Below are 130,329 nucleotides of genomic sequence, written 5' to 3' on the forward strand. Positions count from 1 at the left end.
GACTACCTTCATTTGGATAGTGGGAAGTATTTAAGTGCATTCTGGAGAATCATTTTTACCTACTAGTTGACTAAATAAGGAAGACTATACATTAACTCCCAAACAAGAAATATCCTGAACATTTTGCTGTCCACCTTTTTAGTTTGGTTCTGTTTATGTCCAAGGTTGCATAGCAGGGCCAACCAAAATATAACAGAAGTGGAGAAAGCTTGATTTAGGATATTCTTTGTGTCTCATTGAATGTTAATCTTGAGAAGAGTAATGATGAGCCAGTTTCTCGATTCCTTTTCCCAGAAGCCACTGGCAGGGAAACTGGGGCAGAGACAGAGAAAAGGAGTGGTGAGTGTCAGGTGTTACCAGAACAGTTTACTTTTCTTCCTGGGTAGCCATCTGTTTGCTGTGCCAGTGACGACAGTTATGTTGTCACTTAGGCCAGGAGACCAGAGCAGAAAGGCAGACCAGAGAGATTAGGGTAGGGGTATGGACTTGAGAAAGGAATTAAAGTCGCCTCTCCATTGACAGGAGGGGTCAGTGAAAGAGTTCTTGCTTCCCTGCAACTAAGGTGATTCCACATTTGTCTATGTGTGATACACAGAATGTATGTTTGTATGTGTTTATATATACACACATAAATACATATACAATGTAGTAAAGAATTGTCTCTATAAAGATTAGATATGATTTCTTTACCTTCATAAGTGAGAGTTAGATTGTTTTTAAAAAATTTTTTCCTTCAGAATGTAATCTTGCCTATTTTTCCTATTCTTTCTTTGGTCGACTCATGAGGAAAAAGATCCCTCCAATGACATTTGAATCTTCCTCTTACCTTTCCAAAGTCTTTGCTGAAATTACACATTGAATAGTGTGAAATGAGTACCCAATAAGATAATCACTCAAACAGTTGGGAGAAAAGTTCTCTTATTGCAGGCCTCTCAACATTTATCAATGATTTTGAGCATTTATTAAAACATATTATTAGTTGCTAGGTGAAAGTGTTCTTAGTATTTAAAATATCAAGGTTTGTTTTCTGCCCTACACTTGTTACATGTGTCACTCGTTCTCAACCATCATTCTACCCTCATGCTTTCATGTTTACCAAGTCACTTTAGCATTGATGGAGAAGCTTAAAATGCATTAATAAGAATATTTTTCTTGCCTACCAATAGTTACCTTATAAGGATTAATCAGAAAGTAATATCTAAAAGCTGTTTGTTCCATAAATTTTGTAATGGATCTTTTGAATAGTGTTTTTAAATTATATCACTCTATAGTTAAATATTCTCCTTTATTTACCTTTATTATTACTTTAGTAATAATGCTAGTTTTAGAACATTAGCTGTATTGATAATAAATTTAAAACTTTAACAGGATTAAATTTCTAATGGTTTTGTTTCTGATGAACAGTTTTAGACTATTCATTATAATGTCAGCATATTATATGTGCATCAAATTTCAAAAAACAACTGAGAATGCCTTCTAAGGATTTACACTGGACCTCATCTTCCTAATACAGAGCTACAAATCTGCATGTATCTATACTTGTGTTCCCCCTCTTCCCTCTTGTTGCAGTGGCAGAATTGTCCCTGCTCCTAACGAAGGCCAAGCCCTCCCCTTGTCCATCAGGTTGCCTTCTTCTCATCTCCAAATTTCATCTCCTTCTTCAGATTTCAGATGAAAGTCACTATATCTAAAAGAGCCCTCCAACCCCAATTACTCTCTGGCACTTCACCCTGAATATTTCCTTCACAGCACTCATCACTATTTGAGATTATTTATATATCTCTTTCTTTTTTAATTTTCTCTCACTACACTAGAATGTAAGCTTTAAGAGGTTAGGACTTAATCTACTTTTTAGCCGCTATAGACCCAGTTCCTAAAACAGTGCCTGGCACCATAGTAGACTGTCAATACATGAGTGTTTATTGTTGAATAAATGAATACTTTGTTATGAATATTTCAGTTGTAACAGTATTTTCTTTGTTTTCATACATTAACAGAACCAGGAAGTATGTCTTTCTGAAATGGATTCCAATGGTGACAACTCCAGGGATTTATTTGTGACGGATTTACCGTTAGTATCAAATTCATTATTATTATTAATACCAAGAAAGATTTAATCCTGTGATCCATTTATGAAAGGAAAATTGTATCATAATGACTCTTGACCTTCTGATGCTCTCTCTTCTGAGTCTGATGTTCTCTCTACTGAGAATATATTTAAGAAAATTAATATGTTGAATTCTGTTATATATAACCAAGCCAAAGCTTACTTATATTTAGTTACTTTTTTGATGTCTATGAATAAGAAGCTTCTCTAGAATTTTTAAACTGTTTCCTTCAGTTATGTTTTTCTTGCATCATGTTTTTATTCTAAGAAGCATAGATTATTCAAATGATAGTATTTTTCCAGTACTCAAATAGTCTGGTTTAGACAAGGAATATAGTAAAAGATTATATTTAACACAGCTGTCACACTGTCTGGCTAATCCCATTCATTCTTAAATGCAATCAGACCCCATATACCCTCTTTCCCTTCTCTTGAATCAGGTGTAGTTTATTTGTTTGCTTATGAATTATTGAGATAGAATTACATAGAGTAAAATGCACAGATCTAAATTACACAGTTTGATGAGTTTGACCATGTATATACCCACAGAACTAAAACCTCAATTAAGATATAGAGCATGGCCATCACTCTGGCCTGGGGTTTCTCAGTCTTAGTACCATTGACATTCTGGTCAAGGTTATTCTTTGTTGTGGACGGCTGTCCTAAGCATTGTGCGATATTTAGCAGCATCCTGGCCTCTACCTCCTAAATGCCAGTAACACCCCCTTCTCCTAGTTATAAGAACCAAAAATATCTCCAGACATTGCCAAATATCCCCTGGGGGCCATAATTGTCTGCAAGTAAGAACTACTCAATAAACCATTCCTTCATATCCCTTTTGAGTCTATGCCCCTCTCCTCGCAGAACTAATCACTTTCTAGCCCCATGTTAATTTTAATCATGAATAGTTTTAACACTGTTGAACTTTAAGATCTGACAAAATATTTTTGTAATTGGCAAAAAGTAAGATGAGGTAATTGAGTTTTTATAAGATTTCTAAAATTGTTGTTGGTTACCATAATACTGTTACCTAAAGCTGTATTTAATTTTTGATGTCTAGAGGGGAAAATTCTCTACAGAAAATAAAGAATGAAATTATAATTAGAATGAAACAGCCAGTAATATTATTAAAGCATAAAGAAAATTTCTTCTCTGAACCAAAGAGGGACAAGATTTTTAAAGAAAATGAAGAGTGTTAACCTCAGAGGAGTCAGTAGTTAAGCACTATGAAAGCATGTACTACCAAAAAATTCACTGCTCAGCTAACGATAAAGCAGGCTTCTAAAGGGCTGACTAATCAAACTGCATTTCTTTAATATATTTTATAAGTCAATTCTGATTGGCTGTTTCTCCAGTTAAACGAAATTATGAGTTATGGCATGTTTTCAGGAGGAACTGTCCAATTTGATATGTTACTTCTTCCAGTGAGAGTTCAATGTCAGTCATAACAAATCAGCCTCCACATAATCAGCATAAATGTTTTTTGGTTCCCTTTGGTACAGAACAGATGTGCTGATTTAGAATGGAATTATGAAATGATACTAAAGGAAAGAAAAAAACTTAATTTTAAGAAAATCTTAAATTTGTTTTTTACTACACAGTTGTTAAATAAAGTTCTATTTTTCTTTGGTATTTTCTAAGGCAAGTTCCTCTTCAGGAAGCTCACCTTCCAGGACCAGGAGAATCGTTCCAGATAGAAGGTAATTCATGTGAATCTAAAAATATTATTAAGGGCAAGATGTGATCTTTGAGAACAAGTAACATAATTAAATTTCTCTAATTTGTTTTTAAATTTTTAAAATTTGCTCATCCGGTATTCTTCTCAAAGCAAATCTGTTTATTTTACACAGAATAATAAGCTTTAACATACATCCATTTATTTTGTCAAATCTGTAATCAGATACCTATAACTATGGCTTCACTTTACTGAGCCCTACTGTGTGTCAAGCTCTGTTAGGCATTTTACATACATTATCTCACTGAACCCTCACAACAACCCTGGAATATAGGTACAATCAATCCCATTTTAGGTAGACTCAAAGAAGTAAAGTGTCTCACAAGAAATAGCCCAGATGGTAAGAGCTAGAGTTTAAACTCAAAGCTGACCTCTGAGGCCATGGCCTTCTTTCTGCTCTTAAACTGATGTGTCTCTCTTCTCAAATGTCAATCCTCTCTACCTGAACTAAGCATGAAAGAGAGGATAACATCTGAATAAGGAGAACCAAATGTCCTCACCTTTCCTAAAATTGCAGATTATATTTCTTACTTGAAAGTCTTTCCAGTTATCCCAATCTTACTCATATTTCAAAGAACAACTTAGCCCCCACTTTCTTGGTGTATTTGTCCTACTTTGGATTATGAGGTTCTCTTCCTCTGAATCCTGTACACACAGATACATATAGACTACTAGTTTTTCTTTAAACTGTTAAACCAGGGGCACGTAAAACCCAAGTTGGAATATTTTTGAATGTTATATAAGATTCCTTCACAGACAGATAGAAGCCATCAAGTGATCATTGCCAAATAAATAGATGGTAATATTAAAGTCCCCACATGTTTATTTACTTACAGTAAATGTGAGGAAACTACGGAAAGACTTTTCATTCATTCCATTTTAAACTTTGAATTCTAAGATTCTTGAAATTTAAATTGCCATAAAGTCAAACTATTTTTCTCATTTATTTTTTAAATTTTCAGAGCAAATACCTACCATTCCTAATCAAGACAGACAGAGATTTGATTTGGATTCAGGTGAAGATAAGTCTACTGATAATGTCTTACCTAGAACTGTATCTCTCCGTCGCAGTTTAAAGAAACGTTTTAACAATCTGTGTCAATTCGATACCTTGGATGATTTTGAAATCAGTCACTTGTCAGGACAGTCTTTTGAACTGGAAAGAATTAGATTTGTAGACCCACTAATAAGCGTGCACATACCTGAAAATGTAGAAGAAAATGTTTGTCAATGGAACAAGGATCAAATTAACTTATCACCAAAGCTCATTCACCCAGGAAAATCTACTAAAACGAACGAAGACATTTTAGAGTATAAATCTGAACCAACTAAAAGAAAGCATAGAGGTGCGCACGGAAGAAAAGAGAAAAGAAAAGCTAACAGAAGGAGAAAATCAAAATGTATATCAAAGTATAAATGGAGCAAAAGTGTAAATAAAAAAACTGTTTCCAAAAGTAAGTTGGATGGATCTATCACTTCCAATGATGCTTACAATTTTAATTTGGAAGAGGGTGTTCATCTCACTCCTTTCCGACAAAAAATGAGCAATGATTCTACAAGAGAAGAGAACAGCTATGAATCTGAAGTGAGCATTTGTGAATCAGGTGGTTCAGGAGATGATTCTGATGACCTCTATTTGCCCACTTGCAAGTCCAGTCAAGATCTCACCAGCGAATCAAATAGGGGCCCAGTCACCAGGCCTCAGTCTAAAAGAGTGCTAAAATATTCGGCTGGAAAAGAGACAGAGGGTTCTAAGCCAACAGAAACTCCTACCAGTAAGTGATCTCCTTGTTCGCCTGCATTTTTAATGTTTATGATAAATGATCACTCCTGATGCTTACATACTATACTTACCATCTGTTTCTCTGGGGGAGCATAGAGACTTACCATCTGTCTCTTTAGGGGAAGTTGCAGGCTGATTAAATATTAGGAGGTTGGGGGTGGAAATCACAGTTGTGTTGCTCTGACCTGCTTTAAGCTAATTTAAATCTGCTTTAAGAACAAATACTACTTGTTATGGAGAGAGCATTTTTACTTTCAGGAAATGAAGGCTTCCAAGGCAAGGAAAAATTTTTTTGTGGAGTTAGGTTGAATTAAAATATCTTTTATACATTCACCTGAAAATCATCTTGAAAATGAAATCAAAATTGAATCCAGTGACCTGTCATTTATATTCACTTTGACAGGAAACTATGATTTAAAATAATTTTCTAGTTAGTGAAGGTGGCCTGATAAGACCAAAAGACTTTTTTCTCAATTGATGGGTTTAGTATTCTTTTGTAAGACTTTTGTAAGACATCTAAAACTGTGGCTTAGGAAATCTTGCTTTCATGAGTTAGATCAAAAGTGATTCAGATATTGATGATACAGCCTGCACCTGCTCACAAAGATGCTCATCTGAGAATTCTAGTTAGTATAGTAAAATTAACATGCAGAGTCAGGTTCTATCATTCCCAAAATATTGTCATACTGGTTCATTTGATTGTCAGAACAATTCTGTGAGGAATAGGTGTCATCATACTTGTTTTGTTTGTAGGGAAACTAAAGCCTAAAAAAGTTAAATGGCTTTTTCATGGTCAACCAGTTAGGGGATGTTAGCATGCAGATATCTTTTTAAAAAATATGTTGAAATGATGTTAGAGTAAATTAAACAAGATTGGCAAAATATTGACAATTATGGAAGCTGGGAAACAAGGTTCATTGTACTATTGTCTCCATCTTTGTGCACACTTGAAAATTTCCATAATAATTTTTTAAAAGAACAGAAATACTCTCTAAAGTAGTGTTACTCAGAGTTTGTTCCCCGGACGATCAGCATCACCTGGAAACTTCTTAGAAATGAAGAATCTCAGGCCATACCATTCACCCTTGAATCAGAATCTGCATCTTTTTAATAAGTTCTTCTGGGGGATTTGTATGTACTTTAAAGTTTGAGAAGATTGTTCCAGAATGTAGCAACTGATCTGATATTTTTGTTTAACCGTATTTTCCAAACTGAAAGTTGGAATAATTAGTATAGTGTAATATGCTTATACAAGTATAAAAAAGACAGAATATTCGAGGAGGCCGGCCCAGTGGCATAATGGTTAAGTCTGGAACACACTGCTTTCGAGGCCTGGGTTCACAGGTTCAGATCCTGGGCACAGACCTACACCGTTTATCAAGCCATGCTGTGGTGGCAACCTACATACAAAATAGAGGAAAATTGGCACAGATGTTAGCTCAGGGCTAATCTTCCTCAAGCGAAAAAAAGAGGAAGATTGGCAACATATGTTAGCTCAGAGCAAATCTTCCTCACAAAAGAAAAACAAAAAACAAAACCAATATTTGAAACCCAGATAACCCTGGAGAACATGGTTGATAAATATAAAGTCATTTTACAGTTACAATTTAGTTTTTCCTGGGAAACCATTTACTTTTTAAAGCTGTTTGAAGAGACAGTTTGTCTTCCAGTATCCTTACTGTGTGCTGGGTACCTGTCTCCCAATATGGATGCAGCTCAGTGTAGATTAACCAGGATGCTTATGATAGGAAAAACTTTTTAACCTACTAACCTTACTGGAGGGAACCCCTTTTCTCCTGGTTTACACAGAGGCTATGATTTAGAATTCTCATTTATTTAATAGAATGGGTTTATGTGGCTTTATAAGACTATAGGAAGCCACTTGATGATAAACTTTGGTATTGAGAGAGAGAGAGGCCTTGATGATTCTAAAGAGCAAGGTGTGATAAAATGAAATTCCCTAAAGAGTTTTAATGTTTTTTAAGAATTTTAATTTTAGTAAACTGTCTTATTAGTTCTTTATGTCTACAATAATTAATATTTCACTGTTATCTGCAATGAAAAACTAATGAACATGTTAAAAAATCTATATTATAAAATGCTGGATTTTATAATATGGATTATATATTATTACATATATATATGGAATGTATATATATTATAAAATGCTGGATTTTATAACATACATTTAGATATGTAATTGCATACAATTTTAGTTCCTGTGATTTTTTTTTTTTTTGGAACCATATTCAGTAAAAATTGTTTTTGTAGGTGCGCTACCTGAAACTCACCAGTCATCTCATCGTAGCCTGAAGGATATCACCAATGTCCCCATGGATCCTGTAGTGAAAATCAGAAAACTATCTCTTTCTCCCAAAAAGAATAAAGAAAGCCCAGCAGCGTCTCTGCCTAAGCGCAGGTGCACCGCCAGTGTGAACTACAAGGAACCCACACTCGCTTCGTGAGTATTGGATTTGAGGGAACTCACTTTTAATGATCCATGTTGGAGGAGTAAGGTTATGGAGCTTTGTTCACGAGTGAGTCTTATTTGACATATAAAATTTTGATAAAAAACTGAAGTGGGAATATTAACACTGGCATATTTTACAATAACTTTATATCGAAGAGTAAGTTAGTATTGGGATGCTTATAACTATACCTAAGAGTTCTTTTTACCCTTATAGGAAACTGAGAAGAGGGGACCCTTTTACAGATTTGTGCTTCTTGAATTCGCCTATTTTCAAGCAGAGAAAGGATTCCAGATGCAGTTCTAAAAAAAAAGTTTGAAGCAAATACAATGAAGCGTTTGTTGGATGCTATTTAAATTCATCTTACACTCCCTTCTGTTGCTCCAAGAGAGAATCTGTAAGATAGTACACAAGTGGGTCGAACTATTGCCATAGAAATTCTCTTGACAGGACTCTAGATCATGAACATTTCTTCAAAACTAAACTTCCAAAGTGTTTTTTTCTTAAGCCTTTAGTAAATTCGGTTTATTTCTTCTTTTAAATATAAGTAGCTGGACTTAAGCACTATACTAGTATAGATTTCTTACACTGCCTAAAACCCTTAATTTTAGTAGAAATATATCTTATGCCAACATTTTGAAAATTAATAATGATTATTCAAATTAAGATGTTTTAATTATAAGCTTCTGGCATCTTCATTTTTCCCTTAAGTGGGGACACTAGAATGAGTGATTTTTGAAGACAGGCTGAGAATATTTTGAAACTCTTTATATAATATTTGAATAAAGCAAATTCTTGACATTCATAGTAGGGTATACCCTAAGTTGTTTGTGGATCCCTTATGTCATTGTTATATTCAATGTTTTTTAATAAAATGCGTATGAGATCATGAATAGAGAGAATTGATGGTTTTTTATGCTCAGGGACTAGGTAAGTGACTAGCTCTGAACCCCAAGATCTAGGTGTACATTGTTCAAAGTGATACCTCAGCAAAACCACAAATTACTATGTCATGGACTTTCCGGATAGTTCCTTATTTAGTCAAAAATCTCAAATATTAAATGTGTGAATGCCGAGGGCTTTTTTGTATTTTTGATCAACTAGTGAGAGGGAACGAGTTCAGTTCTAAAAGTTTGAAGCTTATACTTGTAAATTCCTCTTTAAACTTTAAAGCATTGTAGGTTATCCATTTTTAAAGAGCAATAAAAGTTATATAAGATAGTGCTTGTGTTTTTCTTCTGTTCTTTAAATATCAAAGATAGAATATCTATCTGATCATCTTACTTTCTGGCCTTTACTGTTCTCATCCTTCTTGGACATTTCTCTCCCTCCACCTTGGTTTTCCCTATAGGCATTGCCGTGAAACTCTCAGCTGCCCCCACCATACTCTCAACCTAACACTTCTCTTCTCTTTCAACTTTTCATTGTGGCATCTCCAGGTCCATGATCAACAAATTCTGTTTTACTGGGTGACTCTTCCAGTCTTGACCTCAGATTTTCTTGACTGTATCTCCATGTCTTTCTGTATTCCATATCAATCACACCCAAAAACCTTTTCATCAGCCAAGATTTTCTATCCCTGATGGAATCGCTGATTCATATGTCCTACTCTCCCAGCAACAATCGCGTGCTTTTCAACCACTTTTGTTTGTTCAACCACTTCCCTTAGAGCTGTTCTTTAAATTCATAGAAACTCTAGAATGGCTGTCTTAAGATTAAATACAATTTAAAATTTAATTTCTCAGTCACAGTATCCACATTTCAAGTGCTCAATAGCCACATGTGGCTAGTGATTACCATATTGGAGACAATGCAGGTATAGAGCATTTCCATCACCACAGAAAGTTCTATTGGACAAGGCCAGCAATGGGCAATTGCTCAAGGCCAGCAATGGGCAAACCAGCATATGGGCCAAATTCAGCCCTCTGCTGGCTTTTGTATGATCTGGAAGCTAAAAATATTTTTGTGTTTTTAAATGGTTGAAAAAAAATCAGACACTTGCTATCAATTTTGATGACAGAAAACACTAACTTTGAACCCCAATAAAGTACTTAAATGCCTCTTTGGCCTGCAAAGCCTAAAATACTTACTCTCCAGCCCTTTTCCAAAAATGTTCGCCAACTCCTGCTCTAGACCATTGACTGCCTTTGCTTTTACTTACAGATCTTTCTCTTCTGACATTTCTGATCTAGCTTTGATCCTCACCTTCCCTTCATCTCTAAAATCAACCATTCTAAATTTTGTGTTTTTGTATTTTTATAGTTTTTGTACTTTTAATATTTCTGTATTCTTCCTGTAGCATTTATCTCTGGACTGTTAAGAATTGTTTTGTATTTTAACATTTTACGTGAATGTTATATTGTATATATCTTTTTGCAACTGACTTTTAACTCAACACTGTTTTTGTGATTTATCCGTGTTGTCAGATGTAGATTATTTTCATCGTTGTACAGTATTTTACTATATAAATAAATCAGACTGAATCTTCTTTTGAGAGATAATTTGCTTCTACTTTTTCGTTACTACAAATTAGTGCTGCAGTAAATATTCTCCATCCTTGTACACCTGTGAGTAAGTTTCCATGGAGTTGGCACCTAGAAGTGGAGTTGCTCTCTTAAGTGGTTGTACCAAGTCTCCTGACACGAGGAGTATATGACTCTCCTAACAGCAATTTTGAAGTTCCAGTTTCCACACACACTGTCACTTGCTGTTATTGGACACTAAAATTAGCCAAGCCAATGAGAGTGAAATGATTTCTCTTTGTTTTAATTAACTTATGAGATTTTATCTCATTGATTTAATTATTTGTGAGAATTCAAGTCTTTATTGGTCATTCTCATTCCTCCTATGAATTGCTTATAATGTCTTTTGCTCACTTTTCTACTAGAGTGTTAGAGTGTTTTTTTCTTATTAAAGGTATGACTTTATATATTCTAGATACTATTCCTTGTCTTTCTTTACATGGATTATAACTCTTCTGTTTCTTCCTTTTTTTTTTTTTTCTTACTTAGTGTCTTTTGGTGTTCAGGAGTTTTAAATATTAGTATCTTCTATTACCTCTTCCTTTAAGATTTTTGTCTAAAATTTGTACGGTTTTGCTTTTCACTTAGGTCTTTAAACCATATTGCATTTTGAGGAGTAGGGATCTGATTTTATTTTTTTTCCATGAGAATAGCCAGTTGTCCCAGCACTATTCATTGACTAATCTGTCCTTTCCCTACTGAGGGATACTGCCATCTTTGTCACGTACTAAACTTCCTTCCTTTGGTTTGTCTAGTATAGGGAACTGTATAGTCATAATTTTTTTCTTTTGGTGGTTAAAATGTAATTAAAATTTATCATTTTGGTCATTTTTTTAAAAACGTACAATTCATTAGCAATAAGTCCATTCATGTTGTGCAATCAACATTATCTAACTCTGTAACTGTTTCATCTTCCTAAACTGAAACTCTGCACTTATTAAGCAATAATTCCCCATTCACCTCTCTCCTCATCCCCTGTAACCACCATTCTACTTTTTCTTCCTATGAATTTGACTATTCCAGGTACTTCATATAAGTGGAATCATACAATATTTGTCCTTTTTTCTGGCTTATTTCACTTAGCATAATGTTTTCAAGGTTCTTCCACGTCATAGCATCTATCAGAATTTCATTCCTTTTCAAGGCTGAAAAATATTCCATTGTATGTATATACCACATTCTGTTTATCCATTCGTCCATCAATGGACATTTGGATTGTTTCCACCTTTTGGTTATTGAAAATAATACTGCAGTGAACGTAGATGTACAAATATCTGTTTGAGTCCCTGCTTTCAATTCTTTGGGGTATATACCCAGAAGTGAGATTGCTAGATCATATGGTAATTCTATGTTTAACATTTTGATGAACCACCATACTATTTCCCAGAGCAGGTGCACCATTTTATATTTCCAGCAATGCACAAGTGCTCCAATTTCTCCATATCCTTGCTAACACTTGTTTTCTGTTTTTTGATAATAGCTATCCTTATGGGTGTGAAGTGGTGTCTAATTATGGTTTTGACTTGCATTTTCCTGATAATTAGTGATGTTGAGCATCTTTTCATGAGCTTATTGTCCATTTATGTACGTTCTTTGGAGAAATGTCTATTTAAGTCCTATGCCCATTTTTGAATTGGGTTGTTTGTTTTTGTTGTTGTTGAGTCTTAAGAATTCCTTAGGTATTCTGGATATTAATTCCTTATCAGATATGTGATTTGCAAATGTTTCCCCCTATTGTGTGGCTTGCCTTTTTACCCTGAGTGTCCTTTGATGCACAAAAGTTTTTAATTTTGATTACGTCAAATTTATCTATTTTTCCTTTTGCTGCCTGTGCTTTTGATTGTATATCCAAGAAATCATTGCCAAATCTAAAGTCATGAAGTCCTCCCATGTTTTCTTGTAAGTCACAATTTGTTTAAAATACATAAATGGAACTGGTTTGCTAATATTTTATTTAGGATTTTTTATATGATCATAAGTAAAATTTGCCTGTATCCTTTCCAATATACATCTCATATTTTTGGTAGTAAGGCTATACTAGCCCCATAAAATTTGTTGAGAATCTTTTTTCTTTTTGCTCTGTGGAACAAATTGTACCTATTGAAGGTTTGGTAGAACTTGCCACTAAAACCATTTTATCCTATGCTTTTGTGTGGAAATTTTTGTCTTAGTTTCTTAATGGTTAACTGTTCTAACAGGTTCTCTAATTCTTCTTGATTCTGTTTAGTTAAATTACTATTTCCTCAGGAATTGTATATTTTATCTCTTTTACTTAATGGCATGAGTTATTTATTGTATTTTAAAATTTTTTCAAATCCTATACTATCTGTAATTATATATTTTTTTCTTTCTGCTTTTTCTCCCCAAATTCCCCCAGTACATAGTTGTATATTTTAGTTGTGGGTCCTTCTAGTTGTGGCATTATATTACTTTTTTTATTGCCTATTTGTGCCTGCTTTCTTTTGTACTAGATCCATTTCGCTAGTTGTTGTTAATCTTTCGCTAATATTTTCAAAGGACCAGCTTTCGTTGATTCTCAGTTTTTTTCTTCATTTTCTACTTTATTAATTTCTGCTATTGTTATTCTCTTTGTTCACTTTCCGTGGGTTTACACTGTCATTTTTCTAACTTCTAACCTAGCTCCTTGATGGTCTAGCCTTCCTTACTAATTTAATGGGGTTTTTTTTAAGATTTTATTTTTTTTCCTTTTCTCCCCAAAGCCCCCCAGTACATAGTTGTATATTCTTCATTGTGGAGCCTTCTAGTTGTGGCATGTGGGATGCTGCCTCAGCATGGTTTAATGAGCAGTGCCATGTCCGCGCCCAGGATTCAAACCAACGAAACACTGGGCTGCCTGCAGCAGAGCGCACGAACTTAACCACTGGGCCACGGGGCCAGCCCCTTAATGTTTTTAAAGACATACATTTTTGCCTCTCTTTACTTTCGCTGCACTACTTCTTTAGTGTTATATATCAGTTTCCTTAAGTTTAATTTCAAGTATTTTATGCCTTTCATTGTGATTTTTTTTGACCTATTGTTATTTAAAATTACGTTTTTTATACCAAATTGGAGATTTCTGTTGTTGTTATTCTTTGTTATTGATTTCTACTTCTTTTTGTAATACATCAAAAGATATGATTTGTATGATGTTGATTCTTTGGTATTTGTTAAATCTTTTGTGACCTAGTAAGTAGTTAAATTTTGCAAAAGTTTTAACAGTATATGCTTGAGAAAAATATAAATTCTCCAATTGTTGAGTGCAATGTTGTATATATTTTCAAATTTTTATATTTTTACCGATTTTGCCTGATTGTTTTATCATTTACTAAAAGAAGTATAACATCTTCTACAATATTTCTGGATTTGTCACTTTTATTTTCCTAGCGAGTTGTTCCTTCTATCACTGTTGTAGTTACTCTATTTTTCGCTTAAAATGCTTTTTGTCTTAAAGTCTGCTATAGCTAAGGCAAATTACACATGGTTATATGGTTATATGTGGCTAATATTTACTAGAATATGATTAATATTAGCCTGGTGTATCATTTTTCTTTTCAATTTTTTTAAACCCTCCTATGTTAATATGCATTAGATACATCTTCAAACAGCATATTCCTACATTTCATTTTTTAGTCTAAATTGAATTGACATCTCTTCTCTAGCAAATTCAATCCATTTACATTTATTGTCATAACTGCTGTAATTTATTTATTTATTTACTTATTTATTTATTTTGGTGAGGAAGATCAGTGCCTATCTTCCTCTATTTTGTATGTGGGAGGCTGCCACAGCATGACTTGATGAATGGTGTGTGGGTCCGGGAACCTGCAAAGTCTGAGCTGCCAAAGCGGAGTGCCTGAACTTAACCACTACACTACTGGGCCGGCCCCTAATTTGATTTATTTTTAGCAAGTATTTTTGTGCTATCTACTCTGCCTTTTTCTCTTTTTTCTTTTTTACTGTTAATCACTAGATTGATGGAGTTGTCTTTATTTCCAGTTTTTGTTAAGTGGTTATCCTTAAATGGCTTAACTTGTATGCCTGACTTTCCAAAGTCCAAGTTTCTGAAGTATATCTTTTATAGTCAATTTGATAAGAGTCACATTCTCAGTCTTTTTTCTAAAAATGAATTTAATTTTGCCCTCACTCTTGATTATTGAGTATAGGTTGACAATTACTTCCCCTAGCATTTAATTTTCTTATGGTCTTGATTTTGCTGTTGAGAAGATTTGTCAGTCTAATTTTTGCTCATATTTTGTTAATTTATCCAGAGCACTTTATATTCTTGATCTATTGTAAATGTATTTTTAAAATTCATTTTCACTTGTTTGCTGCTAGTTCAGAGAAATGCAACTGATTTTCAAACACAGACCTTGCTAAATTCACTCACTAGTTCTAGTACCTTTCTGATATTCCTTAGAATATGGTTACGTACAGGATCTTATAGTCTACAAATACAGTTCACTTCTGCCTTTCTGACTTGTATGCTTTTCCTTGCTTTATTGCCCTGACTAGAACCTCTGCTGTAATGTTGAATAGAAGCAATGACAGCAGACATCTTTGCCTTGATCTCCACCTTGGAAGCATTTGGTCTTTCAGCATCACATTGATGTTGGCTGTAGGTTTTTATTAATAACCTTTATCATATCGAGTAAATTTCCTTTTATTCTTTGTTTGCTGGGAGGTTTTTCTTTTTCTTTTAGATCATGAGTGGGTGTTGAATTTTCTCAAATGCTTTATCTGCATATTGAGATAAACTTTTTTTTTCTCCTTTATTCTGTTCATATAGTTAATTATGTTAATGGATTTCCAATGTTAAGCCAACCTTGAGTTAATGGGATGAACCCTACTTGGTCATGATCTATTCTTTTTATATTTTGCTGAATTCCATTTGCTAATGTTTTGTTAAAGATCTTTGCATCTCTGTTTGTGAGGGTCATTGGTCTATAGTTTTCTTGTAATATATTTTTCTGGCTTTGCTATCAAGCTAATAATACTGGCCTCATAAAATGAGTTCAGAAATCTTCCCACCTGTGTTTTCTGAAAGAGTGTGTATAGGATTGATAGTATTTTTTCCTTAAATGTTTGACAGACTAGTGAAGCCATCTGTGCCTTGAGTTTTCTTTGAAGAAAAATTTTTCATTGTGATTTCAGTGTCTTTAATTGATATAGAGATATTTAGGTTTCATATTTCTTCTTTAGCCAGTTTTGCTAATTTTTGTCACACAAGGTATTTGTTCATTTCATCTAAGTTATCAAATATATTGGCATGATGTTTATAATATTCCCTTATCTCTTTACCATCTTGCATATAAGATCTCTAGTTATGTCCTCTCTTTCATTCCTGATGTTGGTAATTCGTGCTTTCTCTTTTTTCTAGTTCAGTCCACCTAGAAGTTTATCAACTGTTCAAAGAATTGGTTACTAATTTCATTGGTTTAGCTCTTTTCTGTTCATTTCCTGTTTCATTGATTTGTACTTTTCCGTATGCTTCCTTCTACTAAGGGGTTTAATTTGCTCTTTTTCTACCTTCTTAAGGTAGGCTGAATTGAGACCTCTCGTTTTAATATGAGTATTTTAATGCTATAATTTTTCCCTTAAGTACCATATTAGCTGCATCCCACAAATTTTGATATGTTGTCTTTTCACTTTCATTCAGTTTAAGGTAATTTCTAATATCATTTGTGACTTTTAGCCTTTTTCTCCCTCTATGCTTCATTTTGGATAGCTTCTATTGTTGTATCTTCAAGTTTACTTATATTTTCTTCTGCTTTATCAAAACTTTCATTGATCCTATCCAGTAAATTTTTGTAAGATATTGTATTTTTGCACTTCTAGAAACTCCATCTGGTTCTTTTTATATAAATATATGTTCTATTTTCCCCATACTTGTGTTTTTTAAATCTTTGAGCATATGTATAATGTTTATAAAAACTTTTTTTTTTTCTGCTTTATCTCCCCAAACCCCCCCGTACATAGTTGTATATCTTAGCTGCAGGTCCTTCTAGTTGTGGGATGTGGGACACCGCCTCAACATGGCCTGATGAGCGGTGCCACGTCTGTGCCCCGTATCCGAACCCTGGGCCGCCAGAGCAGAGCGCGCAAACTTAACCACTCAGCCATGGAGCTGGCCCTATAAAAACTTTTAACATCCTTGTCTACTACTTCCATTCTCTCTCATTTCTGGATTGGTTTTTATTGGTCAATTTTTCTTTTAGTTATGTGTCACACTTTTCTGATTCATATATCTTGTAATTTTTTAATTGGATACAGTACACTGGGAATGTAACATTTTTATAAACTATTTTGTCATATTCCTTTAAAGAGTTGTGAAGTTTGTTTTGTTGGGCAATTAAGTTACTTGGAGATGAGCTTGATCCTTTTTAGGCTTGGTGTTAGGCTTTTGGGGGTACGTCTAGGGTAGCTTTTACTCTAGGTCTCATTTAACCCCAGTACTAAGATGTGAAGCATCTAAGGTCTCCACTGAGTGTCCCGTGTAATCAACAAGGTCTGTCCACTCAGCTCCTGGGCGCATGAATGATTCCCAGCCCTGTGTAACCTCTGAGAGTTGTTCTGCTTACCATTCCCTCTGATTGTTGTTTACTCTGCAGGTGTTCTTTCCCTGGGTTCATGAAATGTCACCCACAGATGTGCAGATTAGCATCCAGCTAAGACTCAGGGACCCCTCAGCAGAATTCTGTAGCTATTGCTCTGCATAACTCCTTCCTCTCCAATGCTCTGCTAGCAAATTCTAACTTCCTTGAAACCTCAATCTCTGTCTCCTCAACCAGTGATAGTGCTGGACTCTATTTGGATTCCTTCTCCTTTGCCACAATTCTGAAACTGCCTTGGGAAGAAATGTGGTATGAACATTGGGCTCATTCTACTTATCTTCCTTCTTTCTAGGAAGGAGCCTGTGATACCTATTGCCCAATTTCTGAAAACAGTTGATTAATATATTAAGTCCAATTTTCTCACAGCTGGTCATGCCATAGTAGTTATGCCTTCATGGGCAGAAGTGAAAGTCAGTAATTTATCCTGCCTGGGACTCAACTGGTTATAAATATTCATGCCTTTTATTGATTGTAACGAAATTCTTCATTTGTTGAATATTGCCTTTTCCTCATTCTATCCTTATGCAACTTCTGATAATTATTGGACTTCGATTTCACTAATATCCAGCACCAACTGTGCCAGGCACTGTTCTGGGCTTTTGGGATACTTCAGTGAGCAAAACAAATATTCTGCCCTAATGCAATTTGCGTTGTTTACAGTCTATCCTCTCTTAACTCCTTTTTCATGTTTCCCATCTCTTTAGCTGTGCTCCGTCTGTATTATTTCATCAGTTCTATATTCCACTATACTGGTTCTATCCTTGACTATATCATAGCCTATTGAACCCATCACTTAATGTTTTGTTCTCTATTTTTAACAATTATAACCACCTATTTTCTTTCAGGGTATCATTGTGTTTTCGCACTCTAGGTGTCTAAACCTGACTTTTTGCTGTGTCAGTAGACTTTTGACAATGATTTGTTTGCTCACATTTCCTAATTTTTTGTGAGCTCATCCTTCATGGGACTTACTTTTTCTTCTGAGGGAAGTTTGTGAACTAGGTGGTGGAAACATCCCAGCAGACTGGTTTTGTGCTTGCTTCTACCAGGAGCCCTGGAGATATCATCCGCCTAAGAACCAATTTTTATTTTATACTACATTTGGGGGTTTGTTTAGGAATCAATCATGTAGAAAATGTAAACCTGAAGCCCAAACCTGGTTGAGGTCCAGTCCAAGGGCTTCAAATTCTTAGGAGACTTTTTAGTCCATGCTTTTACTAACATATGCAGACCTTTATAGATTCTGGCTTTATCTGTGTCTGTGTGGGCTGGGGGTGGTAATAGCCTGTTTCACTGAATCTATAGACATATTAACATCTAAGCCCCTTAATGACAGAGAGAGCAGCTTTCCCAGAGTAACCAAAGAATCAGGACCCTTGTTGACTCCTCTGTTTTTTTAATTTCCTGTTGGTTATGTCACTTTGAGATTGCCTTTTCTTCCTTGTAAACTCAGCTATGTCCTTACATTTATTGCATTTTATCCAGCATTTCCAGATGTATTTAGGGGGCAGTTTTTAACTTATCTTATTCTTTGATATTGTGTAACCAAAAGTCTACAATCCATTGCCAAGATGTTTTTTTAAAATCACAAAACTTGATCAAGTTTAACAGCCATTTCCTATTTCCCTTAAAGTAATATCCCGTATTCTTAATATGGCCTATTATGGCCCTATACCATCTCACACCACTCCTCTTTGCTCCCTTCCTATTGGATTCTCTCAGTTCTTTGATTCTTTACTGCCTCAGGGATTTCCCAGCCTGTGTTGTCTCTGCCTGCCATCCTCCAATGGGCACGCCTAGTCAATGCCCATTCATCTTTCAGCAAACAGCTTAAAAGTCAATTCCTCTGAGAAGCTTTCCCTAAGAACCCACTTACCAGATTGTGCCATACTTTTTCTTTTTTTTTGTGAGGAAGATTGGCCCTGAGCTAACAACTGTTGCCAATCTTCCTGTTTTTGCTTGAGGAAGATTGTTGCTGAGCTAACATCTGTGCCAGTCTTCCTCTATTCTGTATGTGGGATGCCGCCACAGCATTGTTTGATGAATAGTGCCATAGATCCACGCCTTGGATCCGAACTGGCAAACACCCTGCCACCAAACCAGAGTGTGCGAACTTAACTACCACACCACCAGCCCGGTCCCTTTGCCATCCTTTTTATAGTCTCATAGCACTTTACTAATGGAAGCACCAGAATTTACCTATAGACAGGGCCCTGTGGTGGTGATTTTTTGAGGTTGGGGGAGGGAACAAGGGAGTGCCAGGGAAACTTATCTTGAAGCTATATTTGCTTAACGGTTATCTTTTCAATTAACTTATATGTTAATTGAAGCCACCACTGGTGCCACCACTGTACTCGACCTTCCCTTGTAGCACTCTTGACAAGTAATTGCTTGTTCAACGTCTGACCTCCCCATGAAAATGTTGCAACTTTGAACATTTGGTACCTACACACACTCTAAGTCTCAAGAGCTCTCGTGGGCCTACTTTTAAAGCCCTGGCTAATAGTACTATACGTCAATTATAATTCAAAACCGAAAACAAACCCAGGCTCCTTAGCAAGGTGTCTCTTGACTCTATCCCACCTGATCCCTATAACACATCATCAACCTTCACCCCAACCTCACATCAATCTCTCACTTCTAAATTCACAGAAGTTACCTTGTCACATTTCTTCTCCAGTAATAGATTTTAGTCTTAAAAGTTGGAAACGCATCTTTGTATCCTTACATTTTATACATAGGAGATGCTCAATAAATGTGGAATGAGATAAGAATTCGTAGTGAATAGCAAAGAATGTAAAAGAAACTGGAACTACAGTTGCAGCCTTTAATATCCAGATACTCACACTGCAACAAACTAGGACAATTACTCTTTAGATGTAAAGATGGCATTGCAGAGTGTTTAAGAATACTGACTCTGGATCAAGAGTCCTTGCGTTTGACTTCTTAGGAAAATTGTTTCTCTGTATCTCAGTGTTTTCATTAAATTGTTGCCAGGACTCAATGAGTTAACATGTGTAAAATACTCAGAAGACACATAGTCAGTGCTTGATATGTGGTAGACTCCTGGGTAAGGAAATTACTTGATTATATGTATCCAGGTAGCATCCCCAGATGGACTAGCTGCATTAAATTCTATCTGCTAGTTCAAACCCACTTAGTGCCAGTGTAGATAAAAAAATGTTCATAGTATATTAACAATATTTGAAAATAGTTTTAGGTAAAAAGCCTTTCTAAATTTGTAAATTTATAGTATTAACTTAAAAACGTATATAATGTTTCATATTTCAAAGGATCTTCCCGTACATTATTTAAACAATCTTCACCACAGCTTTGAGTGAAAAGGTGTCTGTCTAGTGAGGGCATAGACATGGATGGTGAATTGGCTTCCACAGAACTATACGTGTGTTTCATCCATAAAGGCTGTCAGAAAGTAGCATTTGTGCAAGAAGATACATGTAACAAAGTAAAAAACAAAACAGAGAGGTATCTAAAATTCATTCCAGTTTGGTATTTATTAAAAAGACGGAGATATGTGGCCTGGACGAGGATTGTTAAGTAGGTTCACACACTGCTGCGTGATCACACCCAAGGAGTTTTGATCTCTGGCATCTTGGAGGTTGGTATCTAACATCCTAATGAAAAGTTGCATCCTCTCCTCCATCTTGTTTAATATTTTTATATAACAGGGATATGAGAAAACATTATCAAATTTATAAATGCAAAACCTAGAAGAACAGACAACAGTGAATACTGCAACTGGAATCAAGAATTTCAGAGGTTAGCACAAATAAATGCAGAAGAAATTTCCTATAAAATTAAGCCCACATTTACTCTGTAACCTAATGATTCTACTCTTAGGTATTTACACAAGAGAAATGAAAGCATATGTTTACAAAAAGACCTGTACAAGAATGTTTATAGCAGCCTTATTGTAAAAACTGAAAACTACCCAAATGTCCACTAAAGATGAGTGGACAAATTGTGGCGTATTTCACCAAAAGAACACTACTCAGCGATAAAAAGGAATGAACTACTGATATATGCTACAACATGGATGAACCAGACCCAAAAGAGTACATACTGTATGATTCCATTTATACGAAATCAAAGGACAGACAAAACTAATCCATGGTAATAGAAATCAGAAGTGGTTGCCTAGAGATGGGGTGGGAACTGACTGGAAAGTGGCAGGAGGGAACTTTCCTAGGGTGATGGAAATATTCTGTCTTCTTTAGGGTAGTGATTACATTAGTGCATACAATTGTCAAAAGTCATGAAACAGAACACCAAAGATCTGTGCATTTTACTATATTGTTAATTATACTTCAATTTTTTTAAATGTTAAAAAATATAAAAGGGATGTTGAGTTGTGCACGACGCTACAACGGGACAAGTGTGTTGGGGAGTGTTGAGCAGCAGGAGCAGTGTTGCACATTACTTAATAGCACTCTGTGGAAAAAAGATTTTAATTAGAGTTTGATCACAAACTTAGTATGAACCAAGTGTGTATTCTATTCAACTCTTTAAAACAGCCAACATCAACCGAACGAAGGACTTCTTATAACCCTTTGCCTATTCCATTGTTGGACAGAACAAAAGGCAGAGTCTCTGTTCTTAGACATTTTTAGGCAGATATTAGATGTCCATTTATTAACTGTAGAAAATAGAGGTGAACAGAGAGCAAAGAACAGAGACCAATGAGTTTTAGGAAGGGTCCAAGAACCAAGTGAAGTGGTATCCAAAAAGTGCACACGTGTGAACACACGCATTATTTTGGGAAGGTCCTTAGCTTCCAACAAATTCTCCAAGGGATTTCTTTAAAGAACGTCAAACCTAGGTAAACTAAAGCTGCTAAGCTTCAGTTCAGCTCAGAAAATTACACACACACAAATTACACATGTTGTTCCTCACCTTTTAAACTAACTCTGACAAGCTTGTGTTAGACTTCCTACTAATAAGAGGGAGCAGGAAGGTTGACTTTTGCTCTCCTTGCTTTCCTCTGCTTTGTTGAAATTGTACTGATTTTTAATAAACCCAAAGAAAATCTCCAGCTTTGTCATTGTTCGCTTTCTTTTTCCACAAAGAAAGATGCTCCCACAAAGAAACGAAAGCAAAAATATACATAAATTACCTGAGAGGACTTTTCCATGATGCTCATGGGTGTTCTCCTACCTGCTCTCAACATCTTCTGTTACTTTGTTGAAGCTCACCCTTCACAGTATACCTGGAAACCTTCTTCTTCCACTTGCGTTTTGGTTTTTTCCCTCCTTAAGTTCATTTTTCATCTCATTACCTCCCTGGGACCTTACTAATGCTAGTTTTTCCCTGCCAATCTCCATCATTCTTTATAGTACCAGCACTTGATGAGCCCAAAGGAGAAAGTAAATACCACCAGCAAGAGCCTGAGACTCAAGTAGAGGCATTGATTTCAGTCGCTGACACCACCCTCCCTGCCCCCAGCCACCACCCTCTACACACACCTTTTTTCTGTCAGGAAAATGTTTGAATAGTCAAGAAATCTAAATACACATTTCAAGATAGTTAAAAAAAAAAAAAATTCAACTTAACTACTACTTCTTAAATAAGAACTTCCAGCCATCATGACCTTTGATCTTCCAGCATAGCTGCCCTCTATTCTTTGGGGTTTTTACTTTGCCAAAAGGAAAATGCTAGTTAACGGCCAGAGAAGAGTTCAGAACAATATGGAAAAGGCCAAGGGCGGCCATCAGTAACCAGCCCTTGTGCAGCTCTGAGAATCTCTTTTAAATAACCAGTGAGGGTTGGTCTGAAGAATATCAGCTTCAAGGAGTGACACACTATTAACATGCCCATAGTATATTTCGTTCTGATCCTGTTTCTACTTCTTAGGTCCCATAATTATAAATTTTACTTCCAAGTAATATGATAATCTCAGTCTTCTTTTCACTATTTTCTTCTAAAGAATACAAGCAGTTTTTAAATACATGAATAATAATACAAAAAAAATTATAGAGATTTTTGACTATGGATATATGGGGCTGGGTGGGAGGGAGACATTCTCCATTCCAGATGTTTACTCTCCTGTAGAAGGACATCCATCACCCCCTGGCTTCCCGCTGCCCCTCACTCATTCTTGCCGTTGGAGGGACTTACACCTCATTGATGAGTACGGGTAAGGAACTGGACTGAGTTCTTCTGCTCCTCCCTCACCTGTACCTCATTGGAGTTGGCCTGCTTCAGAGAGCACCATTGCTCTCGGCTGTGTACTAAGCTCAATGGTAAAGGCCCTGCCCTTGGAGGGCGAAGTCAGCAGTGGTGTAAAGCGACTGGCAACTGGCAAGTCAATCACATTCTGGGGTTCAGTGTTAGAAAGACCATTTTCCACAGATATATAAGCCACATTCTCCAATATCCACTTTATTATTAATAAAGATATTTTGGCCATCATATTCTTTATTCTTTTGACTTCTCAATTGGTTCGGAATTCAGAAAGGAAGAGGGGTGCCCATTGGTGGGTCCTCTGATACCTCAACAGGATACAGTATTCTTCCCTACAGTGAGCATTTTCAATAACATTAGAAACTCATATGGGAGATGTCTAAAAATCAGCTGAATTTTTATCTGTCTCTCTCCTCATTTATCTATTTCACAAAGGCAAAGTAGAAAAACTGAGAAAAAAGCTTTTAATTTCTAAACCCAAAACTCTCTTCTTTAGCTGGATTTTTTTTCTTTGTTTAATGATAACAGTGGGCAAGATGCAGTGGGCCACTCAAGAGACACAGACACGGTAAGTGTCTCTCCTCTTAAAAAATCTCTCACTGACGGGCCGTGAATCTTTATAAAACTTCCCACAAATGCAACAATTCTAAACATCTTCAACAAAATGCTTAAGAGTTAAGAATTAAGGACATAGTCGATGGTCATCCATTAGATTATATACTTGCCCTGGTAAACATAATCTGCTAGAAGAAAACACACCACCCAAATGAGAGCTTTTTAAAATATAATTTAAAACTATTTTTGTACCAGTACAATATATTAATTTTACAAATGTAAAATTTTATCAGCTGTTAAAGCATTTGCAAAAACCACACATCCTACTTCAGCTTTATTGCACAATATCTATAAGAAAATATTAATTTTTAAATTAGAAAACATAAAAATGCTTTCAATATAGAAGAGACAATCTGATTTCAAAGACAATACTCTATAAGAATGTCTACCAAGAAAATAACAGACTTTCACAGGATACCAAGCTGGACAGATGCTTCGGCAGATCCGGTACAAAGCACTGTTTAAAACCAGTCCAAGATACTTAATCCAAACTGTATCATCATTCTTCATTAGAAATCTAGATGCCACTCAAGGTGGTTTCTTATACTTACAAAAGCTGAGGCATTTTTCAGTGAGAGCATTCTGAATATCTGTTACATATTAAAAACAATACTTCCAACTTAATAGCCATTTGCAGGTTTTTTCCCTTCATGCAGATTATCTCTGGCAACTGTTTTTAATGACTATTAAATGATCATTTTAATTCACTTATGCTGATAGAAAACATCAAGTTAAATACACTTTTAAAACCTAGTCCTTTACAAAAATCAGTTTATAAATTTGTATCATAAAAATTAGTGTCGAGGCCATCAAGATGGCCTTCACTTGTTTTACATTAGTTGGTTCTCCCAGAGTTGGGATGGCAGATGTCCCACTTTTCTATGTAGTGTTAATCAGAAAATAAATCCAAGCACTAAGCTGGAATCCCAAGACAGGTTACTCAGGTTGTATGATGGCTTTAGTGGGATATTACCCTGGGTCTATAAACCAGCGTAGGTGTTCAAATACTGACAGCAAATCTTGGTGGTAATTTAATTAATTCACCTCAGACAATGAATATAATCTGGAGATGCAAAAGGAAAAATGTTCATATAAACATATTGGTGAGGTTGTGTGTATCATGGAACAGGAAAAAAAATCCTCATTTATCAGAACAAGGATTCACCAAATTTGATACACATATAGATTACACGTTTTCCTATTAAAGCACGTTGATTCGATCTCAAGTGTTTTCAAATGTATGCCTTTGTGGCCAGGAAATTGCCTTTTGGAACTTATGGCCTGCATAAGCAAAGTCAAATATAATATTACACACTTGTGTAGAGAAAATAATTATTAAAATAGTGGTTATGCACTCACAAGTTTGTTGTAGGTAGACAGAATTATCAAAAACCCAGATGCTTATTAAAAAGTTTGCATTATTTAGAATTTCTTCCTTAGGAATCAAAGTAGTTGCTTTTCTGGAACTGCATTTTTCAGAACTGCTCAAAGCACCTCATCTAGATGAGTGTTTTTAAAAAATATATATAAAAAGTCTACAATGAGACTTCAAATATCACATATTTCACCTTTTACGGGCTTTTTATCATGTATTCCTTCCTTAAAGTCCTTCAGAATAAAATAAAAATAAACTCTCACATTCCATTAGAAAAAAATGGAAACATTCACGGTCTGAAAATTTTCTGCATTCCCCCAAATCTTGGTACTATGTGCAATTTCCTCACATACAGGTTTTGAGGAAACCCCTGATCATCTATTATTGAATATTCAGCTAATGGACATGCCATAGAAAATTTACATTAATAGTAGTAAATAGATTAAAATCTATTCCATAAAATAAAAATGTTCTATGACTTCAATTTAAATACATCTCGGAAAAGCTAAAAGGAGGTTTTTTGTTTGTTTTTCAAAAGTGCTAATTATTACATTTACAAGTATCTTCAATACATTATGTCCAATTCTTTGTAAAACTAAACCACCTTGCTTTAGGCACACTGCTTGATGAGTTTCTAAGAAGCAGAGGGGAAAGAAATCACTTGTCAATTAATCCAGCTTCCTTAATTTTACTGAAGAAGAATTTCTCCAGGATATTGGCACATTTGTAGTATTCACTCTCAGGGGGGTTGTACTCTTTGCAATTGGTAAAGACTCGCTGTAAGTCTGCCATGAATAATTTCTTAGACACGTAGTACCTATTCTTGAGGCGTTCGCTCATGGTTTTCAGATCTGCACAGGAAAAAAAAATATTAGCAATCTTTGACTCCTTTCAAACACTAGCTGACAAAAGTGAAATTGGGAAAGAAATCTATGTCATCGGTTTGATTACATTTTTACCATCCCAATGCCTTTGTTTAAGAGAAATTCATATAATCAAGGAAAACAGTTCTTAAATTTCATGTTCTTTTGTGAGGGTTTCTTGTGTAAAATCACAGCATTTTAACATTGAAGGAACCATTATTAGTCATCTGGCTCAATCCCCTATTCAGCACAAGGGAACTAAGTAGATTAGCAGGGGTAAGTATGGTGAGCTAAGTACTGTTAGCTAGTCATTCAGAATTACACAGAAGAGGCTCTATCTACACGGAGCAGAGCAGGTGGAACACTTGTATTGAATCATTTCATTACTTAAATAAAAACAATGAGACTGAGTTTGTTTCACTAAATTCACAGTTGTTTTGGTGTTGCAGAGATAAAACTAAAGCAGAAAAACTGATCATAAATACATTTGCAAATACACCAGTGACCTTGCATGTAAAATGGTTCAAACAAATTTAATTTCAGGCTCCATCAATGAAATAAGAATGTAAACTTTACTTAACAATCTATTTCCTAAAGCAAATAAGCCTTGTGAGACTATTATAAAAAGAATATCTTCCCAATACCTACTTGCTTTAAATTGTATTATTTTACGAACGAAAATAGTACTTCATCTAAACTTATAAGAATACAATGTGGCTTCTTTAATTCTTATTCTCAGGACCATTTAAAGAATTCCATGCAGTTTAGAAGATACTAACATTTGTCCACTTATAGGTCCCTAGTTGTATCTAAGTCTGGTTCTATCACTAAGATTTATATTAACTATACATGGCAAAATAAGTCAAAATTGCTAAATAAATACTTTGACAACCAGAAACCCAAATTCCCACTATATCACCAAATTTTCCAGAGGGAAAGAGACTTACAACTAAATACATTGGTATTATCATTTAATAATATAAATACATTTATGTGCATCATCCCAATATGGGGAGAAATTCATATGCATTGAAATCCTAAATCTACCACCAAACACCAAAGAAAAAAATGAGAAATATCTGTTCCTGCCTATTTCCTTTGATTAAAGCCTATCTTGGTTAGAGGTATGTCATCACATCTGTGAATTCAACTTTCAATTTCTTTCTTCTCTAACTGAAAGTTTCAAGGGAAAGAAAAATTGAAATGTGTTAAGATACACAAAGGCTCAGCAAATACCCCACTAAATCTATCACCAGAGCATGACTGAACAGATGATGATGTTCTCTCATTTAATGAAAAAAGCACAAGGAAACTGTGCCTCTTTCGGTAAAATTAGATGCTTACCTTCCTCCCACCTAAATGCCTACCACTTAAGTTTGTAATGGTTTAGAAAGAAGAGACATGCAACTAAAAAAAGAAAATGAAAACGAAAAAAAGAATTAAATGACACAAAAAGTTTATCCAAAATTTTCCAAACTGTTTCAGAAGGAGGGGGTAAGAAGAGAAGGGGAGAGCCTAAAATACAGCAGAAACAAAACAAAAATCATAGAAGTGTTTGGACCTTTCTGAATAATTACAATCAATTCTGCACATTTCCTTTCTATTCTAAAGTTATAGATAACACCTTTCTTCCTCTAGCCTTCTTAGATTCTTTCAGTTGACCAAATGGCATGGGTGAAAAAAAGAAGGTGATTAAACATCAGTGATAACCAAATATGGAGATATCATTAAATTATTCTATTTTCATCTCCCACCATCTTGGGAAATCTGGGGAAACAGGAAAACCTTGCCTAGCAATCCATGTGTGGTAAGAAGACACGTTGTACCCAACTATTCAGATGCTGTTCTGAATGTGACTCCCTAAATGAAACAGGTTAGATCTCATTCACGTGTGAGAAAAGAGTTTTTTAGGGAATGGGGGAAAGAGAAGAAACGTTTTTAGAAAAAGCCGAGGAGGCAACAATGGAGAAAAGTAAAATTATGGATTTGTCAGTCTTGTCCTCAAAAACATGTCAATCTTAGGGGTAAGGCTACAACATTTCACCCAGCACCTAAATGCATCCCAAGAAACATATTATTGCTCCACTAAAGAGCACCATTTACTGTTTCAATTAACTTTGTCTAGTATACACCTCACCCTACCACTGGCCTTGCTCAATGGGGTCAATTTTCCCCTCATGAGCATTCAGCAATGCACACAGGTGGTAGCCAACTGGAGAGGCCCACAGCCTTGTCAGGCTGGACCAGGCAAAAAGCTTTCAGAAAGCAGGCTGTTAAGTAAGCTACGATAGACTGGACCTGCAGGTCTTCAGAGTACATGTGGACAGGGGCTGAAAGAGAATTATTCTCCCCAAACTCACACAACCTCCCATGAGGGTTTCACAAAAAAAAAGGGCCACATAACTGACTGAAAAGAAAACATTTCAGCTAGTTGTCTGTCATCTGCACAATTCCAAATTGGTTTAATTTGGGCATTCTCAGTTCATTCAATTAATAACTCATTTATTTGATTCAATTAATCATGGTGCAGGCACAGCAGCAAATTCCACAATTCTACATTTCTAAAGCCATTTTTGTTTGTTTGGTTTTGGATGTGAGACAAAGCTTAAAATAGCAGCATAAACAGTGACACTAACAGTATCCACCAAGAGCATGGAAAAGCAAGAACTGCATTAACCAGAATTTTTCCCTCTGAAAGTACAGCAGTCAAGCAGCTTACTCTAACTTCTCTTATATTGCCTTCAAAAATTCTCAGACAGACTCTCAAAATACATCAAGAGGACAATCTGAGGCTTTTCCATTTGCAGCCAAACATGTACAATATAAGCAAGGTCACGTGCCAACAGCCTGCTTTCAGAGCGAGTGCTGTCTGCAGTTCCCCACCTGGGCCTTCTGCATCTGGTGATGTTGGTGTGTAGGCTCTAAAAGCCAGCTGCAGAATGTCTCTAAAGAACACAGCCACCCACTTCTCCTTTACCATTCTGCTCTGATATCACTGCCCTCCATGGGAACGTGGAATCCCACCGCCCTTCATACACATCCTACCCTCCAACAGAAGAGTACAAGTCAACCTCAGCACCCATTGTCCCCCACACCGCCATCCAGAGAGTTTTAAATCTATACTTAGAAAATGTTAATGGCATTACCCATGGGGAACCTTATAACTTCATAATATCCCGGAGCTTCAGTTCTCTTCACAGGTTCCATGAAGGGCCAAGCGCTTTGATGGCTCTTGAGTAAAGAAAAAAGTAAGGTATCTAATATAGAAATTCCATGTGGGAAATCATTTCAAAATATTTGCACGAGGCGAATGAAGAGAAACCACGCACCTTCACCTGCTGGAGGATGCTCTTGAGCGTGCTATACAGCTGGTCAGGGTCTTTGGGCTCTTTACTTGAAAGGAAAAGAGTGAACAACAAGAAACAACAATTAGTTTTTTTTTTTTTTTTTAAAGATTTTATTTTTTTTCCTTTTTCTCCCCAAAGCCCCCCTGGTGCATAGTTGTATATTCTTAGCTGTGGGTCCTTCTAGTTGTGGCATGTGGGACGCCGCCTCAGCGTGGTGTGATGAGCAGTGCCATGTCTGCGCCCAGGATTCGAACCAACGAAACACTGGGCCGCCTGCAGCGGAGCGCACGAACTTAACCACTCGGCCACGGGGCCAGCCCCAACAATTAGTTTTTTATCCTCCTGCCAGGTGATTCCTATTCAGGTCATTTTTACAAAAACCTAAAATTAAGAACTATTCCAGATTTTTTATGAAAATTTGAAACCCAACAAGCGTTGAACAGGTGGTTACAATCAGTTTGCCCATTTTCTCTAAGTTGCTGGGAGGGGAAAAAATCACTTCCATTAATATCTCACGCCCATCACACTTACCTTTTTTCTTTTCCACTCGGTTTCCAGCCTGTCTCTCCTATATGTCAATGAAATTAAACACTGAATGAGAACTGCTTTTGGTCAAGAGAATAACATAATTAATACTTATTAAAAATGCAATAAATGACAGCCATGCCTCAAAAATGTCTATTTCTAGGAAGAGACTGAAATTAACTGCCATTAGTGACTTCCTTATACATCTAACAACACGAAACACTTCCTAGACTGACAACACTGCTGTATACATTAGTGTTTTTTAAAGCAGGAACCCCAACTTTTCATAGGAAAACATAAAAAGTAAGTATGTCCACTACTGTGGGTATGTATATATTTTAAGCTCTAAGTCACAGTTTTTGCGAATCACCATGTGAAAGAGTTAAGCTGTTATTTTAGCTTAGAACAAACTCTGTCCTGGTCTCTATTTTGTTTGGCGAAGACCCTGCTTGTAATGCAAGACGGTTTAGTGCAGCAGAAAGAAAACACAGTCTGGATCCAATAGAACTGGATTTGATTTCTCGCTCTCTCCTTAAAAGCTAATTTACTCTAGAAAAACTACTCAACCTTTTGCCTCTATAGTTTATCAATCTATAAAATAGAACTCTAAAACTTAGGCACTGTTATCCCTTTCAAGATTAGTTGATGCATGTAAAAAAAAGCAGAAGAATGCCTGGCACAAGCTGCCATTCACTGATTTGGCAGCTATTAAGCCATTAATAGGGATAATACAGGGAAGTCAGATTTCTGGGTCTGGCAGTGAAACTAAGATCTGCAATAGGGTAGATTTTGTAATGAAGAAATATACCTTGTCTACATATCTTTTTTTTTTCTGGAGAATTTTAGCTCGTTTGATTTTGTGTTGTTTATTAAATCTTCAATATACTAGAAAATCCTGGATTTGAACCGAATGAAAGCACTGATATTTGATAGTTCCTCATCTACAAAAATAGCTACTTTGTATGTTTAATCCAATACAACTCGCCTCTAACATACTCGCAGATAAGAACCCTTGGGAAAATACTGTAAAATAGGGAACTTGAAACAAATTATATGCTTTCCAATCATCTTTTCAAGAAGTTTGGGGAAACGAATTTAGCCAAGCCCAGCTCTATGCAGGTTGCACCCACGACGGCAATGAGACACAGTGTGGACAGCAAGAAGTTTGGAGATCGAACTGGGCTGATTCTAATTCTAATTCTAATTCTGACAGTTGCCAGCCAGGTGCCATTTAAGGTTAACCATATGAGGACTTAAGCATTCGGAGACTCAATTTCCCCATCTGTAAAAGGAGAATTCCCCTACCTTCAAGGTCACATGTGGGTGGCCCTAGCACTGTGCTACAAACCGCAGGCGCTCAATAAACATGGACATTAATAACCATAACAAGGGGTCACTGAAGCTCTCTTTGGTTGATTTGCATTGGGAAGTAGAGAAAAGAGACAAAAGGAAAGCATTTGCTGCCTTCTTAAAAGACTAGAAATAACACAAATGGAGACAGGCAGGGCAAAAAGCTTTCCGAATCACTGCACCTTGGTAACTGTTTCAAACACATCTCGCAGTATTACCAAAAGATTTTGCTTTTAAAAGAAGATCTATACATACTAATTCCAGGAATGCTTTCTATCGGAATCTGTCGAACTCCATCTTTAAAACATGAAAGTCCAGGGTAGACTTTTCGAATCTGGGCTTGTTTTCTTTCTATCAGCTTTTTAATTATCTGTAAAGCACAGGAAGAAAATGTGTTTAAGGACAGTAGTCTGTGGCTACAGTTTAAGTCAGTCAACCTAAGCAGTCGTTCTTCTAACAAAACAAAGTCTTCAGGAAATAAAAGGGAGAAAGGGGTGAACGCTATTTAAGAGGTAAGCCATGAAAACATGCTATTACCCCATGCCCACGTAGTGTCATTCACACAACTCTCTGAACACTTGTCCTCTGCCACCCAGAAAAGCTGATCCTGAGGGAACACACTGCCCGAAGGGCCCACTGTCCTCTTTAGCATCAGAGTCAATTATTTCGCCCTGCTTTTCCGCAGAGCCTCTGCCAGAGCTAAGGTAAAGCAGGCCTGTACATCTGCTCCCCAGTCAGGCGTCGGCACCCGGGACTAGGAACTGTGCCCGCAGACCCAAGGGCAAATGAATAGGCTCAGAAAGTCCCCACAGCCTGGGAGGATGGCCTTACTGTTATTCACATTTTTCAAGGCTTGACCTCACCCTATGCTATTTGCATCAACAAAGCAGCTCTAAAGAGTTGTTTGTTAAGGCCACACAACCACAACCACAATGTGAGGGAATTTTGAGAGGTGTTTGTTTTATATAATAATTCCTAATGTACTGAGGTTACCATCTCCAAAACAGTGCAGTTTTCCCTTTAAAAAAAGAAGAAAAAAAAAAAACTTAAAAATCACCATCCTGAAATCAACCATATCATAACTAAATTTTGGAAAAGAAAAACCAAAACAATAACAGCCATCAATTTAATTCAAAGAAGAAAACAAAGAATTCCAGTTCCTAACTGCTTGATCTCAAACATATTGCTGGTAAACGCTGCAGCATGAATTTATAATCCCAACAATTAAACAAAGAACTTCACAAAATGAATGGGACTAGTAAAAGGACACTCCTGTAAATCTAGCTCAGTGTTGTCCAATAGAAATATAATGCAAAACACTCACGTAATTTTAAATTTTCTAGTAGCTACATTTTTTTAAAGTAAAAACAGGTGAAATTGACTTTAACAATATATTTTTATTTAATCCAATATGTCCAAAGTCTTATCATTGCAGCATAATATCAACAGAAAAAAATTATGAGATATTTTGCATTCTATTATTCATACTGGTCTTCAAAATTGGAGTGTACGTTACATTTACAGCACATCTCAACTTTGACCACACACATATCCAAGTGGCTGCCACTTTGGACAAGGCTGATCTAGATGGATGCTCTCCCTTTATTTATAAATCAAAGTCTTTTTTAAAAAGAATCCCAATGGCAATCTCTTAAATGGACACCTTCAGAAAATATAATTTCAATTATAATTTGAAAAGTTTTTTCTCTTTACCAAGGATACTCTCTAAGGTGATACCTGACTAAGCGGCTTCCATACCCCTCACGTAACACCCTGAAGGTGGTGGGCTCCTGGTGAGTGACCGGTGCCTCCAAGGATCACTTTGGAGAAAGAGGACATTTTACTTCTGTTCCAGTCTCCTATCTTCACCACCCTAGAAGCTGTCTTCACTTCCCCACTGTGTCATCATCTTCCTCTCCTCAAATCCATCTCTCATTTGCTGTCAGTTTTAGTTTTCCCAAACAGAAAATTTGGGGAGACTACCCCATCTTTAATATGTCACCAAGTCTCAAAATGTCTTCTTACCAAAAGTCATATTGCTTTGCTTCGCCCTTACTTTGGCCCCTCAAACCCAGGCCCTTGTAGTCTCACACATGGATTAAGATTTAAGAACTATCCCACCTCCCAGCCCACACACACATATGCACACACATACACGCACACACACACACACACTCAATTCTACCTGCTTATGGCCTATTCACAATTTCTCAAATAGTAGCTTCCATCACCCACACAACTATGGTCCCAGTTGTTCATGCGCCCATGAATCTACTTATGTTGCACTCTGAATTTCTGCTCATGCTGATTCCATTACCAGGCTGTCCAATTCAAAACACGTCTCCCACAAAGCCATCTCAGATGATGCTAGGCTGTTACGGACCCTACCTTTCCCTTGGAGTCAACACTCACAAAGCAGTACTCCACTCCCACTCTCTACTCCACCTGTCCAACTGTACCAGGTTTCTCTCTCCATCCCCACTAACCATAACTATAACTTATTCTGCTCTTGTATGCTTTGGGGGCTAGGGAAGTCCTCCATATATTTAGTTTGTTTGCTACCACCATTAGTCCCTACCTTCCTCAAAGGGGTTTTCAAAGTTGGAATAAAGGATACTTGTGAAAATAATTTGAATTCTGTGGAAGAAGATACTATGTGAATACAAATATATTATTATGGTGACTTCAAATCTCTTTTTTTCCCAAATCTCTTTTAAAAGAACTAGGTTAACAGCTCCAAGCCAGCCTCATCCATTCAATGGTGTGTGTTAGAGAAGGCTGGAGGCAAAGAGGGAAGGTGAGGAGAGACAGAGAAGAGATCCAAGAGGAGAGGAGAAAGAAGAAGAGAGAGGGAGCATTGTCTTCTAAAAACTTGACTGCTTTGGTTAGCCCTGTGCTTATGGCTTTCCCCATTACATGGGAAGAACCAACAGATCTGCACTATGTGAATCTGCAGACCCTGGCAGGGGAATCCTGCTCTCAGCTTACACTGTGGAGATGAACCGGTGCTGCTGGGAGGAGGAATGAGGAAAGCGCAGCTGACTGCACCGTGATGGCTTTAGTTGGCCAGCAGCCTCTAATGATGAACAATGAGCTGCTGAATTCAGACCTGCTCATTAAGCCCCAAAGAGAACAATGAAGAAAGCTAGCTCTTCAGAGAGAGACAGAGAGGAGCCTGCTGGGCTTTTATTAACTCTCCAAGCACCCTATTTGGAATTCTCTCCTAGGCTGACATCTTTGACCAAGAAACAACAAAGGTTGTTTTTATTTTCTAATTTGAAAAAAGCCTTTTGCTCACATTCACAGGAAGAATAAGAGCAAGTTTGAGCCACTGTTAGTAAAAGGAAAATACTTAATGAGCACCTACTATGCGCCAGACACTGTGTAAGGAGCTTTATGTCTGTTACGTCAGTAATGGCCGACAAATAACTAAGAACTGGGATTAAGGGACATTAGTAGAAACCAGAAAACAAAGACAGGTTTAAGACAAATGTCTTTTTTAGTTACTTGGTAGAAAAAAGTACACTAGAATGACTAACAGAATTATAAAGTGGAATTGATGTGGGATGACACAGCTGCAAACTCCCAGTTTTTGAACTCCAATGAATTAGGGGGAGCAAAGAGGTGATCCTGGGTTTAACACACAAAGTTCACTCATTTAATAAATGGCCTATGTGTACTCCTCAATTGTACCCTGTTTATGATCTTTTCTCTGTCTTAGAGAAATGCAAAATTGCTATATAGTCAAATCTATTAACTTTTCCCTTTACTTCTTCTCCGTTAGTTCATAGGCATAAAAGACTTCACCCCAAAATCAGATAACAAATCACTCAATACCTAGAAGTATAAGCCTTCAGAACTGGCAAGGTAAAAGGAGAGATTAATACACACTAAGATAAATGTTTATGTGAGAGGATAAACACTTAAATTCAAATAGTTGGTTCAAACTAATGCTAGAGAAGTTGAAAGGAAGAACTGGAACACAGCTGAAGAGGTTCAGTTGCGTGTGTGTTGAGAGAGGGAGGTCAGTAATGGCCCTGGAGAATAGTTTAAAAAGGAAAGAAAGAGATAAGTTTGGTAAGGTTGCTTGAGGCAGAGTGTTAAAGGCCTTGAGGATGAAGTTAAGATACGTGATCATACTTCACAAGTTTTGCATTTTACACCAATTTAATAAGTGTTGACTCTGCCAGGAATGGTGACCTTGAGTGAAGACAAATCAAGGATACTTTCAAAGAAGAAATCGATGCAAACTGAGATTATGACACCCAGTACACCCACACACACAATATCCCAGAGCCCAAAGATTCACAACTCACCCCAACTAAGACTGGCCTGTATAGAAGTCACGTGCTTACCTCCTTCTGCTTCTTAATGATGACAGAAAATTCTGTATATGGGATCCGTGGATTCAGCTCACATCCCATTAAAGTGGCTCCTTCATAATCCTTGATGTAGCCAACATATTTGGTTTTAGGTATTTTAATTTCTTTGGAGAAACCCTGCAAAGCAAATAGATTCACTCATATGGGCACTGTGCATTAAATACCTACTGAGTGCTAACTATGGGCTGAGCACCGTGCTAGATATCAGGATATACTTCTTACAAGTTCTCATTGTGTGATTCTGGGAAAGACTAGTGGGAAACCTTTCCATGAAGTTCAAAAACATCAAAAATTAATCAGTGAAAATAGGAAGGAAGACAACATAAAAAAATCCTAGTGACACAAAAAATATTTAAAAGTTTTTAACAGAAACGGCTATTAAGTAAAAATAAGGTTAAATTTTGCATTAAATTGCACAACTTTTCCCAAAGTGGGGAGGGGGGCCCAGGATTCTCAACAAATCAAAAACTAACATTGACCTAAATTTTGAAAGCAAAGCATAAAATCAAAAAATAGAGCAATTAGAAGTTTGATGTTGAGAAAACGAAACCCCTAATTTACAAGCAAAAAACTTCCAGACCATCGCAATGTGTGGTTGCTTCGGTGACATTAACGCTTCGCAGTGTATTCATTTACATACTTTAAGCTGTAATAACAGAGTGCTACAGGGTATATATTCGTATATTTATAATATAAACATAATTTTCCTTACAGTGCCTATTTCAGTTCTTTGTGGAAAATTACTTGGACTTCAGAACTATCAGCAGCAGTTTCCTGCCTCCCCTTTCAGCAAAAACTTATTTTCCAAGCAATTACTGCCAGCATCCTCAAAGGGGACTACAGACAAGTCATTTAAGAACCACGGCCGAGACTTCATGCTTTGCACTGTAGTTACAGCCCAGGAAAGCAGACATTCAAACCCTCAGTAAAACAATCCCACTGAGTTCTTCCAAGTGAGGTGTTTGTTTTGTTTTGTTGTTGTTGTTGTTGTTGTTGGGGAAGATTGGCCCAGAGCTAACATCTGTTGCCAATCTTCCTCTTTTTGCTTGAGGAAGATTGTCACTGAGCTAATATCTGTGCCAATCTTCCTCTATTTTATGTGGGAGGCCACGACAGCATGGCTTGATGAGTGGTGTGTTGGTCCACACCCGGGATCCAAACCTGAAAACCTGGGCCGCCAAAGCGGAGCACATGAACTCGACCACTATGCCACTGTCCTGGACCCCCAAGTGAGTTTTCTTCCTAAAATCACAGGGGGCCAGCCCTGCCGCCGAGTAGTTAAGTTCTCATGCTCCGCTTCAGTGGTCCAGTGTTTTGCCGGTTCGTATTCTGGGCGCGGACATGGCACCACTCATCAGGCCACAATGAAGTGGTGTCCCACATGCCACAACTAGAAGGACCCACAACTGAAATATACAACTATGTACTGGGGGTGTTTGGGGAGAAAAAGCAGAAAAAAGAAAAAAAAGATTGGCAACAGTTGTTAGCTCAGGTGCCAATCTTAAAAAAAGAAAAAAAAGAAAATCACAAATACAGCCCAAAGAATGGGAAGAAAATAAATAAGAAATTAATTATCTGACCTCAGAGGAGGGAAAGCTTTCTAGTCATATAAAACATATAAAAAAAGAGCTTAATAGATTTTCTGTAATAAAATATTTAAAATTCTGTACATTAAAAACAGAGCCATAAGCAATGTTGAAACAAATGACAAACGGGGGAAAATCATAAAACAAAAAATTAATATCCTTATATACAAAGAGTTCTCGTAAATTAATGTAAAAATAAGTAATTTAATAGAAAAAGAGGCAAAAACAATGAATTGGCAATTCAAAAAAAGAACAAGAAATATAGAGGATCAACGAATAAGAAAAAAAATTCAAACCACACAATGATCAAATAAATGCAAACACACATTTGTTACTTAGTGAAAGAGTGAAAACATATTTTTCAATAATCAAACTCTTTCCTGGGCTCCCTCATATATTACTGACAAGAACAGAAATTATTTAAGTATTTGGCAATACATAACAAAAACCTTAAATATGTCTGGAAGCAACTCTACTTCTAGACATTTATTCTAAGCAAATTTCCATAGATGAGGGCAACACACACTCACACACGTATACTTACACACAAGAAACCCCTAAATGTCCCCAAAATGTGGTGCCAGTTTAATAAATTATTTTCTATTTATACAACAAAATTCAGAGAACCACCAAAAGTCATATGAAAAAATAATCAGGATATATTAAGTGAAAAAGGCAAGTAATTAAATTACATACAATGCAAATTGATTTTTATATTTATACACACACACATGAACACACACACAGAAAAAATACTAGAAGGGTATATATCAAACATTAACAGTACATTTCTCTGGGTGGCAGAATTACAAGCAATTTTTCTTTCCTTCTTTCTGCTTCACTAAATTTTTCATAATTTCTACAATAAGTTTACACATTACTTTTGCAGTCAGAAAAGCAAGTGACAAACGTTTAGGAATTATAAAACATTATTAAAAAGGTAAGCAGCCAAAAGATAATACTCAAAAAGTCAAACTGAAAACTTCTGATAAGAAGGGACTAAAGATGGCAGCCAAGCTCCCAGCCTGCTGTGTGCTATAGAACCAAGACTGTCTGCAGCCTTTCGTAAACCTCAGAATTTCCTCTCTGCTGTCAGTAATGGAGGCCCTCCAGAGACTGAATCTATTTCTCTCATTCATGGAGAACACTACTCACCCAGGACTGGGAATTTCTCCTTAGCCTGGGGAGAAAACCATATTTTAGAATGTTAGGATGCAATACTACACTTCACTTACAGATGACATTCATTCATTCATTCATTCACTCCACAAATATTTATTTAGTATTTACTATATGCTGGTCATACCCTCTACTCCACTCTGAAGCTTACTTCTGGCTTAAGGCTTACAAATAAATGTATGTCCTTCTTATAAGTAGAAACACTGGGGAAAAAACTTACTTGGATGAAGGTTACCTGAGTGCATAAGAAAAGAAATGACAGAACAATGCTGCACAGTGAAAAACCAACCTGTTTCTTGAAATATCCAATTGCATATTCATCCGCATATGTGAGGAAGTTCAGGATGTCATGTTTTATATGATATTCTTTCAAATGATTCATCAGGTGCGTTCCATAGCCCTGCATGGAAGTTAGTACACACACAAATATATTAGGTTCTCGAGAAAAGAAACTCCTAAAAATTCACTGGGAAACGGAAAATTTAGCAGTTGGTACTTTGATGTATTTTACCAGTATAATACTAACACCCTTTCTTGCATTTCTGAACTTTGAAAATGAGCTACAAAACCAAAAAATTCAAAATCCTAGAATGGTGGTACAATCAGCATCTGAAAAAACAAGTCTCTGGTTCTTTGAAAATAACACACTGAGGCTATAAGCTGCTAGTTCAATCCTAAAGATCACTTGCTGAATATTAATAAAGAAGTTTTGGCAGTGAATATTGATTATGAATTTCTGCTTATCTTTAAAGTATTTGAGAACCTGAGATGAAAAGAGCAATGTAAAGTGCTCATCTTCACTAGAATATTAACTAAACCGAGTGTTTCCTGTGAACTACAAATCAGCAATCCTTCTAAAGAACTGTATCGTCATATACATGGGATTTTCAACTTGGCTGGAATAAATTCATGACGGAAATAAGAAAAAGATCCAAGCACCAGGTTTTTCAGTGATGTACAAAGCTTAGAGAAAATCTATATATATAAAGTGATCATTTTAGAACCTCATAAAAAGAGGTGAAAGTAAATCCAGAGACAAATGCCTTCACATAAATATTTTAGAATTTGGTGGTCCATTTTTCTCAAGAACTTGAATGTGCTTACAGGTATAAACTCACGAGACTGCAGCACCTCAAGGGGAGAAGGATCTTCGGAAGTCATTTGGTTTAGCTCTCTATTCCTGTGAAGCTAGAAGACTTTTGCCATCTACCCTGAAAAGCTGAGCTGCTAGAATGCCTCCAATATAGGGTGATCACTTAGTCCTTCAATAGACCAATTCATTGTCACACATTGTTATGCCTGGGAAGTCCCTCCTAATGTTCACCTGACATCTGATGCCTTGCTATTTCTACTTATTGACCTTAGTTCTACGCCTACAGTAACAAAGATTCATTCCTGCTCTTAACAACTCTTCAAGCCCTTGTAGACGACATGTTCTCACTCATGCCCACCCGCACCTCCCAAGTCCCAGGCCAAACATCCTCGAGGCTTCAGTCATTCTTCATACGGCAGGATCAGAAGACCCCTCCATCAATCTAACCACTCTTTTCAGGACTCTCTCCTGTATAACAACACCCTTCTAAAGCATGGATCCCAGGACCAAGTGTAATGATAATCAGGATGGTCTGTCTGGTAAATAGGAGATCAGTATTACTATTTCCCTCTTCTGGAAATTATTCTTCCATTGAAGTTCCCCAAGGACACTTTAGTTTTTCCCAAATATATCACAATACCGACACATGGTGAGTTTGAATAAAACTCAGATAAAAAGACGAATGAAGATATCTCTCTCCTTGAAGAGAAGAGAGTAAAATGGGGACGATAAACATATCCATACATAATTACAGTACAGCACTGCGCTGTTCGATATAGTAGCCATTAGTCACATGTGACTTTTAAGAAACTGAAATGTGACTAGTCCAAATTGAGGTGTACTAGAAGTGTAAAATATACACCAGGAAAGTTTCTCATTAATAACATTTTATACTTATTACATGTTTAAATGACAATATTTTGTACATATTAGATTTAATAAAAAAATAATTTCAACTGTTTCTTTTTACTTTTTTAAAAATATGGCTACTAGCAAGGTTTAAATGACATATTTGGCTTGCAATTGACGCTCACAATGTACTTCTATTACACAGCATTGGTAGAGAGTGATGTATTTGTACTGACAATAGAGAAAAAGGCTGCAGGATAATTAAGGGGGAGAAGAAGGAGGGTATAAAAGAAAAAAAGAATGCTTAAGCTAAGCCTTAAAAGAGTTTGTCAAATAGAAAACAATGTAAGAATATGGTTTGGAAATCTAAACGTAAGGAAAAATGAACTTATCCAAAAATTTTATAGTGGGTTTATAAGCTAGGGGTACAAAAAGGCTTCTTAAAGAAAACATAAAATGCAAAAGCATAAAGGAAAGGACTGATTATTAAGTAGACTACTTCTAATTTCAAAACTTCAAGATTTCATAAGCAATTTGTGATATCAAAAACAAAAGACAAATGACAAACTGGGAGGGTGTAATTGTGACATACTATAAAGAATTAATATCAAGAACTCATAAATATCTTCTATAGGACTGATAAAAAAAAAAGAGACAGCTTAAAATTGTCAAAGAATAGAAAGAAGTAATAAATATAACCAAGAAATATAAAAAAGCTGTTCGGCCTCAATAATAATCAGAGCACTCCATCAGGAGATGCAATATTTCACTCAACAGTATCTTTAAGATGGTGCACAGTGTCAGAAATGGATGGGGAAATGGTACTTTCCAACACCACTGGTAAAAATGTAAATGGTAAACCCACTGAGAAGGGCAATCTGGAAATAATTTTTTAAATTTAGACTGGCCATATTCATTCATGCAGCAATTCCACTTCTCAGTGACTAGAAAAACATTTCCAAATAGAGCACTGTTTGTGATAGAAAATAGTTGGAAATAAACATAAACATCTTCAATAGGAAATGATTATATAAATTATGATGCATCCACATTATGAAATACTACATAAAAAGAATAAAATACCTCTATATCAGCATTGTCTAATAGAAATTTCTGCAATGATGAAACTATTCTTTATCTGTGCTATCCAACATGGCAGCCATTAGTCACATGTGGCAATTAAGTACCTGAGTGACTGAGGAACTGAATTTTAAATTTTATTTAATGTTAATTGATCTAAATATCAATTTAAATAACCATATATACGCACTAAACTTGAAAGATCTCGAAGATCCGATGGAAAGTTTTTTAAAAAAAAATTATGTACAGTGTGAATTCTATGAATGTAAACAACAAAACACAGTCGTTTCTTACATACAAGTATATTTCCACACATGTAAATAAGTAGAGAAGCACCCAGAAGGCTGCACACAAAGCTGAGAACAGCAGGATGGCAGGGGAAGGGAGAGCGGGGTTTTTTGATTTATTTGAAAATGTATTTGTGTACGACCTAGGTAATTAAAAATTACTTTTAAAGAAAAATGGAAAAAGCTGTAGAAAAGAGAACAGTTGGCTAGTTGGAGGGAACTGCATGTGCACAGGAATAGAAATGTCTAGCATTTAGTAAGAAATGCATTTTCTGGTGAAACTCAGTTTAACATAAATGGGTTGATGGAAGAGAGCTAGGCTTTTGTTGTATACATCATCTTGTAAGAAGTTAATAGAACTATAAATTTTCTCCCCTTTGCCTACAATCCAATGATTTTACTCAAGAAGAGTGATAATGGTTCTTTTCTAAAGAGCTTCTCAAAACCTGCATAAGATATTTTTCATCAGTGGCCACTAATCTGTCACCTCTCCAAAGAAATCGTCCAGATTCCAATTGCTTGTGTAGGGGCTGTGTCTTTTAACTTGAATCCTTTCTCTGTCTAGTACTGCAACCGGCAGTAGTGGTAGCTTAAATATTTCCTTGATTAAAAAGGCATTAACAACATTAAGCTATTATATGTAAATGTTTAGATTTTCACTCCAGAACTATTTCCCTTGTTTGCATGTCTTTACTTTTAACTGTCACCAAAAGGATTCTTTTCCAAATCCATCTGGTAACTTCAATGTTTATCTAAGTATTTATTATGATAAATAAATATTAGCTATGTAACTTTAAAGTTGTACATAATATCAAATCCAAATAGTTCTTAGATGGCACGATATTCTAAAACCAAGTGAGGCACTTCAAGGAAATTCTCAAATGTTATCTTGTGTGTACTTTGAGAAAGATAAATTCACATACAAATCACATTCCCAGGAATTTGTCTATAAGCTTGATTCTCCAAAATGAATGGATGCAAATTTTAAAGTATCATTGAGCTAAGATCTTTAATACATTAAATAAAAATTTAAAACTTCCACATATGAACTTGCTGTCTACACAAATAAGTGCCACCACCAGCAACTGGCTTCCATCAAACTCATCCATTCTATTTAATTTTGAAACACTAATCTTCATTTTTTAAAACTAGTTTCAAGTCACTTACAAAAAGTGGCTTTTTTCTAGTTCTTTCTACTGAGTTTGTGATGTTTGGCCAGGTTCCGTCAAGTCTTTAGAAAATTACATGGTTTGGGAAAAAAATAAATTGCCCTTCTGGGAAGTAATAAGACAAAGCATCCAATTCATATTAAATACCTTTAGTTTCCCTCTCGGATCCCGACAAGTGTCCAAGTCAACCTTAACCAACCTTTCCAAACAAGGTGGTTGGTGCAGCTTTCTTTGAAAACAAAAATTAGGCAATCTTTTTCTGGAATTATAAACCAAGGACATATTTTCCAGCTTCTCTCCCCATGAAAAGCCAAACCAAAATTTCCTTTTCAATAAGTTCCTAAACTCTGGACACTTGGGATTGTTTCTCATTTTGGCTGACCGGGAATTTAAAAATGATAAGCATAACAACAGCACCATCTAAAGACATCCTGTCAGAATTCCTTGAAGAAGAGCCAGAGATCAGTTTCAAGCAAATGGGAGCCCTCAGCTTCCCCAGTCAGAATGATGAATGCAAGACTGATGAATTTTGTTTGCCCTTTGATGCTCAGTACTATGAGTCAAAGAAAAAAAGCCCCACTTGTGCTTTGTGGGAATAAATTGCAGCAGCTATAATTGGCACTGTGACCAGAGTAAAGCTGGTCATGAAAGCAGAAGTACCCACAGCACTGGCTGCAGCCCTCAGGCAGAGAATGAGTCCCTCCAGTGACTTATTTTTGGTTTTTGTAAATGTCCTTGCTTCTTTGTAGCTGAAGAAGTCAACAATGTCCTTAGATCTGCACTGTCCAGTACAGGAGCCTCTGGCCACATGTGGCCAGGGAGCACCTGAAACATGGCCAGCCCAAATTGAGATGTGCTGTAAGTGTAAAATACACACATGATTTTCAGAGGCTTAGTACAAAACAAAGAACGTAGAATGTGTCAGTAGTAATTCTTTGTGACATTGCCTACCTGTTGCGATGACAATATTTTAGATATACTGAGGAAAATAAAATATATTTTTCAAATTAATTTAACCTGTTTCCACTTTTTAAATGTAGCTACTAGAAAATTTAAAATCACATATGCTGCTCACATCTGCACGTCATATTATGTTTCATTGAACAATAGTGCCTTAGACCTTCCAAAAATTTTTCTCAGCAGCCATCTAATCCTGAGCTGCTTATCTTTCCACCATTTGTCATATTTTTGCATGATATTCTTTAGGACTCCCAAAATACCAAATGACTAATAGTCTAAAGACACATTTCCTGGTTCCATTTTCCTAAAAACAGCAGAGTAGAAGACAAGATAATCTAGATCAGAGGTCTTTCTGCCAATTAAGAGTCTAGTGTATTCCAGCCAGACTGAGAGATGAGTAACACAGCCCAGTTCCCGGGGAGTAAGGGACCTGGCCCAAGAACAGCTGGGAAGGTAAGTTAGACACTCACTCACACACAGAGATACACACCCTCTCTAAAAACCCACATTCCAAACCCTGCATGAATATTTCTGAAACTTAGCCATAAATTTATTCAAGTTTTTCATAACTTCCCTTACAGAATTTCTTTAGTCCTTATCTCCCTTTAGGGACAAGGTCATAAGAAATCTTTCTGAAGTGTAAGCCACCTAAATCATCCTCCTGATCCACATAACACCACATCCTTTCTCGTGGTTCAGTCTCACCAGTTGGATGTGTGTGCATGTGCACAGGTATAAATTAACAATGAACACTTCCCTTCACTTGCCATATACTATGACTATACTTGAGTTGCATTTGGGGCTGTGTGGTGTCCCTTACCTTGCCCCAAGGCCCAGCAAAGCTTTGGTAGAACCTTACCTGTTGGTATACGGAACCATTTACTCTCTGCACACACATAAACATACACTCTCAGTGAGAAGATTCTTCTCAGAAAGTCCTGAATTTCACTTTGAACCTTCTCTGGACATGGCACAAAGAGACTTTCCCAAGCTCTGCAGCTTTAGTGAGAAGCACCACATTCTGCTTTTCTTCTATGACCTTGGGTTACCCTTACCTTGACTTGCTCATTTGAGGTTACAGCACAGAAAACAATCTCTGTGAATCCTTGGGATGGGAACATACGGAAGCAGATACCACCAATAACACGGCCATCTTTAATTAAAGCAAGAGTTTTGTGTTTCCTGAAAGAATAAGATTATATCAAAGTTTTACCTATCTTGTTTACATAAGTATACTCTTTGGGATGTTCCTTATTAATCAACCAGGAAAGGGGAGGTGTTTTTCTTGAGTTTCTATGGAAACTTCTTTTATCTAGCCATTATCTCGCTAAACCACTCCTTAATGTGGACTTTTTAGAGCAAGCTTGCCTGCACAAGACCTCATCAGAGCTTCCATCGGACCAAAATGCCAGCCACCTAAGAAGGGGCTGAGGTTTACAAATAAAGAAGAGGGTATGTGTGGAGGTGCTCCCTGGTACTAGAACAGGGGTACACCCAATGCCAAGGGACTCAGAGTAGGGGGTCAAGGGGAGAGCACGAAGTCATGGACAAATGTGGCATATGTTTCTGAAGAGTTTAGTCTTACTCAAAAATATTATAAAAACATTATGGAAAAGAATACAAAACCCACATGCGCAATTTGTCAAAACCTGCATTATAGAATCCTATCCGACCTTCTCTCCGTCTAAAATGTCACTCTGAATTGTCACGTGTGGATCAGTCTATATAGGCTCTTGGGTTATATATGTTAAAATACATTCAATTAGAGAAGTTTTTTGTTTTGGGGGGGTTTTTTCCAAAGCAATGGATTTTCAAAGTTAACCTGTCTGATATCCCAATAATTTTCCCAGTGCTTACAGACCTAGGCAACAATGATGCCTAGTTAAGATACCAAAACCAAGAATGTTTTGACTATGAAGAAACTGGGACATCATCTTAATGTTATATTCTTTCACTGCTATGATGAATGTAGCACAGGATAGTCAGCAGTAACTTAAAATATTAAGCTTCATTATTATTAACAAAAAATTTATGACTTGTGAAACAGTAGTCTTAATGCTTTAGCCATGGCAATTATCTTGATGTAGCTCTGTATCCACAGTGTGACAAGAGGCAGCAGGATTCGGTGGGTGACTACGGCTCACTTTCACTGTCTGAGTAGTTCCTCTTTCATTTAAAAAGGAAGAAGAAAGAAGGAAGAGCAAAGCCCCACTTACGGGTCAAAGACAAGCCGTGTGATGTACTCTTTGGGCATCCGGGGCAGCTGATGGGAGAACACGTTCTGTAGACCAACCAGCCACATCAGAATCTTCTTGTTGGGTTTCTGGTTCAGGGAATTGCCAACCACGTGAAATTCAATCACACCCCTGCGCTCTTCCAGCCTGGCTGCCTCGTCCCTGGCTGAATGTGCTGATAGAAAATTGGTCTGGCATGCAGGAGACAAGAAAAAATTACACAGAGCTCTTCTCTTAAGACAGTGGGGATAGGACATATGAACCCTTCTCTTCTTCGTTTGAATACGATACACATTTGGGGATTTTCAGGGTCTCAAACCACACATACACATTATGAAAACAAAACAGAAAAGGCAAGTAAAGCATTTTGGGAGATCAGAGAATTATACATGTACATGGATATTTGGTGTAGATTAGGAGTCATCAAACTTGTCTGTAAAGAGCCAGAGAGTAAATATTTTAGACTTTGAAAGTCCTAAGGTCTCTGCAGCCTCTAGGCAACACTGTTGTGGTGTGAAAGCAGCCATAGATGACACATAATTGAATGGGTGTAGTAGTATTCCAATAAAACTTGATTTAAAAAGGGGGAGGGGAGACTGGATTTGGCCTGCAAGCTATAGTTCGCCAACCCTTGGTTTAGAGGAATCCCATCTGGCTGAGCTTTATAGGACCCTCTGAATGACAGATCCCAAATTCTCATTATAGGCCCAACACTAGCAGTCACGTTCACATTGTTAGCACCTCTTTTTGGAGGACAGGTTTCTTTCCAGAGGAATATCTGTTGACCCACTCTCAACCATAACTGGAAGCACAACCTTGTGCCAGCACTTTATGCTCCCCATCCTATTTAATCTAGCCGGTAGCGTGCAGGTAAATGTTCAACAAACAGCTCCCCAAAGAAGAAAAGCCCTAATTGGTAGTACCTGCTTCATTTCATTGTTCTACAGTCAGCTGCCCAGGTGACCAGGTGTCATTATGGTCAATTTCAAGCTACCAACTTTTTTTTTTTGGAGAGGAATATTGGCTCTGAGCTAACATCTGTTGCCACTCTTCCTCTTTTTGCTTGAGAAAGACTGTTGCTGACCTAACACCTGTGCCAATCTTCCTCTATTTTTCTATGTGGGATGCCTGCCACAGCATGGCTTGAGGAGCAGTGTGTAGGTCCACACCCAGGATCCAAATCTGTGAACCCTGGGCCACCAAAGCAGAATGCCCAAACATAACCACTACGCCACTAGACCAGCCCCTCAAGCTACCAACTTCTTAACAACCAGCTCACAAAATTCTTGAAAATTCAACAATTGCCTTCTCTGTGCCAATACAAGTCAACTCCAGCACACTACAAAATCCATCCCATAGATTTTGAAATGTGTGATTGCATCCAGATTTTGTAGCTGAAAACACCGAGCTACCCTTAAAGTTACTGCATCCCTGAAAGACAAGCATACAAGAGGTACTACAATCTTAAGTCCCCGGGACTGGATATCTAGAAGGAAATGGAAAGGACAGTTTTAAAAGGAGATCTTTCTCTTACAACATTCCAGCTCTCTGAGTTATTCTCAATACCGTAAAATAAATATCTAAGGAAACATGACAAATTAAAAATTGATATTTGAATCTAGCAGGGCCACACTAAAAAAAATTTAAAATATGTTTTGTAAAATAATCTCCAAGCCATTTCTTCATTTCTGGGAAGCTGTGGAAAATGTCTTAAACTACCCTGCCCTTGGATGTGATGCAACCAGATCACAGCAGTACTTCTACTAAAAATGCTTCACTTGAATCTAATCATTACTAAATGGACAGATCCAAACAGAGGGACGTATGCAAAACCAGTGACCAGGACTCTTCAACAATGGTACTACCCTAAAGACCAAAAAAGAACTGGGGAACTGTTCTAGATTAAAGGAGACTAAAGAGATGAAGAGAGAAGAACTAAGTGCAAAGCACGATCCCTGGCTGATCCCTTCAAAAGCAGCAATACACCTTAGAAAGGACATAATCCAGATATGTGGGGAATTTGGATGTGGGCTATACATCCAGGGGTCAGCAAACTTTTCTATAGAGGGCCAATTAACAAATATTTTAGGTTGTGCGGGCCATATAGCCTGTCTTAATTACTCAAATCTGCTCTTATAGTGCAAGAGAGACACAGACAATATGTTTCAATAAAACTTTATTTGCAAAAACAGCCAGTGGGCCGGATTTGGTCTGCAGGCTGTAGTTTGCCAACCCATATATTAGACAATGTTGTAATTAAGCTAAATTTTCTGACAGTGGTAAATACATTGTGGTAATGTAAAGAATACTTTTACGAGATAAAGGTGAAAACAGTTAGGGGTGAGGTGTTATGACATCTGTATTTAATCCTGAAATGGTTCACAGGAGAGAGAGAGAGACAGAGGGAAAGCGAATGTAGCATACTATTAACAATTGGTAGATCTAAACAAAGAATCTATAGATCTTTATCATGGAATTTTTGCAATATTTATGAAGGTTTAAATTCTTTAAGATAAAAAGTTGAGGAAGGAGGAATGCCTTCAACTGTGTGAGATTATTAGTATGTTTCCTTGTGATGTGATATTCGTCAAAGGGAATCACCTCTCCATCAGTTTTTCTTGCCCTCCCACTCTAACCTCCAGGTTAAATGTAAACCAGGGTAGTATAACGTGCTATCTCTCAGCAATACCATCTCCAGTTCAGACAGCTAGAGTGGCTAGGAGAACAGAAGGGATCATCTACCAGCTGGCTGCCCTGCTTCACCCTGCTGACCTCTGGTCCAAGCATCGCTGCAGGGTCCGTGATAGTAGACATGACCTCGTTGATTAATTCCATTGGAATATCCCCCATAACTCGGGGTTTCTTGGCCTCCTCTAGAACATGAGAGTCATTCATTTTCCTCTTTTCTCCTGTGATAATCAAAATAAAAGGGAAAACAATGGGGGATTTAAAACACAAAGCTGAGAAATAATACATTCCAACTAATTTTCTAACAACACTGATGGGTATGGAAGTCAACTCTCCATTTATCAGGGAAAGAGGTGGCAGTGGAAGGTGGAAAAGAGAAGGGTGGAGGTCACAATACCTTCTAACCACAGATCTATTCTAAATATTTTCTACTTTCTACGATAACTTTTTAACTTGATATATGAGTTACTACGGCATGTGTTTCTTCAATTGCAAATGCAAGAGGTAATTCTAGTTAACATTGGTTAATCATCTCTAATTTAGTTCCTTTGTGGTCCGAAAATATGGTCCATATGATGGCGAAATGTCAAAATTTTTTGAAACTTGCTGTATGGCCTAAAATATGACCAATTATTTGTAAATGTGTAGTGGCTTCTTGGAAAGAATGTGTATTTTCTGATTTTTAGGAGTAACGGTCTCTATAAATCCATTAGATTAAGTTTTTTGATCATGTTTCTATATCTTTACTGATAGTTTTGTCTGCTTGATCTATGAATTACTCAGAGATGTTTCTTCAAGCCTTGAACCACTGGCTGATTTGATGATTTCTCCTTCTAGTTCTGTATGAGGCAGAAGTGGTAGTACACCAGTTCTGAGCCTAGGCTTCAAGAAACTGTATATTTCTGCCTGCTCTCTGGTGCATCATCATAAGATGCATCCTCATAAGAACATGTTCTGTCCCAAGAAAAGGAAAAGAAGCCCAACAGTCCCTGGAGGGGTATGAGAAATATACGGAGCAGAGATGCTGCAGCTGAGGTGTTCTAGCTAAGGCAAATCCAGAAGAGAGCACCCAGTCAATGGGCAGCCACGTGAACAAGCCCAGCCAAGACTGAGTGAGGCTGACAGAGGTCAGCCAGCTGGCAGGCAACACAGAGAATGAGTGAGCTACGATAATAAAAGATTATGGTTTTGTTTTAAGACTCTGCATTTTGGGTTGGTTTATTACACAGCAATAACTAACCAACAGAATTCAAAGTAATTTCCAGCCACTAAAATCCTGAACGTGAGCAATCTATAGTTGGTCTGACTCTATCTTTGGTGCTCCTCAGATAATGGGGCTCCTAGGGCAAGTCACAGCCCTCTAATATGCCCCCTTAAGAGCTTACCTGGGTTTGCCTCAAGCCCAGAGGAGGCTTTGCAGGAAGGACTGGTACTCCCTCCATTTGGCTGCTCAAGGGAAGATGAGTTTGAATTGTATGAAATTGTCCCAGCCACAGGAGGTGGATTGATAACTGCCCCAAGAAAAGGAAAAGAGGGTATTAAATGACTCCCTTCTCAGACAATAAGAAACCAAGTGCACAAGACCATCCCATTCTTTTTAAAAAATGAGATATTTTATTTATTTAATAAAATAAATAAATGTGAGACCACCTTTAAAATAAATGCCGCAAGGCCAATGCAGGCATCAAGATAATAAAGACAGTAATGAATTATAACTGACTGAATAGCATAAGGATATCTGAGTCCATATGGATAAAATAACAAATGAACAAATAAATAAATAAGTGGGGATAAAGTAAAGCTCTCCTTACAGGAGAAGGCCAAAAAATAAATAAGGAAGGAGTGATAGAAGTTAGGGGAAAACAACATTTGGCAGCCAGCCTATAATAACTGATTCAGGGAAGAATCATCTGTACCGGCTAAACCTCATGAGCACAATTTTGATGAAGACAGGGTAGTCTCAAACCATCTTCCCACGAAAGCACTTTTTTTATTACAAAAGGAAAAATGGTAACACTGCAGTGGAGAAAGCTTGTCAACACCATCTTAACCAAGTAATTCAATTTAATACAAACAATAAAGGGAGAGGCCAACATTACGTGCCTCCTGATGTGACGCAGAAATTGCTACAAACCACACGATTGAGATAAGAGGCAAAAATGGAAAGCAGCCTATAGATTAGACAATAATATTGCATGGAGGTTAAAATTCCTTCCTTTGATAACTATACTGTTGTTAAGTAAGAGAATGTCCTTGTTCTTGGGAGATACCCACTTAGGGTATTCTTAAGTCAGTAAAGGGGCATGACGTTTGCAACTTTCAAATAGTTTAGGAAAAAGAATGTATATAGAGAAAGAGACAGAAAGACAGAAGAGGGATGATAAAGCAAGCTCCACAAAATGTTAACAATTGGTGAATCTGGGTAAAAGATATACAGTATGTAGGATTTCTTTGTCCTATTCTTGTAACTTTTCTGTAAGTTTAAGAGTATTTCCAAATAAAAAGTTTTCTGTTTTTCCCTAAAGCCATTGTTAGAAAATAGGAAGTTGCTTTGTGCTGCTGACTTGTAGCTGATGAGGTGAGAACTGACGAGGGATCCAAACATTCTCAGTGACACTGGTCACGTATAAAACATATGGCAGTGCAGACAGATGCCCAAAGAGAATGTTCTTCTAAGTTTCAATGCAACCACAGTGCAGGCCTCAGAGGGCACTCCCAGCAGCCAAGAAAGTGATGGAACAAGGAAGCAGAGAGACCTCATCCAGAGCACTCCTAACTGAATAGCAATGGGTATGTAAAGAATCAGAATATACTAAAGTACCAGGCTACATGGTTTTCCTTCAAACAGCAAACAGGACTTCCAAATATCAAAGGACACTGGAAAGATTCTACACAAAGAGGAAACTCTGGCGATTGTGAAGACATCTGAGTATCTTCAAAACTTCAGAGCCATCATTATGAAGGTCATTTATCATAGTTGCATAGATGTGCAGACATGCCAATTAAGTAGATGATTACATTCTTCTTCCCTCCCAGAGAACACATTGCAATTATAGTACAAGAGGAGGAGAAAGCCTGCTTCTGATGGCTTCAGGTAATAGTGAAGAGTACATTCCAGTTTAACTGGGTTACAACCCTAGCCATAGAAATAAACATGAAATTCCCAGAGGGTCAGAGACAACCTCTGCCATCTCTCTCCTGTGCTAGGACAGATAAGGAGCCGGAAGTTGAACAGACTGAGCGGGTGAGGATCAAGGGGGGTTTTTACACAGAGAGAAATCCTCTCCAGAAGACCCTCCAGAAAAGAACTGAGTTGACCCTATTGAATAGCTTTGATATCTCCCTGCATGAGGGAGGAAACTGTTCTTCACTGATTCCTCCCACAAGCATTTGCCTGTACCTTTGCAAGCACACAGAAGCAGTGCAACGTAGTGGTTAGAACTGTGGCTCTTAACGTCGTGGCATAGCTAGGAATCAGACAGATCTGGGTGTGAAACCCAGTTCCACTACTTAAAAGCTCTGATTTTGGACAACTTGTTGCTCCTTTCTGAGTTTCTATTTCTCATCTATATAAAGGAGATCATAATTCCAACTCCTCAGGGTTTGTGCTAACGCTTTTTTAAAAATATGAAGCAAACTTCACAGGCAAGCAATTATGGGAGGTATCAGTTATTGCTATTGTGCAAAACTGGGTCTCCGACCATCCAGAAGTCACACTCATAGGAGAGAGAAGATGTACAAAAGAAACGGGGCTAGGAGAGCATGAGATAAGCATTGTAGGACACACTGGTTCTGAAATATTGCCGCACATCAGAATCACATTTAGAAGTCTTAATGTCCAGGCCACACCCTAAGCCAATTACACCACACCCTCTTGGGAAGGGACTCAGAAATCAGCATTATTTTAAATCACCGTGGGTGATGCCATTGTGCAGTCAAGTCTGAGAACTAAGGATAGGATCTATTCAAGGTTCTGTAAAAGTCTGGAAGGAAGGCGGAGGCTGGAGGGCGTGGGAGGAATTATGAAAGTCTGTGGGAGAGATGTCATTTGAAAGCAAAGTGAGACAATGATAAGGTGAACAGCACAGGGAGATAGGGAGCAGTACAGAGGATATGCCCAGTCACCACAGAGAACACGTCCACTAAAGGCTGACAGCTCAAGCCTGGAGGGAGTATGTAGTATGCACAGAAAGGCCCCAAAGCACTACAGGTTTTGGATGAGAAAAACATGAAATCATATTCTATGACCTAGGGTAAAAAAAAGAAAAAAGCACACAAAGATGTTTTGACACGTTTAGTAACAAGAATTCTAACAACAGGGGTTTGAACCAAACCAAAATACCTCACTTCTTAAGTACTCTGCTTTGTAGGGATTTAATTATATTTACACCCAAACATGGGCTCTAGATGAAAAAAAAATTTTTAATCACCTTCTCAAATGCATTGTGCTGAGTGAAAGAAACCAGACTCAAAATCCATGTACTGTATGACTCCATTTATATGATGTTCTAAAAAAAGGCAAAACTATAGGAACAAAAACCAAATCAGTGGCTGCCAGGGCTGGGGGTGGAGCAATGAATGGACTAAGAAGGGATACAAGGGGATTTTCTGGGGTGATGCAACTGTTCTATACTTCGATGGCAGTGGTGGTTACACAACTGTAAGTGTTTGCTACAACTCACAGAACAATATACTAAAAAGGGTGACTTCTACTGTGTGTAAAATATTTTTCGGAAAAAATACCAAGAATGAAATTACCTTTGCTGGAGGTGTTACTAATGAGCTGCCATATCACACACTGAGCTAGAGCCCCGCCAAAAACTCTGACATCCAGATCCTGCCTTCTGCCTTTCTCCACGGCCACGTATAAATTACCACTTAGGCATCTCTTGCCAAACTTCTCTGAGTCTTCCTAGCGTGTGATTCTTCCTTCCTCACAAAATGCCCATTGATGCCCCTGGCTGATTCAAACAATGGCAAAGACGCCCTGGCCCCACTGGGAAGTACTTCACATCCTGAGACTCAAGACTGCTCTCTTCCACTCACCATCCTACCGTTACCAATGACAGTGACTTGATGCACAAAACAGCACAGATTAAGAAACCAAACTAAGAGATCAGGCCAGTGGTGTAGTGGTTCAATTCATGCACTCCACTTTGGCACCCGGGGTTTATGGGTTCAGATCCCAGGCACAGATCTACATACTGCTTATCAAACCACACTGTGGCAGCATCCCACATACAAAACAGAGGAATACTGGCACTGATGTTAGCTCAGTGACAATCTTCCTCAAACAGAAAGACAAAGATTGGCAACAGATGTCAGCTCAAGGCCAATCTTCCTCACCAAAAAAAAACCAGAATAAAAAAGAAATCAGACAGATTTGATTCTTGGGCATATCTGGCCATTGATCAAGAATATAAGTATCTTTAAAAAGAGCCAGCATTTGACTCCAGAGCTGGGCTACCTGTAATTTTACGCCTCCCATGAAATTGTAATGTGCAAGCTAAGCAAACCCAACAGTTGGAGTAGTCGTAGCTGTTCTTTTAACTGTTTGATTTGCACTTGCTCTCCTCATTGACAGAGATGTGGATGCAAGATTTGCCAATGTGTTTACTTTTTTGCTGGCTCAGTCTTCAATTTCTCGATGAAAAATACAAATAAATGCAGAGTGAGTTGCAACTAACATTTCCTGGTTGTTCTCTGATTTATGCAAAAAGAAATTTACCTGTTTGGATTCCTAGCTGGCTGGTTCTGGAAGAGGCTGAAAGAAAATCCTGATCCCAGATGGGAGAGTTCTGACTATAAACTTCTTCTTCTAACATGGACAGAAACCTAGACACAAGGAAAAAAGCAATAATAAGATCAAAAACTGACGAATAACTAGAAGGACAAAAGCCCGAACCATCTATGGCAATCACCTGACCACCAGCATCTCATCTTCAGCTCAGAAATACACCAGTGGATTATGACTCAAAGGACGAGGTAGTTGGCAGCACTGGTATGTATATTCAAATACAGAAATGCACTTCTGCAAATTTATTCTCTTTTGACTCTGCATAGATTGACACAACATAGACTGCACAGAGCATTACATCAGTGGCAACGCATTCCAGAGCAAGATTTCAGCCCTCCATGCAGCTGTCACTGTCACCGTCACCTTCATTACCATCACAAAAGCTGCTAACATTTGAGTGCACGCTTTGCGCCTGCACTGTTCTGAGAACTTCTTATTGAATCCTCACATCAACCTAATAAGTTGCATATTTTATTTTTATTTATCACACATATATAGCTCTTACTATGATAGACATTGTTCTAAGTGGTTGATATATATTAACTTGATTTTCCTAACAACCCTATAAGATAGGATCCATTATTATACCCATTTCACAGATGAAAAAACCTAATACACAGAGGGGTTAAATAACTGGTACAAAGTTCCACAACCAGTAAACTGTAGGGCCAAGATTAGAACCAGTGACTAATTACTCTACTTCTTGTCATGTTATAAACCAAACAGATCTCAAGTTTGGGCGGTCCATAGGAATCACCTGATACCCAAGCCCCACCTAGGCTTACTGAATCAGAGGCTGTGAGAAGGGGCCTGGGTTACAATTTTGATAAGGACCCTAGACAATTCTTATTTACACCAAAATTGAAGAACGATGATTAAAATACCAACACAAATCTATACTTCTGGTACTGGAATATCTTCCTGCAAGCTTTGTTTTAAGGCACACTAATTCTAGTGGAGGGGTATAGAATAATGGCCAAGAGCCTGGGCTCTAGAATCCATTTGCCAAGCCTACCACTTATTATTTGTGTGACTTTAGAACAAATTCTTAACTTTCCTCTTCCTCAATTTCTTCTTTTATAAGAAACTATCCCTGCATAGGGTGGTAGTGAGGTATAAGCTAACGGATGCTTAACATGGTGCCTGATCCCTAGGAAGTGCTCCATTCATTCATTCAACAAATAGTGACTGAACGCCTAGTTTGTGCCAGGCACTGTGTTAGGTGCTGGAAGGGCAGAGTGAACAAAAAACTCACCTTGCCCTCATGAAGTTTACATTGTAATGATGTAATACAGGTTACCTATGATAAGCCCTCTGTCCCTTCTCTGAAATTTTGAAGTCCAAAAACCCTTAAAGAAAGATTTTCCATAACCCATTTGGCAAAAAAATCTGACTGAATAGTTTTATGTATAAAACTATTTATAGTCTTTATAATTATAAATGGATTTGATTTGGGGGAACTGCCCCCACCCTGAGAGCTGTGATATATAGCACGTGTGTAATATTATCTTTATAAAATTTTTTAAATTTTGAATTGTGAAACATATCTAGTATCAAGGTTTTGCATAAGTGATCAAGGATCTGAATCATCATCATCACTATTACTTAAAGTACCACTATTCTTTTCATTTATCAAATCCTGCAAGATTTAGATGATTTCAGGGGAGGGAGAGCTTGAGTTTTTGGAAGTGAAAACAGGTGGGAAAAGGTCCTGGGGTCTTCTGACTTTCTGCTTATAGTCAGAAGATTTAAGAACAAGGTACCATTTGAGTGAACGTGTACTCCCACTTGATATTTAAATCATGGTTTATAGAAATGGCATGAGTCACTTCTTACTAAGAAGCCACTATTAACTTATGTTTTAAAACACTTTTGTATGTTTCTCATCAAACACAGAACGACTGACAGCAACAGGAGCTAAAATCCTTACGAAGATCACATTCTGATGGTGCTGATGAGAGAGGGGGGTCATGAAGCCTTCCCCCTCTGCCTAAGCAGACCCTGCCTGTCCCTTACACAGCCCTCGAGATTTCCCCAAGTGCCTTCATCACAGAAGTAAATTTCCTTTCCTTTTCTAGGCTCCTTCTTTATCAGTCATTATATGATCAGAACACTCTTCACAAAGCCCTGCAGAGACTCACCAAAGAATGCCATTAATAATTTAGGAAAAGAATTACATGTATGTGTGTATTGTATATGCATAGAAATACATATAGTTATTTCATTATAATAAAGAACAGTCTCATATAATAACATGAGAAAGCGCTTGTTTATATACACAGGCTACAAAATTGTATGAAGAATCAAAGAACACGATACGCGGATCAAAAATAGAAATATCTAGAAACACTAAAAGCAGTTCAGAGTGGCAGGGCTACAGGTGGTCTTTCGCTTCTGTGTTCTCTCTTAACCACATTTTCATTGACATGCGCATTTATAACTTTTAAGATGAAATACAGACACAAACCTTTTTAAAAACAACCTTCTAAGTAGGTAGATAAAGGAAAAAGCACAAGTTAAAGCCAAGTGGAAGGAAGGACAACACACGAAGAGTAGGCAGACAAGGATGTAAGCCCTGGAAACGCAACTGAGACTCAGGGCAACCACACTGGGTGGCGTGAGGGGGGCTGCCGCTCCCCCGTTGAGACAGCGCCCAAGACTCAAACAGCACCTCGGGCCTCAATATATGTGATTCTGCTGCCAAATCTGTAAGTATAAATCCCTAAGAGCCTCAAATGTTGTCATATTCAACGAAAAGGGACTTAACAGGAGAAGTGGGTGGTAGTCTTACCCTACCATTAGTAATAGAGAAGAAAAGAAAGCAGCACTGATTTTTCAGCTCAACAGCATAAGCATGCCAGAACTATGGGTTGAAGGAACAAAACACACTATAATTAGCAAATATCTGCAAGAGGCAAAATGAATTTGCTATGGAAAAAAAAATTGTTACTTTGCAAGGTAATTAAAATTTTTCTTTAAGCACCATAAAAGGTGTGCGGGGGGGGAGGGGGGTCCTCTTTGTCCCTTGGCTTAGAGACAGAATGACAACTATAATCTAAAAACATAGACTGCTGCTTATGCGGCAAGTGTAATAGAGAAATAAGTAAGAAAATTGCTTTAGTCTCTAAGCAAAAAGAGCTTAGACTAGTTAAAAGGCAGCCACTGAAATAATGGGCCTGCCCGGAGGTCATGAACCATTTAGGGTTGACACTCAAACTGCAGTTTCAGCACTTCTGAATCTTTCTCCCTGGAGGATAACAAAATGTTCACGTCATGCCTCAGTCTCATGTGCTGACTGCCTTAAGAAAATACCGAAAACCAGGATGCTAAGATCTCTGTGCAAGTACCGGCTGTTTAGCTAAAGCTGATCAGAATTATCCATGACACCCTCCACCTAAGGCTCAGGATTTGTGTTAAACTGCAAAGGAATTTTCAGTCAACTTCTGTCAGAAAACCATTTTTTGTTGTTGTTTTGGACTGAACTTATTTTGAAAAATTAAAACTATCTTTCCTGAGACACAAATTGAGTAATCCAGTAGTATAACAATAATAAAAATCTAGTCTATCAAAATAGGGTTTCGTCAATCTTTGGTCAAAGATCCTATTCTCTATTCTCTAGGTCAGCAGTTCTCAATGGCAGGCGGAGGGCTGGCTGTGTCACTCCTAGACAGCCTTTTCAAATTTGAACTGCTACCTCTCTCACCAAGCGCTCCTCTAGGCAGAATGCCTGCTACAAAACGAGCTGTCTCATTCATGTCTCGCTGTCACTGCTCCATGGCAAGTTATCAACTGCATCCTCAGCCCTTCTTACCAGCAGCCTCATCAGTCCCTTAGTTAAATTTTTGGTTCTTAGCATTGAAAATGCACTGCCAAGGCCCATGGTGCAGCCCTGCAACTTCCTACTCCTTTCACACATTTCCTTCATTTGAAAAATATTTAAATGATTATTCCTATGTTGGAGGTCTGGCAGATGCATGAAGCAAGGTGCACAAGAGCATGTAAATTCTACAAGAAAGTGAGTACAGAGGTGCAAAGATCATTCTGAAGGAGGCCTCTCTATTCCTGTCCAGCCCAGCGTTTGGGGTCGAGTGTACAAAGAGTGAGGGGACAGGCGTACTACAGCTGAGGCAGGAGCGATTCGCCAGTCTTAGAAAGGGTTGGAGATCTGGGGAAAAACCAGCCACTTGAGTTCTCTTGCACCACTTCTGAGTAGATAGAAACTGCTTCTGCACACTCTCGCCCATCCTCCCCTGGCTTCCTGGCAGCTGAAGATACCAAACAAAGCATTACCCCATTCTACGAGACTCAGAGACAACGACCCAGGTGGGACAAGGTGGTGATAAGGGAGCCAGGAGAGCAGTCAACACAAAGTCAAGCTAACAAGAGATGGCTTGGAAAATACCCAAGAAAACTCACAAAGGGAGCCGAGGAGGAGGAGGGTCCCTTCTCCCTCCTCCTCTACCATTCCTGATCTTGTTACTGATGCTGGCTTTGGCATGGAGCTATCAACCTCCAGCCCTGGGATCAAACAAAGACCCGCAGGCGCACTCCCTTACTTTGGGAAATGGGTGAGGATTAGAGTTCGTTTCTCGAGTGGTAGTTTGTCTTTTTCCTGTCTTGCTTGTTCCAGGAGTTGTCGCCTCATAACAGTGAAGACGGAGCGAAGCAGTGTTCTCCCAAACACCTTGGTGGTTTCATACCGAGGTAGACTGTCACAGAACTGTGGCACATTGCAGTAACACAGCCACCTGCAACAAGAGGAGACAAGCACCATCAATATCCCTTAAACCCCTAGATCATCTGAAATATCTCATTACGGTTGCTCTCACACCATTAATCAGCAGAAGAAAACTGGGTCTGCAACGACAATCATATCCCTACCACTAGTACAACCTGGGAATTAGATTCCACACCCTTACACAACCACTTAGGTCCAATTTTAGTAAAATCCTTCCATTCTGCACCATTAGGCAGCGGGTCCTGCAGCCCTGGGAATAGATCCCTGCTTTGCCACTTAATTGGCTGCAGGACATTGGAAATTTAATTATATTCTTAAGTCTCCATTTCCTCATCTGTAAAATGGGGACAACAACAAGACCTACTTCACTGGGTTGTTATGAGCATTATATGAGATAACGCATGGATGACACATAGTGCAATTCAAGTTTCTGGCACATAAATGGTAGTTTAAATAAAAGGAGAAATTAAAGGGCAAGCTGAGGAAGTCCCTTTTGTGACAGAATCAGATTTCCACCATCTAGTCCTCTGAGTAAAATTTAAGGTTTCTTTAAAATGCCTACGCAGCATTCACATACCCCAAAGCCTTGGTGGGAAGATAAAGATCTTCAAGACTGTTCAAAACTCAGTCACAACGCAGGAAGTAATAAGCTTCCACCATCTGTTGCTTGGGTACATTTTTCAATGACTCAAAGTCAAAATGCGCTCTGGCATTGCACGAGGCTGGAAGGGTGCCCAGGCCCAGAGGGAAACTAGGGGATTTCTTGAGCTCTGACCACAGCTCTAGGGCACACCGCCTATGTAGCGCATACAACTCAGAAAGCTCATCCAGCCAAGAGAAGCCAGAAACTGAAAGTCTATTCAAAGTCAACTCGCTTTCTTTTTGGTCTCCCAGAGATGTGAGGTCTGCAATTCCCAGGCCCTGACAACATCAATTTACAGTGGGGGGTCACAGAGGGCAGCAGCAGACCAGGGAAGGGTCAGAAGCTTCAGTGCACAGATCCTGATTCCTTGTCAGCAGATCCCAAATCATCCTCTTCCAGGACAGGAGTGCTTTCCAAAAACAAAACCTCTCCTCCCTGTCTGCCTTCCTCTTCTCCTTTAAGGCAGGGGGAGGTGCTGTCATGTGCCCAAGCTGCTGAGAGGGCTCCAAGGAACTTTTGACCCCTTAATAAACAGTGGAATTATATTAATTTACTCAGGCTTATTGACTGATGTTTTATATTTTCTGTATGACCTCATGTTTCCCGTGTGTGCGTGGTGGCGGTGGTGGTGGCGCTATTTCATCTTCGGGGAAGAAAACCTTCACTAGCATTGGTTCGTCTGCCTACATTCAAAATTAACCTGAAAACTCTGCTACTATTTCTATTCTTCTCTCAACTTTTTGGTCCTAATAATTTATACCCAAATGCCATTTTATGATTACAATACCAAAATGGGCATCTTCCGTGCTGTGTTGCATCTTGTCAAGTCAGAAACAGTGATCTAGCAGAAAAAGCTAGGAAGTGCATTTATTTTATAATTCATAAGGCACTCCATATAGAAATTGATCATCTTCAAGGCCAGTCTTTACTGGATGTCAGCCTGTGGCTACTTAATGAAGTTAAAGGACTGTGTAGAGCCAAAGGGAGGCCAGCTCCTGAGTAAGTAATTATTATTATCTTTTTACTTACAGTAAGGTTTTATTCACACTAGTAGTCTTTTAGTATTTAGAGACCATACCATCCCCCTAAATAACAGAAGATGTCATTACAAAGACTGACTGGAGAAATTGTTTTGTGGACTGAAACACTGTGCAGTTTGCTTTGCATTAACTTAAACTGAACATTAGTCCATGCAAAAATTTCCTTTGTTGTTTATGACAGCAAATTTTTACTTCTTTCTTCTAACGACAGGAAAGTTTCTTTTTTAAAGTTATTTATTTTTTCCCAAGTGACTAATTATGAAATTACAAATCTAAGAGTTAAAGTCACAAACCTTAATAATCAGTTTGATTTCATGAGACTTAAGCAATCATAGACTATTTATAGGTCCTAATATTAAAAATATGTCCAATCTTCTGAAATGGAAGATTGAAGGATTTAAGGATTTAGCCCAGTACTGTCTATGATGATGGTAATGTTCTATTATCGTGCTGGTACAGTAGCCACCAGCCACACAGAACTACTGAACACTAAATGTGGCTAGTATAACTGAGGAGCTTAATTTTTAATGTTATTTAATTTTAATCAATTTAAAATTTACTTTTAAATGGAAAGTATGAAATATTTTTCCATTAAATACAACTTTTTTGTTTTCATAGGACTCCATTTAGCTTTAACCATTTAAAATTTATGAATGAATTGAGATGTGCCATAAGTACAAAATACACACTGGATTTGGATGATTTAGTACAAAAAAAAAGAAATTAAAAATACATCATTAATAATTTTTCATATTGATTCCATGGTGAAGTGATAATATTTTTATATCCTGGGTCAAATAAAACATAAACGTCCTGTGTCTATTTACTTTTCTAAATGTAGCTACTAGAAACTTTTAAATTACACATGTGGCTCACATTTGTGTTTCATGTTACATATCTATTGGTCAGTGCTGATTCTGAGTCTAAGGAGCATTTCCATCCATGGAGGGGCCACAGATGTCTGGGACTCTACTTAAAACTGATGTTGTTTCTACTATAGCAATGGTAGGTTATAAATATTATCAAAAAATTATAAAATGTTATCATAAAGTGCTTAATAGGTCATTCACTCTTCCCAAGGTAGAGGAAGGGAGCATAGATTGTTATTATCTAGTAAAATTTTTCAAGTCATAGGTTTCCATTCATTTCTTCTAAGAATCATTTTTTTTCTTTTTTTTTTTTTTAAGATTTTATTTTTTCCTTTTTCTCCCCAAAGCCCCCCGGTACATAGTTGTGTATTCTTCGTTGTGGGTTCTTCTAGTTGTGGCATGTGGGACGCTGCCTCAGCGTGGTCTGATGAGCAGTACCATGTCCGCGCCCAGGATTCGAACTAACGAAACACTGGGCCGCCTGCAGCGGAGCGCGCGAACTTAACCACTCGGCCACGGGGCCAGCCCCTAAGAATCATTTTTTATACCTCAGTTTATGCCTTTTAGTTTAGTTTTGTTTTTACTTCCAAGATCAATCTTATTTTGTAAGCCTATAAATTGCACAGTATGATAAGACAAGGAGACTGAGTCAATGTGGGGTGTTTTTTGGTGTTGTTTTAATAAATGACCTGCTCGTTGTGTGTAGTAAGACAAAAAGAAGGAAGTGGGAATCTGTGTGTCTTGTCTCTGCACACACGTTCCCCCAAAGACTTAACTGTAGGAAAAGATTTTCCCTAAATGACTGGTTTCAGCTCTTCTAAAAAGAAGAAAGGACAGCTCATTCATTTTTGTATGCCTAATAGAGGTGACACACGTATGCAATTTATTGATTGTTCAAAACTCTCTCAGATTTTTTACAGCATCACGATGATTTGCAACCACCTTGCTTTCTTTAAAACCTGAATAAAACTGGAGAACTTGAGTACAGAAGACCCTGCCACCCGCCTTACCTCCTAGAATGAAAATCCTGAAGTCTTCTGGAATTAAGTGGCCCCCCCAGTTCACCCGAACTAAAGGCTAGTTACTATTAGAGCCCTGACTACAAGCTGGGTCACCTGTCCCCTAGTCCACTGTTCTTTCCATGCTCCCTGAAAAATACTGTCCTAGACTTACATGCCTAATTATGAACACTCAGTAAGTAGTGACGGGCTACACTTCATAGAACAGTGGTAACATAAAACTGTTTCACCAAAACCAACTTACTTACATCTAACTTGCCCTATATTCTTATAAAACATCTTACCATTATAGGGATGACCTTTAACCTTCAGAAGTTCTGTATGACTCAGAATCTAAGACTAATTACTTGCTCCTTTCCTTTAGCAGATTCTGTAGGTCAGACGTATTTTAAGATGTCATATTCTTCTGACACTTTATTTTCAAGTTATCTCTTCATGGAATTATATTAGTGCACCATCATGAAATTCAGGGAACGTTCAAAAATTTGTCCAGATTATTTTTCTAAAACCACAGTGATTTCTGGGGGACATATATAATGCATATTTAATATATACTCGCAATTATTAATATTAAGTATATGTTAACATTAACATGTCAAATATTTTCCATACATAAAATATTCACAATTTTCCTTTATTCAGAACAGAGCCTATAAGTAATTTAAGTAGTCCTACTGTTCAATGTGTGTTTAATTTTTTTATTGGATAAATCTTCACAGGTTAGCTTTGTAATGGACATAATTATTTTCTGAGTCCAGTCTTCTCCACAGAAAATCCTATTTCACCCCATTTTCATGCTGACGTGTGCCCCCAGAAGTGTTTGGCCCCTTTGTTGTAATTGCTACAACTGATGTAAATAATACGCTGAACCAGTACTCCAGGTCCTGAGGCTCACTTACACATCAACATATCAGCCTAGTGCTCCCTGCAGCCTGGAATATTACCCATTTTTCAGAAGATTAGTATCCGTGAGACACCATGTTGTAGTGACGTGTGTTTTTTTCTAAATTCCCAAGTGGTCAGGACAGCGAGGTTTTACTCTGAAACAATTAGTGATTCTCATCATTTTCAAGGGTGTTTCTCTCTACTTCCCTTTCTTCATCAACATGGTGTGAGGATGAGGAAGCGGGGGAGGTGAGTGTTGTCTACCTTCATTTCCTTATTTATTATTAACAGTGGCTCTCGGTCTACATTCCACCTAGAAATCAGCAGGTTTCAGAACTCATCAGGGTGTATTCATTTCAGTCTCTCAGCGGGTTTCTCTTCACCATTGTCAGACTCCACTTTTCCCCCTTCTCAGCTAGATAGAGCTAGACAGAACTCTGCTGCTATCTTTCTATTCCCTGTTATCTTAGTTTCTAAAGTGATATTCAAGTAATTACACTCTCATTCAACTGCACGCGCTCTAGCTCAAGAGTCCTACATTGGCAGTGACTGAGTTTCAGAGAACAGAGGGTGTGGGAGGAAAACGATGACTAGCATCTTCCCAGCACCTATTCTGTGTGCCAGACACTACGCACAAACCACCTCATGGAACACTCACAACACTCATGAGACTTGGACAGAGGAAGAAACTGAACATCAAGGAGATGAAGCGACTGGTCTAAAGGGCACAGAACAAGGGAGGGATGGAGCCATGATTCAAACCCATCACCCATTCCAAAGCTCACTTTCTATTTTTATTACTCCTTAGGGATTTATAAGTGCTACCCGTTTCTTGGTAATTCCCAAGTGCTTACACAGCATTTTTATTCTGTTTCCTAAAATATAGTAATATCTCCTATGCTGTTTCATATTGACTTCTCCTTCTTGATGAAACAATTTTTCCTCTGTTAAGACTGGCAAATACCTTGAGGGGTTTGGTTTTGACAAATATTCAGCTTTGTCAACTGTTTACAGATGGAGTCAAAAGATATATATTTTTGAGAGATTTATTATCACAACTCATAAACAACAATTACAATAATATAGGAACTATTGTTAACATAAAACTCAGAAAAGAAGGTATAGAAATGAAAATATAATTTAAAAATGGATTTTGAAGAATTCTGTAATTTCTATAAAAGTCTATTAAGAGAAAATACTTTATCTTGAATTGTATATATTATAAAATGAGGCAGGAGAGGGAAAGGGGGTATTACTCATGAAATCAGGTCAGTGATCAGAGAGGAAAGCCTATCTAAAATATACCCATTCCTATGTCATCTGCTGTTACAGAAAATAACCTGTGTTTAAGTGGTCTTCATAGGCTATTGACAAAACATTGCCTACTTTAACTCAGGAAAAAAAAAATGCACACACACACACACACACACACATATATAAAAGCTCCATAATATCCCCTGAAGCAAGTCTGATGTGCCGATGAAATATAAATGGGAAAAGTTATAAAAAAGATGAATTGAATGGATAATCCAAGTCACTCTCTTACCTAAATGAAAATAAATGTAGGTCATTCTATTTTGCACAGCCCATCTTTAAGATTTTTAAAGTTAATTCTATTCTTCTGCAGTTCATAAGCAATAAAAATAAATTCCCACTTTAGAAAAAGATATATGTACAATCCAAGAATATCTGCAGAGTTTGATGCCCACCGATAGGGAAATGGTTAGGTAAATTACAGTACATCGACTCAATGAATTACAATGTAACCAGTAAAATGTCTGCTATGATGTTAAGTGGGGAGACAAAAGGATACAAATTCTATATTCTCTTTCATTCTAACTAATGTAAATATTTATTTAAAGGAACCAAGACTGGAAGACAACATGTATAATGATATTAGTTCCATCATGGGACTGGGACTAGGGCGACCTCTTTTTCTTTAAAAAAATTCTTTGGGGCCCAGCCTAGTGGCACAGTGGTTAAGTTCACACATTCAGCTTCAGCGGCCCAGAGTTCGCCGGTTCAGATCCCGGGTGTGGACGTGGCACCGTTTGGCGGGCCATGTAGTGGTAGGCATCCCACATGCGAAGAAGGGGAGGGTGGGTGCGAAGAAGGGGAGGGTGGGTGCAGATGTTGGCTCAGGGCCGGTCTTCCTCGGCAGAGGGAGGAGGATTGGCGGTGGATGTTACCTCGGGGCTAATCTTCCTCAAAAAAAATTCTTTAACACTATTATATTCATGGTCATTGCTTTTTTTTCCTGAAGAAGATTAGCCCCAAGCTAACATCCGCCACCACTCCTCCTCTTTTTGCTGAGGAAGATTGGCCCTGAGCTAACATCTGTGCCCATCTTCCTCTACTTTATGTGAGACACCTGCCACAGCATGGCTGGACAAGAAGTGATAGGTCTGTGCCCAGGATCCAAACTGGCGTACACCAGGCCGCTGAGGCAGAGCACATGAACTTAACTGCTGCACCACTGGACCAGTTCCCATTGCTTTTTTTTAATGAGTGAAGTATCTATATAATAATTACAGAGTCTACTATAGTTATCTAGATCAGGAATGCTCAATAGAACTATAATGCAAGCTAAACATGTAGTTTTAAATTTTCCAGCAGTCACATTAAAAAAGGAAAAAGAAACAGGTGAAATTAATATATTTTATTCAATCCAATATATCCAAATTAGTATAATTTCAATATATAATCCATATAAAAAGTATTAATGAAATATTTTATATTCTTTTTTTTGTGCAGTCTTAGAAATCTCAATTCATACTAGCCACATTTCAAGCACTCAATAGGTACACATAGCTAGAAACTATTGTATTGGATAGTACAGGTCTAGATGGTTTGGATCCCTCACCTCCAAAACATTGTGATATTAATGAAATGTAGAAGTCTGGGGAGTGAAATTATAGAGACATTCTCTCTGAATTTGCAGAGTCACTGTGATAAGTGGGCAACCCTCTGCTTGCAGAGACAAGTAGCAATTTTATGTCTGCAATGTGCTCTATGGGGCCAAAGGGAAAGAACTAGTCATCTGATTACCTTGTGTAGTTTTCTTTGTATCCAGAAATATCATCATTGGGAGATCGCAGTCTTCGTTGAGATGGTGCCTCCAAATGCCAATAGTTGATGCGGTTTAGGAACATTTTTGCCAACTCAACTATTGTTTGCTGTTCTTTGGATGGCAGGTGACTAAATTTGTACTGTACGAAGTTATTCACACCCTTAAGAGGACAGAAAGTAATTTATTCATGCAGCTATGCAATCATACTAATTCTGAACACCCACACAGACAGCCCCATTGGCGGGGTTTAGCAAAAGAACAGACATTTCTCTATTCACAAAATCTCTTCCTTGTCTCTATTAGAAAACAAGAATGCCCAGAGGGAATCGTGCCTCAGAACACAGTGGATGAAAAGTGACAAAACAGGGAGGCTGTGAGTTGCAATTCTAAGCCTCCTGCAATCCTGAAGCGTTAAAGAGAAAATCAAAATCATGGACTGAAAGGATGGAAACCCCTTAAACAGTAAAATATGATTATTTTGCAGAATAATTCTTGCTGTACTATCAACACAGTAGCTCATGTATAATGAGGTTCCTGGATAAATAGAACGTTTTCACATGACCAAAATTTTAATCAAAAGGCTGCTAGCATGCCTTCCATTGAACTAACCATTAGAATTTAAACTCGTTATCATCACTCTTTTGGTTCAGCAAGTCTACCAAAAAAAAAATTCTCATTCAAAATTATGAGCTTTTAAAAGAATCTGTGAATTAATTTAATCTTTCTGCAGAACAGTCTCATCTAATCTAATTTCAAATAACAGAACAATGAATTCTTATTTAATAGAGTTTGGAGACAAAATAAAATTTCTTCTACTGAAAACTGATAAAAATACATTTATTTGTATTTGTAAAGACTCTGATATCATGTCTTCTGTAATCATTCTCATCAAGAAATTCAGTCAAGAGTATCTGAGATTGATTTAGGTGAACAATGATAAGCTAAAAAGAGATGCTGATGAGAGATACTGACAACACCTGCCAGAAAAAGTCCACACATGTCAACAGATTCCTGTGTAAATCGGCTTCTTTCCAGGAATTATAATGTAGCAGGAAGTCGATTTCTGGATACAAAATCTCATTTCTTTTTTGTGTTTCTTTGCGTGACTCACAACGTTTTTCACATTGCTACTGAATTCCCTCACCTCAATAGGCTTTTTCAGACAGTGCCAAACAAAAGGACAAAGACTTAATTTTAAAACATCAACACCAAGAAAAAGCACATTTCGTGTGTTCTTACGAACTACACGTTCTACTTAATTTTTTTCTTCCTCAACTACACAAGGAATTCTGAATATACAGCAACCCTAAAAGGCAAAAAAGCTAGGTAATTTATTAAATTAAATATTCACTTCTGATCCAAAGGGTCCAAGATAATTTCTACAGACTTGTGACCATCTCTAAGCCAGGTAAGGAAGACGGAAGGAAGATGTGCATGGAGATGTGAAGGAAGATTAGAAGGTTTGCTCAGCCTTAAAGCAAGAAAAAACAGCTTCTCTTTTTTCTTTTTTACCTGTTCAATACTAGGTTTTTCAAATGGGGGTTTCTTCTCCAAAGAGCCTTCAACCACAGGTTTGCCTCTTTGTAAAATAGACTTTCTCAAGAGCTACAAAGAAATCATTAAAAAAAAGTTAATCATTGTCTCTCTCCATCTCACACACAAATACACACAGCCTTTGAAGAGAAGTTACCATATTCTACTTACCTTCACTATATATAAATAAATCCTTAAATCAATAAAATGGGTAACTACCAGGTAACCCATGTTTGCCTTCACATCCATGACTGGAGCCATGAGAACGAGACACCTTTCCTGCTCTGGATGGCCTACAGGACCCAGCAGTGGCCACTGGACACCTCTATCCCACTCAATTCCCCCCACCCCGGCCGCCCAATTCTGGCATCCACTGACCCGGATGCTTGGTATGCATCACACACACTTTGCACATGCCCATCTAGGCCCCTGCAGGTGTGCTGACACTCTGAAGGGTCTTATTAAACCCCTAAAAGGCCGAGGTTCATTCTGGACAAACGAGGCCGGGGAGAGGGGCTGTCTGTAGCAGCTGTATGTCATACGCATAATCTAGGGCCCAGGCTTTTTGGGAAGGAATTCTGCAGGGCTCTCAATTGGCAACTTTCACTGTCACGGTCTTTTTTCATTTCCTCTCCATCTGCGGAATGCAGGCCAAGTGTTCTGGCATCTCAATGCCCACAAAACAAAACACTGCTCTTAATCCCTGCCACTGGAATTTAAAGGCCTCAAAGGGCAAATATCAGAGAGAAAAGGGAACACAGAGCCACTAATCCAGACAACTTGAAAATAAATCTAACATTGAAATTCTTTACCTTCAACCTTTGCTTGAATCTTCTCTAGATGTGAGCCAGTTATGATATATGACCATATATTTATTTAAGTTACATCTTCCCTCCTTTCTCCACTTGGTATCTTTTCAATAGAAACAAAATATGTCATTCATTCTCCCAGGAGTTAATGGAAATGGACAAACTCCCAAGGCTGAAGATCATCATGTGTCCCCAATGAGCTGTGTCTTACAAGGGCCTCAATTCCTTCTAGGTGTGCCATATAAATTATTATTATTTTCTTTATTTTACTTTATTTTTTTCCTTTTTCTCCCCAAAGCCCCCCGGTGCATAGTTGTATATTCTTAGCTGTGGGTCCTTCTAGTTGTGGCATGTGGGACGCCGCCTCAGCGTAGTTTGATGAGCAGTGCCATGACCGCGCCCAGGATTCGAACCGACAAAACACTGGGCCACCTGCAGCGGAATGCACGAACTTAACCACTCGGCCACGGGGCCGGCCCCTAAATTATTAACATGGGCATCTGTTGACCTTTCAATGTATTATGCCCATCTTTACAAGAATAAATGTGAGGTCACTGTATGCATTTCTAAGGATAAAGATTGATCATACAATTTAAATACAAATAATTGTGGCTGCCTACTTTTTTTGCCCAGTTAAAATAAGACCATTTTGGAACTGGGCCCATTGGGGGTTTCAATTTAGAGATAAACTGCTGGATTGGGGAGATACTGAATCTCAGTTTCTTCACCTACAAAAGGATGGAGGTGGGATAAGTGGGTATATAAAAAACTTCTAATAATAGCAGCAAGCATTTGCATCCTTACTTTTGCCAGCCACTCTTTGCAGTTCTTTACATGTATTATCTCATTAACACTCATAAGAAGCTTCTGAGGTAGGTACTAGTGCTGTCTGTATTTTACAGAGAAGGAAACCAAGGGAGAATGACTTGCCCAAGGTCACAATGAATAAGGATTTAAACTCAGATAGCTGGGCCCCAGAGTCACATTTACAGGATAAAATGAGCTTTAGGAAGCAGCTTTTCGTTGTTTATTTTCAACATCTAAGACTAAAGTTTTTTAAATGCTACGAAAATGTGTAAGACATTTTAATTTCATTATTGAGACACATGAGACACAGGAACTGCCTTTCAAAAGCTAAGGAAAGGATGATTTATAACTCACTTGCCCGGAGAATAATTTTAGTGGGGAGGGAGCGGGGAGAATGCTAAATATTTTGGATTTTGTTCCCACAAGCAAATATATTTGCACTGTTAAAGATGAGGGATGTAAGAAAGAGAGAGAGAAAATGCACTTCAAAGCAGAGCAATGCTTTCCGGCCTGTTTGGTTGGTTATAAACAGAATCAAGAGGAGGCTGACAGGATGGAAACCTTGACACCACCTTCATGTCTAACAGGGTGGTGGGGGACTGCCAGGGAACTTAGTGCCCAGACAAATAATAGCTGCAGTCATGCAGATGTTGTTTTTCTTCAACTAAGGTCTTTTTCCAAAGAAGCTCTAAACAGTATGAACCTGCCAGGGTTCAATCGGGATGACTCAGGCCTCACATCCATGTCAACAAGTTCTTACCTGGTGTAGCCCAGAGCCTGCTAATGGCTATGGGGAAGTCATTTGTCCATCCCCACCCCCCATCTTTCTACCCCACCTCCACCATTAACCTTTTTAGAGTCAATATCCCCACATGACCCACATTAACAAAATGAGAGAAGAGATGAGAAAATTATGTATCAAGTAAATTCAGACAAAAAAAAAAAAAAGCTGTAGGAATTGGGCACAAAATTTGCACCGAGACTCCTAGTAGCCAAAGCAAAAGAGGAAACTCAATGGAAAAACTGATCCGTTCTTGTCATATAAAATGAAGCACAGTGCTCATTAGAAGAGGCAAACTCCTCCTGGCTGTAAGCTCTGAGCTTTTTGTTTTGTGTTTGTTTCTAAAGATCCTTATAAGGGTTACACAATACAACATAATCAATAGTGCCCTCAGTAGCAGGTTTACTTTTTTTACAAAATTATTCCTTCTGCCAGCCTCCTTTATGAATCTATTTTTGGCAACCTGAAGTTCTCCTATCCATTCCCACCACCAGTTCCCCTCCCACATCTGTCAGTCCTGGCTGCAATCAGAAGCTGGGGGAGACGTATATCCATGGAAAGGGAGTAGACGTGACCCAAATGGAGCTGAGGAGAGGCAGAAAGAGGCAGCTGTGGGAAGCAGAAGCAGTAATCGGTGACTGCTGTCAACAAGGCACAGAGAACAGCAGTAAGATGCCAAGACACATCTAGAAATTTTTGATTCCTCCTCTTGAAGCCTAAGACTGAAAGCCTTAATGCCACCCCTCCAACTGCTTCCCCTCCCGCCTCCCTTTGCTCACTGGGCTCCACCATGCTGGCCTCCTTGCTCTTCCTACATCACACTGAGCTCACTCTGTGCACAGGCTAGATGCCTGTCTTTCCACTGCCTGGAAGACTCTTCCCCCAGCCCTTTTCAGGGATGGCTCCTCTCCTCAAACTCGGGTTTCTGCTCAATTGTCATCTCCTCAGAGAGGCCTTTCCTACCTACCCTTCCTTCTGATCATGTCCCCTACCCACCACCATCCCTGCCATTCTGATTCCACTTACCCTACTCTATTCTCTTCACAGCACTTAGCACCATCTGCAAATACACTATTTACTTGTTGATTGTCTGCCTCTTCTACTGAAACAAACTCCACAGGGCAGGGACTTTGTCTTGCCCACTGACCTGTGCCTCATGCCTACATGAGCGCTATGCACAGAGCAGGTGTGCAGTAAGTATTTGTTGGATGAATGAATGGTTGGGTGGATGGAAAGAAATCTATTAGCATAAGCAAATAAAGAGATTCAGCTTTGCACACAAGGATGAAGGCTCTCAAGGAGGGAGATGTGTTCAACGTATGGTGTGTCATTTCAGAGAAGCCCTCATGAAGAAACACATGCTTCAGCAAACTGTGAGGGCAAAACATGTCATGAGCTGAGAGCCTTCCCACCCATGACCCGGTGTACAGAAACTGAGCACATCTGAACAATGAGAGAAAGAAGAAAAGCCTTTCAAAATGTTAAAATCTCACCTTGAATAGGTAGAAATAAACTTGTTTGGTATCTGCATCTTCTTCCTTGTGGACACAGGTGAAGAGATATTCCACGTCCAACACTATTCCCAGGAGTCTGTTCATTTCTTCCTCTGACACATTCTCCAGGTGGGAAACGTGGGCAGCTTACGACAAAGATCAAAGGAATATATGAGAGAAGTTAGTTGGAAACCACAAAAATTCTTGATTTTATAATGGAAAGTTCTCTCTCACAAACCTTCTGGAACACCAATCCATTAGACCACGTTATAAATAGAGGAAATTTCTGAACCCCTATAAAATCTAAGTCTTCTCACAAAATTGACTTATAATTAGGAGACTGCTACCTTGTTGAGCCTTAGCCTTCCCATCCAAGACCAAAAATGAACCAGCAGCTAATGTATTCTAACAACGTAAAGTTTAAAATCCGGAACTTGTTGGCACCAAGTCCGGTCACGTTAGTGTTAAATTCCTATGTTTCCACATAAGCAAATTCTCCACCATGCCAAGAGGGTTCTGTGCTCCTATAGGTGGGTCCAGGATTTGTGAGTCTGTGGTTCAGAGGGACACAAAAACAAGCTCCCTAACGTTTTAGTTCCAAGTCCTGTGAATAGCTCGGTCGGCCAAGAATATAATAATCAGTGTAAAGACTAAATGAAGCCCTTTCTCTCAGCCTTTCTGACGGAGACAGACTGAAACCTCAGTGTTTCTGCAGCAAAGTTCCAAGGAATATTGGAGCTTGAGATTCAACGTCCTCCATGATCAAGCACCCAAACACACTTTTCCTTCCTTTGTCGTCTCACTCTAGTTAAGCGACCTCTCCATTGACCTCCTCCTCTCCTCTGCCCTGGTCTTCTCTTCTATGCAAACGAGTCCATTTTTCAAGGTTATTGCATTTAATTCTCAAACAATCCCATGAAGTAGGTATTAGTAATCCCATTTTACGGTGGAGGAAACCAAGGCTCAGAGAGACTGAATGGTATTTCACCTGATGTCTTTCAGCCAACAAGGCAGAGTCAGGGTCTGAAAGTGAAGAACATCTGACCCAAATTCTAAAGCACCCACAAAGTGAAACTGTCACTATTGCAGATGACATGATTTTATATATCGAAAACCCTAAAGAATCCACCAAAATACTTTCAGAAATAATAAATGAATATGGTAAAGTTGCAGGATACAAAAAAACATACAAAAATCAGCTGCATTTCTATACACTAACAACACAGTAGCAGAAAGAGAAATTAAAAATACAATCCCATTTACAATAGCAACAAAAAGAATAAAATATCTAGGAATAAACTTACCCAAAGAGGTGAAAGACCTATAAACTGAAAACTATAAAACATTGTCAAAATAAATTGAAAAACACAAAAAGAAATGGAAATATATGCCGTGGTCTTGGATCAAAAGAATTAGTATAGTTAAAATGTCCATACTCCCTAAAGCAACCTGCAGATTCAATGCAAGCCCTATCAACAGTCCCAATGACATTTTTCACAGAAACAGAACGAAGAATCCCAAAATTTATATGGAACAACAAAAGACCCCAAATAGCCAAAGCACTCCTGTGAAAACAGAACAAAGCTGGAGGCATCACACTCCCTGATTTCAAAATATACCACAAAGCTACAGTAACCAAAACAGCATGGTACTGGCACAAAACCAGACACAGAGATCAATGGAACAGAATCGAGAGCCAAGAAATAAACCCACACATACATGGACAGATAATTTTCGACAAGGGAGCCAGGAGCATACAATGGAGAAAGGAGAGTCTCTTCAATAAATGGTGTTTGAAAAACTAGACAGCCACATGCAAAAGAACGAAAGCAGATGATTATCTTACACCATACACAAAAATTAACTCAAAATGGATGAAAGACTTGAATGTAAGATCTGAAACCATGAATCTTCTAGAAGAAAACATAGGCAGTACACTCTTTGACATCAGTCTTAGCAGCATATTTTCAAGTACCATGTCTGACTGGGCAAGGGGAAATAACAGAAAAAATAAACAAATAGGACTACATCAAACTAAAAAGCTTCTGCACAGCAACGGAAACCATCAACAAAACAAAAAGACAACATAAATTGTGAGAAGATATTTGCAAACCATATATCTAATAAGGGGTTAATACCCAAAATATATAAAGAACTCATACACCTCAACAACAAGAAAGCAAATAACCCAATTGAAAAATGGACAAAAGCTCTGAACAGACATTTCTCCAAAGGAGATATACAAATGGCCAACAGGCACCTGAAAAGATGTTCAACATCATTAACTGTCAGGGAAATTCAAATCAAAACTACAATGAGATATCACCTCATGCCTGTAAGAATGGCTATAATTAACAAGACAGGAAACAACAAATGTTAGAGAGGATGTGGAGAGAAGGGAACCCTCGTACACTGCTGGTCGGAGTGAAAACTGGTGCAGCCACTATGGAAAGCAGTCTACAGATTCCTCAAAAAATTAAGAATAAAACTACCACACAATCCAGCTATTCCATTGCTGGGTTTATCCTAAGAACATGAAAATGCAAATGGGTAAAGATACATGCACCCTATGTTCACTGCAGCATTATTCATAATAGCCAAGACTTTGAAGCAACCTAGGTGCCCGTCAAGGGATGAATGGATAAAGAAGATGCAGTACATATACACAATGGAATATTACTCAGCCATTAAAAAGGATGAAATCTTGCCATTTGTGACAACCTGGATGGACCTTGAGGGTATTATGCTAAGTGAAATAAGTCAGAGGGAGAAAGTCAAATACTGTATACTCTCACTCATAAACAGAAGATAAAAACAATGACAAACAAACACATAGAGACAGACACTAGATTGGTGGTTACCTGAGGGGAACATGGCGGGGTGGGCAGGTGGTGAAAGGGGTGATTAGGTACATGTGTATGGCCATGGATTGTAATTATTCTTTGGGTGCTGAACATGATGTAGTCTACACAGAAACAGAAATACAACGATGTACACCCAGAAAAAATAAATAAAGTACCCACAACATATTATTTTGATGATCAGCTGATTCACTTCAAGTCTTTCTCACTTGAGAAGGGCTCTCTAGGTAAGCCATGCAATGATCCCCCACTAGCCCAGAAGCTCCTCTGGGCCGGATCACATCCTTCATTTCTGTATCCCCAGCACGCATCACTTTGCTTGCTGCATAATGGGCGCCAGCACTTCAAGAGTGATCCTCTTGGGGCCGGCCCCATGGCCGGCCAAGTGGTTAAGTTCTCGCACTCTGCTTCTCCAGCCCAGGGTTTCGCCGGTTCAGATCCTGGGCACAGAGATGGCAGTGCTCATCAAGCCACGCTGAGGCGGCATCCCACATGCCACAACTAGAAGGACCCACAACTAAAAATATACAAGTATGTACGAGGCAGCTTTGGGGAGAAAAAAGGAAAAAATAAAATCTTACAAAAAAAGAGTGATCCTCTTAGGCGTAGCTCTTCGTGTACAGGCTTAAAAATTTTGGGACATAGAAATGTTTGAGATGGTCTTTAAAGAAAGACTAAAATATGTAGAAGAGTGATTGGCTTCTCCTCACCTTTTTAAAGGGAGATGGAACTAAAGATTATTGAGGAATACTTGCCAGGTGTTGGGCATGGGTCAGTCTACTCCAGAGACCATGGTGCTATTGTCTTTAAATCACGAGGCTCCATCAGGAGCCTGGGGTAGAGAATGCTGCTGGTACCCTACCCATCTCCCCTTCCCTTACCACTTCAGGGCACACCTCCTGGCTTCCAACTCCCAGTAGCTCCATTTGTCTACCTAAGGCCTTTTGCAGTCACTATAATCTGCTCTGCCACCCATAAGCCCCTCAAGAGCAGCCTTCAATCAAAGCCTAAAGAACTTAGCATGTAAATACTCCAGTTCCCTCATCCCTCGGGTGGAATAACCTGAGGTAAGTGTTCTACACTGGCCCCCACATTTTCCCCCACAGAATGAAGCACCAGTTGCTCACAGTGGGAGCTGGCTTGGTAACACACCCTTCATGGGGCACCTTTTCCTTCTTGTCTCACTTTTCCACTCCAATACCTTCCTCCTAAATAAACTACTCAAGTCCTAGTCTTGAAGTCTGTTTCTGAGATATCTGATCAAAAGCAAACTAAGATATCTGATCAAAAGCATTTTCAGAGAGTAAAGAGGATTAAATACCAAGAGGGTAGGCCTTCCAAATGTCCACAAGGAAGCCACATTAAACGAGTTAAAATTAGAGGGGCGGAGGTACCCACCTTTCACTCCTTTCTAATGAAGAAAAGTAATGGTAAGGCAGAGTGATGAGTCCAAGGTCAAGGACCACTGGTGATGAGCAAGCATGCATGTGCACACACCTACACATACATGCGTGTGCACCCCTATAGAGGCTTTTTAAAAGGTAAGAGGGAAAGAAGGAAATTTAGTGATCTGTCTGCCTAAGGCATTGTGAGATAAATCTAGTGGATACATCTAAACTTGACAATGCTAACACTGTATTATTACATTATCAAATAGAAAAGGAGTAATTGACTAAACTTTTTAAGATAAGTAACTTACATCACAGAAAAACTACAAATATATGTATGTGTGTAAACACAAAAATTAATATTCAAATCTATTACTTTCTACTTGGCTATACAATATGCGGCTTCAGCACTTTCTAAAAGATGCCCAAAATTAGACTTCCTTTCAGGTAGAACGTTGGCCAGGTCATCTTTTTTTCTAAAGACTGTGCAAAATTTTCCTTGAGGTCAGCCTGAAGCCTTTGGGAGGCAGGCCTCATTCTGGAGACAACTAGGTCAAAATTTTTATGTCAGTTATTTACAGAAACAATTTTACTTAAGACTATTTTTGCTTTGTAATGTTTTAATCTCTTTCGAGTGATGAGCTATGAAAGCAATCTATCTACAATATAATATAAATTCCTTCAGATTCTCCATAATATGAAACAGTCTAAAGTGCTAACATATAATGGGTTTAACTCATGGAAGTACATGCCATGATTTATTTCTTAAACCAATGGTTCACTTTCTTTAAACCACAAAACACTTTAGCCAAATGAATTCTTAATCAGAATTAGAAAGAGTTGCTCTAGTTGAAACAGAGGTAGAAGCTCCTATTTTCAGAAGGGTGGTGGGGCATTCCCTCCCCTGGTTGGGAATCCACATTTTGAAAAACACTGTTTGGAAGTATCTTCTAGTATATTCTGAAGAGTAGACTAGATAAAAATTAAAATGCTTAAGAAGTGAGACCTGAGGAGATTCATTTCCTTCTAATGCTGCGCGTAATGAAATCCATGATCTCATCTCTCCTCAAAACTCTCTGTGTGACTCTAAGTACAAAGGACTAAGGAGCTGGAGATGGGGAGAAATATAAATGAAGCAGCACATTTTCAAGAAGGCAGGAAGGGAGAGGCTCTTCTAGATGAACGGAGGTAACTTTTACAGCAGAAGACAGTACATCTCTTCCTTTAAGAAAGAAGGAGGGGCCAGCCCGTGGCTGAGTGGATAAGTTCGCGCCCTGCCGGCAGTCCAAGGTTTCGCTGGTTCAGATCCTGGGCATGGACATGGCACTGCTCATCAGGCCACGCTGAGGCGGCATCCCACACACCACAACTAGAAGGACTCACAACTAAAATATACAACTATGTACTGGGGAGATTTGGGGAGAAAAAGCAGAAAGGAAAAAAAGAGAATGAAGGAAAAGTAGGTCTGGGGTGGAAGGGAGTATGCTGAGGCGGAAGGATGATATTGTATGAAAAGGGTTAAACTTCCTGGAAGGAATGATGGAGTGGGAGGAAATCAGATGAAAGTAGAGGGAGTGGACCATGTGCTTGAGGAGGGAAAAATGAAGGTACAGACAAGTTGCTATGAAAGAGAAGCTTCCCTGTAATAAGAAAGCTAGACAACGTCAGTCACAACTACACTACAAATACATAGTCGTCTGGACCTGCCATGTTCTCAGACTCTCCCACTATGGGCCCCTTTTGACCAAAACTCCTTTTCGGCCTCTGAGCAACTAGCTCTCAGCCCTTCCCTCTCACCAAATCCACTCCACCAGCTAACCTCTCCTCAAGCTCAAATGTGCCCCACACCCCACCTCGCAGCCTCCCCATCCCAACAACAAGGTTGCACCACCATCATGACAAATTTGACACTAGGATTAAAATCCTCATGGCTCTCCTCAAAAGGGTGAATCCCTCTTGCCAGCTCTGTTTCTGTCAAGGAATCCATCATTCATTCCTTCATTGTCCTTTATCTCCCACCAGATTCAGCCGAGATTCCTCACTCTCTCTCTCAGAGTTATCGCTTTCCCCCATTCCTACCTTTTGGGTCATTGTGATCTTAAGCCAAAAGTACCAAAATAGCCCTAGACTGTTCTCTCTGCTCCCGGGATAGTCTTCCTAAAATAGCACTTTCCTCAAACAACCCTGTCTCTACCAAATCTAAAGACTGCTCCTGACTCTGTGGGGCTGTTGACCAGAATCAGGACTTACTCAGGAGCCCACAATCAACCCAACCCATACCAACACCCAGGCTCATTTCACTCTAACTGCAAAGCTAAACTATTTGCTGTACTGATAATCAACTCATACTTAACCAAAAAGGGTCACTCAGTATTGACAGAAACTCTTCTCTCAGTCTTTTCTAAAGAAGGCTGTTAGATGCAAATGGAGTCCCCTCGATTATCTAAAAGCATATTTTCTTAAAGAGCTATGCCTCTATTATTTACAAGTCTGGAAGCATATTATTAAAAACTGAATTAAATAAAAACTAAAATAAAATAAAATAAAAATCTGTAAACTACAATGCACAAATCTATAGCAGTTAATCTGCCACAGAACTCATAATAACACTAAGTCACTGTTATTTAAAGTTTTAATATTTGCTCCCTAATTCCACTCCCCCATAAAGTTTGCATCAACGTACACTATAGCAGCAGTGGGAGAGAACAGAGCTCTCTCCACTCTTACCTACAGTGAAGAATCATTCTCAGTAGTTTAATCAGTCTTTCAAAAAATTGAAAGTCCCCCACTGTTCTGATTTGCATTCATTGGAATGCCCTTGGAGTTGTCTGTTTGTCAGGTTACTGGCCATCTGCATTTGTTCCTTTGTACACTGGCTATTCATGTCTTCTGATTGCTTTTTTAGGATGTTGGTCTTTGTCTTATTGCCTTGAAAGAGCTTTATGTCTGTCATATTGACTGCAAATGCTCCTGGATTTTGTTTGGGTTTTTGTTTGGTTGGTTGGTTTGGTTTGGTTGTACAGGAATTTTAAATTTTTTAGAAAGTCAAATCTATGTTTGGCATTTCTTTAAGGTCTTGCTTGCAAAAAGTCTTTCCCACATAACCCAAACATGACAAAAATGTATTTTCTCCCATCTTAACAGGATTGTTTTTAAAATTTAAAACACCCCTCTACCAAAATGTCAACGTCATGAAAGACCAAAAAAAAGGCTGAGGAACTGTTCTAGATTTCAGGAGGCTACAGAGACCTGCTGTGACATTGAGACTTATAAGAAGAAATATATATTTGGCACAGTGCTCCTTCGGAATTTCTTAAGTAATGAGAGCAATACAGGTGAAAGGAGTGTTTTTCATTATTTATAACAAGTCCCTTTCAACCACACTTGAGTTTAGGTTAATAAGGTGACTTTCAGAAAGCCGCTAAGGATGGGTGGGAGGGCGCTGATTTCCAGGGGAACCAAACAAGTAATTAGAGGGCTAGAATTTTCAGCCCCATCCCTCTACCTATGGGAGGAGAGAGGGTCTAGAGATCAAGCTAATGACTAACAGCCAATGATTTAATCAATCACATGCTTACATAATGAAGAAACTTCCGTAAAAACCCCAAGTGAAGGGGTCTGGAGAGTTTCTGGGTGGGTGACAGTATAGAGGTGCTGGGAGGATGACAAACTTGGAGTGGGCATAGAAGCTCTGTGCTCTTTCCCCCATCCCTTGCCCTGTGCATCTCTACCATCTGGCTGTTCGTGAGTTGCATCCTTTTATAATAAACAGGGCATCCGGTAAGTAAAACGTTTTCTGTGGGAGCCTCCGATCTATAGCTGGTCATTCAGAAGCACAGGTAATAAACTGGACTTGTGATTGGCATCTGAAGTGGAGGGAAGGAGGAGGACTGAGCCCTTAACCTGTGGGGTCTGCACTAACTACAGGCCTTAGCGTCAGAACCTAGTTAAATTGTAGGCCATCCAGTCGGTGTCCACTGGAGAGCTGGAGAATTGCTTGGTGTGGAAAAACCCACAAACATTTGGTGTCAGAAGTGTTCTGGAAGTGTTGAGTGTGAGTAGAGTGGACAAACTGTTTTTCTTACACATGACAGCTAAATACATATGTGATGCTAGACTGGATGCTTAATGAGGGGAAAATACGCTATAAAGGACATTTTTGGGTCAAGTGATAAAGCTAGAATACAAAAAGTAGGTTAGAGAAAAGTATTACATAAATGTTAAAATGTATTGAAGTTAGTAATGGAACTGAGATTACATAAAAGGATATTCTTATTTTTAGCAAATATATACGTAAATATTTAGGGGCAAAAAGCTACGATGTATATGCAACTTATTCTCATATGGTCCGGGAAAAAAAGCATACACACACACAGACACACACACACACACACACACGAGAATCTGTCCGTGTATCTGTATGTATGAGAACAATGACAAAGCAGATAGGGCAAAATGTTACCAATAGGTAAATCTGGGCAAAAGATATATGCGGAGCTCTTTGTTACTATTCACATGTCTTTTCTGTAAGTTTGAAATTATTTCCAAATAAAAAGTTTTTAAAAAATCTTTCCTCCACTTGGAATTTGATAATCAAATGCAAAGGAGTCTGCTTTCATTTCAAATTGTCTTCTAGGAGCCTGGTACAAAGGATCGCCATAATTACCCAAGAACGGCCAACCCCTGACTTGGGGGAAGAGCTCAGCCTTCCTGGTGAGTCACTGTCTCCCCCGTGTGCATCGCGTGTGGAGGGCATTGGAGAGACGGTGTGAGTCAGGCCTGGGGGGGCTTTGCTGTCTTCACATCTCTCCAGGAGGGTGTACCTTGGCACCTCTCAGTGCTGTGTCAGACTTGCAAATACCCAGGGTGCCAGGGAGCGACTCGCCAAATGCCTGCTGCCAAGAATCATGGTGCAGCTGTTGCCTGGCTGGGAACAGGAAGTGCACTGTCACCATGTGCTGTGACCCTCACTAAGCTCTGGCTCCATGTATCACTGGCCTGAACTTCTCTTGAGGACAGCCTGCCAGTCCTCACATGCCCTGCAGTGTGAACAGGCAGCAGCTGGGCAGGCAGCTAACATGTCTCTGCTCCTTCGGCCTGGAAAGAACACAAACGGCACAGCATCCAGAGGAGCCGTAAGCTGTTCAAATACATTTTTTGTTCATGGGAATCTGAGGTCAAGGCTGGAAGAGGTAAAACGAATTCCCTCATTGAAACCTTCTCAGTTGACTATGTGCAAAAGGCTTATAATTTAAAAGTGGTTTCACCTTTTGTAATCTCAGATCTGGAATGGAGAAAAAGAGAAGCTTAAGATTAAGAGCCCATTAGATGAGTTCAGGCCAACAGAAACAGGATGCGAGCCACATATATACATTTAAATATTCTAGTAGCCACTTTAAAAGACACTAAAAGTTGTGAAATTAATATTAATAACATATTTTTTTTAATTTTTATCTTTATTGTTGAGTTTCAGGAATTCTTTTTTTTTTTTTGAGGAAGATTAGCCCTGAGCTAACATCTGCTGCCAATCCTCCTTTTTTTTGCTGAGGAAGGCTGGCCCTGAGCTAACATCCATGCCCATCTTCCTCTTTTCTGTGTGGGACGCCTACCACAACAGGGCTTGCCAAGCAGTGCCATGTCCGCACCCAGGATCCGAACCGGTGAACCCCGGGCCGCCAAGGCGGAACGTGCACACTTAACTGCTGTGCCACCGGGCCAGCCCCTAACACATTTTATTTAACCTAATATGTACCAGATTATTCATTTCAACATGTACACAATGTAAAAATCATTAATATTTTACATTCTTTTGTCATACTAAGTCTTCAAAACCAGTGTCATGTTACACTTGCAGCACATTTCGATTCAAGCTGGCCACATTTCAAGCGCTCAGAAGGCACACGTGCCTAGTGCCTACTGTAGTGGACAGAGCAAGTACAGATTATAAACTATGAAAGCTCCTTGCAAATAAATGCTACCAGCCATCTTTTGAGTATTACTGAATTCAATGAATGCTTATCAATGAAGGAATAAACCCAATTATGCCCCAAAGTTAAATATATTAGGAACTAGAGAAAAAGTCAGTCTTTAATCTCAGTGCAACACAGAAAACCAACAAGGGTATAGATACGTATAGCTATACAAGGAGGAACATTGCAACAGAGCTCCGAGAAGGCTTTTATTCTTTCTACCAAGTTCTAGAGGTGAGTAGGGTTCCTCTGGCAGAAAATGAAGCAGAGGCATTGCAGGTGGTGTGAGCCTCCATATCGAAGGCAGAGAGGAGAGAAACCGTGAAGAACTTTCAGAGAACACTAACAGCTTGGTGGCAAAAGGCAACACAGGTGGTTGGTAAAAAGGCTAGAGAGTGGAGGCCTGACCAATGCCGCAGCTCAGCCAAAGCGAGGCTGCATTCTGAGAACAGTGGGAAGCTCAGAGGAGTTAAGCGGGAGAATGGGATCAGATTGGACCACTCCTTTCTTGGGAAGCGAGAATGGAGACTGGAACTCCAGGAGCTGCCGCAGATGCAACCAAAGAATGCACAACAAGCCCGAATTCAGGCAGTGCTAGAGGGAGGCACCCGGAGAGAAAATCACCAGGACTTCACAGCAGAGGAAGGCGGGGAAAAGGAACTTACATCAAGTAAGCAGGAAAAAGATTACCAGGCTCATCCCCTTAACCTCTGCTCGACCAGACTCACAGCTCCTGACAACTCTGAAACCTGTGCGTAAAAGGCAGCGTTAGAAAAACAGAGGACACCCAGCCAAGAGGAATACGCTGACTTGACTCAAGAGATTGTGCGAGTGTGCCGGCTGGGCCCATATTTACGTCACTTGGCATCTGCACAGTACACGTGCACACGGGAACCAGCGGGTGATTCAGCGGTAGAGGTCTACGCAAAGGTGGAAAGGCCAAAGAAAACGTGCCGGGTCGAATGACTGCCTATGATTTAAATGTTTGAAACAAGTCCATGAGAAAAATACTGCTAGTCCCTTCATACCTCATACTATTCAAGAAATAAGCTCTAGTGTAATTGTTAATGCTAGCTCTTTACTTTCCTTGGAAAGTTTTTACTGTAATTAAGCAGGTAAGCAGTGGTAACCAGAGTGATAAAGAATTGCCGATTTCCATCATTGTGATATTTAAATATATATATGTGTGTGTGTATAGATGATATATTTATATATCAGAAAAAAACTGATGGCACTGAAAAATAATCAAAAACTTTCTACAGAACTGCAAAAAATTCTCACTAGTCAAATTTAATAATCAATATGTTCTGGCACATTTCAGAACAATGGACTCCAAAATGACAATTGTGTTTTGATCACAACGGTGTGTTTCCTCCTTTCCTGGTCATAGAAGCAGGTTGTTATTTAAACAGTCCCCACATAAGGAATTTTTATTAATATTGAAATAAGGAGAAATGCTTGGGCCAACTGAAGTACTTTGTTAGGGCCCTTCATCAAATTTTTGTAAATTGAATTTGATTGTACCAATCTCAAATATCAAATAATTTCAGAGAATGGACTAGAATGTTCTAAGCCAGCACTATGCATAGAAATACAATATGAGCCATACGTGCATTTTACGTCCCAAAACAGGCGACATTAACTTTAATAGTAGTACATATTATTATCGCAATATATCCAAAATATTTAGCACGTAATCAATATGAATGAGACAGCTCACTTTTTTTCATAGTAAGCTTTCAAAATCTAGCGTGTATTTTATACTTACAACACATCTCAATTTGGAGTAGCAACATTTCAAGTGCTCATTAGCTGCATGTAGTGAGTGGCTACACTGGAGAGCAGGTCTAGACCGACCATGTCATTCGATGGATAGAGACTGAACTGCAGAGGTTAAGGGACTTGGCAAACTGCTGAGCCAGGCCTAGAATTCATATTTTCTAACTCCCAATTGAATGCTCTTTGCACTTGATCAGACTGGCAGGCCTGTGTTATACACCCAGGAGACACGGAAGAATATCAAGTTACAGCAGGCCAAGGATGCCTGGGATGGAAGCAACTGTCAGGAGATCACATGAAACCGGAGCTCACTGTCAAACGAACACGGATGGCTGAGCCACAAGATGCCCAACAGCAAATCAATAGAATAGACATCATCTCAATCAATAAGCCTGAGTGTTTTGTTTTGACAAGTCCAGGAACATTACATATTGACACATGTATGATTACTGGTGACTAAATTAACCAAACTCAGAACAGTGAGTGCGAAAATAGAAGAACAGGCACAAACTGAAACATATTTGAGAATTCAGCCTTGACAGAATTCCCTAACCCCAGCCTCTACTTTACTGGCAATAATTAAATAATTGCAGCCAGCCCAGGTGGCCTAATGGTTAAGTTCTGCATGCTTCACTTCAGTGGCCAGGTTCAGTTTCCAGGTGTGGACCTACCCCACTCTTCTGTCAGTGACCATGCTGTGGTGGCAGCTCACATACAAAAAGAGGAAGATTGGCAGTGGATATTAGCTTAGGGTCAATCTTCCTCAGCAAAAAAAGAAAAAAGGAAGTACTATGCATGGATAAGAAAAGATGTCTGGGGGCCAGCCTGGTGGCACAGCAGTTAAGTTCACACATTCCACTTTGGCGGCCCAGGGTTCGCCAGTTCAGATCCTGGGTGCATATGCACTGCTTGGCAAGCCATGCTGTGGCAGGCATCCCACATATAAAGTAGAGGAAGATGGAGACGGATGTTAGCTCAGGACCAGTCTTCCTCAGCAAAAAGAGGTGGATTGATGGCAGTTGTTAGCTCAGGGCTAATCTTCCCAAAAAAAGAAAAGATGTCTGGAACTTGCTTAAAATACTCCAGCAAAATGGGAGGAATTGGCAAATGTTAGTAATTGTTAAAGGCAGGTGAGTGGCACAAGGCGGTTATTGAACTATTCTTTCTGACTTTACATATGTTTAAAACTTTCCATAATAAAAATTTTTTTAAAAGTTGGAGTTGGGGGAGGGACGAAGCACAACCTCAGAAGGTTTTCTAGAGCCGTGTGACCAATAAATAAACTACGGCATTCTGGCAATAATTCCAAGAGTACTTGAAAAGGTGCAGACATTTCAACTTTAAGAAAGCAGACTGAAGAGGTATAGACAAGTAAAGAGTGAGAAAGGAAGGAGAAGGGGGAAAATATTTTTAACACACCTACAACCCCAATACCCTGAGAAAATCAGGGTCAGCAACTCAACAGGCATCCTTCTAGATCTTTTCCTGTTCATATATATTAAAATACATGCCATGTTTTCTAAACTAATAAAATGAGATAATATTCATGATGGTGTACTTGAGTCAGCATCCACGCATTTGGGAATGACTGCCTCCCATGTAGTTCTCTGAGGGTGAAACGCTCAGGGTTGGGCACGTGACAGGCACTCTGCCAATCAGGTCCTCTCCTCGGGGGATTTAAATCCTGAACCAATACTCACAGGGACGGGGGTAGCTGGAACTGAATCATCCAGGGGGAGTGTCCGGACAGAAGGTCGACAAACTCCAGCAGCTGAGATCCCCAAACCCGAATGAAACCGAGTTTCCCTCTGTTTCCAGCTTCTAGGAGCTACCACTACCCTTCTTCTAAACAGTTTTCTCATTTAAACTAGATGGAATTCATGTCTGCTGTTTGACGTGAAAGAACCCGAGAGTATTGTCATACTGCTACTAACAAGAAGAGCTAATAATAACGCATTACTTTGCCAGGCACTGTTCTAAAATTTTACATGCGTTCTCTCATCTAATCTTCACAACAATCCTATGAGGTAGATACTATTCTGAACTCCATTTTAGAACTGAGAAAACCAAGGTCCAGGCAGATTAAATAATATGCTGCAACTTACAGCTATTGGTTGTAAAGCCAGGATTTGAACCCCAGCTAGTAGATTTAGTCTGAAATTGTAAAACGTCCAATTAAGCTGCTTTTTTCATAAACAATACATTAAGAATGTCTTAACATGTTGTAAAGCATATCTTTTTATTTTTACTTATTTACTTATTTTTTTGGTGAGGAATAAAGGCCCTGTGCTAACACCTGTACCAATCTTCCTCCATTTTTTGGTCTATGGGATGCCACCTCAGTGTGGCTTGATGAGTGGTGTGTAGGTCCACACCCAGGATCCAAACCTGCGAACCCTGGGCCACCGAAGCAGCGTATGTGAAGTTAACGGTCATGCCACCAGGTTGGCCCTAAAATATATCTTTTTTTAACAGGCATATCAAATTTTATAATACAGATTTTCACACTTCAACCAATTATTTCCTACATTGGGATATTTAGGTTGTTTCTAGTTTTTTATTATCCTGACTAAGGCTATAATAACTGTCCTTTTAGTTTAACTTGAAGGCACATCTTAATCTATGTGGGGGTTAAATTTCTGGCATGGATTTGGAGGTCAAAGGATATGTACTTTTTTTCCCCATTCTTGATTATGTATTGTCAAATAATGGTATTTGTTTTCAAAGCTTGTTAAGAAATATAAAAGGGAACAAAGCTGGCTGTTCTTTGTAAAAGGCTGTTTCTGCCTTTGGGCACTCGTGTGTGTTTACATGCTCAGAAGGGAGACAATCTGCTCAGCTAAGAAAGAAGACTCTGTTTTTAAATGTTAATGGATGTAGGATAATCGGATTTCCCCATCAATACCAAATACAGTTCAAGCCCAGTGCTTAACGAGTTCTTGAGCCCAGCTTTTTATTGCATCATATTTTCTGAGGCAATTCTAAAGGGCATTCGCTGAGGGATCAATTGTGAAAAAAGTAAGTTATCAGCGAATGTGTTTCTGTAACTTTTGGAATCTTTCCTTTGCACTGGCTGCCTCAAAAATCAAGATTTACATTATTTTAGTTAAATCAACACAAAGATATAACTATTAGTGTGTTTACTTCTTCTGTGAGATCAATGCTCTCTCTTTCCTTTTTCAGAAGGCTCCTCCATGCAGTAACTTCCTGGGAAGATCACACTGTCTCCCTTTTTGCTCTATAAGTATTGAAATCCTCCCCAGCTGAGCACAAAATAGAACTTCAGACTCGACCTTACACCATGCTAACCTTGAAGGCTGATGCTGCACAATTCGATATCAGCAGGAAGCTTGAGAAAAAGATGTCAGAAAGAAGCCACCCACTTACAATGGCCAGGTGGAAAAAGCCACTTTAGAGAGAATGTTCTGCCCAGGGCTATGTCCTTACAATACGGGACAGTAAACTGAACAGACAGGCATTCTTTCGGAGACTGGATAGCTGAAGGCCAAAAAGTAAGTATAATATTCCAAGATCCTCTATGAACCAGAATTTTAGTATCCAGGGAAAACAACCCATGAACTTTTAACTACTCAAACAAAATACAATTTAAAAAAAATTATCCTGAAACTAGCGTCAGGACAAGAACATATTAGCACAGTCACGTTGAGTAACTCTGGCAAAGTCTATCTTGCCATCCTGACAATGATTATCTTAAGAGAAGATAAGGTTGAAAGGGAAAACACAAGTAAACATTTACCAAACACAACCCCAATGAAGAAAGAGCTGCCAGATACAGGAAACTACAGAAGGGGAAGATAAAACGAAGCACTTTCAGAAAGTTCAGGGAATCAGAAAATATAACAATAATAATAATAATAATAATAATTAGACAAAGAACCAGTTGGTTGAGGTTTCAACTCTGGCGGTCAAAGATCCTCAGCCCCCACCATAATGCAGCAGAACATGTTGTACATTATTTTAATGAGCTCAGTTGTCATGTTTCGTCTTATGTGGCAATCCCCCAGTCGAACCCAGCTCTTGGGCGAACGGGGAACAGTCCGACAGGAGTCAGTGCAGACAGTGCAAGGTTTGTCTCTCACATGAAGCCCTCCCCAGCAAATTCATCAGACTAAAGAGACTCTTTTTGTTGTTGCCTCATACAGTGGTAAAGAGATTGCAAGTTTGGCTAATCCATGGAATTCAGTAAATTAGAACTTTCAGGCAACAATGACGTTAGCATTTCCTTGAAGATTTATGAACTCACCTAGGGCATGGCTACAACTCCTGCAGGACTCCGTTAGACTGACGATGATTTGCTGCAGATCGGCTCTGGGGGGCGTGGGAGAAGGGTTGGGGTTTTTCCAGCCATTACATTTACAAGACTCCTCGGCCTAAAAAAGGAATAAGGAGAGAGACAAAACTATGTCACAGGCAGTGATAGGCTGAATGTTTTATGTGAGAACAATGCACACTAGTTATATGACAGCTACTCTCCCTGCTCCTGACTTCATAATTTTCTATAAACGCACAAGAAACAAAAACAGAGAAAAGGCAAAGAGGGTGTTTGATTTGAGAGTTTTGTTTTTTGTTGTTTTTTGTTCTCCGGAATGTGTGTAGTGCAGCTCAGACAGCAGATCCATACACTTCGGTACCACTGTCCCAAGCAAATGCCCATCGAGTGGCCAGTTCCAAGGGAAAGGCTCCCAAAGGGACAAGCCAGACTCTGAGGTTCCTGGAACCCAGCTGGGGCCCAGGCCACTGCTGAGCCTTACGGGCTCCAGAGCTCCAGCTGCAACTCTGCCCCATGGACCAGAAGGGAAACCCACGAAACCAAAGAAGTTAGCAATCTTAGGGACCTGAGGAGGCACACATCCATCTGAAGCCACACTCGCAGATTCCTCCAAGTCCTTTGTGGGCTCCGAGCTTCAGAAATGGAAAGGGCTTTATCACGTAGTCTGAGATTCCTACTTACGTATGTTATTCCCCGGTTTCCGGTACTAGAACGCTATTATTTTAGCAACACTTGATAGAAATCTTCCTGAACTTTTTCCACGTACTCTTCACACCTCCCTACCTTCTTTGAGAATGGTGAATATGATTTAGCCTTTTTGTGGTGACTCGGGTTATGAGGTAGAGGACAAGCATGAAAAGATATCAATTATTTTCAATTACCAAGCTGCCACTTTGTGCATGTCAGAGGTCATAGGTGTGGAAAGCTAGTGTACTTCTACTGAATGACTCCAGCCACTTTTAATTCTTCTGCCCATTCCCTGCTATCCTTTACCACTCCATCGCTCTCATCATTTATTTACTGCTTTATCTGTTGTGGCTGGGAAACTAGAAAATTAACTGTTAGAATAACATGTAACATAGGCTGATTGATTCTGGATGAGAGCCTTCTACGTACACTGTCCAATATGACCACCAGCCGCATGTGGCTACTGGGCACTTGAAATGTGGCTAGTCCAAATTGAAAGGCGCTATGAATGTAAAATACATACAAGATTTGGAAGACTGGTGAAAAAATAAAATATCTCATTAATAATTTTCACATTGACTACATGTGAAACGTTAATATTTTAGATACACAGAGTTAAATAAAAGATATTAAAATTCATTTGACCTGTTTCTTTTTACTTTTTTAACGTGGCTACTGGAACATTTAAAATTACACATGTGGTTCACATTATACTTCTAGTGGACAACACTGGTCTATAAAACAAGTGGCAGAAATTTTCACTTGGGCTTTGTGCTAGATCTTTATTCCCTCAGAGGGCCTTTCTCCTTGATTTGGATTTTTCCCCCGAGTACCAGACAGCTGAAGTTAAGAGAACTCTGAATTGTCGAAAATTCCAGAATGCTTGTTGCCTTGACTTCATACATTCTCAAAATTCCCTCAAAATTCCCCAAGATAGGAATAGTTTCTGAAGTGTGTGTGTGTGTGTGTGTAGGAGAGTAAGAAAAGAAAGAATAAATAATTGGCAAGGCAGGAAAGGTCAAGGTGCAGGAAGGAAAATCTGCTTTTGAAGATAAGTTCTTTCCAGTGAGCCTGCGACTCTGGCAAGTCCAACCTGACTGCTTCTCACATTTCATCGCAATGAGGACGGAGAAGCCAGGACCAAAAGAAGGCCCTTACATCAGCAATCCCACCAGCACAACCCCCAATGAGTAGCTCATCACCTTCTTTTGTTTGGCTAGGCATCAGGCAGGACCTATTACCTCCACAGCTCTGATACTAAGCTGAACTGGACCTTGAAATTCTCTGCAGTGAGCCGTTCACCTCCTCAGAGATTAGAAAGGTCTCAGGGGCTGTGTTCTTGAGGGGGACTCTCATGAGAACTTGCACCCAAGAAAGCATCTTTGTCTTGATGGAAGGAACCACCCCGATTGTGGACCACTCCTCTCTTACCAGTGGTGGAGCCACTTCAAAGGACTCCTGCAACCTCTGGCTTTTCTGGGCAGTTGGTCTGATCCAGCTGCCCTTTCCAAAAAGGCCTTTGGTCAGAAAAAGAAAAATGATGCCAAAACAGTCCCAACAAATCAATTAAGTACAGCAGGCCAAACCAAAAAGGACAAAACAGTAATGGCCAGAAACTTTTCAGTTTGGAGAACTGCATTCTAAGCCAAAGAACTACTATGCATATTGAGTCATTCATTCCAAAGTGGGCACTGAGGGCCTACTATGCGCCAGGTACTTTTGCTAGGTGTGTGAGGGAACAAACAAAGATCCTGCCCTCCGAGAGCTGACATCAGGGTAGGATGGGAGGGGGCAAATAGGCAACACTAATAAATAATTTATATGGTATATTTAAAATGATAGTGCTATGGAAAGAAAGATGAAGAGACAAGTCAAGGGGAGTTGGGAGAGGGTGGGAAAGAATGTGCAATTTTAGTGAGGCCTTTTTGAGAAGGTGGCATTAAAACAAAGACTTGAAGGCGCAGAGGGAGTTGACCGTTAAATATCTGGGGGAAGAGCATCCCAGGCAGAGGGAACAGCCGGTGCAGAGACAAGAGAGTGCCTGGCTTGCTCAACAAAGAGCAAAGGCCAGCATGGTGAGAGCACAGTGATAAAGGAAAGAGCTGCAGAAGTCAAGGTGAGTTGGGAATGGGAGGAGTCCTATAAGGCCTCACAGGCGACTAGAAGGACTTTAGCTTGGTTACTTGGATCTATTCTCTCCCTCTCAAACAGGATCCTCCAGGCTTGAAATACGGATAGAGACAGAACACAAGGACACGAGGCAGGAGGTCTCCAAACTCACTTCTTCTCTCTCACTCTTTCCTTTAGTCATTAGGTACAGCAACCTCACTTTCTCTTTTCTTTAACAGCAGTCCTTGAGGCTAAAAAAATCCATCCCTTTTCCTGTCACTAATTTACATGAGAAAATCACACTACTTCCTTGTTTGTTTTTTGTTTAACTTCCAGGCCAGGATCAACTATGCAGTCTACACAAGGAAGAACACTAATTACTTAACAATCTAGAACTTATAAATCTCTCTGATATCTGGATGGAATGGAACATTAAAACCTTAACCAAAGCCCACAAGATTCTCCTTGAATTGTCATAAAGATGCCAAGTTGTCTAGTCAAGGGCTTCATTACTTATTAAGGCCCAAGATTTACTTTAGGGTTAGGAGTCAGGTAGAGAATGACTGAAGGTCAAAACTCCAAAGAATCACGTGATTTGGGAGTTGGTCCTCATTCTCCACGGTAAGCACTTTAGCTTTGGACAAACATGATGGACTCGCATCTGGGCACACTAGCAACCAGAGCCCAAGTCTCCTTCTGTGGCAGGTTGTCTATGAGCAGGAAGGAAAACTGGCAGGAACTTTGTATGGAACGGAATTAAACCAACCATAGCCAGCATCTGTCACTCCAGATTCTTAGAGACGCAGTGACCTAGTTAAGCACGAAGTGCCTTCATTATAAGGAAGCTTGAGAAACCAACTTGCTCTGAATCAGTCCACCAGCACTGCTGGCCTGTACACTCCCCCACTCCAAGAAGAGCCATCAACCCTGACAGAACGCCACTTTGTGGTTCAAAGGTACGAGTCCACAGGTAGAAGATCTCTCAGTACTGTGCTAGGGGTCAATGACCAGGAAACCACATCAATGCCTTTCACACAAAACAGTGTTTGGACTGGATAATCTCCGAAGACAATGCTAATGCGGAATGTTTTCTCTAGATGTGGAGGGCAGGTGGGAAGAACGCACAGGGAGGAGGGAGAAGAAGAGACAAAACACAAACAGTTCCCACTCTCTCATGCACTGGACACCTATTTATTCTTCAGACACTAACTGAGCACCCACTACATGTCAATCATAGCACCAGAGACAGAGGACACAAGAAATCTCTGCAGAAATGAAAATCTGATCTAAAAGGAGGGGATACTTGTAATGGACCCATTAAAAAAGAACATGCTAACGGGGCTGTCAGGGAGATCTATACTCTCAAGTAGGATGAGAGGAAGGGAAGAGCAGCTCATTTCAGAAGGAAATAGCACGCGCGTGCTTCTGAACACACCTCGTCCCACTTGGCTCATGTATAGTTAATTACGCAGGTGCTTGCTTCCCCTAGAACATTTTTATGCAGTATGAGACCAGTGATGTTCACCTAAAGCAGAGTGACAGAGGAGAAAAAGGAGGGGGTTAACTCCTCTGCGTCAGAATTTTCTAGAGTTTTTGCGACAGGGATAGAAGAGTATATGTAGTTTAAAATTCTAGAATTATCACTATAAACAATATATTACAAATAAAATTATCCTTGCCTTTTTTAGTCATGATATTTATCTTAAAAATTAAACCTAAATTAAAAACAAAAAGGTTGAGAACCACTGGCCTGGAGTAGATGAAACCCCGGGATTGAATCAAATGGGTGATGCTCACCTATTCCTCCCGAAGCTCTGCTTAGCCAATAGATTCCTGGAAATTTTCCCAGATAACCTTGTGGAAAGAGACTGAATCTTCCTGCAGCAAAGCCTAAGAACTAGAACGTTCTTTCAGGATATACTGCCTTCCTCAGACCCTGGAGGAGCAAAGAGGCCAAGGACAGAGAAAAGGAGCTGGAGGACGAGGGAGACATGAGATTAAGGCTATCCTCCATCACAAAACAGACTGGCAGGAGACTCTGGGAGAGGTGTCCTTTCTGAGCCTTCCTGCAAGGGTTCATGGCCTTCCTCCACTGCCCCTCAACACTCTGCCCTCGACCAACTCACAGAAACAACAGGAGAAGAAAAAGAGGCAAAGTCATGGCCAGCAAAATGTTTCATCTTGGGCTGAAGTTGGTAGAAAGGCCACAGTGACAGTATACAGAATCACTGCGATGGTCAAGTGGGAAGGACTTGTAGTTATATAAACACGGTTTCAAATCTCAGCTCCAGAATTTCCAAACTGTATGAACCCTGGGCAAATCACTTAACCTCTCCAAGTTTCCCAATTTATAAAATGGGTATAAAAATACCTGTCTTACAAGACTGTTGGGGGCATTAAGTACTTAATGCAGGTAGGTGTTGAATAAATAAAAGTGGTGATAAAGATGATGATGGCATTGACTGGCACTGATAACGATAACATGCCAGGAGTGCCCGTGAGGTGAACGGTGAGATGGGGACAGGGGCTTTCTAAGTCATGATGAACTATGACAGTCGATACTTTAAAGCAAGGACTTGAAGAGGACGCAACCACTGAAAGTAGCTTGAGGATACCCCTGGGCCCAATCTTCATGAAACAGGCCACAGCACGTACTGAACAAATGATTGGCCAGTTTACAAATGAAAAGCTATGCTCCCACAGAATAAATCGGCTCCATTCCCACTATTAGTAATAGAAATGGGAAGTCACTCAAAAGGCTCACTGAGTGATCATGGTGGAGATTTTTATAACAAAGCAGAAGTGAAGACAAAGAGATAGCCAGGTTACATACACACAATCACCTAGTGAGAACAAAATGTATCAAAATCTATGGGATATGGTCAAGGCAACAATTAAAGGAAAACATATGCCCTTAAATGCATTTATGGGAAAAACAGAAAGATTAAAAATAAATAAACTAGGGGCTGGCCCTGTCACAAAGTAGTTAAATTCAGCAGGTGCCACTTCACTGGTTGGAATCCTGGGCATGGACCTACACCACTCATCAGCCATGCTGTGTCGGCGACCCACATATAAAGCAGAGGAAGACTGGCACAGATGTTAGCTCAGGGCTAATCTTCCTCAGGCAAAAAATAAATAAATAAATGAACTAATCATTCTACTCAATCATCTAGGAAAAGAGTAACAAAATAAACTCACAGAAAATAGACAAAAGGATTTAATGTAAAAAAAAAAAATTATGGAACCAGATAACAAAATCATATACCTAGCCAGTATATTCAATGGTTAGTTTTTGAAAGATCATTAAAACAAAAACAAAAACTCTTTGCAAGTTTAACCAAGGGGCAAAAAAAAAAATCACATCCAAAAAAAGAAAAAGAGTGAAAAAGGAAACTGAACTATAGATTTATTTTATAACTATAAATAAGTACTCTGTAGAACTTTATTTATTTTTGAGGAAGATTAGCCCTGAGCTAACATTTGCTGCCAATCCTCCTCTTTTTGCTGAGGAAGACTGGCCCTGAGCTAACATCCGTGCCCATCTTCCTCTACTTTATATGTGGGACGGCTACCACAGCATGGCTTGCCAAGCGGTGCCATGTCCGCACCAGGATCCAAACCGCGAACCCCGGGCCGCCAAAGCGGAATGTGCGCACTTAACTTCTGCACCACCAGGCAGCCCCTGTAGAACTTTATACCAACAAATTTGAAAAATTAGATGAAACAGATGACTTCCTAGGAAAATTATCAACACTGATTTAATAAGTAGTAAAGTTTTCTAACAACCTAGAAGAAAATTAAAAGGTAGTCAAAGATGTCCTAAGAAAGGCCCCAGGTCCAGATAATTTTTTTCTGCTTTATCTCCTCAAAGCCCCCAGTACACAGTTGTATATCTTAGTTGCAGGTCCTTCTAGTTGTGTCATGTGGGACGCCGCCTCAATGTGGCCTGACGAGCAGTGCCATGTCCACGCCCAGGATGTGAACCAGCAAAACCCCAGGCCACCGCAGTGGAGCGTGCAAACTTAACCACTCGGCCATGGGGCCAGCCCCATGGTCCAGATAATTTTATAGGAAAGTTCAAGTTAACTCTCAAGGGTTGGATCAGCACTGTCCAACACAAATATAATGTGAACCACATATAAAATTTTAAAATGTCTAGTAGCCAAATTTTTAAAAGTAAAAGAAATAGGTGAAATTAATTTTAATAATATATTTAACATAGCACATCCAAAATATTATCATTTCAGCATGTAAAAAATTATCTTTTATAAAATAATATAAAAGTATTATTAAGGCATTTTACATAGTTTTTACAGTCTTCAAAATCCAAGGGATTTCACACTTACAGCACATTTCAATTCAGACTAGCCATGTTTCAGCTGTTCAACAGTCATTGGCAGCTAGTGTCTACCACATTGGACAGCAGAATACCAGATAATTCCTTTGTATCGTAAATTGTTCCAGAGCATCAGAAAAAAATGAAAAACTCATGTCATCTTATGAATCCAATATAACTCTGACACTAAAGCAGAATACAGAGAGCAAAAAACACCAAAAAAGTTACTAGCCCAATCTCGCAAAAACTGAAATAAAATATTTGTAAATCAAATCCAACAGTACACAATTAAAATCATGCATCTTGACTGGTAAATAATAACTAAGTAAAGTTTATTACAGGAATGCAAAGATAGGTAATTTGAAAAAAAATTAATTACATTAACAAATTAAAGGGAGAAAAATAATTATAATTGATGCCAAAAGCTTTTCATAAAATTTAACGTTAATTTTTAATTGAAAAAATAGCAAATTCAGTATATCTTAACTTGAAAACAAACATTACACTAAATAGAGACATAAAAACCATTCCTATTAAATTTACCAAAAAAAAGAAGCCTTCACTATGTCTGCTGTTCAACATTGTACTGGAAGTACACAAAATGTATAAAAATTGACAATTCTTAGACATTATCAAAACTAAAAAAGAAATCAATAAATTGGCTGGATATAAGATCAACATATAAAACACTTTTCTCTATATCAGCAATAATCACTTAGAAAATATAATAGGAAAAAAAAATCCTAACAGCAAGAGTCATAAAATACTTAAAACAAATCTTTAAGGAGATAAGTAAGACCTATATACAGAAAACTACAACTTTCTACTAAAGACTGAATAAATGGAGAAATATGCACTGTTCTTGATTGGAAGACTCAATATTGTAAAGATATCAGTTCTCAAATTAATCTAAATTTTATAAGTGAGATTAGTTGAGAGTATACTTACAACATATAAATCAAAGTATTAATATTCAGAATACATAAAAATCATCTATAAAACAATAAGAAAATGGTACCATCTAATAGAAAAAAAAAAGGCAAATGCAAGAGGTTCCAAGAAAAATGAATGCTACTGGCAAACAAACCCATACAAAATGGTCAAAGTAACTAGTAATGGAGAAATGAAAAGCCCTGTGAGATATTTCCTCACAATAACTAGGTTGGCAAAAAATTTATATATATAAAAGGTTGACATTGATAATATCTAAAGTTGACCAAGATGTGAGGAACATGTGCCCTCCTCCGTGGGAGGAGACACTAGCACAGCCTTTCAGATGCCAAATTGGAATATTCGTGCCCTTTGGCCCAACTGCGCTGCTAGAAATCTCTCCTATAGAAATACTCACATGTGCTCAATGATACTTGTATACCGCTTAGTAGAGACAAAGAAAAAAACACATCATCTAAAATTTGATCAGTAAGAGAAGAATTTATCAAATTACGTGGATTGGTACCACAGATTTACGCCATCTTTGTCAAGAATAAGGCGAACTATTTGTACTGACATGAAACCTCTCTAGGTCCTAGTGAATGGCAGAAAAGGCAAAGTATAGTATACATGGCATAATCCGATGTATGTTTTTTAAAAATAAATGAATACACAATTTAAATATATATGTGTGAGGATATATAGAGGAACTAGATAGACACATACTTACAGGGGTGGGGGAAGGTGGGGGAGGGGAAGGGACATTCACATCGTACTTTATATTTTTCTCTATGGCATTCATATCCATGGATTGCTTGCTAATTTTCCTTAACATTGACTCATGTGAGGGGAAAACACAATTCTAGAAAAATTCCAACACCAGTAACAGAGGCTCAGTATATATCAGCTAGGGGGAGGAATGGTGGAAAACCACATCCTTATCACAAACCACATTTAAGAATTCAAGGATCCAAAACTTTTCTCCCTGTGGGGCTGCTTATAAAACCCCCTCCTCTCACTGCGGTTCAAGCCAAAAAGTAACAAGCTTGCAATTCTTGGAGAAGACAATACAGATTTTGAGAGATAGAAATCTTAACTTCACTATTGCAACAGTCTTAGAGGCCCAGAAAGAAAAGTTTATGCCCCTTCTTGTCTTAATACAACAGAGAATAATGGCCATGTTCATAGGATGCTAATTAATGGGTGGGTCATGAATCTCATGGCAGGGAGATTTGTAACAATAAATTCTTATATTCCCCCTACTCGATAAAAAATGTTACATCCCAAATATTAACCACACTTATTTAAGCCACTTGTGACAGACGCGCTCAGTGAATTCTACCAACAATAAACACTGATGCTTAAAAACGTAACTGAATAAAGGGCTTTTCTTTCAAAACTGGTTAACTTTGCTTCCTCCACTGAGTCTTGGGATCCCAGTAACTTTTACAGAGTAGATTTTTATTTCTTTTGTTCAGAACAACTGAGACTTTTTCCAAATAAACAGAAAATTCCCTGAAAACTAAGAGGACGATGAAGGGAGGGGGAGAGGAATAGAAAGAGGGAGGAAACATGAGACAAAAAGTTGAGAAACACAAGCTTTGTCAGGCACACAGCACTCCAACTGTGTTGGCCAACACGTGGCAGCCAGCTACAAGCGGGTGTCCCAGCTTCTAAAGGTGGCAGGTCCAAGTTGAGATGCACTGTAAGTGTGCAATACACACTGGATTTCAAAGAGTTAGTATCCAAGAAAAAAAAAAGAATGTTAAAATATCTCACCAAGAATTCTTTTACACTGATTACGTGTATAATGATATTTTGGAATATTAGGTTAAATAAAACACTAAAATTAATAAAATTCAGTTGTTGGTTTTCTCATTCTTTCACGTGGTGTAACAGGTTGAATAGCGTCCCCCAAAGTTCATGTCCACCTGGAACCTCAGAATGGGATCTTATTCAGAAATAGAGTCTTTGTAGATAATGACAACTTAAAGATCTTGGGATGAAATTATCCTGGACTTAGACTGGGCCCTAAAACCAGTAACTGGTGCTTTTATAAAAGAAAAGAGAGGGAGATTTGGACTCCGAGTCACAGAGACACATGGAAGGCAGCCATGTGAAGACAGAGGCAGCGATTGCAGTAACGCATCAATAAACCAAGGAACGCCAAGGATTGCCAGGAGCCACCAGATGCCAGGGAGACGCAAGGAACGATTCTTTCCAGAGCCTTCAGAGAAGGTATGGCCCTGGTGACACCTTGATTTCAGACCTCTGGCCTCCAAAACTGTGAATAAAAGAAGCTTCTGTTGCTTCAGCCACCCTATTTGTGATCATTTATGGCAGCCCTGGAAAACTAATACATGCGGCTACTAGAAAAGGTTAAGTGACATGCGTGGCTCACATTATATTTCTATTGGACATTGCTGCACTAAAGTTTAAGGGGATCCACCCCCTAAAACCCAAGTCTTCATTATGGACCCTAACAGCTTAGGCAAAGAATAGTCCCAAAATTTCCTAAGTGGTTCTAAGTGGTTCAAGTTATATCCCTTTGAGATATCTGGAAATCCCTTGAACTTTTGCTCACTTGTTTCAGGATTTTTTTTTTTTTGGTAGAATATGAAAAGTACTTCCTACACATGCACATGCACCATGGGACACTTGGAAACCTAAGCGCACAAAAATTTTAATACGTGTGGGACTCATTGCCCAATTTACTAAAGACATACTAAGTCCTTTAGAAAACATTCAATGTCATTATCCCTAACTGCCAGCAAAGCATTTTCTGCCAAGTTTTCCAGGCTGCTGCCACCATGCCCTCTGCCTTGCCCTTCATATCTCCCTTCCAGATGTTCAGGCCCAGGCACTGTTCTTCCAGATAAAAGGCCTCCCTTCAAAACACCTTTCTCATATCTCTCCTTAATTAGGCAAGACAGCTGCTGTCTACAGGAACTCCCAAGGGCACTGGCCTTGCAGCTTTAACAAAGTACCCACTGAAGGACAACCTTTGAGGGAGTGTGCTGCCAAGCCAATTACTGCAGCAGCTAGCACCCCGGGCCAAGGAGGGGAAGGCTACCCAGATGACTTCATCTCCCCCAAGAGAAGTCTCTGCAGACGTGGCAGAACTAAGAAAGAAGAAAAGCCCACTGCATCGCTTTCAACAGGTCTAGGATAAAAATGGTTTTGCCCCAATAGAATCCAGGGTTAGAGGTCAAGCAAACACAACAGACTTTGTCATAGTATGCAGAAGCCAGGATGGATGATGAGAAGGAAGCTAAACTGGATAAACAAGTGATCATGACCCAGATGACAGACAGACAAGGGAGAAGGGAGCTGACGGTTCACTCAGTGTTGATGAGTGAGGTGGGTGTGAAGATATGTGGGTCACATCCAGAGGAAAAGGAGAAAGACAGCCAAGCTGTCTAGCAGGATTCAGTCATGCTTAAAATACTGGAAAGTCATATTTGCTGGAAAACTGAAATCAGTGACAGGGATGTCCCACAGCAAGAACACAGTGAAGGGAAATTTATGGAATACTGTGAATACAATTTGTATTAAGCACCTAAAAGAGAAAAGCACGTTTGCTTGTTCTTATCTTACCCTGTATGAGGAAGGTATTAATTAATCCCATTATTCAGAAGAGAAAGCTGAGGCTCTAAGATGTTAATAGACTTGCCTGAGCTTATTTGGTCTACCCTTCAGAAGTCCTGGTGTGTTCAGGCAGATAACTCGTCCTGTGGTTGTGTGGAGAGGTCCTCATTCTATTTTACTACCTCTCTGTTCCAGGTTGGACAAAGGCAGAAGGTTTAAAAGTCAAGGACCAAAATCATAAAGGGATACAACTTCATACCCACAAGGATGGCTATAATCAAAAGAGAAGATAATAACAAACATTGACACAGGTAGGAAATGGGAAGCTTCAAGATTGTTGGAGGGAATGTAAAATGGTACAGCTATCCTAGAAAACAGTTTGGCAGTTTCTTAAAAGGTTAAACATAGACCAACAGAACAGAATAGAGAGCCCCAAAATAAATCCTCAAATATATGGTCAAATGACTTTTGACAAGGGTGCCAAGACCATTCAATGGGGAAAGGACAGTCTTTTCAACAGATGATGCTAGAAAAATGGGATATTCACATGTGAAAGAATGAAGTTGCCAGAATTTACCTTACACCATATATAAAAATTAACTCCAAATAGGGCCGGCCAAGTGGCCTAGTGGTTAAGTCTGGCATGCTGTGCTTCAGTGGCTTGGGTTCACAGGTTTGGATCCCAGGCGTGGACATATACCACTCATCAGCCATGCTGTGGTGGCGACCCACATACAAAATGGAGGGAGACTGGCACAGATATTAGCTCAGGGCTAATCTTCCTCAAGCAAAAAAAGAGGAAGATTGGCAACAGATGTTAGCTCAGAGCAAATCTTCCTTATCAAAAAACAAACAAACAAAAAATTAACTCCAAATCGATCAAAGACCTAAACATAAAACCTAAAACTCTTAAAACATAGGAGAAAAGGTTCATGACATTGGATTTGGCAATGATTTCTTGGATATGACAGCAAAAGCACAGACAACAAAAGAAAAAATAAATCAGACTTAATCAAAATTTAAAACTTCTGTACATCGAAGGACATAATCAACAGAGTGAAAAGGCAACCCATGGAATGGGGAAAAAATATTTGCCAGTCAAATAACTGATCAGGGGTTAATATCCAGAATATATAAAAAACTCCTACAACTCAACAACAACAAAAATAACCCATAAAAAAATGGGCAAAAGACTTGAACAGACATTTCTCCAAAGACATACAAATGGCCAATAAGCACATGAAAAGAAACACATCACTAATCATTATGGAAATGCAAATCAAAACCACAATGAGATACCACTTCATACCCATCAGGATGGCTATTACCAAAAACACAGAAAATAGCAAGTGTTGACAAGATGTGGAGAAATGGAAACCCTTGTGCACTCTTGGTGGAAAGGAAAATTGGTGCAGCCACTATGGAAAACAGTATGACAGTTCCTCAAAAAGTTAAAAATAGAAATACCATATGATCTAGCAATTTCACTTTTGGGTATATACCCAAAAGAATTGAAAGCAAGAATTTAAGGAGATATTTGTATGCCCATGTTCACAGAAGCATTATTTATAATAGCCAAAAGTTGGAAGCAACCCAAGTGTCCACTGACAGACAAAGGATAAACAAATTGCAGTATGTGCATACAATGGAATATTATTTAACCTTAAAGAAAAGGAAATTCTGACACACTCTCCAACATGGGTGAACCTTGAGGACATTATGCTAATTAAATAAATAACATAAGGACAAATACTGCATGACTCCACTTTTATGAGGTACCTAGAGTAGTCAAGTCAGAGACAGAAAGTAGGATGGTGGCTGCCAGGAGTTGAGCAGAGTGAGGAATGGGAGTTATTGTGTAATGGTATAAAGGTTCAGTTTTGCAAGATAAAGAGTTCTGTGGATAGATAGTGGTGATGATTACACAACAACGTGAATTTCTTAATGCCACTGAAATTTTTTTGTGCTGTGTATTTTACCACAACTTAAAAAAGTAATAAATTTTTTTAAAAGTTAAACATAAATTTATCACATGACCTAGCAAACCCACTCCAAAGTAACTACCCAAGAGAAATAAAAACATGTATCTACACGAAAACTTGCACACACACACGTCCATGGTAACATGATTCATATTAGCCAAAAGGTAGAAAGAATCCAAAGGTCCATCAACTGGGGAATACATAAACCAAATGTGGCATATCCTTATACTGGAATATTATTTGGCAATAAAAAAGAATGAGATGCTGTATGTGCCACAACATAGATGAACCTCAGAAACATTACGCTAAGTATAAGAAGTCAGTCAGAAAAGACTACGTATTGCATAATTCCATTTATATAATCGTCCAGAAAAGGCAAATTTATAGAAATAGAAAGTAGATTAGCAGCCTTGGGCTGGGGGTGTTAATGGGATTGACCGTAAATGGATGCAAGGATCTTTCTGGGGTGATGGAAACCTTCTGACACTGGATTGGGATAATGATTACACAACTCAGTCAATTTCCTAAAAATCACTGACTTGTACACTTAAAACCAGAGAATTTTATGGTACACAAATTATACCTCAATAAGTTGTCTTTTCAAAGGCAAGAATTGCTAGAAACTATCACTTCAAATATAGGTCTTCTGCAAAGTTTCCCCAAAGCGCATCCAAAAACTGAGGCTTATTTTCTCTTCACAAATTAGAGCTCAATAAACTACGTTAAAAAAAAAAAAAACAAGACAGCACATGGGGATCTCCACCTCTGTCCTTTTCTGATCTAAAAAACCAAAAGAAGTTACAGTGTCTAGGTGACCACACCTCCGCTGTCAGAAATTGTCTCTGCAAAAGAGAAACAGCAAACGACAGGAATAAGTGAGTCATTAAGTAGGTTGCCCTGTTTTTAAAATTACTGGAGAGTTTGAAACAATTAATAGTTGCTAATAATAAGGCCAAGTTACTAGTGTTCCATTTGGGCTCCTTCACTCAACACCTTTGACTTGGTGACACACAACTTTCTGGCATGTTCACAAGTTCATTCGAGCCTAATTGGAATCTAAAGTGGATTTCTGTACAGTAAATCTAATTCCCCTTCTTGACTGTCATATAAAATATAACATACAGCTCAGGAGAATTGGGTAGGGGACTACCAATTTCTGGAAAGGATTCAAAGCAAGTGAGGAGAGAGATGGGACGAGCAGGGTTGGGGTGAGAGGGTTTACACTGTCATTTGCTACCATTGTGAGCTGTGTGAAGTTTCCTCTTAACTGTGTGTGTGTATTACTTTGAAAAAAATCTTTTAATCCTATTTAAAACACCACCGCCAGCACCTGGACTCCACAGTATGCAGTTGTGAGGCCAATAAGTTTTCTCTTTGGAAGTGAACTGCTTTAGAAGCAGTTTGGATAATGCTCTTGTGATTTGGAGGGGTGCTTCTCAAACTTAAATCTGTTCACGAATCACCTGGACATCATGTTAAAACGCAGATTGAGATTCAATCAGTCTGAGGTGGGCCGGAAGATTCTGCATTTCTAAAACGTTCCCAGGTGGGGACCACACTTTGAGTAGCAAAGATATGAAGGGGAAAAGATGGTGTGATGGGAGTGGGTGGCAATGCCTCTCTCTTCTTCCTGGGTTAACTTTAGCTTTCCACATACAGTTTAAATTTTAATGGCTAAGTCATCCCTTCTGGGACATAAACCTTTTTTCTTTCTCCATTATGTGGCAAACCTTCCAGTTCACACAGTTGTACAGGGAAGGCCAGCGGACACCATTAAACTATGACTCGAAACTGGGATTTTAAGAATCTAGGGACTTCCGGCACAAGAGGAAAAAGAAAGCAGGAATGGGGGAGGGATACTTCCCTCAGGGCATCAAATTTGCCTGGAATTGAATGTGAAAACAGAGCTGGAAGAGGAGAAAAGATAACTGGTGAGGTAATTCAGCAGCAGAAGCGTCTCTGAAGACCTTAATTACGAGTGCCATTTTGGTCTGGAAAACCAAAAGGAACCACAAAAACAAATACTGAAGAGAGTGGTCAAGAACACAGAAGGAGGGCCGGCCCTGTGGCCAAGAGGTTAAAGTTCTGTGCGCTCCACTTTGGAGGCCTGGGTTGGCAGGTTCGGATCCCCAGTGTGGGGATCTGCCCATCAGCCATGCTTTGGAGGCATACCACATACAAAGTAGAGGAAGACCGGCACAGGTGTTAGCTCAGGGCGAATCTTCCTCACACACACACAAAAAATGATTACAGAAGGAGAATGGAAATCACGTCATGAAGAAATAACCCAGGGCAAAACAACCCAGGTATAAATACCCAATTCAAACGCTTTTCTTCCATGCTATCCAAGATTATTCCAACATCAAACCAACAGAAAACCTTGGGGACATCCCTGTCTGGAAGAAGTCCTTGTGCCTGTGCTGGAGCTGAATAAGGAACTGCCCTCTTTAAGCAGGTCTGAATGAGTCAAAGGCCCAGGATCCTCAGGTATTGTCTCAGAAGCTGCTAGAATGACTCCAGTGCTACCAAATGGCCTAGGAGGGGGCCAGACTTCACTACATCTGAGTCACCTCTCCAGGACCAAACCCAAACATGCATCACCCTAGCAGCGGTCTCAAGAGGTCCTGAATGATACCAGGGTCAAGAAACTGGGCCTCCAGAACCCTAAATTCCAGACAATTCCTGGAATCTCTTTTAATACACGCAAACCCAATCTCAGACGTTATCTGTGAACTTGGCAAAGCAGTCAGCTCAGTCTTCAACACAGTGGAAAGATCTGTCAAACTGTTTAGCTGACATTGAGCAGCCCAGACAACCAGCTGACTGACAGAATTTTTCACTCTGAGGCCTGTTTTGGCACCAAGTCAACCGGGATGAGCAAAATAGTGCGATATATGTTGCTTCCTCGGACAGCTCACATCCTCATGCTATCAGTCACTATCTAGGCTGATGACTCGCAAATCCACATAACCAGCCCAACCTGCAAAGCAGAACTTCCAGCCCACATTCCCAACTGCCCACATCTGGCATCTCTGCCCAGTAAGTTTCACATTAAGGCTTGTCCTTAACTTCAACAACCCCTTTTCAATTATCCTATTCCCTCCCTTGGAATTTCCATTCTCCAAGCTGCTGAGGCTCATACAGCTACATTCAATTGGCTTCACCTCAATGCCATCTGATTCTTCTTTCAAAGTCTCTCCCAGATTTATACCTTCTCCATTCTCACTGCCCTAGGTCAGGCCCTTAATAGCCAATTAGAAAAACCAGCTTCCTCCCCACTTTCAATACATTCCCACTCCCAACTCTCCATCTAACACCCACTACACACATCATTCTACACTAAAATGCCATTTAATAATGTAGAACATTTCTGCCTGATAATTTCCAAGGCAATGTTGGCCTACATCATCTTATTTACCCCTCCCAATAACCCCGTAGGACAAGTAATTCAACGCTTAGAGAAAGGGTGTGGCTTGCCTGAGCTCACCCAGCTGGCAAAGAAGCAAAGAGCCAAGACCAAAACCTAGAACTCCTCGCTGGCACTCCAAGACCTTGTGTCTCCTCCTTAAAGTGCAAAGACTCACTATTATGAAGTGGATTCAATTCAAAAGTTTCTACCTGAAATTCAAGACCTTCTGTCAAGTGACTTCTTGTTTACCCAGTGGATCCTACTTCTATCATTTCTGTTTACTTGTTTTTCCTTTTCTCCAATTTGGCTACTCTCTTTATTAAGATCAATAATTACGATTTAGCACTGCTTTTAACCGTAATAGTAGCCACCATTTACTGAACATTTAGAATGTTCCAGATACTATACCAAACTGCTAAATGGATTAACTCATTTTATCATCAAAACACTTGACTACTAAGAGATGTGCCTAATTTAACACATTTGAGAAAAAACTCTTGATTCTCACCCACCCAAACCTGCTTCTCCCATGGTCTTGCCCATCTTGGTAAACAGAACTACCGTCCTTTCAGTTGCTCAGGCCAACAACCTAGACATTAGGTTCATTTCTGTCTTTTCTTCACATGCCAGCTCCCAACAACAAATCAAGTCTCGTTGCCTCTACACTCACAATACAGTCCCAAACCGTCTACTTCTTGCCCCCTCCACTGCTACCACCTTGTCCAAGTCATCATCCAACTATACCAAGTCTGCAATAACGTCAACTGGTCCTCTTTTTCCATTCTTTCTCTTGTAAACTTAATTCTCCTCAGAGCAGCCAAACGAGACACTTTAAAATGCAAATCTGGGGGCTGCCCCCCGCCCCCATGGCCGAGTGGTTAAGTTCAGGCGCCCCGCGCTCCGCTTCAGCGGCCCAGGGTTTTGCTGGTTTGGATCCTGGGTGCAGACATGGCACCACTCATCAAGCTATGCTGAGGCAGCATCCCACATGCCACAACTAGAATGACGCACAACTAAAAAATATATATATACAACTATGTACCGGGGGGCTTTGGGGAGAAAAAGGAAAAACAAAATCTTCAAAAATAAATAAAATGCAAATCTTATCTGAATCCACTGGAAACAGCCCAGACGTCCATCAACAGATGAATGGAAAAACAAGCCATGCTATATCCATGCAACGGAATGCTTTTCAGCAATAAAAAGAAATTAACTACTAATACATGTAAGAACATGGATGAATCTCAAAAAATATTATGCTGAAAGAAAGAAGAACAGTTATGTACTGTGTGGTTATCATTTATATGAAATTCTAGAATATCTAAACCAACTTATGGTGACACAAAGTAAATCAGTGGTTGCTTCTGGGGGAGAGAGACTGAATGGCAAGGAGCAGGAGGGAACTTTCCAGGGTGATGAAAATATCTATGTATTGATATGCATTTGTCGAAACTGATCAGAACTGGAGATCGAATCATTTCACTGTATGAAAAGCATGCTTTGGCAATCTGGGTCCATCGTCTTCCACCTCATCTACACTTGCTCCCCTGTCTAACCCCAGCTAGCCACAGTGGTTCCCTGGCCGCCACGGATCATGCCAAGCCATTTCCTGCCCCAGAGTCTTCGCACTCCCCACCGGGCACCCTCTCCCCTCACCTCCCCCCAGAGAGCTGGCTTCTCTCCAGCATTCAGGCCCCAGACTGTGTACCCTCGGCTGAGACCTTTCTGGGCACATATCTGAAGGAACTCCCCACGCACTCTCATTTACTTCTCTGTTTTCATTCTCTGTGTGGTATTTACCACTTTCTGTTAGTTTCTTGTTTACTGTCTGCTTCTGCAACCAGAAAGCAAGCTCTGCCAGAGTAAGGACCCATCTGTCACTGTATCCCCAGCATCTAAACCAACGCCTGGCATGTTAAACAACACTTGCTGAACGAATGGAAAAAGTTGACAATATCACTATCTCCATTTTACAGCTATGAAACCTGAGGCTTGTAAAGGTTAAGTAATCTGCCCAGAGTCACACGGTAAGAAAGCAGCACAGTGGGATTCACACCCAGGCCTTCTGTTGCCCAGGACCACGTACTAAACCACTCTGACGTCTTGCTCCCTTCAGTTTTGCTTCTCTGCTTCGTTTTATACTGTTCACTTCATTTGTGCTGGGCCTTTCTCCTACACTTCCACCTGCCCCCAGCTCTTGATGGGGATGGTTTCTCTCTGTGCTGACTCCATGCTTGATTTTTCACTTGAATTTTTCTTTCCTTCCGTATCTGTCTCCCACCAAGATGAGAGGCTCCTTGTGACTTTCACTTCCTTTTGTCACTCACCACACACCTAGGACAGAGCTGGGCACAGGGACCTAACCAAGCCTCGTGGACGTGTTCCCTTGGAGGTGGGGTGAGTGAGGGAGTCCTGTGGGTAGGTGCAAATCCTGAGTTACATGACTCACTTTGCTCTTCCAAAGTATGCTGACCTTGGCTTCCTTGGCCTTCTGCCATCCAGTTTCAACACCAGCTTGTTAGAGCTGATGCAAATTAGGGCTGCGGCCATCAGTCACTATGCTCTTATTCAGGTCTCATCTCTGCACTTCTGGAATCTCCTGCATACCACAGAAGCCTCACAGAAGACTGCACAGGCCAAGAGCACACAATGAATGAGGAGTGAATTAGGACAGTGTAGAATTAATGGAAGCATCCCCACACATCTTGCCCTGAGGTCACTGAAGAGATTACTCAAGGCCCCCTTCTAAGGTTAGGTGGTGTATTATTCCAAGTGGATCATTAGAGACATTATTCACACATTTTTCCAAAATAAATGCACTCATCTCCTGATTTAAAAAATAGTAAGCCCTGTGTCTAGGCCTCTGGGTACAAACAGAAGAACAAATTAAAGAAAGCTTATTGTAGCCTTTAGTTTAAGTGGGCAGCAGAGCAACAAAAAATATAAAAAGTATTTAGAAAACATGCCTTTATAGGCAATTTGATTTGCTTTTCTAGTTCACTAACATAATATAGATTTTTAGAATATATGGTAGGGCCTTTTTTCTCACTTCATAGGTTTCAACTTGCTAGTCTTACAATACAATGCCCTTGGGAGAATTTAATTCTAATTTGCAGAAGAGGAAACGGGGGTCAGAGAAGTTCACATCATTTGCTCAAAGAAAGACTAAAAGTTGGTGCAACGCCTCCTTGCCCTGTCTTGTAGCAGAAGTCCAGGCCATGAGACAAGCACTGCAAGCTGTCAGGTCCACCGGGAGCTCACAGGAACCACCCCTAGCTATGAGTCAGAGATGCTGTTCCAGCCCCAGCCCCAGCTCAGGGCCGCCCAGCTGCTGACCACAGGACTTTGGGCAAGTTACCAAACCTCCCTGAGCCTCAGTTTCCTCATCTTTAAAACAGGATTCCTTTCTTCCAGTCTCACAAAGCCTGTGAATATGAAATTCACTGTAAATATGAAATGATCCATTTATTCAACAAATACGTACTAAGTGCCTACTATGTGCAAGGCATGGTCCATGGACCTGAGATACGGAATGAACCAAAGTCCCTGCTTCATGGAGCTTCTATTGTCATGAAGGAAACAGACAAGAAATTATTAAATATATATATATACACACATACATATATACACGATTTCCAAGTGTTGATAAATGCAGTAAAGGAAAGCAAAACAAGTTAAGATTATAGAGGGATGGGGTGCCGCTATTTTAGATATGTTGGGAGGTGGTCAGGAAGACTTCTCTGAGAAGCTGGCATTTGAGAACACATGGGAATGAAGCTTGACAACTTGACAACAAGCTATACCAATATCCGGAGGAGAAAAGTGTGCCATGCAGTGGGTAACAGCATGCACAATTAGATGTGAGAGATGAAAGCAATTCAAAATTATAAAGGATTCAGTTCTATTTCAATTATAACTAAGTGATGAACTGTCATAAGGAGTTTGGACAGGAGCTCCATGAGCAGAAATCTTCTATGGCAGCCCAAGGAAAGGAATGTTAAATGAATAAGTAAATGGCAATAGGTATGACACCCTGTGTACAGGCAAACACACACTCTTCCAGTAAAAATAAATTAAAGTCCTGCTGTGTTAAATATATCAATTACGGAAAAGATTATTTTAAGTGGATGGTCCATATGATTCCATTAAATAATAAGCTTATCTTATATATTTAATATGAGTCTTCAAGGATGAGTTGTTACACAAAAACTGTGTGGGGCTGTGCAGTAATCGCATTCCTCCCTGCCACTCCTGGGGAGAAGGCGCCCTTTAGTGACCTCAGCACACAGTTCTGGAGAACATAGGGGATGAATCAGAACGTTCTCTTTCCTACACCTCCACCCCTAGGCCAGCATCACAGAGCTATCAATGCTCACTGGAGCTTTATGTACTGGGTTCTCCCAGCCTTCTAGGAACCCTGCCACAGCTCCCAACATGTACGGTTCTGTATGGCTTGCAGAATACAATGTACAACTCGACTCCTCTTCCAGAACCAAGGATGGGTGACAGGAGGACTTCGCGTGGATATTTACCACTAAGGACTCACCAACACAGACTCCAGGAGAGAAGGAACTGTGCAGCCTGCGCATTCCACCAGCTGTGACATCACAGGGCCCCCTGCTCCCACCTCCCCGTCATTCTGCCTCTCTTCCTCCCTTCCAATCCTTATCTACATCTGCTTGACCCAGTACACCTCCTTGATTTCTTGTCCACATTCCTGCCCTTAGGGGCTCTTCCCAGTATACCTGAATTTCAAATTCCCATCTTTCCTTTGGAAAGCCTAATTAAAATTCATTTTATGAAGTTGTCCACATCCAGTGACTTCCATCCTGAAAATAGTTGACAATTTTTAACTTGTTCTTTAGTTTAAAAACATGTGTCTTTGGGGCTGACCTGGTGGTATGGCAGTTAAGTTTCCACAGTCCGCTTTGGTGGCCCGGGGTTCACTGGTTGGGATGCTGGGTGCGGACCTATGCACCACTTCTCAAGCCATGCTGCGGCAGGCGTCCCACATACAGAGAAAGATGGGCACAGATGTTAGCTCAGGGCCAACATTCCTCAAAAAATAAAATAAAATAGAATAAAAACTACTGCTATACGCAACGACATGGATGCAGCTGACAGACATCATGTTGAGTGACAGAAGCCAGAAGCAAAAGATTTCATACCGTATGATTTCAACCATGGGAACTTTAAGACAGGCAAAACTAATCTTCAGTAATAAAAGTCAGAAAAAGAGTTAGCGGGAGTGGGGAGGGGGCACCAAGGAGCCCTCCGAGGTGCTGGAAATGCTCTACAGCTTTACCTGTGTGGTGGCTGCGTGGATGCACACATACTAAAAATTCATCCAGCTATAAACATACGATTTGAGCGCCGTACTGTCTGCATAATAAAATCGAAAGTTAAAAAATCTACTCTCCTCTGGATTGTGCTGAGACACTCTTACGTGTACAGTCTTATATAGAGTGGTCTGAGGACTTCGCAACATCCTGGACGGTCAATTCCTTACCTCTCTGGCACATCTGGCACCTTCGACAGCCTGAGAAGGTATCTCTTTCATCTTCCTTCAACAGGGAATTCTACTGGGGCAGCCCAGTGACCCTTCTTGATTGTCAGCTCTCAAATAATCAAGGGCACGCATCTGTGTGCCCTGGGCCGGTAATAGAGAACGCTCACTTTGTTTGCTTTACGGCCTGCACAGTTTCAATGAACTAGAAAAGCCTTTGAACATATCTCTCAATCGGAGAACAACAAACGTCAAATGAGAGCAGCAGAAAGCCCGAAACAAATGAAACCCTCTCTGTAGAGCGTTTGGAAGAAGAGCATCCCCTCCGCCCCATGAGAAAGTTTGGAAGAGGATGCAAAATGGAGCTATAGAAAGAGAACCTTCATGGGCCAGCTCTTCCCTGAGCAACCAGTGCGGCTTGAGGAAGTTGATCAGCCTCTTTGGGTCTCAGCACCCTGCTAGTAAAATGATCTTCCTTACCTTCCTCCACCCCAGACAGAAGAATCAAATGACATGACGCATAACAGTTCGGCAAAACACGAAGCTGATACCAATGGGAAGATTTAAAAAATAAAATAAAATCGACGTCTCTGGAATGCCTGTGTTCCAAGAACTTTCACATGTGCTAAGCTGTTTAATCTTCATGTTAGTCAATGAGGCGGCACCTTGACTCCCACTTGGCCAATGAGGAAACTGAAACTCGGGCAGTTGAGTGGCTGTCCAAGGTGCCCAGGGTGGAGGGAGAACGGGCAGGATGGATCCTCCAGGCAGCCAGGGAGCCAGCGAGCCTCCTACTCTGCCATAGGTCATTCTGCATCTGAATCAGACCAGGAGTAGGAAACCATTAAGAGTAGGGAACCATTGACAACTGTCCCCACATAGCCACCGTCCTCTCATGGAGAGACAAACGGACTAAATCAGAGGCCACTGAGTCTTGGAAATCCAAGTTTTATTGGCATTGCACTGACTATCCAGATGTTTCACCTGAGAAGCAGAAGTTCTCATTGTCCCAAGGTGTCTCACGTGAAACTGTGTGTTTTACCCTCAACACTCGCTATGGCAGGTCAGACCTGTGGATTTACCTGAGAGACACAGAATTAAATCCTGCCAACGTGGACAGGTAACTAGGTTCAAATCTACTGTGTGGTAAAAAGAAAACACCACCCCCAGCAGCGCTGCATCACAGAATGCTATTCACGAGCACACGCCTCCTAAAACAAAACTGTCCTCAGCAGATTTTGTTCTGTTTTGCCCTATAAACTACTTTCTCAGTTACAGAAAACTGCAAATGGCAATCTGAAGGCTTTGTAGGCTTGAATTTCCATCTTCCCTGAGAGTTTATGAGGAAACAATTAAATTTGGTCATCTTTCTCTCGGGCTTTTTGCACTGTGCCTGCCAAACGAAACATTTTTCCTGCGTGTGCCTGGCCCCACGACACCGCCTTTCAGAGTCACCACACACAAAGTAATCATACGTTACAATTTATAGCTATCATGTGGCTAAACACTGATTTTTCCCCAAAACATTTTATCTATTCCCCCCTCCATGTTTTGTGCTTTACTATAATAATACTGCTTAACAGAAGAGTCTCCAAAAAGATATTTATTTGGTTTCTGTTTGCAAACCAACAGTCAATTGATACAAATATCACCTTAAAAACGTGCCCACAGTAGGAGGAAATTTGGGGGGAAATGAAAGAGTTATAAAACCGGACAGTGGTGATGAATGCACAACGGTACACATTTACTCAAAAGCATCTGACTGCACACTTACAGTTGGTCAGTTTTATGATCTATAAATTATACCACAAGAAAGCTGTTTAAAAACTTGCCCAGGATTCAACAAAGCGAGATTTTTCAGATTTCAAGTGTTATTCAAATGAACATTAAAAGCATTAATTTTTCCTATGTTGCAAACATGTTTACGGCATTATGGGACAATACAATTTTCCTCTAAAAGAGGGATTCTCAACTTTGGCACCATTGTCATTTGGGGACAGACGACTCTGCTGTGGAGGGCTGTCTAGGGCATCGTGGGATATTCAGCAACATCGCCAGTAGCACTACCTCCCCTGGTTACAAAGACCAAAAACGTCTCCAGACATTGCCAAATATCCCCTGGAGGGCAAAACAGCTCCTGAGTGAGAGCCGCTGCTCTAGATGCTGAGAGTTGAAAAAGAAATCAGCTCTCTGGAGGTGGGACTGACACACACAAAGGTGTGCAGGGCTCTCTCCAACCTGAAGGCCGGTTGGAGGGTCCCATTCACCAGATCCTGCCAACGAGGGACACTTTTATAATGGCACCTCTGCCCCTGCTCTCTGCATATTCTACAGTCAGTGTTAGATCCAGATTATAAATCATTATTTTTTAAATTAAGACTAATTTTATAGCCCTGTGCCCATGTCACTCTCTAAGTATGGCACTCAGCCCAGAATTGAAGCAACTGGGTTCTCCATAAATGCTTGTGGTCACTGACTCTGACAGCCAATGAGCAAAGCATCAGGCAGTTGGGTTTCACCAGCATTAACCCAGCGCTTTCAGCTTCCAGGAACTCTGAGGGACCTTCTCTCTCTTAACTTCAAGGTTAGCTGAAGCGACGGTCTCCATTCTATAGATGAAGTCATGGAGGCTCAGAGAAAAATGAAGTGACTTGTGCCCAAGATCATACAAGCGGTAGAGCTGGGATTTGCGCCTCTCGATGTCCCATGTTCTCTCTTGCCTGCCACGTCAGGGGATGCCCTCCTCGGAGCTGCTCTGAGGCTCACCAGGGCCAGACAGCCTGCTGGGTGCCCCACGCCTATGGGCCTGTTTTAAATGCTCGCTCATGCCATGGGTTGGGGTCGTTATTCCTACTTTACAGACAAGGAGATGGAGGTGGAGGTGAGGTCCTTGGACAAGGTCAAACAGCTGGATATCCGAAATTTGGACTCAGGTTAGTCTGAACTGTGAAGCCACTATATCCTACTGCCTCCTCTCAAGTAAAAATAGCTTATTTCATTAGGCCAGTCAATGGTTTTTGCTTTTTTTTTTGTAGATAAATTACACCATAATTTAAGGAGATCTGGGTTGGGGCTACTCACACATCCACCCGGGGCTTCTTTTATAACACTAAAAACCCAGTCCTACAGACACCTGTGCAATACTTAGAAATGCCCTATGTGAAAAAATCCCCTCCACCCAACTGTCAAGAAGTAGGCTAAAATTTCACTGTGCTATTCTAACAGCTCCTCATTTCCTCCATTTTCTCTTCTCCAACTCCTTCATCCTGTCAATAACCACATCACTTAGAATCTGTTCAGAGACAAACACATATCAAATAATCACACAATTAAAAATGGTGATGAAGCACCAGGAAGGAAAAGTAAGTACAGAGGGGCTCAAAAAATCCATAATGAGAAGGCTGGCCAGGGAGGTGAAGGAAATGCAGGGAATCTGAGATTTGCAGGAAGAGTTGGGAGTTAATTTGAAAGTGAGGCAAGAAGAGTTTTAGATCCCAGTGAACAGTGTGTGCAAAGGCCCTGAAGTAGAAGGCAACCATGCATGCAAGGCTCTGAGAAAGCGCCAGAGATAGCAGTGGCCGCCCACGCAGGGCTTTGCAGACTCCAGCAAAGAGAAATTAAGGGTCCTAAGTAGGGGCATGACATGGTCAGATCTACATTTTTAATGATCACTCTGGTAGTGTCACACACAAGCAAAGTGACTCTCTGAAGCCACCTTTGCCAGAACACAGTTCAAAGAACTCTACCCTGGATCCTGCAAAACAAGTTTGTTTCTTTTTTTTCTTCTCTCCGGGGTGTGGTGCACCGCCCTGGCTGTGAACTAGCTCCCGTCTTTTTCTGTTTCATTTGTGAAGTTTAAAGGCCAGATCTTTCCTCAGGTCTGGGCCCTGTTGTTGTTTCAATAGCCCCCAGTAAAGTATCTCATCTCTTTCCAGGTCCCTCCTCATTCCCTAACCTCTCTACTCTCTCCAACTTGCCGGTCAGTGACAAAAGGTAAAGAAACTGTCCTTTGGGGCTTTCTTATATGAAGGGTAGAAACAAGTTGAGAAAGAACCATAGAGTTTGCTTGCTCGCACCCCCTCACCACGATCAAGCACAGTTAAAAAAAAAGAGCTAATCTGAGATAATGTGACTCCCCAAGTTAGGATTCCTGGATTCCCCAATGCCCTCTTGGCCACACACCCCCGCCAACCTGGTGGCCCCAGGCAATGGAGCTCCCGCTCCTGTTGGCCCAGCTCCAAGCTCTCAGAACTGCTTTCAGTTTCTCCACTACAAGAAGCTTCACTTCACCCAGCCCTGCGCTGCCAAGAGTCCTTAGCACCCACTGACACTTGTCCAGGCAGCCATTCCCACCCCTGCCGTGCTCCAGCCTGGGACCTGCCCTGCCCTGAGTTCTAAGCTACTCCAACAAAGCAGGTTTCTGGAACTTCATTGTAATTGGTTCACTGCCCACCTCCCCAGGCCTGCAACACACACACACACACGTGCACGCGTACACACGCATGGTCAGCAGCTCCAGAAGGACAGATTCTGGGCGTCACAGGCCCAGCATCTAGCACAACGCCTGGCACCTACTTGGGACTCCTCTAAATATTTCCTGAATGAATGAGCAAATAAAAGTGGGCACTTTCAGAGTCTCCCAGGAGCAGGAAGAGAGGCCTGTAATAAGGGAGCTTTTCCCTTCCTGTAAGTTTAGTCATGAATGTGAACATGAAACACAAGTCTCAAACTTTAGAAAAGGTGCTACGTCTCACTCATGGAAATTTGAAAGCATCAAAAATAGCGCGGGGCACATATGCTCATGGTTTAGATAGGACCAAAACTTCAGGAGCGTTTTCAGATGTTAAGGCAACAGGGAAAGAAAGCGCTCATGATGGAAACCCAAGAGACAGCCGGGCCAGCAACCCTAAGCTCACGCAGTTCCTACAGGTGCCCACTCTGGCTGCACGATGCCAAGTCCATCCAGCAGCGGACTTTGCTCTCAAGTCTGTGCGGTTCTCCCTTCTGCCGACACTCCAGGTCTTGTCTAATGCCCTTCATAACCAACTCGTGGCCCTTCAGCTTTCTTACCAGCACACTCCCCACTTTATCTTTTTTGCATTTCTTCTTCAGAAATACCAGCCATGTGGCATTCTTGTCTCACAGTTTCCGTTTTCTTGGCTGAACTGAAAAGGGACTAACATATTGTCCGGTTCTGAACTGGGGTCTTGCAACTTGGAGCGTGGTCAGCGGACTAGCACCACATCATGGAGAGTTTGTTAGAAAGGCAGAATCTCGGCCCCACCCCAGACCTACTGAGTCAGGATCAGCATTTTAACTAGCTCCCCAGGTGACTCCTACGCACACTAAAGTTCAAGATGCAATGGGCTAGATCCTACATTCATTCAACAAATATTTATTGAATTAGTGTAGGGTACACAGGGGGCATTCAACATCCACATGAGGATGGGAATAGTGTTGAAAAAGGGTTAAGCACAGACATTCCTTGCGGTTGAGAAGCTCCTGTAAATACTAAAAACAGCATAACCCGGAGCGAGCTTCTAGCAGGATTAATCATCTTTACGCCAAAATTCAGAAGTGGCTGCTGCAGCTGAGTTGTGGGAATCTGAAACCTGGGAACTTGACCCTGTTGGCAGCAGGCGGGAGGAATACAGGGGAGGTGTGCGAGTGTGTCTCTTCCCCGCCTCAGCCACAGGCCTCAGGAGCTGACAAGGCCAAGTCCCCGCCCCCCTCAGCTGTCACCCTGTCAAAACAAAGCCGCTGCTGACAGCGCAGGGCCAGCCTGCCCCGGGGCCTCGGGCAGTCCTCCCAGCCCGGGAGCACGGCGCCCACATCTGGATCTGCAGCCGAGGGGCTACCAGGTGCCGAGTGCTGGGTAGGAGAGGGGATGGCAAGGAACGTGTGTCCCCAAACTGAGCAGCAGCACCCGCCGTGCTGGCTGCCACCTTGCCAAATCCTGTTTACACCCCGAGCAGCTGGGACAGCGTTTTAACTAAACAAGTAATAATACAATCATGACGGGGCTGTCACCGAGCGCCGCAGCGCCTCCGCCCTCGGCGGAGAGCGCCCGAGCTCCAAGACCCTTGCCTCGGGCTGCGCCCACCTTCCCAACCTGCGCCTTCCGCGCCTTCGATCTCCCGAAGCGCCGGGAGTCCGGGAGCCTATCCCACCCTCCCTCCTCCCACCTAGCTCCTTCCAATGGGGCACGGGAGAGGATGGGCGAAGATCCCCCAGGAGATTCTTCCTTGGCCCTGGGGCGCTAGCCACACAGTGAGCACTGCTCCACTCCCTGGCAGGCGCCTCGGGCGGGCTCCTACAGAGCAACAAAGCCCCAGGGCAGCCCAGGAGCGCGGACGCAGAGGCAACTCCTTCCGAGGGGGAGGAATGAAAGGTTCTCGGTCTCGGTGATTCCCCTTCTTCCAACCCAACAGGACTCTGGTCCGAGAAGCAGCTAATTGGGCGCGGGCGACAGCAGCACTTCCGCGGTGCAGCGGCCCCAGGCGGGCGGCGGGGACGGGGGCGGGGGCATAGGGGGAGGGAGCGGGGGGCTCCCCGCTGGCCAGACCCCCCGCGGCGGCCCGGCGGCTGCGAGCGCGTACCTTGCAGGCGGAGTACACTCCGAGTTTCTCCAGTTTCTTGGCCCGCGGCGCGGAGCGCAGTTGCGCCTTCTTCACGGCGATCCGGGCCGAGCCGCCGCCTCCCGGTCCCTCGGCCGTGCCCGCCGCCGCCACGGCCGTCGCCGGTCCGCAGGCGCCCGAGCCCCCGGCGGCGGCGGCGCCCGGCGAGCCCTGCGGGGGCGCGGGGGGCTGCGCGGGCAGCGCCCCGAGCCCGGCTCCCGCCCCGCCGCCGCCCGGCCCGGCCCCGCCAGCCTCGGACATGCCGCCCCGGAGCGCGGCAGCAGGCGCCGAGTGTCAGGCGCCGCCGCTGCCGCCGCCGCCAGGGTCTCCCTCTCGGGCTGGTCGCCGGGCGCGCGGGGCCCTCCCCCCGGCCGCCCGCCCCTGCGCCCACCCCCCTCCCCGCCCCGCGCGCTCCGGCCGCGGCCCGCGCGCTGACGGCGGTGGCGGCGGCGGCGGCGGCGGCAGCTGCTCCCCCAGGAGGGAGGGGACTAGCGGCTCCGCGGCCGCCACCGCCGCGGCACACGCCCTCCCCCCGTCCTCCTCCCCGGGGCTCCGCGCTGCGCCCTGGCCGCCGACATCTTCCTCCGGGCTGCGGCTGGGGGCGCGGCCGGGCGGGGGCCAGCCCCTCGGGGGTCGCCGGGGCAGAGGACCCCCCGCCCCCTCCCGCGCCCCGCGCGCTTGGCGCCCCCCGCCCCCGCGCCCCCGCGCCCGGACACCTAGCGCTCGCCCGCCAGGGGGCGAGGCCCCACTCGGGGGGGTGTTAGGGGGCTGGAGCGCAGGCACCTGCTGGCCGCCTCCATCTCGCAGACCCCCCAGCCGCCCCCCGCTCTCCCCAGCCCCCCTAACCCCGGAGGCGGGGGCGGGGGCGACTCCCAGTTATTTGTTCTTCCCCTCTATTCCACCCTCTCTCGGAACGGAGACAACTTCCTCCACCCTAGCGGGAGCCGGAGGAAAAAAAATATTTTTGAAAAGTCCCCGTCGCTGCTAATCCTTTTCTTTGTTGCTAATTCACCAAAATAAAGGCGTGATGTTTCCTATTTCTCTTGTTAAATACTTTTCTGTCCAACTTTTTAAAAAATCCAGAATGCTTTTCTTCCTATAGTAATTTCTAGATCTCATCTGCCAGAGGCAAGAAAAGACTGTGAAGCAGTATTTTCTGTAAATTTTGTTTGAAAGTGCTGGTTGTGAAAAGAACGGATGTCTAAACGCCCTGTCAGAATGAAAACTATGCGCCCTGGGAAAAGTTTGAATACAGAAAGTTTGTTAATAGGGTTCATCTCTGCGTGGTGAGATTTGTAATCTTGCTATTTTCTTTTGTATAATGTTCCATAGTTTTCAAAATTGATATCACCAGCATGCATGTTAACCATGAAAAAAATTTAAGCAGCATCCAAAAGAATGAGTGTTGATTTTGGCCTCCAACTTATCAAAAAAAAAAAAAAAACCCTCAACTCAGCATTTTCATCTGTTGTTGAAACTGTTGAGCACTGTCGTTTTATTGTTGATGACAGTGAAGGTGGTGGTTAGTAGTAGAGAGCACTTTTCGGGTTTTCATTTCAAAGTTGTACACCCTTGGTTGGGTTTTCTAAAGCAGTTTTCAAAAGCCCAGCGTTTTTTTCGAGACCCTTCGTAAGTGCCCTGCTTTTGTAATGTGAGTCATAATTTTTATGTAATATGGGTCATAATGTGAGTATTATCAAATTCTTTGCATGCCGCGTGGCTCTCGCCCAGCTCCAGCCAGAGACGCATTAAGGAATGTGCTTTTCCCTGGAAACATTCCCCCTTCCCATCCCATTTTTTCCAGTTAATTCTCTCTATCCTTTATCTAGTTTCTCGATGTTCTTTTGACTTTTAATGAGGAGTGATATGTAAAAATTATAAATAAAAAAATGTTTGTAGATCTAAACAATGGCATTAGACTGCCCAGAAGGGAGAGCCTCTCCTGACTTCAGCGCAGGCCGAGGGTCTGAAATGGCAGACTCAGGCTCCAGCAGGACAGTTGCCCGCCTGCCTCCTTTCTTGGCTTGGTGTGCTTCACCTTACCACTGTTACTCTGTCCCTGCTCGCCTGAGGTTTTTTGCGGGTTATTTTGCCATTCCGATCAAAGGAGTATGGGATTCTTAAAGGCTGATCAGAGTCTAACACCGTGATGTTAGCAAATATGTGCATTTGTGCATTTCACTAGATATCAATTTCCCTCAAATAGAAAAAAAATGATAAATATTAGTTCTAGTTGATGTTTGTCCTGCTGAAAGCATAGGGGTGCAGCATCCTAATATCTGCAGGTGCTTCAAGGTGCAGAAATAGGATGGATTGATGCATCTGTGAACAGGCCAATAGGCAGATGAACAGATATGTGATAAAGCAAATAGAGCGAAATGTTAGTAGTTGAATCTAGGGAGCAGGCATAGGGGCGGTCACCGTGCAGAGTTTTCAACTTTTCTGTATGTTTGAAATTTTCCATAATAAAATGTTGGGGAAGGAAATCCAGCTTTAATATTAACACACCCATCACCTCCCCCTCCCAAGCTGTCACCAGTATTCAGGAGGCAAGCTATTTCCAGGATGTTTTGAAGCAGAAGAAAACAACCTCATTTCAGTCCACCCTGAAAACCATCACTGTCTGAATGGCGAATGGCTTGTGACATCAACTGAACATTATTTTTCATTATTTTCCTGTTCTGAGCACCCAGATGACATACTGCCTTAGGCAGAAGGCCCACAGTTTCAAAGCCTATTCAAAGCCTCATGAGCACCAGGCAGGGACATTTCAAGGGCAAAGGATTCAGGAGGCTTGTTGCCTCTTCGTAGTCAGGCTGTTGTGAGCATTTCTTTAGTAAGCTCCTGTGTGCAGAGCTCTTTTACAAAGTGAGTACCAAGAAAATAAAAGGCAATGTTTTCGCTTACAAAGTATTTACAACTGTGAAAGGATTTCCATCTACAGCGGAACTGGAGGATATGAAATGAATCTCATGCTCAGAAGAACAGAAGTGACGATCTGAGAGACTGATTTCCCATAAGTGCCTGATTTACAGAAGACTAGGCTCATCTCCTGACCAGTGAACAGCAGCCAAGAATCTCTCCCATCCTCACGCCAATGAACTCACCGCGGATTCTGGCCGGACGTCCCTCTCTTTGCCCTTGAATCCAGCCCGCCCCAAACCTTCAGTGGACTCGCCTGTTGCTTGCTACACCATGGGTTTCCAGAATTGCAATTCCTCGCCTATTACCAAATAAACTCAATTTCTGGTAATTCAAGCTTGCCTCGGTTTACCTCTTTATCTTGCTTGACACAACTTACTGAGGTAACGAAGCCACAATTAGAAAATAAAGGGCTGGGGGAGTAGGAATTGTAGGGGGCAGGTTGACCACTGGAGGTTACTTCTCGAATATTCATCCTATAGAATATTATGCGTCTGTTACAAAGAATGACTTTTATACAAATGTAATAGCATAGACAGATCTCCAAGAAACACTTATGTTAAAAGCAAATTCACATTGACATATAAGCACAATTCTGTACGTGTTCAATGAGTGCATACAAAAATACAAAAGCAAGAGTGAGTTGTGAAAGAAACACAGCAAACTCAAATGTGTTACCTGTCACCAGGCACCCTTGAGAGTGAAACTGATTTTTCTCATATTTACTTTCCCAGTTCCTCACTCAAAGAAAGCTCTCATTAAATACTAGTTGTCATTTCTGCCTGTAAACTCTGTTTTCGGTCTGTTCGTATCTGTCTCCATTGCCATCACCTCTCGCCCAGACTACCAGTGACAACCTCCTACTGGCCTCTGCTTTTACTCTTGCTCTACCACAATCCCCTCTTCACAGTATAGAGTTTTACAACTGTAAATGCAAACTGTAAATGCAAACCTGAACCCTCCAACGGCTTCTCATAACATTTAAAATGCAATCTCAATTCCACAACCTGGTTGGCAAGGCCCGCCTCTCCTGGCCCTTCTCCCTGGTGTGTGGTACACTCCAGCCAAACTCAGGAAGCTCTTTCCTGCCTCAGGAGCTTTGGATTTGCTTATTGCCTGACACCCTCCCTGAAACAGCATGGCTGGCCCCTATTCATGTAGTTTCCCCTGCTCAGAGATCCCTTCCCACCTAAGAAAGCCAAGTTTTGTGATCATCTGTTGTTACTCCAACATCTAGCACCTTTCAGCCATAGTCCTTCCTTACAAGCCTATTCAGCTTCTGTAACGCACCTGAACCGCACAGGTGCGTTGACATTGTCCCCAGTGAGGGCCCAGACTGGCTGAGTCTGGATCAGGTAGTATCATAGCAGGTTTGGCCCGGTGTGTGGCCAACAGCTGACATCCTTCCCAGCGCAGCCATCTGTTTTTAGGGACAGTGACTTGACATGAGTGTAAAATAAAGACATGTGAGGTAGATGTCTTGGTGTGGAGCTCCTTGGGCCAACTTCCCACTGGAGAAAGTGGCTGTGAATAGCGGACACATTTTAATAATCTCTAAAATAAAATCTATACTTCTAAAGAAAAATTACTGAAAAGCAATTATAAAATGAATCCTTGGACGGGGAGACATAAAATCTTCTCTCGTTTTCAAGCATTTATCCAATTAAATGGTCATTTCCAAAGTGAGTCTTAATCATGCTCCAAATCCCATTAGTGATATTTTATTCATTTTTGTTTTCAGTTGTTCTTAATAACAATTTTCCGTGTTTAATATGGATGGGCCTAAATGTGTTTGGCAGAGCATTGCCCTTGTAAAGAAAGAGGGTTGTTTCTGTTTTAAACACTAACATGGTTGTTTTACCAGCCTACCTACTATTTACAATGAAGGTACAAAGAAAGTAAAAGAAATGATGTCTTCTTTCTTCTGAACTCAGGCTAAATGGCTGACTGCTTTTCTAAAGCAATATGAGAGTATTTATCTCTTTGAGCAACTTGAAAATTATGTAAGAAAATCAAATTTCCAAAGAATCAAACTTTGCTGTGACCTAGATTTTCTGTAGCAATCTGAATATGATGGATTTTATTCTTGCTAGTGCCAGATAATTGTTTAAAATAGACCTAAGAGGGTTTCTAATTCCTAACTCGGTGAAAATGTTCATACACATAATTTCACAGATTAAGAAAACAAATTTTATCAGGATAGGTTTTCTAGTTTAGGGTCCCCTTGTAAGGGAAACCATCTTCCTCAGTTCCTTAATCTTAAATCCTGGTTGGCTGAGCACACTGCGGCTGACCCTTCAGGCCTAAAATCAAAGTTCAGAACAGTGTGTTTCAACTTATGAAATAGGTCCTATACATCAGCGACCACTTTGGGTAAAAAAGCCAAAGAAGAAAAATAGAAAGTGTTCAGCATAGTAACATGATATCCTCCCAAAGCACAAAAATTTGTATGTTGTTATAAAATATTTCAAACATATAGAAAAGTACAATGAGTGGTATATCTGTATATTCACCAACTAGATTTTCTTAGTATTTTCATTTGCCAGATAGATATATTATTAATTTAAGAAATCCTCCTTCATATTTCTCTGTATCTCATTTCCCAAGTGCCTGCCCGCCACAGAAGTAAACACTCTAAGGAAGTTTGTATCCTTCTCATTCATGTTTTTTAACATTTATAAAATAAACCCTGTAGAGAAAGGAGGGTGAACTTTTACTGTAAAGAGCTAGGTCGTAGATATTTTAGGCTTTGCGGGTCACAGTAGTCTCTATCGCAGCTACTCAACTCGGCCAAGGTATAGTGGTCTTCTGGGAAAGAACATCTCTTTCTCTTACATAGTCGAAAACCAAGCAGGATATTGGCGTGTTACAACTCCCAGTCAAACATTCCCATCTTTCTTATTCTTCTTGTCTAGGATTTTTGGTTTACATTTTTTATGACACGAAGCAAATTCTTATTTTACTGTGATACATTAGTTTGCTACAGCTGCCATAACAAAAAAGCCCACAAACTGGGGGGCTTAAACAGCAGAAATTTATTTCTTCACAGTTCTGAAGGCTACAAGTCCAAGATCAAAGTGTTGGCAGGAGAGATTTTTTCTAAGCCGTCTCTCCTTGGCTTGTAGATGGCCATTTTCCGCCAACATCTTCATAGGTCTTCCCTCTGTGTGTGTCTGTGTCCTCATCTCCTCTTCTCATAAGGACACCAGTCCCATTGGATTAAGGCCCGCTCTAATAACCTCATTTAATTACCTCTTTAAAGACGCTTTCTCCAAGTATAATCACATCTGAGGTACTAGGGTTTAGGACTTCAACATATGAATTTGGGGCAATGGGACACAATTCAGTCCATAACATGCAGTAAATAGTTAATTAATATATTTAACATATTTATGCCGACATATTTTAACAATTCCCATGTTCACTGTTTCTTGCACTATACTCCTTCAATATAGATTTGCTTTTTTCCTTGCTGAACATATCCTTTAGTAGTTCTTTCAGAGAGGATCTAAACCACTACTTATCCAGTCTTCTACTTAGGGAAGGCCTTAAATCTATAGGAGGTGAAACATTTGCAACAAATGTGTTATATCTAGTCTGGATGAGTTTAATATGTTCTAAAAACCTATAAAGAAAAACAACATCTTCTACATTGAAATGGTATTTTACGTCAATTTTTAAAAATAACATTTGTGTATCTTCCACATCAAAAGAAAAAAGGAAAGAAAGAAAAGAGTCAGGGTCCAGCATATCTGTATCTCCAGCTGCTTTTACTCCTTTGTCTCTCTGTTCTGGGATATTTATTCCATTTTTTTAGTAGACTTTATTTTTAAAGATGTAACATGCATTTAGTTAAGTACACTCATTTTAATTGTCTAGCTCAAGAATTTTTGTATACACATATACTTGGCCACTCACTATCCAGATCAATATCTAGAACATTCCCAACACCCAAGAAGGCTTCCTCTTGCCCTTTCTAGTCATTATGCTAAGGTAATAGTTATTCTGGCTTTATCATCATAGATTAGTCTTGCTTGTCCTTCAACTGCATATAAATATAATCATACAGCATGGACTCTTGTTGCTGGACTTTCAGTACCATTATGTTTATGACATCCACGTGTTGTTCCATGTAGCCATACGTCACTTCTTTTTATTGTTGTGTAGTATTCTATTATATGACAATACCATAGTTTATTTACCCATTCTCTTATTGATGAACATTTCCAGTTTTTTACTACTATGAATCAAGTTGCTATGAATCTTCTATAATGCCTTTTTGTGGTCATATACAGCCATTTCTCCAGCATATATATCTAGAAGTATGGTTGCTGGATCATAGAGAAAGTGTACATTGAGCTTTTATAGACACTGCCAGTTTTCCAAAGTAACTGTACCAATTTATACTACTATAAATTGTGTGAAAATGACATTGCTGTGCATCCTCATCAAACTTAGGTATCATCAATCTCCTTAATTTTCACCATTTTGGTGGTTGTATAGTGGTATCTCTTTGTGGTTTTAATTAGCATTTACAACATGCTCAATAACATTGACCACATTTTCATTTGCTTATTGGCATTTTGGATATCTTCTTTTGTGAAATAAATGCCTGTTTAAGTCTTTTGCCCATTTTAAACTTAGCCTTATTTTTCTTACTGATTTGTGGTAGATTTTTAACATATGTTTTGGATTTTAATCCTTCGGTGGATATGTGTTGGAAATGTCTTCTCTTAGTCTGCGGCTGTTAATAGTGTCCTTTGATGAACAGAAGCTTACTCTTTTTGGTCTGATTTATCAATATTTTCTTTTACATTTAGTACTTTTGTGTCCCATTTAAAAACTCTTTGCCTAACCCACATTTGTGAAGATATTCTCCTACATATTCTCTGAGTTTTATTTTTCTTATCTTTCACAGTTAGGTCCCTGTTGCACCTCGGTCAGTTACTGAGTATCGTGTGAGGTAGCAGTCACCATCTTATTAAGACTTGCTTCTTATATTTCGTTTTTAAACTATCGTTGTTAAATGTTTCGAGCAGGAGTGCCTTAAAGCACGGTCTTATAGTTCACTCTTTACTGAAAGTTCACAGTTGTGCTTTTAAAGAATAGTCTTGTGCCCCATTAATGGTTGCATGTTCTTTAATTAGTTTGTAAAACAGCAGCATCTTTGGCCTCAGGCTAGAGGAACCCCTACTCTGGACCCGTAATTTAGAGAGTTCCTCATGTCATAAATACTCAGAGGCAGAATGGGGGCCGGGCAGGGTGGGGGAGAGCATCTCTGTCACTTGTCACTTGCTATGAGCTCCAGACGGGGTGACCCTGTAAACCCAGACATTCACCCTTCTACCTAATAGTATCAAACCCCAGGGAGAGACACGTCCTTGCATCTCTTGTCCTAGATCCTGAGAACAGAAGGCACTCGTGTTGGGATCCGGAGAAGCTTTGCATGTGAGAGAGGCACAGTTTTGGAGCGCAGGAAGGATTTGAGTGGCAGGAATGCTTAGGTAGGAGAAAAGACAAATTAATTAACTTGTCAAATCCTCCTTCTTAGCATGAATGCGAAAGATTCTTGCATAACAAAGTGCTGTTTCCCAGAGCTGAGCAGCCGCTTTCTGGCTTCTTTGTGTTCCAATTCATGGTTCTGAGGACCCTCATAAATTAGCACAGTATTCACTAACAGTGCACAGTGTCTGAGGAACGTTCTGTAATATTTAACAATTCATTTTACCCTCAAACTTATATGTATATAGATCTAAATATTACATATGGGAAGCGTGAGGTAGATTTTTTCATTGGTCAGTGGATGAAGATTGAATGCAAAGATTGTGAACAGTTTCATAAAATTATTTTAAAAGACAACTAAATTTTCTAAAATGCTAATCAAACATTCAGTGTATTTTACTGTCTTTGACTAAAAATTTGATAATGATTAACTATAATTTCATTTTTCCTTTTATTTTTGATAGGTCATTTTAAATATTTTAGAGGAAAGGTAACATTTTTAAAAACGTGAAAAATAATTTTAATTTTTTAATCTTTCTACATTTATGTCATTCACATTTTGGGGATGAAAATACATTCAAAATTTGTACATTTTAAATATAATTACATTTTGATCATGTACATGTATTACTTTGAATTAAAAATTAAATAAAAAAGAAGGAAAAAGAAAGTCTGTAAGAAAAAATAAAGTGCTTAGAACATTGTCTGGCAAATGGTGGGTGCTGGATAAATATGAGGGGTTTCCTTCTGCCACCCCAACTTTCCCTCTCTTGGTTTTAACTTGACATCAGATTAAACATCACTTGCCTCCCTCCTTTCTCACACTCGACCCTCCAAATACAAACATACATATCCTGTTTGGAATTTGGTTGCCTTACGGAAACAAATCTAAAGTTTGGAAGAAAACAGAGCCAGCAGAATTGACAGGAGATATTAGAGGAACCTAGTTGAGGCCAAATAGAAAATTAGATGAAAGTTCACTTGTTGAAGGGGACCAATTGTTTTCTGCAGAATTCTGACATACAGCATATGTCAGGCACTTCTTGGCCTAGTGAGAAGTCACGGGCAACCCAGAAGTATGAGTGTGACCAGAGGAAATTTAACTGACTCTTACTCACCGTTTGACTTACAGGTTGTGCTGCCAGCCCTCAGCAAAACCCAATGAAAGCTTCAGGAAGTTAGCACAACTAGCCACATCCACTCGTCTTCAGACACACACCTGGAATGTTTTAACAGCTGGAATCCAATTTCTGAGATGATTCATGAGAAGCTCAAATCTGTCATAGCGTTCAACAATAATAAAAGAAGAATAGCTAACAGTTAGGGTTAGGTACTTAACTACATGCTAGGCACTGTGCTAACCCTGCAAAATATCCTATCTAATCTTTAGCAGGGTGTTGAGGCTACCATCTCCACCTTAGAGATGAGGAACTCAAGGCCCAGAGAAGTTCGGTAACTTGCACCAGAATCTCTTCTGCTCTTAGCCACTTTAACTTTCAGCCAGTAACGATAGGGGCTACCATTTATTGAGAACTGACTAAGGGCCTGAACATGTGTTATAACGAGTTTAATCTTCATAACAATCCTATTGGGGAGCACTTAGAGGCCCCACGTACAGATGAAGGACCTTCAGCTGCAGCACCTAGAATACAGGTCATAGAGGCAATAATATAGTAATGGGTGCAGGGCCTCTCCCCTACCTCCTGCTTTGAAAGCAGAAGGGAAGGTGGGCTTTCTTCTTTCACCCTGCTGAGAATCCTGTTTTCTGTGCAAAAGAGGATAGTTTTCATTCTAGAGCGGCACTATTCAATATAACTTTTTGTCATAATAGAAATGTTCTACATCAACACTGTCCAATACGGTAGCTACTGACCACGTGTGGTCGTTGAGCATGTAAAATGTGGTGGGTGACATTGATGAACTGAAATTTTAATTTTATTTAATTTTAGCTGGTTAAATTTAAATAGCACATGTGGCTCGTGGCTACCATGTTGAACAGCACAGTTGTAGCGGGTAAGACTGCTTAGTCGCCAAGTTCCCAGCAGAGTCGAATTTCTGATCCTCTACTCTCTTTTTTCTTGGCTCTACTATTGGCCAGCTTCTGAGGCATGTATCTTCAGACTAAGGCACGGCAAAGAACTGCGGAAGAGGAAAAGAATCAGGATCTTTCTTACTCCCTTCATTAAAAACAAAATATTTAAAGGCCGGCCCTGTTGGCCTAGTGGTTAAGTTCGGTGTGCTCTGCTTTGGAGGCCCAGGCTCAGTTCCTGGGTGGACCTACACCACTCATCGGCAGCCATGCTGTGGTGGCAGCTCACATACAAGACAGAGGAAGATTGGCAACAGATGCCAGCTCAGGGTGAATCTTTCTCAGCAAAAAAACCCAAAAATATTTAAGTGCTCAAATACTTATTTAATTTTTCATTTATTTATTTAACAAATATTTATAGAACTTTTGCTACATGGCAGGCATATCTACTATAAGTCTATGCAGTGGCTCTGGGGTTAAAATGGCGAGCAAGACGGGACTGGAGAGACAGACGTTAATTAAATAATCACACAAAAACATCATTAGAAACTCAAATAAAGGAAAAGAAAAAGAGTTGTGAAGACATTTGATGAGGATGAAGGATTCGATGAGGCATTGAGAAACACCTTCTGCTGATGCTAAAGTCTAGCTTGTGGAAGTGATGTTTTAGTTGAGAAACTAATGAGTTAGAATTAACTGAGTGACAGTGGAAGGAAAAGCATTCAAGGTGGAGGGAATAGCATGTACAGGCCTGAGGCTGGCAGCGTGTAGACATATCTGAGGAACTTTAAAGAAAGGGAAAAGGGAGAGAGATGAGGCTGAAGAGGCAGGCTCTACAGAGCCTTGTCTGCCGTATCAGGGCTTTTGACCTTTATCCTAAAAGCAGTGGCTAGCTACTGAAAGGTTTTAAGCAGAGGAGTGACATGATTCGAAAATAAACTTAAAAAACAAAACCAAAAGAAAAAAAACTTGGCTTTTAACAAGGGCTTCATTGTTCCCTTTTCCTTCCTTCCTTCCTCCGCTAGCAGCCAGGCAGGTGACTTCCCCAGACACAGGGCTGCAGCTGGCTCCAGAGGCAGATCCCCAGAACAGACTGAAAGTGCTTGGTCCTGGGCCCAGAGGATGAATGGAGCTAAGCTGTGTTCTTTCCTCTAATGCTCTGTGTGTGCTCTCTGTGTGTTTCTGCCATTAAATAAATACTGGGGTATTTATAAAAACTGTCAGCAAACCACCCACTCCATTTTCTCTGCCTCGGGCCCAGAAGCCCTCAAACAGTAACAGGCTGTACTAGAATCTTTGTGATATCCAAAGAGACAGCTCCTACGGGACTATTAAATATAACTGTCTTCCATTGAGCTGGTGCCTGCTGCCCTGACTTTTACAACCATAATCGTGGAACATCTAGGAAACTTGAATTTGACACGCAGTTTTCAGCTAAACAAAGGCAGCCTGCTAGAGAGACTGACTTGCAATATTTTCTAGTCTGGCCACCTCTCCATTGAGCCACGTGTAGTTGATTGATCTTCAGTTGGGAGAATGACAAGGCAAAGAATTTATTCCAGTGGGAGAAAGGCAAGAAAAGAAGAGTGAAAATGAGAGAAAAGACTCGTGAATGTATTTGAACTTCAAAAGTTTCAAATAGTGAGAGTTCAACTTCCTTGAGCAAAATGAATCACTAGTTGTTCTCCCCAAGTGAATTGATTTTACCTCTGTCCCCGGCATGATAGAAAAGTCATCCTTTTTGCTGGTCAACATACTGGAGCTTGATTCTCAACCCTGCCACTTACTACAGGCAAGTTAACTCACCTTCCAGAGCTTCGGTGGCCTTGTCTGTAAAATGGGTTAATAGTACCTGTTTGCAGGTTGTATGATGTGAGATAATGTGGATGGTATGCTTAGAAGTAGTCCCTGCAAGTGGTAAGCACTGG

General features: G+C 40.0%; 2 protein-coding genes and 2 long non-coding RNA genes across 13 annotated transcripts in view; 3 read left to right on the forward strand and 1 right to left on the reverse strand.

Annotated features, from left to right (window-relative positions):
- The window catches only part of SGO1 (shugoshin 1), a 14,439-nt gene extending 3,845 nt beyond the window's left edge, over window positions 1-10,594 (forward strand). For all 6 annotated transcript variants that reach the window (XM_001917735.6, XM_023620867.2, XM_023620869.2 and 3 more), the window contains 5 exons: window positions 1,998-2,071; window positions 3,749-3,807; window positions 4,805-5,617; window positions 7,897-8,086; window positions 8,310-10,594. In XM_001917735.6, the coding sequence (XP_001917770.5) occupies window positions 1,998-2,071; window positions 3,749-3,807; window positions 4,805-5,617; window positions 7,897-8,086; window positions 8,310-8,412 (1,239 nt within the window). In that variant the 3' untranslated portion in view covers window positions 8,413-10,594. The remainder of the gene's footprint in view (window positions 1-1,997; window positions 2,072-3,748; window positions 3,808-4,804; window positions 5,618-7,896; window positions 8,087-8,309) is intronic.
- A 13,600-nt stretch (window positions 10,595-24,194) lies between these two features.
- On the reverse strand, window positions 24,195-118,263 carry KAT2B (lysine acetyltransferase 2B). Of its 5 annotated transcripts, none has more exons than XM_070239056.1 (20): window positions 117,931-118,072; window positions 111,812-112,148; window positions 110,719-110,819; window positions 88,755-88,881; window positions 72,494-72,639; window positions 68,583-68,675; window positions 67,049-67,230; window positions 59,363-59,554; window positions 54,738-54,844; window positions 50,395-50,520; window positions 49,094-49,230; window positions 46,304-46,512; window positions 45,143-45,269; window positions 38,939-39,049; window positions 35,858-36,001; window positions 31,758-31,872; window positions 30,159-30,195; window positions 29,610-29,673; window positions 29,427-29,511; window positions 24,195-26,268 (listed from the first exon to the last, which is right to left on the reverse strand). In XM_070239056.1, the coding sequence occupies exons 5-20, from the start codon at window positions 72,596-72,598 to the stop codon at window positions 26,075-26,077; spliced, it is 2,028 nt and encodes a 675-aa protein (XP_070095157.1). In that variant the 5' UTR covers window positions 72,599-72,639; window positions 88,755-88,881; window positions 110,719-110,819; window positions 111,812-112,148; window positions 117,931-118,072; the 3' UTR covers window positions 24,195-26,074. The 5 variants fall into 5 exon arrangements, 4 of the variants coding, with proteins under 4 accessions (XP_070095157.1, XP_070095159.1, XP_023476630.1 ...); XM_070239058.1 differs by lacking the exons at window positions 111,812-112,148; window positions 117,931-118,072 and adding exons at window positions 111,131-111,207; window positions 111,335-111,513; XM_023620862.2 differs by lacking the exons at window positions 110,719-110,819; window positions 111,812-112,148 and having other exon boundaries at window positions 117,931-118,260.
- Window positions 117,099-117,754, forward strand: LOC138918250 (uncharacterized). The gene is made up of 2 exons (XR_011427348.1): window positions 117,099-117,206; window positions 117,628-117,754. It is a non-coding gene; the product is annotated as an uncharacterized lncRNA (long non-coding RNA).
- A 787-nt stretch (window positions 118,264-119,050) lies between the features above and the next one.
- LOC138918251 (uncharacterized) lies at window positions 119,051-121,206 on the forward strand. The gene is made up of 2 exons (XR_011427349.1): window positions 119,051-119,234; window positions 120,478-121,206. It is a non-coding gene; the product is annotated as an uncharacterized lncRNA (long non-coding RNA).
- The last annotated feature ends 9,123 nt before the right edge of the window (window positions 121,207-130,329 follow it).

Source organism: Equus caballus, chromosome 16, assembly GCF_041296265.1.
Source record: "Equus caballus isolate H_3958 breed thoroughbred chromosome 16, TB-T2T, whole genome shotgun sequence".
Classification (NCBI taxonomy): Eukaryota; Metazoa; Chordata; class Mammalia; order Perissodactyla; family Equidae; genus Equus; species Equus caballus.

What these genes read in the sequence shown, in the direction of transcription:
- KAT2B (XM_023620862.2), bottom strand. Translation starts at nt 118,209, where the DNA reads ATGTCCGAGGCTGGCGGGGCCGGGCCGGGCGGCGGCGGGGCGGGAGCC. An exon ending in CAGCGATGCTTGGACCAGAG is followed by an intron (nt 46,513 to 49,093) that starts GTCAGCAGGGTG and finishes CCTGCATGCCAG; the next exon opens with ACCAATTTTCTATCAGCACA. An exon ending in GCATCCTCCAGCAGGTGAAG is followed by an intron (nt 29,512 to 29,609) that starts GTGCGTGGTTTC and finishes TCTTTACTCAAG; the next exon opens with AGCCATCAAAGCGCTTGGCC.